Source organism: Larus michahellis, chromosome 2 (assembly GCF_964199755.1).
Source record: "Larus michahellis chromosome 2, bLarMic1.1, whole genome shotgun sequence".
NCBI lineage: Eukaryota > Metazoa > Chordata > Aves > Charadriiformes > Laridae > Larus > Larus michahellis.
The window spans coordinates 110,433,758-110,577,936 of record NC_133897.1 but is presented as its reverse complement, the minus strand read 5'-3'; the positions used below and the strand labels follow the sequence as shown (position 1 = coordinate 110,577,936).

Here is a 144,179-nt window from a genome sequence, read left to right as displayed (position 1 = left end):
GGCAAAGCACCACTTAACAGAATTAGTAGCACAAAATTAGAAGTCACAAGAAAAAAAGTTATGCTTGTTATTAACTCTTTAGAGGTGTATGCTGTTTTACTGGAGAGAAAAAAAATGTGAAACTCCATAATCAAAACTTTGATTTACTCAATATGGTAAATCCAGAGCTATGCCACTAAACAGATGAGTCTTTCATGTGCAGCATTTCCATTTATAGCAACATAGACATTAATGCAATAACCAAACCACCAAAACCCACCTGTATCTTGCTAGATAACTTTGCCCTTCCATAAGCAGTGTTACCGTTTCCTAAAACAGATTATCATGATTTTGGACATAAATCAGTTATAAAGCCTAATTTTTACATACAAATCCATGGTTTTTAATTAGCAGGTGGGCTATGGTGGTTATAAGGGTATATAAATTATTCATAATATACTCTTAACAGATATAAAAAAAATTTGATTTTATATTAACAGAATGGATTCAAATACAATATAAATCAAGTTCCTCTACTGGAATAATTTAAGTTCAAGGAAATGCGTTTTTGTTTATAAGATCCCTGGAGAAATCAGGTCTTTGTAATTTACCTTATGAGATTGAAACAGTGAAAGCGATCACCTTCTGCTATCATGGTAATGTCAAAAGTGGTTTTTTTCAGATCAAGGTTGTCTCCCTGGTTGCTTCATTTTCCAGAACATTCTGATTTGACAATCTGTCACTAGAGGGTGCTGCAAAGTTGTTTTTTAATGTATTGTACAGGTAACTGAAGAATTTATTTTAATGTTTGTAGAAAATTCAGGTCTAAACTTTCCGGTTATCACCTTTACTGTGTTACTAATGAGCTATCATCATCTGATAGGCTTGAATGTCATAATCTGCAGAAAAGGTAGAAAAATGTTCAAGTTTCAGTGAGAAAACCAAAATATGAGTTATATGGGTTAAGTTAATCTTAATGAGCAATAATATGTTTTGGTCTTTCTTGATATGCATAAGAAAGGATCCGGATTAGGATACATTTTCATAGCTATCAAATAGTTCATATTTCTTTCAAGCATATCTTCTGACCATTAGCATGCCATTACGTTGAGTCAAGATTAACTAAGAAAGTAAAAACTGTACCTTTCTAGAAAGGCTGCAGTAAAATCTCATTTCTTTAATACAATATGGAGGACCAGGCCTTTTTTTTCTGTTGTTGTTATTACAAGGCCTTCTAAATGACACAACAGAGCAGCAGAAGAAATAGTATGTGGGGTGATGTTGGCTGAATTGTGTATAAATCACGTAACTCACAGCTTACACTTCTTCTGAGCTATGGTGTGTACATATGACCTCTTAAAGATGGTGGAAAACCTGACGACCACTAAATTACAGTGAGGGGCACTTATAATATCTAGACTTATGGTATTTTAAGACACTGTGAGAAATAATAGAGAAAACAGCTACCAATTAAAAGTTTCCTGTAAAATAATGAGCACTGAAGAGTGATATAGGAGGATATGTGATTCGTGTACTAGTAAGACTGGCATAATTTTCAGTCAAAAGCAGTTCAGAGGTGATAGCAGTACATGGAAGTGAAGGATTATAAAGGAAGGCCATCTTCACTTACATCCTCCTTGCCATTTTTTTGGCAAGCTTTATTCCCCCAGCAAGTAGGTTTCCCTTGCTTGTAATAGCTTTATTAATGTTAATTTCCAAACCATTCACAAACCATTTATGACATTGCCCAATAACAAACTAATTTTCTAGATCCCATTTTTAAATTTAAAGGGACTAGTACAAGACACCACAGTGTATTTGGAGACCTATTGAACCCCCAGGACCTGCTTGCTGACACAACAATGCAACGTACTGCATCTGCTTGCAAGGCTGGAGCTCTGACATGTGCTACTGAAATCGTGGCACAAATGTTTCCGTCTGTGGGAGCAAAGCCCCAGGCATGTCTCTTGGCAAGGAAAGAGCTGCCTTGCTCACAAGAGGGCTAACGTGGTTGTAGACTGCACAGATTTGACATGTTCCTCAGAAAACAGTTTTGGGAACTGCCTTTTTGACAACACAGCCTTTTGCAGGCAGGTGTGGGTTCACTTGGCCTGTCTTCTGCCATGGAGTAGATGTGACATAGACACATTCATGCAGTAACACGCTGTTGTGGTTTAACCCCGGCTGGCAGCTAGGACCACGCAGCTGCTTGTGCAGTTCTCCCCCTTCCCCCCAAAAAGGGCAAGGAGAAGAGGGAGAAAAGGAGGGGAAAGGAAAAGAAAGAAAAACTCATGAGTTGAAATAAAGAGAGTTTAATAGAACAATAACAGAAAAAGGACAATAACAATAATAATAATAATGGAAGAAAAATACACAAAATAAAGTAATACAACACAAGTCACTCCCACCACCTGGTGAATTGGTGGTCCAGCCCATCCCAAGCAGTGTTCATGGATTCCCACCCCCTGGCCAAGCATGATGTCTGTGGTGTGGAATATTCCACTGGCCATTCCATTGTTCTGTCTATGTTCCTTCTCAGCTTCTATGGGAAGATGAAAAAAGGCCTTGAATACTATAAACATCACCTGGCAACAACTAAAACAATATACATTATTGACATTCCTTTCATAGTAAATCTGAAACACAGCAACTACTGGAAAGAACATTAACTGTATCCCAGCTGAAACCAGGACACATACCCAAGATGAAGAGCAGCTCTGCCTGAAGCTCTGTCCCCACGAGCTGGCATCTGGCTACTACCGAGAAGCTTCCCCTGCTGCTGCAGATTCTGAGCTACCCTTCCTCCAGCACCTCAGGTTGCCCAAAATATTCTGGCCTTTCTCAGAGGTGATTCTTTTTATTTTCCCTGTCAAGCATAGATGCTTTTTTCCATCAGGCAACAAAAGAAGGCAGTGCGAACCTTTGCACATCATTCCATGTAACTGTTGAACTCTAGGAGTTCCTCATAATGCTTTGCAGTCCTTTTGGACTTTGAAAACAGCATGAAAGGGCTAGAAATAGTGGTGGAGGGGAATATTCTCTGCAAGGTCACAGAACGGATCTAGTTGTTATTGATATTTTTCCCTCTTACAACCACCCCTCTAACAATAGAATAAAATCCCTGTCATTTATCTCCCTCAGTGGATCCTAACCCTGTCACATTTTGAAACATATTTTCTTTCCACAATATATAGTGCTATATCTGAGCAGTAGTTAGCAGTTACTGTGTCCGTGCAAAGCAATAAACAACTTTGATAAGTAGATTATTGACACAGTAGATGGTAATTTCTCAGCTGGAACAATTGTGTCAATACACACTTGGGAAGTTTGTAATTCATGGATATGCTATCAGTAAGTGATATGTCATTATGGAGAGACCTTTGGTCCACAGGTTTACACATGTACTGCCATGGTCTGTTTTAGCAGGGAATTGGTGCATTTAAAAATGAATATACTAAAAAATCAATGTATTATACTTAACATTAATGATAAATATGCATCCCCAAAAACAATAGAAAGAAACAAACATAACACTGGGGAGTTTTAAAGCTTAGATCTTACTGCTCCTTTAACAGAAAAAAAAAAAATCGGTCACTGATCCTAATTATACATAAACAACTGTAACAGTTGTGGATTTCCCTTTCAAAGCATTCGAGCTACAGTAGTGATGAAAAGACATCCACAAAGTATCTTCCTTTTTCACTGTGTCTCCTATAACTTCATAATACCTAAACCAATTTAAACCTGTATTAATAAAAATGCTTTGAACTGAGACCTAACATGTCAAGTTGCAACACAGAATGAATTTTTACTGTCACGTTATAATCCTCTAAATTAGGAGGTGCTTTATAATTGAAATGCTGACACAGACTTCTAATTGTAGAGGTGCTGGCAGGTGCTGCTATGCTAGCATTATATTAGCAATTTTTGCATGTGAATATTGTTCATTAAAGGTTATGTTTATATCACATGCATACAGATTATACACTGTAGAATGACAGCTGTGTAAAATCAGTCAAATTAGAAAACACTGTAGATGCAAACAGTTACATATTAAACAGATTAAATTTGTATTTTTCAAAGTTTCATTCACTTTAAAAATATATATGGAAAATATTTTTATAGCTACATGCTTAATAACTACAACAGTTTATGAAATGGTTTCTGATACAGCATTAATGATAAAGGGAAAATAAAAATAAATCTTCTCTCTTAACTAAACATTAAATTAGCTCAACTATAGTAGTTGCCTGAATTGCAAGTGAATGTTATAGAGCATGGATCTAATTGCTGTAGTGTTCCAACCCTCCAAGCAGTGCAGATGTTATGCAAATAGTTTTGTCTTCATTTTCAGATTGTAAAATGTTGTGGGTTTTGCAAAATCAGAATGAATACCAACATGCACACACGCGTGCATTTAAGAAATATAAAAATCACTGAATTCCCCTATGACCGGTTACTAGAAAAACCTTTCAAAGCACAGTCTTCTTTCATACAGTGTTAGAGAGTGATCCTCACCAAGAGTCTCGATCAAAGGGTAGTAGACTTCGATAAAATTTGGATCTGAAGCTCACTGGGGCTGCTGGGTCTCGCTGTGTGTTTGTGTGTGTGCATATTGAGAATGTTTGGTCTATGAAGTACCAGTGTGGTATATTGCTACAAATGTCTTCGTAATCCTTTTCTATCCTGTCTCCATCCTGTAGAAAACCATCGTCACCATGTACAAATTGCTGATATAGTCTGCTGGTGTTTGTTAGACTATTTCTGTCATTGTCTAGTGATAATCTATCATGTAAGTGCCTTAGAGACGAGACCTGTGTAGGTGCTGAAATATTTAAAATTATCCCAGTTTTGAAAATTGTGAGGCTTTGTTCTTCTTTCTAGTGTTTCCATGTGCTTTCAGTGGAGAATTTCAGCTATTCAGGGTTATACTGCAGATACCAGTACACTTACATTGTTTAAAATACAAACACAAATACAAATAAAAAGCAAGTTTAAGTCTTTTTTTGAACTTTACCTTTTTTCTTTTTTCTTTTTTCTTTTTTCTTTTTTCTTTTTTTCTTTTTTTCCAGTAAGATGGTTAATGTGATGTTAAAAATACATATATTTGTTAAGTTGGTTCTGTGACATTAACTTATCCTTTTTACATAGAAAATAAGTTTTTAGCAAGTCATGTCCCAATGGTATAAAAGCTTTGTTATTTTTAGTAGCTATTCTCTTAAGTAGATATCATTATTATATTTCCATGTATGTTTTATTTGACAAAGTGGGGGAAAAAAAGACGCCAAGATAAAAAGATTATTTCATGGTAACATTTCTGTGTTATTTATTACAAGAAGTTGGATTCATTATCCATCCCATCTATTCCTACCCTACCCTAGCTATTCCTTATCTATACTTATCTTTAACTGCTTGCTCAATTACATAGATTTTTCTCAGTTTGACCCTATATGTATAAGTGTGTGTTGCAGTTCATCCCTAGATTCAGACATCCACATATAATTATGAATTAGCATGTTATAGGCTTATTTGCTTAATTCCTATCCCACCACTTTTGCTGCTACTGCCTACTATCATTTGTTATGTCTAATTCCTTTTTGCTTTTGTGCAATTCATCAGCATAGGGGACTGCAGGAATATATCTTTGATAGTGTCACAGCGAGTCTGATTACCTGAAATTTTATGTTGGAAATTCTGAGAGAAATCACTGATTACTTCACATAAATTCTTAAAATAAAATGTATTAAATATCAGTTAAGTCTTTTATCAATATTATTGGTTTTTTAAAGGGCAAAATTCTGATAATAGAGTTCTTTTATTTGGCAACTGCATCAAAATTCTTTTGTCATTGAGATCAACTTTTATAGAGAATTATTTGTTCGGGGATTTTTAGGTACATTCAAAGCTTAGACATTTTTTCTTTGGATGACAAACAAATTAAATTAAGAAAGACATGAAAGAAAAGAAGGCAGATGGATACATTTTCTATTCCTCTTCTGTCGTAACTTATATTTCTTACACAATGTGGTCATGAGGAGAGATTAAGATCCTGCAACAAACCATTTTCTTTTGCTGTTCTGAGGATCCTCACACAGCAGATTACAGATATATGTTCAGATCTTCTCTCCAACTGAATCAGTGTAGAGAACTGAACAAAAGACTTGACCTATTACTTGTCATTATTATAGTTCAGGAATAAGGTGAGCTATGAGTAATTTTCTTATTAAGAACAGACTAGGGGCATGACACAGTTTCTGGAGAGATGCATTTCTCCTTTACCAGAGGAAATAAAGGACAGAACAGGTGAGGCAGTTATAATGCCTTTATCAATTGCTTAAACATCTGCTGCCTGACCTCTATAAGTAACTTTCAATTAACTAAATAAATGAACATGTGAAGCACTTTCTCTCAAAAGCCACAAATTTGTATTTGGCCACAATTAAATAAATAAATAAATAAATAAATTCATTAATAAATAAAGGTTGAAACCAGACAATAATTACATTTTTGCTTCACTTAGTGTCCAGGACTTTTCCCACTGCACTCACACTTGCAGTGCTGGGGCTTTACATGCAGAGGTGCACAATATTTTCTTCAGTTGCAATTGACAGGGGGTTTAAAATTGCCTTTTATTTAAAAAAATAAGAGGATAAGATATGGAAAAAAATACCAGAACACTCACAAAAGTTTTATTGCTCTAAGCATACTGAAATGCCAATTTGATTTCACCTCTGCCACCTGGAGGAAGCAGAGCTTGATTTCTCATCCTAACGCCTGTCACTACATTTTGTTGGTATTTGACAACACACTGGGAAAGGGAAGTGCAGTTTGGTTAGGGCAGGTGCCCTAAAGAAAAAGAGGGCTCCTGAGTTCGTTCTTGGCTGTATTTTTGATTCAGCGTTCGTTTTTTGCATTTTTTTTCTCTGTCTGGGTGTGTTTTTGTGAGAATTAGTTAATTTTTCAAGAGAATCCTAATACCTTGGTAGGAAAGTGTTTTTGCAAGGTTTTACAATTACTACTGTTACTGTTATTATTACTTCTTCTTCTTGTTCTACTACTACTACTACTATTAAGCAGATTTGTTAAAGTGAGGTATCATGCTGTACATAGATTTCTAAAAAAAATTAAAAAAATTTTAAAATATTTAAAAAACTAAAAGGAAAATTACCTCCTTTATAGACAACACAAACCTTAATCATGTGCTACTGAAACAGACTGCCTAATTTAAAGACAAGGAAGTTAAATGAAGTTAACATGTCAGTGGTTAGTCCATTAAAATATCACCATCCTCTGATGCTCTTTTCTTTAACTGTGCAGCATAAATAAACAACCAGCTCTGTATCCGAGATTTGGGGATGCCTTTATTTAATCATTTTATGGCCTCATAATAAACTAGAGATCATTTATAAGAAAAATGTTAGTTCAGTATGCCTCAAAAGATGTATTAGACAATATTTGATAGTGAGTGAAACCACTACAGAGTGCATCTAGGCAATATTGCCTTCGTAGATGAATAGAACTGTTGCCACCTAAGGGGTAAGAGTAGACTGGCATGAGCCAAATGAGTTTATATATATATATGTAAAAAAATATATTTTTATATATATGTATATATGTGTGTATGTGTACACATGTACCTGAGTATATATATTACAAACATGTGGGAATATACACATGTATTTACTCATGCTGATGAGTTTACCTATTTTATAAAACCAATTCAATTCTTTTTGTCTTGCAGTGTGATTAAACAGTTGGATCCATTGAAGCTATTCTTCCACAAAAATAAATAAATAATGTGTTGCGGCATGATTTAATAATGGTTTTGTTAGCAGAAAAAAACCCTCTGTTGAAGGCAAAAATGTTTTCTGTAAGTAAAGCACTTCAATTCAAGGAAAGGTTGGCTTTAGTTAAAACTGTGGTCTGACACTGATTTATGAGGTGTAGCTTATTTATCTTCTTTGTTTGAATTGTCTTTTTCTCTTCTGGTGATCAGATATATTTTTAATATACTTTGTTTGGTTTTGGCAGAAAATTAAGTCCTCTGAGGATTAGTGGTGTGCTACACCCTGAATTAACTGCCAAAGATGCAATAATTTTTCCCTTTTGCTTAATTGTATTGTGGAAGCAATCAGTCATGCAGCAAAAGCAATTACATTTTTGTTTTTATTCTATTTTCTTACTACTTTTGTTAATATCAAAGTGTATGAAAAGATGCTCTCTCTCAAGAACACTTTCTCTCTGTAAGAGTGAGCAAGCAAAATAAATCCAACGGTAATGAAATGAGTCTTGATTTTGAGGAAAGGTACAGAGAAGAAGAAAGAAATGCATATTTACAAATACCTCATCAAAAATATTTTATCAAGATATATTTAATAGATTTTGACAAAAATAAGATTAAATTAGGAAGATTTGTCTACACTCCACAGAAGAATACATCTATTCAACAAAACACCTGAATGTCAAAAATACTCAGCTGAAATATTTTTATTCGCATCTGCTGATAATAATGCCCCATGGGCATTCAAAAGTCTCATACCACTACTCTCAGTAGGTTTGGTTCATTAGCGAAGATTTTTCCCCTTGATGCACTTTTGGCCAACATGTAACATGACTATTTTTTTAATTTTGAGCTCCTAGGAGAAAGACATATCTATTTGCTAAAAGTTGAAACTATTATAAAAAAAAAAATTCAGTGTTTCTGTAATTGAAATATTTTACATAGAAAATAACCTATGTCTCAGGCAGTTTTACTTGTAAACTTGTCATTACAAAGATACAGTGCCACAGAATACAATACCAGCCAAACAACTAACCACCAGGCTGGGATAACAGCCTCAACTACTCCATGACACAGGTAGGTATTTCGGAAAACTGTATGATTTTGGAACAAATATTACTTTTTATTTCAACAATAATTACAAGGAGGCTGTCCCCTCATTTGCAACACACAAAAAAGCCCATTGAATACTGCATCCAAGTCTACTGAAATAATCCGTCTTCCCCACTTTATTCTGTCTGATTGTACACCATTCTTCTTCATCACTGAAAGAGTCAGATTTATTCCCAAATTGAAAGTGAGTGATGCTCTGAAGTCTCTAAGGCTCCAGGAAAGGTGTTGATGAGATAATAAATTTCTTTGCATCACATTCAGTGATTTCTGCCCTTGGTCCCACTGAATCCAACATTAATTACACCATGCTTGATAAGTCTAATTTTCTCATGGTATAACCTGATGGAAACTAGAGAGGGTGCTCTAGTGAGAATTTGGCTGTTGAGTTTTTCATATATTTGCATAGTGAATGCACTTGCTAGGTATTAAGCTTATCAAATAAACAGAGTCCAAAAGGAGCAAGAGCGGACATTAATATCATGTACAAAGAATCCAACCAATCCTGACCATACTTTAATCGCATATCTTGTAATTTTATGAACTTCCATGTGAGCAAGCTTTCATTTTCAAAAGTGCAGTAGCAATAATAAAATTTAATCATTTTTACGGGGGAAATTTATCATTTCTAAATAGAGTTTACAAAAGGATTTTTTTAAACGTGACAGAATTCATCAAGTTCAAAGGAAATTAAATAAATAGTACCCTTTTAAAATATCTTGAACAACAAACAATTGCTAAAGCTCACTTAGTATCCAGAGAAAGAGATAAACTTTACATTAACCATCGAAATCTACTTGGTAACAACTCATTCATGCACTATAACTCTCCATATGCATGCGAAACAACAGCTTCTGTTGATGTCTCATTATTGTGTTCATCAAATTATAAATGTAATCTATTTTCTTACATTTTGTATGTAGTATTTAAAAATATCTTGGATACATTATTTTTTGTGTTGTGGGCTTGGTTAGAAAATTTATGAACATATTTACCAAACAATTCATTTGATAGATTTTACAATTTTTCAGAATAAGATATTGACCATTTTTTTCATTATTCCTCCAGTCCTTATTAAGTAAAATATTGCACATCTTAACATTATTGAATTTTTTTTCCTTTAATGGAATACTTTGGCATTCAAATTAATATTAAGTAACTTTCTTTAAAGCTCTTTTTGCTCGACTCTTGAGCTTAATAGGCTGAAATTGAATTTAGTGTAGGCGAGAGGAGGGTGACTGGGCAGGGAGAGCACAAGCACCGTGAGTTCGGAGTGTGCAGTGCAGCTGTGTGCGGCAGAACTCACTTTCTAGCACCTGGGCTTCCCCCTTCCATGCTCAGTGCAGACTATTGCAATATGTTTTATTTTCAAGATGTAGTTGGAAAATGCCAAGTATCTAAATCAGTGCACAGCATGACCAGTTGCCTTTTATATGGTACAATTTGCTGGCATCAGCTTAAAGTACAGTTTTAACAAAAGTCATTTTAACTGCCTGTTTCCTTAGAAAGTCAGGAAAAAGAGCTTCCCCGTGCTGCGGCAATGCAGTTGTGACCAGAAGTCCAAGCAAACCCATAGCCTCACTGTGCTGAAGAGCTGGTGCTGCTGCAGGGTCTGCGAGGCCAGCCTTTGATTCCAGGGGGCCCCCATCCCAGAGGGCTGGCCTGGGCCACACTGGGGTCATCGCCAGGAACTGGCAGACCTCTGAAACAGTGACCAGGATACACTGGAAGACACATTTTCCAAGGAGAAAATAGGGCCTGAAACAGATTAGGGAAGGCTTTTAGTTTTGGTACTCAATGTCTGATTGGAATATTCTGCTATATACTAAAAATGAGGAAATTAATTACCATAGCACTTAAACACTGTATCTACCATAATGGCAGGAGCAGACCTGAGCTCTTGCCTGAACCTAGAAACAAAGGTGTTCTGTGTCCATCCAAAGACCACAGAAATCACCTGGAAATCTCAGGTGCTTGAGGCAGTGCTAAGGAATAATAAATGTGTTCTTCACTGAATTTTTTTTCATTAAGCCCCATCATTTGGAGATGCTGAAACAGGGGAAATGAAAGGTAAAAGGTGAATGTACCTACACAGAATGGTGCAAGTATCCTACGCAACGTACCAAATATAGCTCTAAAGCAAAGACCCATGAGTTAATGAGAGTGTCAGTGATGGTTAATGCATTGCTCTACATGGGATATGAATCAGGCCGTACCTTCCCGTCATAAGGAAAGTGTAATTTCAAATAGTCTGCGATACCAACTTGCAACAACTGTGAGCATATATTGAATTTATAATGACAATCACTGGATTTTAATTACTGAATAAATTATGTTGCGTATAATAGACAATAAACTTGCCAATACTTTGCAACTTTTCAAATGCTAAAAATAAAATAACTATAGACTGAGAAAAAAAGAATCCTGTTTTCTCAAAAGCATACAAAAATCAAAGTAAACTAGTACTTTTCTGAAGTTGATAAAAACTTTATTTGAAAAAACAAGCCCAAGATCTGGAAAAATCATATCATGATAGATATGCTTTCCTCCTGCTTATCTTCTACCTTCTCCTCAACCCCTAGCTCAGATAGTCACAATTGGGCCTTTGGGATGACATCATCTGACCTGTGTAGAACACTCACGGTATGAGTTGCATTGCTGAATAATCAGAATTTTTCCCCTAGAATGCGCATTCTCTAGTCTGAGCTAATGCACTATTGTGAAAATTGTATATCTTTGCAATCATTTTAATATAGAACAGAACTATGCTGAAAGGCACTTACATTTAAATAAATCAGAGCAAACTAGCAAATTGCACAGGTTGAGATACAGGATGAATTGTGGGCATCAGGCAACCTTTTCTAAAAAGAATTCAAAACATGTTTTATCTCTGAATTCTTGAGGGATGAAAAGAAAAGAAAATCAGCAATAGAGGAAGCAATAGAGGAAGCTAGCTTTTCCACACAGTAACCAAACCTTTGTAAGGGCAGATCCACTGCATAATCCCTATTTACTGGAGTCTAAACTCTTGTAGGCAAATGTAAATATTCAGCACAAGAATGTGTGCATAATGCAGACATTCTTTATTCCTTCAGAGCAAGGCCTCTTCAATACAGCTCATTGTCAATACAAGATAGCTGTCTGTGTAGAGAAAAGAAAAAGACACATTGTCCACTGTAAACTTAAGCCCTTGCTCCAAAATGAAGGTTACTCTAATTAGAAACAAGTCTTTCTTGAGTCTTGGCATCAAGATATTTTCAGGCAATAAATATGTATAAACAAGCTCCCTATTACAGATTGCACAAATGACTTTATTCAGGTCTCTAAGTGAAGTTTTTTTAAAAAAGCCTTTTTTATGTGTGTGTGTTCAGCAGTTTCCACATTTCTTAAATTTGAGAAAATTTGTAAACAAAACAGTCAGGATTTCATTAAATTAATGTGGCATATAGAGACATTGTAAATGAATATGACCACTGAACATACTCATTTCTGGAATGCACAATGTGTGGCAATCTTTTAAAATTAGGTATTCTCTAGTTCACTGTGTTTGTTCTGCACGGTGTCAGTGTGCTCTAGTGAACATGGTTTGGTATTGTAAAGTTTTAGTTAAGTTAATGGTCATTTTGCACTATGCAGTGTAAACAGCTTGAATGTACCAAAACAAATAAGGGGGAGGTGGTGTTTAGAGTATTATTAGTCAATCATCTGAAAGGTTTGATATGTCATATTTTGTCATTTGGTAATTATTTTGCAGCATATTGCTTCCCTAGGTAGAGGTTGTCTGAAGATTTTATTATAAACAGGAGCCTTCAGGGAAGAATGTTGCCTAATGAAATTAATCTTTAATAGGGTACTTTACTTTGTAAGAGATTATTTCTGGATTGAATATATTAGTGCAGATATGCCGTTTTGATAGTCACTACAGTATATGAGAAAGAGAACAGGAGAGAAGAAGGAGGGAGGGAGGGGAGGAGGAAAGAAGAGGAAAGAACAAGAAGGAGTTGAATAAGAAATAATTTCTCTACCATCCCTTCCTCTCACCCCCTTGACATGTGCTGGGAATCATTTGACTGCAGCAAACCTGTGGTTGTTGATCATGTGATAGATGGGAGATGACAACATGACTGCAAAGCGTGAAGATCTATCCTACAGTGTATCAGGTTTGGTTTGTTCTCAAGCAGTCTTTATTGTGCCCCACAGGTGTCAGTGCAAATCAGATAACCAATAGAGGGGCTGGACTTCATACAGATGAATTGGATTTTGACTCCTGTTCCTATTTTATCCCTTAAAAGTTTTCAGGTGGGTATTTCTATGCAGGAGACTTCTGGCAAATTTTTTTGCAGAATCAGAGAACTATTGGTTCACTTATCTCTGCTTCAGAGTACAGGACTTGAACCCTTTCCCTTTTTTTTTTCTTTTTTAATAATGCACTGTCTATTGATCTTGAGGTTATATGCAATTTTATAACTAGAAAGACCTTCAATTTAGAAATAATAACAAATAAATCAATGAATCCAAGATGCAGGATAGGTATGACTGCTTACAACACTGTAAGGACTACTTCTGGTCAAGCTTCAGATCATTCACTGGCGATAGATTTCCCTGAAATCTATTTTGCTTATTTGAAAATATATTTTGCTTCCTATTCAATGTATTCTTACTCGGAGATTAAAAGAGGAAATGTTTTATAACTTTCCAGTGACCATCAGCAGTGTTATGGATTCATGGATTGTTGTTTGAGACTTGTACAACTAGAGAGTTTGGTCTTCAACTTTCTTTTCTTTAGCTTTCATAAAGATTTTGAGTTGCCTCCAGAGTTAACTCTACAGGCAAGAAAATCAACATATTACCTTGGGTGTGAAATCAGAGTTGTCCCCCAAGTCACGATCAGGCAACGCTACAAATCATCCAAGGATGATGGAGAAAGATGCAGGAGCCCATGCTTCAGCTTCATGCATGTCTAGTACCGGGTTAGTTTTCTGCAGGCCGCATCGGTACAAGGAGACGTGGCTCTTGCTTCGGTGCTGGATCAAGGGGAGCTGTCTTTCATGTTAGACGGTCCTGATGGAAAAGGCATACGGTGGACGACTACTCCCTCTCTTTCCATCCATGCATATCACCTCTCGCAGATATCTATTTTATTCTTTAGTTCAACATTAGTTCTCAGAATTCACAATAAATGACCTTCTGAGGTGAAAACATAGTATACTCCAGCAAAGGCTATATTATGAATTTAACATAAAAATAACAAAAAATGTTAAAAATAGACAAGGCATATAAAAGGGCATGACATTTTACTTGGTTGTATTGTTGCAAACCCAGGTTTAATTCACATAAATTAGCTAGAGATCTATAGGCTTGCTATTTTTTTCTCAGATAAAGAACATAATCTGCAAAAGAAAGGAAGAAAAAGTAATTATTTTTGTTAGTGTAGACTATAAACTATCAAATTTGTTAATTTGGACACTAGCTTCACTCTGAAGCTTAGTCAGCCTTTTATAATTTAACAAGTAGCCCTGATAATCTGCTACATTGTGCACAATCATTGTGCCATTTCTAATTACAAATGACAAACCCCCTGAAACTTCCCCTAGACAAATATGGCAAGTTTAGAATAGCTTCAACTGGTTTAACTCCTTGGTACTGTATTTTTAAACAGGCACTTTTTAGAAGAGAAGCAACAATGTATGGAAAACTATAAAAAAAACTGTACAAATGCCCGGAAAATCATCACAGACTTCTTGTGATGACGTATAAACAATGTTTACAAAACTTTCACGGTATGAAAAAACATAGTGAAAGCACCATTTTCTCTCTAGGCATGTTAAAGATACTTTGTGCTTATTTGGAAGGGGAGTCTCTGAGAAAAATATTATCTCCCATACAGTGTGATCAGAGCTGCTGTTTGGATGGCTGGTAGTCTGTTAAACTTCAAACTCTACTGCAAGATACAGGGCATGATAGGGCTCTTACAAATGAGCTACTTAATCTTGATAGAGGCAGTATTGGACCACTTAATACAACGGCATCGTTTGATACCTCCTCCTCTCCCACAACGAGACGGCGTCCTTGTAGTGCAATAAAAGAGTGACTGGAGGGTGACATACAACGGTTTGTGGATAGGGAAGCCAGAATCCTTCAGTCCTCATCTGTACATTGCAACACAGAATTATGGCAGCCCTCTCTTCCATGTCTAATTGTGATTAAAGCTAGTTGTGCAATTCAACATATTTATAGAAAAATATCTCTACTTCTGTGAAAACAGTGCAGGCCTTAATGACTAATTTTTTCATGAAGCAAATGAAACAGTGAGGAAAATGTTACTAATGTGTACATGTGCTGTATACAGTTGTGTGAGAGGGTATGCATTTTGCATATTTCAGGAGACGAATTTTGCCTGCAGCAATGCAGTCCATCTCTGGCAGGTACCGAGTAAATTCCTGAAACCATGCATGGGGGAAGGGAGAAAAGGAGTGGGGAAGAAATGACACCAAAATGCAGATCTGCAGCTACTCATATGTTAGGGGACTTCTGGAAATTGATGCTGCTAACATCCTTACAGACAGAGTGCTGATGTAGCTTTTGTAGAGATGTTTCATTCTGGAAGTAAAGGACATTTTTATTGATAGTGGCTCTCTTCCGCATTGTGAATAGAGAATAGATGATCACAGAATCACAGAGTCACAGAATGGTAGGGGTTGGAAGGGACCTTCGGAGATCATGATGCTGAAGCCCCAATCTTGGCTAAGAGACCTAGCTAGTGTTGAAATAGACATATTATATAATGTACATATTCAACAAGCATCTGGTTTATAACTAGAACAGAACTCTGTTCTTTGCATGTATGTCTTGCAGATAGAGAAACCAGGATATTTGTTGAAATGCATGTTTTTACATTCCTACCTCTAAAGAGAGTGTAAAAAAAAACAATCAAACAAAAAACTATCGGCCAGAATGTGTGTGGTTTCTGAAAAGATGTATTTTTCTCTATTTTGCACTTGTGCCTTCACATGTGACAATGAGGTCCAGGAAGAGGGGTCTGTTTCCTTGAGAACTTAATGACAGAGAAATTGGTTCAGGGAAAGGAAGATAGAGTTCTACATAAAAGTTCTGTGATTTAGAGAGAAGAAAATCATTACAAGGAAAAAAAAAGTCCTTTCTCTGTCTTTATTTCCCACCTCTGTGTGTGTGTGTGTGTATGCGCGCACGCGTGTACGTGTGTGTGCGTGTGTGTGGTTTGTTTTCTGTTACAAATGAGTGAAGGCAGAAATTTTGAGAAAAACAACTTCTATTTATTACTTTAATTTGAAACCAATTTCTGTAAGTTCCTTGTGAAAAAAGGAAACATATAAAAGTCCATAAAAAGTTATAGACTCTCAGATTTCCTAGTGCAATAAAATGAGCCTCTTTTTTATACCTGTTATTCCTTTAGATTGAGTAATGCACCCGACCTAGCCTATGCTTCCTTGTTTCCATCTTTGTTGATGAGACACAAGAACAGCATTTATTTCCTGGCTGCCCTCTCCTTCTCTCTCTCTTCTCAAGTACTTGGATTCATGTATAGCATATTCTGGCTTCATGCATCTTCTTGCATGATGAAGCATCTGCCTGTGGTGCCGAAGCTACTGGCAGTGCCTGTGTTTGCCCCAGAGCACATTACAGATGGTAGTGTCATTGCAGATAATGATAGCCTAATATACTCATGGTAGCAACAGGGGACAGATGCTGCTTTTGTTCAGTTTTCAGTGGCAGATCCACCCTGCAGACAGGGGTGCAGAGGGGAAAATGCCTCTGAAAAACAAGCAGAGCTGTCAATTTAGGTAATGGCCACTGGGTGGGGCAAAAGTGCACATAATTTAAAAAAAAAAAAACCAAAAAAAACCAAAAAAAACCCCAACCCAACCAACCAACCAACCAACCAACCAACAAAAACACCCAAAAAAACCAAACCCCAAAGACCCCTGGATGATTTGACGTCAACAACAGGGGAATTGAAATCAGGACTCTTCAGGGTGGCGAGGAGATTCTCAAATATGTGAAAGAACAGTTTCTCTATATCAAACGGTAGACATTCTTCATTACTTTTATTACTTCCACAGTAATCTACATCAGATTACACAGGGGACCATTTCAAGGCATCTTGTCTCTCGGGATATGGATGTGAGTAAATCACACCCTATAATCTTCCATCATCCCCAGTGCTTTTTCCCGGGGGGATTTATGCTCACACATAAAATAAACACTTAAACCCCCACTGCAGAATGGCAAAGGACCTTTCTTCCAGAGACTGCAAGCATATAAAGTACATGGTGTTTATCTCTGGCCTTTGTGAAGCATAGTCAGATGAGGAAAGCCTTACCCGATCATTAAATTAAGTAGGAATTTAACTTTATCACTATTTTTATTGACTGTAGCATTTTAACAAAGTGCATTTGTCCTATTTCTCAGTCTAATAGCTTGAGATCCTAAAAGAAAATTTAAATGTTTGTAATGATTAGCATGATTTTAGTGCAAAACAGCATTTTTTCCTCTTGTAGTTAGCAACACTAATGAGAGCATGGAACTCAGATTATCCCTCATCCGTGTTAAGCCAGTGTATCAGAAACACAGGAGAGAAGCCAGCAGCTGAGATAAAAAAATCACCCTGTGCATGAACTTAACTTGTATATTCTTTTAGCCATACTGAGATCTGCAGTCTGTTTTCTGCCATAATGTGATTGCTCTGCTTGAAGTCCTTGAAGAGATTTCTTCCCATAGAACTGCTTTTCTTTTCATATTTTTTTACGGGAAGGAAAATTGTTGGCCTGATTTCAGCAAGTCCTTGAAAAGGAAGACACAGGGAAGAAGGGAGGAAGTATTACAGACATTTCTAACATTTTTTCCCCGATTTAATCCTGAAGAGTGATCAGAAAACAAACAAACAAGCAAAAGAATCCTCATCGTCTTTATAACACAACTGCCAGTTTCTAAATTAGCCAAAGGAACTGATCTGCATGCAGTTGTGCAAGCACTAAATCCAAGATAAAGTATTGCCCTTTCTCTTTAGACAAGGCCTTAAAAATACGTTTATTTTTTTTTCCTCTTCATCTTCCTACTTCTTCATGGCTATATCCACCTATAACTCCAGAAGACCTTTATGAACTCCGTAACTATTACCACTTGTGTCATAGGGTCAGTGGACAGGACGGTTTATAATATGGTATCATCTTCCGGAGGGAGAAAAGACTGTATCTTATTTTCAGCAAAAAGGCTAAAGCAAGGTAATAAAAGCCCTTATATTTCCCCAGTCATTTAACTCCATGGCTGGCACCATTTTTCACTGACCTCACAACTAGCTCTCTTTCTACAAATATCCTGATTAGAGCTACTTCCTGTGACTAAAGCAGCCATCTGCTGTGAGCTCTGCTGCCCCTAGAGAGGACTAGTTCACCCCACTCTTTTTAGAGGAACTGACCCCCTGAACATATTTTTACTTGCAGTGCTTGGCCTACAAAACCAACTGCTGATTTCGGCCCATTTCCTGTTCATCAGGCATGCCAATCAGCAAAAGTCATTAGAACAGATGTTGCTATCTGCTAGTGGCTTTAAAAGAGAAGACACTGGAGAGCTGAACTACCATGCAGAAATTTCCAGATGTGAAATGGTCTAATGCACGTCACTTTCTTAATGCTCCTAGCCTGTGGATAAATGAACTTTATTCTTCGTTGTTGCCAGCTTTGCATTTTTCAAAAGATTAAAAACTAAAGTGAGGAAAAGAAAAAAGTCACAGATAACAGTGCTTGGCAGAGTGTTTCAGAGGATAACAGTGTGGTAAACAAAAAAACCCAACCTGCTAATTTCTTAGAATACCTTTTAATCGTCCTGTTGTGGTGATGCTAAACATAGAAACAGAAGTTAATCTCGACGGTGTTATGTAGTTTTACAGAAAGGAGGATGACTGAAATATGGAGACACTACCCCTCGCTCACCAAGGAAGTGTGTAATAAGGCTGGATATTGGATATCGAACTCATAACTTCTGCTCTGTAACAAGAAGATCATCTTTCCACTCTGTCTTGCACTGAAAAGCTAAGATAATAATGCTTTTTAATAATGTCATTACTGATAATACTTATTACTTAAAAGATTACCCAGTGTTGTAGTACAACTGCCAGTCAAACTGTATCTGCTTATACCAGAGCTGAATCTGTTTCATAAGGCATTATAAAATCTGAAGCACTTCAAACATGTAGGAAACCATGACTGTATGCAAATAAGGAGATTGAAATACAAGTTTGGGATTTTCCTTCAGGTAACACTCTCTATCCACAGCTGTAGTACAAAGCAGAGTCTTTCAAATTAATTCAGTTTTGGGGCCTAGTATTGGTTTCAGCATACTCTAACTACGTCTTCCAAGGTATCTTCTTCCAAGCACTGGAAGTTTGTGAGTTGCTTCTCTTTCAAAAGTCAGTCACAATTTCCATTTAAAGTAGCTGTAGCTTTCCAGCCTACACAATGAGTACACTGCAGGTTTCCTTTTAGATTTATACCTCCTGACTTCCCATCCTTGTCTTTGACCACTGAGAAATTCTGCTTTTTCGTAATTGTTTTGGGGATTAAATGTGGCTATACATTCAGTGTGGGTTCGATAGTCAACAAACAATTGTCAATAGCAACTTGAAATATTCATTTAGGGTCTAAAGTAAATGTAATAAAAATAGCATAAGAGTTAATTAACATAAAACAGCCAAATGCAAAATGAATTAAATAAACTAAAATAAAGTTCATGTTTTAATCAGCAAAGCCTTGTTGCTTAACAGCTCCTCCAGGCTTAATGTTCAGCTTAGTTTCTGGATCACACTCTTTCAAATTGCTCCACAGAGACATAAATCTGACTGTAGCTACTGTATACTCTTGTGAGAGTGAGTACATGTGTATATTTCTGAGTGGGAATGTAAAATACAGTCTTCTAGTGCATTGCATGTGAATTAATCTTTTCTGTAGTAAGAAAAATACATTGTAATGTTTTTCTCTTGCAGAACACTGTCAAAGATTTTCAACTTTCTTTTCTTAGGGGCGATAGCAGAGAAATTAAAGAATAATATTGGACTTAATTAGATTGTATGAAAGCAGAATAAGTTTATTGACTTCACTGAAATTTTCCTGAATAGACACCGCTGTGTTTGAAATCTAATACTAGCCCAAAGTTCCCTCCTTTGGAATGACTTCACTGCAATATTTTTCTTTCTTGAGAGAAAATAAAAAAAATATTTCACAATCTGTTAATCCATAGATTTAGGACACATGTATTTAAAAATAATGTCCAAACGTAAACTGAAAAACACGCAACTAGATAAATTATCTGGATTATGCCACATGTGTTAGCCCGCTCTGGCTGATCCGTTACGCAATCCTCTGAACACTGTGAACACAATGAGCAAAAAAGCAGCTTGAGATGTCTTTTTTCCCTCCAGTTTCTTACGGAAGTTCAGAAAAACTTGACCACAGCATGCTCTAAGCAACAAGGTTACTGTTGTTTGACAAGGTACAGCAACTAAACGATCAATACACTAGCTGGCCACTTCTTGGATCCAAAGTGAGTGGTCTGAAGTCCCAGGAGATGTCCACTGGCCTCCCTGAGACCCTGCCCTGGCTGCTGTGTCTCTGTCTGGGAAGACGGAGAGAGAAATGTTGTGTAACCTTAGCTGTAACACTGGGTCCAGGATGTATCAGAGAAGGGGTTTTTTTTGTGTGCTCAAGATATGTCTGAATTTTCCCAAGAAATGTAAAAAAACCTTTAATTTTTGTTAATAACTACATGGAAATCTGCTTGTATTGTCCTCTAGCTTCAATGTATATTAGTAATCTACTCTGTTCTTTAGTCTATATTTCAGCTAAGAACTTCTATTATCATAGAAGTTATCTGAGGGATTTTTTTCCTAATTTTCCCTATCTCTAAGATCATAATGGCGCTATTCTGTATCGCAAAGATTGTGAAATTTAATAAAAGTGTTAGGAAGTGCATTTGAGGAAGAGCTTCAGATGGAAAGTTTCACACAAGTGGAAAGTGTCTTTTTGTTTTCTGCAGTCTATAAATGAATCTGCAGCTCAGAGCAAGCTTGTGAAAAGACAAAATAGTTCACATGGTCCTACTTAAGACAAGTAGGTAATTTCTGTTGTAGAAGTTATGTGCTTCAAGTACAACTAATTGAATTCTATTTATGTGGGAGCAATTACTGAATTAAATCATGCTAATATTCATAATTAATATTAAGCATAACTTGTTGGGGTTTTTAAGCAGTACTGATTTCAAGTATCTCGTTAAATGACTGGAGATCACTACTAAAGAGGGTGCCCTCTGACAAGCCTGTAGCCATCAGTGCTGTAACTGAAAAGTAACACTTGTGGAAAAAAAGGCCAGTCATCCTTCTACTATTGGTATGATACAGAGAGTCACTGCATGAAGTTTTCTGGGTTTAATCACATATTCAAAGGAAAATATTTTTAAGGAAGAAACATAACAAAGTGTTTGACAGCCAGGAGAAGACAACCCCTCAGGTACACGCTTGATTTTAAACAAAGTTGCTAAGATACAAGCTTTTGATGAATGGCATTTATAGTTTGAAATGCTTTCTCTGGGACCAACAACCCTGCATCAATATCTCACTGCTAGACCCACCCGGTAAAACTGATTTAATTTTGATGATGTGGAGGAAGATGCTTAGGCTTCTTTACATACAATTTCCTACAACTTCTCTTTGGTAAAACTTTCCAAAAAAAATGAGGCCTAGTGGGCACCCAAACTGGTTTAAAGGCATCATAAGCCAGAGGAACATCAAGAACTGCAAACATAACTATTGAAACACAAGTGGGCTTTCCCTGCCAATGATGCAATGTCACTTGTTCCCGTGGAATCACTTTTGATGGTATGGGGAAGCTAGGGCAAATAGCATTCTGACTAAGATAATATTTCTTGGGAAATTTTTGTTGCCTGACCATTGATATTTCCCCTAAACAAAGGGTGGTCAAGGCACCCAAGAAATTATGGAAAGGGCTTCAAATCTATTTCGAAGCAAATTACATGCACTTGAACAGAGCAAGGATATCAGCCCTGGACCTGTACATTTTGCAGTCTCTCCACTGAGTTCAGATACAGCACACGCTGCTGCAAAAAAGTGTCACAGAGAATTTGTCAGCAGAATGCCCCCAAATCAACACAAAAATAGAGGTCAAAACAAAAGCGGAGGGCAAATCAGTTATTGAGCAATCTCTAAAGAAAACCAAGGCCAGGTTAAATGCAGCTTATGCAATCCTTTTTAAAGAGGAGATTCAATAAATTTATGGAGCTGCAGTCGTGATTCTCAGGCTCAAGCAAACAACAGCTGAGTGGAGAATACATTTTCATCTTATCAGTCTTCTCTGTTGTGCCACAGACAACTGACCCCATGGATGACTCGAAACACAGTTCTATCAGTCATTGGATCCTTCAATTGTTGTGTTTCCTTACCTGGGATCTCTGCCCAGCAGAACATTTTGTGTTTTGAGAGACTGTTCATCAGTTATAAGGACAACTACTCAGAGTGAAGTAGAGGATGTCTCCAAACAAGAAAGAGAGGCTAATGTACCAAAATACAAAATATAAAACATTCAATGTTTAAGTTTAGATGCCCTACAATTTAAAATGGCACAATTTCAGAGGACTTGCTTTATTTGCAGCTGTTTCAACATACAAACTGTATTTCACTCATTCATTTTGAGTAGCTATATGTGGAAACGAGTGAGTGCATTAACCCTTTAACACTCATCTTCATAGGGCTTGTGATGATTCAGCATCTACAGTAATTCTAAATAGTGTGGTTTTATTGATTTAACTTATAATGTCCCAGCAGATCAGTTTGATTCATTTTTTCCTCCAAACCAAGTGAATTGACTTGAAAAGTGAATTTACATTTGGGTATCCAATTACATCTCAGAACTACTGGTCAATATTAGATGAAGCAAGTATCTAACTGAATTTCTCATATTCTTGAACTCCTTATTTTCAGTGAATATTTACATTTTAGATTTTGATAGCAATGTTCATGATATATCTCCCAGATACATAGAATCCACTTTAAGAACTAATGGTAGAATGACCAAGGTATTTTATTTTCATAAATGAAGTACCATCTGCATCTTTACAAACCTGCTAATCGTACAGTATTGGCATTCTTACTGTCAACTAGCTCATTTGAGTATGGACAGCTTTTCTAGGGACAGAGTATATGTTAAGGTTTAACAAATCGGGCCAGTGTTCCACATAGTCAAAATTAGTTTTAGCAGTGATGATCATTGCACCCAGTTTCAGGTGCATGCTGTAATGCTCTGTCCAGCCAGCCATGAGACTGAGGCATAGTGTCTTCCCAGTTTACACTGATTATTATTTATACCCAGGGAATTAAAAATTCATGGTAGATATTAAGGGGTTTTATTTCTGCATAATAAATAGAGGACCATTGTCCATTGCCTCAGATTCTCTTTTTTTATTTTATTTATTTATTTATTTTTAAAATCAGTGCTTATCTTCTTGCAAACAACACAGTGTTTTGTTGGCTATTTGTATACTTCATTAAAATATTCTTTTCTCTCTTAAATGTATTACTATGCATTTTTACTCATGGTTTCTTCATTCCACATTACAGCAAAATAGATGAATGCATTGAATTGCCTTTTATAGATTTCAGTGTCTGATAAATGACTATGATTTTCAAAAGTATAGAGGGCATTTGATATCTAGTTCAATTCCTTCATGTCTCTAGGAATGTAGTAACCTCACCAGACAACAGTTTTGTAGTCCCTTTCTTCTTTTCATTTGAGAAGAAATACTCTTTTAAAATTTATTTTCTTTTGAAGGAGCTTGTATCAAGAAGTAGTGGAATGCCCTTTGCCATAACCTCTCTAATTAGAGATCGTGCTTGGGACAATGCAACCCTGTGTGTTCATGATATTTCTGAAGACTAAATTTCGTTTTTGTGCTATTTGGGACCATTTCTGTGTTAAGATTACTGCCTTTATTGAGCATAAAGCAACTAGAAAAAAAAATACTGTCTAGGTTCTTTAAGGCTAACTTTTTAATCAATGGAGAATAACAACTGAAGTTAAAAAACTCTAGAAACATTTTACCTCTTCCTCTGCTCCATACAAAGAAATCTTCTTAATCTTTCTCCATATAGAAGACTTCAGGACGCTCATAAGAATTTCTTTGGTGACCAAAACCAAATTCAGAATTAAATTTCAAGAAAAGAAACCTGAAACTTATTTTAAATGTATTTAATTGGGTATACAAGATTTCATGGTTTGTGTTTTACGTTTTAAGACATTTAAGTGATTTTAGTTTGCTTAGACCATGGCTTATCCTTGTTGCTTTTTGATAGGCTTCTCCTGCTACATTATGATGTACTCTTCACTTAATTTCTTCTGTACTCTTTTTTTTCAAAAGATAAGGACTGCTTTTGGACCAAATAATTGGACTGCTGAGGACCAAACCCTTTTGGATGTGAATCTATACCAGAGTTCTTCTGCAGTAATTGTGTGAGTGTTTTTACTGTACCTGATGAGAAGGTCAGGTAACTTGTGTATCCCTCAACTATTCTACAAAGGGAAAAACTTTATCAAATTTATTTTATTACATCAGAGCAGCTGATGCATTAATACCATATTTAGTATACCTTGTATAGTAGGTTTTTATAGGAGTTGCCTTTGAAAGTGGAATTTATCTATAAATTTGTGATTTGAAATAACATTCAAACACCTTTGCATGTTCTAAGCAAGAACATAAAATGGGTTGGAGGCTTCTAAGTCAAGTAAGTAGTTATAACACCCGCCTTAGAAGACTCCAGCTCATGCAAGTGGTTACATCACCTTTGTAACTGTCTCCTAAAGCATCACAATTATACTTGAAGTCTAGTCAAACTGAGAACAGTGTTTTAGTCTGAAGTCTGAAAACAGCAAAAGCAGTCCAAAATTGCATTTCAAGTATTTTAAGAATTGTGTGCTCTCAGGATGGCTTAGTCTCGAGTTATCCTAAAGCTTGGGTTTCCCCCCACACACCGTATTTATTTTTAACCTGAGTAACACCAAAAGAAGTACCAGATATGGTATGGAGGGAAGTAAAAATATGCCAAATGTATATTAACATATTAATGAAAGCTTCTGGACTGGAAGGGAGCTTGTTCTTTGGGGTTTTTTTGTGATAGTCAACCCAGTGGCATATTTTCAAGCTTAAGTAGCCTGGAGGAGTTAGGGAATATTACTTTATGAACCACTTTATCTTGGAGAGACATCTGTATCCTAAATCTTCACTGTAGGGCTAGTACAATTCTTCTTGTCTTCATTGAGAGTTTTGTCTGAGTAAGCAGCAAAGGAACTATTCACATAAATATATATATATATAAAAACACACACAGAGACATGAATAAACATATATATATAAATATGAAATAGGCAAATCTCAAAATGTGATAAAAGAAAAAGAAGAAGAAGGATAAAGAAAAAAATAAAAATAATATGACTGTCAGACTTTAAAACTGTTGAGAGTACCATTTAGGCTGTCAGGTAAGAACTGTGTTTAAACTCAACAACAGTGGAATCTTCCTATTTCAAGATGTCGGTGATATTATTCCATCAAAAATGGAGCTGAAGGCATTAAATGAGGCTTTATAAGGCATTTTTAGCATTGGTTTGTCCTGACTGTCCAAGTAAGAGTTAAGGGTAATTCACAAGTGGAAAATAGTGTTAATGTACACTCTGTTGAGTAAGCTAAGTATATGCTTTGAGGAAGCACATTGTTACATAGAAGGAGACATATTTTTACCATAATATCATGCAACTCCTCTAGCTATTTCCCACTTTCACAGTATATAAACTGTTCAGTAATTGATATAGCCTTCCTTCTTGGGCAAAACGTGCGTGAAAGACCTCATCATTGGATTGTTCTAGAAAGGTAAAGAAGTGATTGTTCTAGAAAGGTAAAGAATATTCACATTATATACACTTGGAAATATTCCTGAAAAGTTACAACTAGTTCTGTGACTATTTATTTTATATATTGTATATGTTTATATGTTCTATTATTACACAGGAATTGCAATACTGATTCAGATCCAAAGCCTATCCTGAGCGGAGTCTTTCCCTGAGAAAATGGCTGGTGTCAGACGTTTTAAAGTCTGGGAGCCCTCCCCATAAGCACTCTGTATCATATAATCTGTTCCCACTTTGGGCATTTTTTCAGTTGCAAGCAGAGATTCATCCCCCAAGCATGAAGTACTTCAATGTCTCACTATACAAAAATCTAATACTTGTTATCTTGTGTGAAAAAAGCAAAGTTCTCCAGGCACTGGATGAAGAAAAAGTTTTGGCTGTTTTACACAGAGGCAATTATGTGAACCAGTGGGCTGCCATAACTCTCATAATCACGTGAGGGATGCTCAAGGAATAACGGTGTGTGCAAGCAAATTCCAACACTTAGTTGCTTTTCATTCCCTAACTCTGTTATCCATCATCTCATTTTCAGTCAACTAATTTGCATCCATGTTCTGATTTTACTTCTCTGATGTTTTATTGCAATATCTGGGGATTATGGTGCAGTTTAACTTTCTGTATATGCTAATCCTCTCACTCATAAAATGTTTCTTTATCTTGGCTTAAAACTAAACCAAAATCAAAAAACCTTCGTAATCCTTTGGTTTGTGTTTCATTTGGATAATTTTTTGATAGATCTTACAGATACTGTCCAAAGACTAAAAGAATATTGCACAAGTGGGAACAAGTGAAGCCCCTTCTCTGTGAAAATATGACTGAAGTTGATACTAAACCCTTGATTACATTCCTAATGTGTTGGCATTTCAGTCTATATTCACTACATCTCTTATTAGGCTTTATTCAATTTAAAAAAGATGGAGGACAGTAGATTCCTGTGCAGTAAAAGGCTTTTTACTTTGTAAAGAAGTAAGTTACCTTAGGCTCCTAACTTCATTAGGAGACTAACTGCAGTTGGTGGCCTCAAGGGCCCAACAGAGTGAGACTTGTGAACTAAACTGAAATAATGAGTTCTCACGGGGTTGTGCTCTGCAGTGGCACAGCGTTATGAGGATGACCCATCCCTTCAGCATGGCCATATGCAAATGGGTGCCAGAGGTACTGGTTAGCAAATAATCAGTATTGAAAGGAATCCCATGAAGGGCTAGAAATGGATGGAATGAGCACAGTTTACCCCGAAGGGTTCCTGTGGATCCATAGTGTGCTAAATCTCTGAATTTCTGTTCAGTCTTCTTGAAGGTCCTTGATCTGCTTGAGGTTGTCAACCTGCCAAATGTAAGCACCACACGTAAACACTAAATGAGGCAGGTGATCATCCTGCATGCCAACTACAGCCAGTGAAACCTGTGGCCTCTGCAGACTAAGCAGCCACTTCAGAGCTGAACACTCCCCTTCATTTTTCATCAACTTGCTTCAGACAGAAAAAGAAAGACTATGCAAAGGTGGAAATTTCCTTATAACTTCTTTCTTCCAGGTAAATATTCAAGGACAAAACTCTAACACACTGTATCCTTTGGACCGGAACATCACTGTGCACCCAGTCCCAGTGAAAAAGGAAAGAAGACAGATTTGAAATAGTGTGAAAGATTTGAAATAGTGCTTTGGTTTGTTTTTTTCCTTTAATTTGTAGGAATACTGGAGAGCAAGAAATGGAGTTTAGTACAAATAAGGCTTGCTCTGGCACCGCTGTATAAAAATACTCACTTATGCGTTGTGAGCTGGAATACATTCCTACTCTGTTTTCTGTCTCCTAATTAGTTTTTAATCCATAGCATGACTATGCATCATCCTCTCTCATTGCTTAATATCCTTAAAAGAAGAAATTTTTCAAAAGGCTCTTGAAATTCTAAATCAGTTATATTGCCTGCTTCTATTATGTATTTTGTTAACTATCCCAAGTAGTACTAACCTTTTCATAGAATCATAGGGTTGGAAGGGACCTCTGGAGATCATCTAGTCCAACCCCCCTGCCAGAGCAGGGTCACCTAGAGCAGGTTACACAGGAACATGTCCAGGCGGGTTTTGAATGTCTCCAGAGTTGGAGACTCCACCACCTCTCTGGGCAGCCTGTTCCAGTGCTCTGTCACCCTCAGGGTAAAGAAGTTCCTCCTCATGTTTAGGTGGAACTTCCTATGTTCAAGTTTGTGCCCATTGCCTCTTGTCCTGTCCCCGGGCACCACTGAAAAGAGCCTGGCCCCATCCTCCTGACACCCACCCTTTAAGTATTTATAAGCGTTGATAAGGTCACCCCTCAGCCGTCTTTTTTCCAGACTGAAGAGACCCAAATCCCTCAGCCTTTCCTCATAAGAGAGGTGTTCCAGTCCCCCAATCATCTTTGTAGCCCTCTGCTGCACCCTTTCCAGCAGTTCCCTGTCCCTCTTGAACCGGGGAGCCCAGAACTGGACACAGTACTCCAGGTGCGGCCTCACCAAGGCAGAGTAGAGGGGGAGGATGACCTCCCTCGACCTGCTGGCCACACTCTTCTTGATGCACCCCAGGATGCCATTGGCCTTCTTGGCCACAAGGGCACATTGCTGACTCATGGTCATCCTGTTGTCCACCAGGACTCCCAGGTCTCTTTCAGCTGAGCTGCTCTCCAGCAGGTCAGCACCCAACCTGTACTGGTGCATGGGGTTGTTCCTTCCCAGGTGCAGCACCCTACACTTGCCCTTGTTGAACTTCATAAGGTTCCTCTCTGTCCAACTCTCCAACCTGTCCAGGTCTCTCTGTATGGCGGCACAGCCTTCCGGTGTGTCAGCCACCCCACCCAGCTTGGTGTCATCAGCAAACTTGCTGAGGGCGCACTCTATCCCCTCATCCAGGTCATTGATGAATATGTTGAAGAGGACTGGACCCAGTACTGACCCCTGGGGAACACCACTCGTCACTGGTCTCCAACTAGACTCTGTGCCCCTAATCACAACCCTCTGAGCTCTATCTTTCAACCAGTTTTCTATCCACCCCACTGTCCATTCATCTAACCCACACTTCCTAAGCTTCCCTATGAGGATGCTGTGGGAGACCGTGTCAAACGCCTTGCTTAAGTCAAGGTAGACCACATCTACAGCCCTCCCCTCATCTATCCATCTAGTCATGCCATCGTAGAAGGCTATCAGATTAGTCAGACATGATTTCCCCTTGGTGAATCCATGCTGAGTACTTCTGATAGCTTTCCTTTCCTCCACGTGCCTTGAGATGACACCCAGAACGAGCTGTTCCATCATCTTTCCAGGGATGGAGGTGAGGCTGACCGGCCTGTAGTTCCCCGGCTCCTCCTTCTTGCCTTTCTTGAAGACTGGAGTGACATTGGCTTTCCTCCAGTCCCCAGGCACCTCGCCTGTTCTCCAGGACTTTTCAAAGATGATGGAGAGCAGCCCAGCAATGACTTCTGCCAGCTCCCTCAGCACTCTTGGGTGCATCCCATCAGGGCCCATGGACTTGTGAATATCTAGATGATCTAATTGGTCCCTCACTCGCTCCTCCTCAACCCAAGGGAAGTCGTCTTCTTTCCCTGTTACTTTATTCAATGCCTGGGACTCCTGAGGGCTGGGCCGAGCAGAAAAGACCGAAGCAAAGAAGGCATTCAGTAACTCTGCCTTCTCCACATCCTCCGTCACCATGACTCCTGCCTCATTCAGCAGTGGGCCTACAACTTCTCTGGTCTTCCTTTTGCTTCCAATATACTTGTAGAAGCTCTTTTTGTTGTGCTTGATGTCCCTAGCCAGGTCTAATTCCAAGGCGGCCTTGGCTTTCCTTGTTTCATCCCTGCACGCTCTGGTGGCATTCTTGTAATCCTCCCAAGGGGTCAGTCCCTTCTTCCACTTATTATAAACTTCCTTCTTCCACTTGAGCTTTTTCTGAAGCTCCCTGCTCAACCATGCAGGTCTCCTGCGTCCCTTGGCCGATTTCTTTCTCTTAGGGATGCACCGATCCTGAGCTTGGAGGAAGTGGTCTTTGAATATCAACCAGCTTTCTTGAGCCCCTTTGCCTTCCAGAGCCCTAGCCCACGGGATCTCTCCAAGCAGTTTCTTGAAGAGGTCGAAGTTAGCCCTCCTGAAATCCAAGGTTGTAATTTTACTTCTTGTTGTTGTTTTGTTGATAGTACCCATGATCCTGAACTCAATCATTTCATGATCACTACAACCTAGGGTGCCCCCAACCTTAATGTCCTCCACCAATCCCTCTGTGTTTGTCAGTACCAGGTCTAGAAGTGCTCCTCTCCTTGTTGGCTCCTGTACCACCTGTGTCAAAAAGTTGTCATCAATGCACTGGAGGAGCCTCCTGGACTGTGCATGCCTGGCTGTGTGGTCTTCCCAGCAGATATCGGGGTGATTGAAGTCCCCCATGAGAACCAGGGCCTGCGCTTGCGAGGCTACCTTCAGTTGTCTGTAGAAAGCCTCATCAGTCTCCCCATCCTGATCAGGTGGCCTGTAATAAACACCCACAACAGTGTCCCTCATATTTGCCTGTCCCTTAATCCTCACCCATAAGCTCTCAACCCGCTCTTCATCCGCCCCTAGTGAGAGCTCGATGCATTCCAAATGCTCCCTCACATAGAGTGCAAATTTTAATAATGTTAAAATCTCTGTAACAATAAGCTTTGTAGTTTTTCTTCCTTTTCATGTGGTACTTGCCAGAGATTCTTATGAACCTTTGGTCAATGATATCAATTAGGAGGCACACACACACAGGAGATCAGGTTTAGCTCCATACAGTTCTTGCCTGTTCCTATCAGTACTGGAAGTGCCTGGAGTAAAATTAATGTGATATGGATAGTACCTTTATTAAAACATGGCATAGCAATAATTATCCATGAATTCTCTTTAACGGTGAGGTTTTCAAAATTTTGTTTGTTCAGTAGGCTATCAGCTTAAATTTTAAGGGCTTGAGTATTTGTGGTTTAGGTAACATTTTGCTGAGGCCTATATATAGAGAGATATATGACTTTTTTTTTAGATATCATTAAAAAATTTGTGCATATCTGAATATTAAGATTTGTATCATCAAAATGAATATATGGGAACTGATACTAGTTTTTTAAATAGGATTTGCTACCCAGAAAGGGCAGGTACAAGATTTTGCACACTCAGTATTATTTTATTTTTTTTATGCATGAGAAGAAACTGCAGAACACCAAATGAGAACTTGCTTCCTTCAAAGCATGAATTCAGACCATTTCTGTTCCATGGTGCCTAGCTTATTAAAGTGTGTATCACTTCAAACTGGCAAAGGCCCATACCCTTTCTACTGGTCTCTTCAGCAGTGTTTGACGCTGTCAGTCATACATTCCTGCTTACATGCTGTACAAGCCTGGCAAGTGTAGGCAGAAGAATGCTGAAGTGACTCTGATCTTTCTTGTCAGATTAATCCCAGAAGGCCCCGTTTCCATCTCCAGAACTTGGCAGTGAAGAACTTGGTAAGGCTGAATTCCTTCCCCTATCTCCTTTAATATCTATGCATCGGGAAACAATGACCTGGCAGAGGCTTGCGAAAAGACCAGCAAGGAGAACTTATACCCCACTAGCAGAATGAGATAAAAAAACAGATAATATACCAGCAGGTGTGCCCAAATACCATTTATATTGACCTTCCCAAAGACCTATGTATAAAGTTTCTGAAGGTAATTTAAAGTATAAATTTAATTTGCTTGCTCCTATCCCTCTCGGCCCTAGTTTTTGTTATGCATAGTTACGTACAGACTTGTGATGTGAAGTTGAGCAGGGCAGCAATCTAAGTTAAATAAAACAAAACGGAAAATTCTCTATTCATTTTGTGATTTAACTTGAGTCTTTGAACCGATCTATTTCACAATGTAGCCTCACACACGTGATGTCACCCCAGCTGACAGGACAGTGAGTGGCAGCCTGGGGGAAGGAAGAAGAGGAATGTCTCAGCTGGCTTTGTTCCAGTGACGCCAAAACACACAAGTCCACCCCTTGCCTAGCTGAAAATCACACATCTTACAAACAGGAGTGAGTTTTCAGATTCTGCTCTTCAAAACTCATACACTTAGTATATCCAATGCCTAAAGAAAATAAAGCTTTAAGAAGAACTATGAAGGAGATTTCATGATATACATATTTATTTACTTATTGTTTTTGCAGCGAAAATGAAGTGAATTTTCTGTTGAAGGTACAAACTCTTCCTGGTCTTTTGTTTTAAAACTTTTCTTTGAATGTAGAGCATTTTTTTTCTATTTTCTCTGTGAAAACAGTAGCAGGCAATAGAGTAAAATACTAATAAAGAAAGATCATCATATACCCCAGTTTTGCTTCTGTACTTCAAGGATTTAAAAGATTTTATTTTTTTTTTTGGTGAAGTCATATATCAGAGAGTCTGGCATACCATGTGGACACTTTCATTTCTACATCTCAATGTTTCTGAGTCAACATGCAGATTTTTACATATCTTTTGCCTTAGCTTCCTTTTCTATACCTGCTAATTGAGTAAATAGTAAGGTCTTTTTCCTTTCTTCTCCAGCTTACTAAGCTACCTCACGGATAACTGTACTTCAAAGGCCACATGTTATACTCAGCCATTCCATCTAAATGCAGATCCAGAATAAATGCTGTAATTCCTAATTTCCCCTGATCTTAAATCCACGGTTTTATGAATTAACATAAACATCTATTTTTTGACCAGTCTGGTAAAATTACCTATATATCCATAGAGATTTTGCTTTCCTTTCAGAGGCATCAAAGAGTGCTTCCTTTTGAAGTGGTAAGTGCTTGGTATCGTGGCTTAATGCAGTACTGTATTGTTTTGTTTGGCCTCAGCCTCAGAGAGCTGTTGGTCTGATCCTTCACATAGCAGAAAATACTGTGATCTGATATCTGGGACAGAACCAAGCAATTGCAGGAGCTTGGCTGCACCAGGGAAAAGGGGAGGGTTATGCCTTCATCTTTCCCTGCTAATGCCTGCTGTGTGCTCTTATCTCATTTGGTAGATTAGAAAGAATTTAAAGAGAGGTAAATACCAAATCTTCAACTTTTTTTTTTCTTTCTTATTTTCTTTTAATTTCCTTTTTTTCCCCCTTGGATAACAGCTATGTAGCAGCTTCCAGTCACTGAAACAGGTTGATAATATGGTGGGAAATGATGATAGTGTTTACTCCTCTCTGTAAATTGATCTCAAAAATAGTTTAGAGAACTTGCAGACAACGTTTCAAACAATATTGGGGTGGGAGACACAACTGATCTTGAATCACACTTACATCAAGAATACTCTGCGAAGGGTTAAACAGCAAGATGTTGCTGAGCCTGAACTGTCAGTGTTACTATTTTAATTGTTCCCCAATTAAATAATTAGGTGTAACTTAATAAATGTTTGAACACCATTTTCTCCCCTCTTCTTTCAGCCCAACTGTCTTGTAGTTTATGTCACTATGTCCTACTTTTCAGCAAGAGCATGTCTTAATATTGAGTGTATCAAATCTAATCCTACGGTTTATTGTGGGCAGCCCCAGTTGGTCGTGTTCTAAGGTTTTCCCTCCCTTTCTGGTGAAAAGCACTTGTACCGTGGCCCTGCTGGTGGCCTGAATCACCTCAATTTGTTCTAGCAATCAGAGGCAGCTGCTCCGTGTGAAAGGAGTGTGGACCACTGAACAGAGCATTAGGACTGACCTCAGGCTGAATGCAAAAGGCTCAGCCTTTTCTGCGAGGCCAGTCGAGCATGTGCAAACAGATTTGCTGAAGTACAAAATGGTCCAGTGATTTAAAGCAAGTTTTCTTCTCTCTTTCTCTCTTTTTCCCTTTCAGAAATGAAACAGGATAGAGGATAGCCTGGGTACAATCTTAGCAACATCTGTTGCCTTTCACTAGGGTCTTGGCCAAGGACAATATCTATTCAAAGAGGTACTGACATTTTATTGAAAGAGAAAAAAGCCTTAAATAGAGAAGCCTTTGGACATGTTTCCCAACACACACAGTTGGGTCTTTTTATGGGTCAGAATGCTTTTGGAGAAACACATTTTTCCCCCCTCTCTGTCCCTTTTCTGGTGAAAGTGTCAGAAAACAAATCTTCAGCAAATTACAGAGCTCAGTGGGCTTACAACACTGGAGCACAGTTAAATTTTCCCTTGCTTGCTTTTATTCACTGAACCAAAGGGTGTTTGACAACCGAAATCTTAACCACACATAATAAGAAGTGTGAAGGAATTTATGCTTAAGATTGTTTCACATCTGTTACTTTCTAATTTCCACATTAATTTATCTTTTAAAACAGCTAGTAATAGCAGTGGAGCAACTGCAGCATTTTAGCACTATTGTGATGACTGATATTGTATGAAGATATATTTCGTAAAGTTATTTGTTATGTTTGTTTTCCTGTGTTCTCTCCCCCCGCCATAAACATTAATTTCATCCAGCACTTAGGAAGAGGCATTTACCTGTTTCTTTCTCCCTTTTTTCCTCACATAGCTTTTCACAGGCAATTTTGCTCTGTCCAACCATGACATGCCTTCATAAAAATGACAGATGAAGCAGCTGAGTAACTGGTGGGTATATTATCCTCCTGCAGGCATCTGCTGCTCAAAAGGCACCTATTCTTTTGTTGGCCTTGAGACTGAGGATGTATATTGCATCCCATACGTGAAGCCATTCTTATCAGCCTTCCACTATTTTGAAGGTAATCACGGTAAATTAAATAAAAGCTATTCAAAAGAAGTCTAATAGACTTATTTAATTACACAGAATAGCAATAACGCTTTGTATAAGTACAAATTTTTAGACACAGAAGATAGTGCCAGAATCCTCAAGAAGAAATCTTGTGGTGCCTCCAGTTTTACTGAATTTTGGTTGATCATGCTATGGTCATTATGTCCAAAGCAACATGAATATTTATGGATGAACACAAGCTCTATGGCAGGAGATGACTTAAAGTAGCTGACTTACATGTGTATTGTATGCATGTGTGTAGTAAATTACTAATACCTATCTGTATGGCGGTACTTCACACTGATATTGGGGTGCTCGTACTGCGCCTGTATCCCATGATTGACCTGAAAAAAAACCCTGTCTCAGAAATTTCACAACAGAAATACATATGACAAACTTCAGTGACTCAAAGGAAAACAAAAGCAGTACTTCTGTCAAAAAACAAAGGCATGCAGGACTGGTAACACTAAGGTCAGGGTTGCTGAATGATTAGACACAGAATCCTAGTGACCAGTGCCTCATGTCTCCAAAGGCCAGGCTGAAGGAAATACACTAACAGAGAGAAGGGGATTGAATGGCTCTTACTTCTGATGCTAGGGCACTACCATTAACCTGATAAGTGTGGGAGGAAGCAGGTTCCAGAGAACTGCTATTTTCTTTCACCTGCCTGCAGCCTTTTTTTTTTTTTCCCTTACACATACAGGCATGGGTAGAAGTTGGAGGGAATAGGAACTGATCAACCACTGTTTGCAACACAAACATTGGTCGAATGCTTTGGGACCTGCATCTTTATAGCAATTGGCAAAGACTTCCACCACCTTCTGTGGGACTGGGACAAGGTGCTGTTCTCCATGATCACAGAATCATAGAATCATAGAATGTGTTGGGTTGGAAGGGACATTTAAAGGTCATCTAGTCCAGCCCCCCTGCAGTAAGCAGGGGCATCTTCAATTAGACCAGGTTGCTCAGAGCCTCGTCAAGCCTGGCCTTGAATGTCTCCAGGGATAGGGCTTCCACCACCTCTCTGGGCAACCTGTTCCAGTGTTTCACCACCCTCATTGTAAAGAACTTCTTCCGAATGTCTAATCTAAACCTACCCTGCTCTAGTTTAAAACCATCGCCCCTCATCCTATCGCTACATGCCCTTGCAAACAGCCCCTCCCCAGATTTCTTATAAGCCCCCTTCAGGTACTGTTCGGCTGCTGTAAGGTCTCACTGGAGCCTTCTCTTCTCCAGGCTGAACAACCCAAACTCTCTCAGCCTGTCTTCATAGGAGAGGTGCTCCAGCCCTTTGATCATCTTCGTGGCCCTCCTCTGGACCCTCTCCAACAGGTCCGTGTCCTTCCTGTGCTAACTTAGAACTTTCATAAAACTTATTCTTCTCTCATTGAATCAAAAGATGGTTTGCAACTGATTTTAATGAGTGTGGAATCTATCCCAAGAACAGGTAGAAGCTGGATAAGATAAAGGGATTTATAATGTTTTTAACATTTTAAGTATAAAAGTAATGTCTGAGTTGTCATTCCTAAGGAATAAAAAAAATAAAAATGGATACATTAGCTGGGTGGAAAATCGACATATTGAATTTTGTCTCCTTCAGCACTCACACCAAGTAATTGTGAGAGCGGGCAATTCAAGATGATTTGGCACTTCAGGGCATGCTCTAGTGACAGAGATTGTAGGGGGTTTCTTTTGTGTGTATGGTTGGACTCGATGATCTCAAAGGTCCTTTCCAACTATGAAGATTCTATGATTCTATGTTTTTTTCTTTAGCTCACTTAGAAGATATTTCCATCTGCTTCCTATGTAACTGCTTACATGCCATTTTAGAGTTCTTTCTCCATAAATATTCAGGTATAGGAGTTTAGCATTTAGGTTAACATTCAGACATGAAAAGTTTGATTGCCTGAGGGTGAAAAAGAAAGCTCCTTGTTTGTAGTGTCTCTTGAGCTTACAATACTTAGGTTGTATATTTTGTAAATATTTAGTGTTTGGGTATTTGTTTGAGGTTTCAGGGCGGGGGGGTGGGTGGGTGGGGGGGTGGGTGTGTTTTCATCTTTAGTTTTAGATTTTGGGGTGAGGTTTTTTTGTTTGTTTGCTTGGGGTTTTTTTGTTGTTTTTGTTTTGTTTTGTTTTGTTTGCTTTTGAAAGAGAGAGAAAGCTTGTCCAATTATTGCTGTGGTCAGGGAAAAACATGCAAATAGACAAAATTTGCTTACTTAGCTAATGTGTTCACACAGGAAAGGTTATGAGCATCTTGAATACCAGTCATGATGCAGGAGTATACATAATTTGGGCCAATTATTCAGAAAAGTCTTCTAAAACTGCAGCTGTAATCTCTGATTTAGTTCATGCGAGTATTCGGGCTTATGTTGATAAATAACACTGGAACACTGAAATATGGTTAGAGTTTAGAGATCAGTGGAGGAGTTATTCACATTAATTTTGTATGGTTGACGCAGAGTATAGACTCTGACCTGAAGTGATACATCCTGCTGTGTATGGGCAGTTACTGGTTTATTTGTGTATATATTGGCATTTTTCACGAGTAACTTAGCTGCAGATTTTCAGATGACTGCTACACAGTAGCAACCCCCTGAAGCGTGCAAAACTCCCTGAAGTCAATTGGACTTCCTGTGTATAACTTTTCATAGGATCAGACAAATGTTTTCAGTCTAGATTGCAATTCCTCTGAAAAATTGACCTTAGTCGTGCCACAGTGTGAATGCCCTGCAGAATTGAGCTTAATATCCAGCAGAAACTTATCTAACCTAATTTTTTTCTGCGTGTATCCGAAAAGAGAGGAGGGCTGATTATAAAAACGGTGATGCTTCTTCTCCACCAGCAGGATCTTGCTGGCATGAAGCATTAATCCAAGACCCAACTGTTTGTGGATTTATTTATTTACAATTTGAGCTATTATGTTCATCAAGAGATGCTCATGTAGCTATGTGAGGTCTGTTACAGAGCTACTGTTTAACTTAGTACCATTGCGATGTTAGTGCAGGTCCAAGGATACACAAGTAGTTGTCACTTCATTTGCACTTCTCAGAAACTGGATTTTCTTTGCCCTGGCTTTGCCTTTCCTGGCATCTTTTTTTGAATGAAACAGAAAAAAAAAAAAAAAAAACCCAAACCAAAAAAAAGGCTTTTTAAAGCATTCTTCCTCACTTTCAATTGTCTTCTATCTGATTCTATATCTGATTTCCTAGCTCTTATTCATAGTTCCTTTTTTTTTTAATTCTTTTTTTTTTTTTAATAACTGGAATGCTTTTATTCTCAGCACCTTTCTTTGGCTGCTGCTGATTTATTTTTTTTTTCTCCCCCCTTATCCTATCAGTAATCCATACTTCTTGACGAGTGCTCAGTGCACAGCACTGCCAGCTTTGTCTTGCCGTATTCTATCTCAGTGCTGGCCAGCTTGGTACATCCACTTATAATATGATGAATAGCATCTGGAGCCTGGCCACACAGCCTACATTCTGGTTTTAGGGCTTTTTTAAGCCATCTATCCTTGCTTGTACAAATAGCCCATTCCTGTGTGGCCATAATGAAATTCTCCATTTCTCTTTTCAGTCTTCTGACAGCCTACTTGCCATTTGCCACCATCTTCTTATGAGATTTTTAAAATTCTTTCCATGCAGTTGTTTTTCAATTGATTTCTCCTTGTGCTGTTCTTACTGCTGTGTGACTAATAAATTACCCTCTATGGCAGAATCTTTTTCTTTTAATTTTGCAGCCTCCTTATGATTAAATGAGCCTGTCTTCTATCTCCATCATCTTAACCTTACAGGTTCCTGTCCTACAATTCCCTCTGTTGCTTTTCTCTGTTCTTCCTGACAACATGAACTCCATTGTTATCTACATTTACATTTATTACTTTAGGCAACAGTAACTTCATATTACTTTTACAGTTATATTGCCTTAGATGGCTAACTAGACTGACTTATGAAGAAGAATACTATTCTTGCAAACATATCACTTACCCAGATTTGCCAGTATATATGGGCCAAATATGTCATCAAAAGACTGTGGAAACTCAAAAGAAGATACAGAGGAACTACAGAGTAACGGGTGGAGCCATGATGGTAGTGTTGAATAGAGAAGGTAACACCTCCTAAGTGAAATGGGTGGTTGTGGATACATAAATAGACCTCATAAATTCATCAAATGAATCAGCATTACTGTTACTTGCTACAATTTATTTCATATTATTATGTCTTTTGCGATGCCAAATCTTTAGAGGATATTCTACAAAATATCTTCTAAAGAACAGTTTGGGGGTTATTAGGTAGGTCCCCATAATTACCTTGGCTCCACTGGGGGTGGGAAAAACTCCTGGAATATAGACAACAATGGAATTGCCTCCGAAAATCAGTTTAAATGAGGAATTGAGCCATAACTGGGAGGACACAGGAAGGCGGAGACATTCCAGTGATGAGTACCTTATTAAAGGCAGTAAGCGTCTTAAATTTCAACAGGCCTTTTGTTTTTCTTTCTGCTATTTGTAGAAATGAGGACAATAGAAGAATGAAGACAAGCAATGCTCAGTTCTAGATTTAAATCAGAGCTAGTGCAACCACAGCAGTGGACGGTGACTTCCCATATGATACAGAAGATGAAAAATGCATATCAGAATTATAGCCACCTGTAAATAGTATCTCTGTACAGCAGAAGTCCTTATCTAAGAGACATTTACAGAGGCTTTAGTACTTTTACAGGGCAATCGTGCTCATGGTGGTAAGAGGTGCTTTCCTTTAAAAAAAGCTCCCCTACTTGCCTCATGAAAGCCTGATATCCATATAAATTTTCCAGAAAAGTAAGGAAAAGTTAGCATTTTTCCTCTGAGCGTAATACATTCTCATATCGAAGGAACACTGCAAGCTGTTGCTGAGTGCATAATGGAAGTTATTTCTGCCCACGCAGTCAATGACTTACCAGCATCCAGGTAGCAGTTGCGAGACATTGCTTTTTTTCAGGATACACGCTTTGAGTGCACAGGTAGAAACATTAATGTTAAGAAACTGTCAGTGCCTTAGGGAATTGAGGACATCAACTTTTCCACTTTCTGCCTAATGTCATAATCCTCCCTAAACAGTAGCCAGCAAAGCTCTAATTGTCTGAGAAGTGTTTGAGAGCACATTTCAGAGCAGGTTTCGTGGTCCTAAACCTAGGACCATAGGGTGGCCTATGGACCCGCCATACAGAACAGCATCACGACTTGTACTGTGAAGAAGTCAAAAGATGGGAAAGGTGCCAGTACCAGTGCACCCTTTGATGCCAGCAGTCAGTCTTTGCAGGGCCTACCTAAGAGTCAGTCTAGCATGGTCCAATGTTTGCTTTTACAAACCGTAGACTTTCCTCTGGAAACAGTACACCCGTACCTCTCAAGATGACTAAATGCACTACAAAACATATATTAGGAGGAAATACAGCAGCACTGTAAGTATGGATTACAGCCAAAATGATCCAGTCAGTGTGTTGGAATGGACTGACTCATTGGCAAAAACCCACCACCAAGATAGTCAGGAACAAATTGTATTAAAAAAATATACATTTGCTTATGTTACTAAAAACGATAGATTGCCAAAAGTGACTAAGAATAATTGCTTCTTTATATTTTATTCTGCCTGTGCAATGAAATTAAATTGGTCTGCTTAGTCACACTTTTTGCTTGGAGTCACTGGGCTGTTTTGCTCCCGTGAAAGTCAAAGGGTTTAATACATTTTATTTTGATATGACAGCATAAGCATTTAGAAAAATAATCAGACAAAAATATCTATCCTATTTTCAACACAGTAAAAATAAGTTCAAATATTTTCACAGACATACAGTTTAATGAAAGTTTTTGCTCGAGAGAATATAGATTTTTGGAACATAAAGCACATCCTTAAGAGTGGTCTGTTAAGTTAGCAAGAACATCATGAAATACTCTGTGAAGGTCTACACATGAAAGCTTTTTAATTGGGTGATAATTGGCTATTCCAATTCTCCATTAGTAATATCTGGATCAGAATCAAAATTAATGAGAAAGAATCCTTCCTTTATAGAGATTTTAAGTGATTATAAAACTATTTAGTCCCTATTTTGAACATGAAGAGCAAAGAGTGGGTTTGAAGATGTTAGGTAAAGTTTATGAAGCTTGTCAACTCTTGTAGATTCTTTTTGTGCATTATCCCATTCCCAAACAGTGGTGGTGGTGTGTTTTTTTTTCTTTCCCCTTTTTAAACTGTTCTATTTTCACCACTGAAGTCATAGATACTGAATTAAGTAGGAAAAGATAAGGTTTCCAAGTACTGGTTACATCTCAGAATGAATTTGAAAGAAGATAAAGCAGAGGTGTTTGTGATATTTAGTGATGAAAAAAAGATAATCTGTCCTTGAACCTTGTCCTCTAAGGATCAGTGCAAAGAGTCTTATTTTGATTAACTTGTGAAAGATGAATTAGGGATTGGGTGAAGGAGGACAAAGAAAAGAAGAATCCTTAATTACAATCTTAAGCAACTGTGTGCAATCATGTTTCAGGATTTTCTTGCCTCAATACATCTTATTACATTGTAACCATGCACTCAGACGCTCCGTAACTTGGAGAATGAAGATTGCTTCTAGTTGCCCTCTTTAAACGACTTCTTCAGTTCACAAATGCCATAATGCTGAATTGCCACTCTCTGATTAGAAGGGTGACATTGGAAATCACATGTCTGAAAATAAAGCTAAAAGACGAGGAACGCATAGCAGTCACATATTGCATTTATTAAAATACTCATGCATGTTTGCACTTGTGTATTCAAAGGCTACAAACAAGCCCAGAAATTAAAATGATTTTTAAAAAAAGGTCCTTTGTGATCTAAACCAATTATTTTGTTGTTGTTTTTTTGTTTGGTTGTTTGCTTGGGATTTTTTTTTTTTAAGATGTGACTTTATCCTCACTTTACTTTATTATTGTTGGTGTCACACTTCATAGTATAATGTATAATAGGAATGAAAATTAATTAAATGAAAATTAATTATAAATGCACATTATTAGTTTGTTCATACTATGTTGAGAATGCTTTTGTGGTAAATCTATAAATCAAAAGACATTGGCCAAGGCTCATTTCTTACAGTTGCCCTTGGTACAATCCATTGTTCTAAAAACAGTAGGTGTTAAAAATATTTTTATCCGCCAAAAATGTCAGTTCAGCAGCTCCGCCAACACTTGGAACCTCTGCTTTTTTTTTTTTTTTTTTTTTTTTTTTCTTTTCAGGAGGCGTCCTGACTCCTGTGTGATCACGTTTCTGTAGTAGACCTGTTCCATTCTGCAGACCCAAAAAGGCTTCAGCAGTGCTGAAATGAGGCAGAAAGTTTGCGCTTTCCCAGCCGGGCCAAGTCCAAAGAAAGCAGGTATTCATTTCCCAGAGCGGCTTCCCCCGGCAGATCTGGGCTTGCGGGGGTTGTGCCTGGATGCTGCCAGGCACCAGCCCCAGCGTGACACTGCGCCTTCTCCTCCTGCCGCTGCGCAGAGCTCCAGCACGGGCGCAGTCGCCTCTCTCCGCTCTTCATTCTATGAAAGCACCTGGTTTATTTATTCCACGTAATTTTTTTTTATTTTTTTTATCCCCTCCTCCCTCCTCACCCCCCCTCCCTGTTTAAACAGAAGCCGGGTAGGAGGGACAGCAGCACTGGGGAGGCAGAGGGCAGCAGGTCCCTTGAGCGGGTCGGTGGCAGGTCCCTGCCTTGCCCCGGGAGAGTCGCGCCGCCCCGCGGCCCCGGGAACCGGAGAGGGGACCCCGGCCCGGCCTGGCCCGCTCGCAGCCCCACGGCCTCCAGCATTCCCACCGCAGGCCGGGCCAGCGAGGGCCGGGGGAAGAAGGTGTGGATTTTGCAAGTGCAAACAGGGCAGGCTGGGGAGACTGAAACGGCAGAACTGTAAAGCAGGGACCCCGCAAGTTCGGATTAGTTTTGCGACTTTGCCTTCACGCCTCGGGAGCTCAATTGATCGCGGCTTCTAGGACAAGTTGGGGTGGAAGGGGGGGGGGGCGGGGGGATAAAAAAAAAATATTCTTAAACTCTCTCCTTCAGCTCCACGTTTCAAATGCAAATAGGGAGATAGATTGGCTCCCGCCCCACCCCCTAGCCCGGCTCCTGATTTTTATCCAAAGGACTCCATCTGTATATCCTGTCAAGGAGGAGGAGGAGGAGAGGCGGGGGGGGGGGGGGGGGAGTGGGGCCGGGCAGGCTGCTTGCTCCCTGGATCCCTTTTCAATAGCCACCGCTGGGTCTTCGGAAGGTACAAAGAGTCCTGGTGCCTCCTCCGCGCGCCCTCGGACGGAGCTGGCATCCGGCTCCGGCCGCCGAGCGGTGATATCCCCTGCCCAGAGCAGCATCCCCACCTCCTCTGCCTTCTTCCCTCCCTCCCTCCTTCCCTCCCTCCTCTTCTTCTTCCTCCTCCTCCCGCAGACACGATCCGCACCCAGTCAGAGCTGGGCTTGGCACCGGCACCCACTTCTCCCTCCGTGTGCCCAGCGACTGGTCGTGCCGTGCCGTGCCGTGCCGTGCCGTGCCGCGCCGCGGAGAAGGAGGAGGAGCGGAGCGGCGGCGCTCCTACCTCCGCGGGTGCGGGCGAGTGCGCGGGCGGGCGCGCAGCCCCCATGCCAGGCGGGCGCCCCGCCGCCCGCAGCCCGGCCCCCGCCTGGGAGCATCCCGCCAGCACTTCGCCGCGGAGGCACCGCCGGCCCTTGGGATTAAAATACTCACTGCGCTGGGCAGCCGAAGGAGAGGGGGAGCAGGTAAGTGCCGGCTGCACCTGAGCCTTGCCTTGCTTTCCTCTCCCCCTTCCCCTCCCATGTAGGTAGAGGGAGATCGGAGTAGTTGCGGGGAAGGGTTGTGTGCGGTTCTTCTTGCCCCAGAACTGCTCCTGTTCGGCAGCGGGGCCGCGGCTCTGCGGAGTCAGCAGGGCGGCGCGGTAAGTTTCGTTTTCCCCGTGTTCGGGGGGCGGCGGGGAAGGGGCCGGCGGGGCGGCCCGGGCGGCGCGGCTGGGAACGGCCGGGGGGGCACCGGCACCAGGTGTGGCAGGGGAAACGTGGGAAGTAAAGGCACTGAAGCTGTAGGGGTGCGCGCACCTTCTGAAAAATAAGAGAACAATAGCATCTCTCTGACTCTTTGGAGAAGTCTGGCAGACAAGCGGGGAGGTGGGGTGGGGGAAGGGAGGACCAGAGACTTCTGCAAAATACAGGCAGCACTAAGTCCTGACTAGCTCGGTCTTTTCTGCCAAACCAAAGCGCCTGTCTTGTTTGATCTCAGAGCCCGGCACTGATGCTACAGAGCAAAAGATTACTGAGGCCAGGAAATTTCCTGAGTTATTTCCCAGAGTTTTCCTCCTTTTTATGTCAAGGATGTCCTAGAGTTTGCAAATGTTGAAATGATGGGAGCTTATTTCTTTGATTAGTATTCAGCTGGTAAGGCTAGCTCTGCAGTGCTTGGTTGTTTGATACTGACCCTTCCCCCTCCGCCCTGGCCCCCCACCTATCCACATATCCACACACAGGCACATCCCGCTTTGCTATAATAGGTTGTGTGCACCAGTAGCAAGTGGCTTGTGATCTGAATCCTCAGACTTCTAGTTGCTAAATGGAGGGAAAAATATCCCTTTTTGAGATAAGATTTAGCCTTTATACTCATGCTTTTGAAAGGTGAGGTAGTTCAGGTGAGCCAGGATTCCGCAAACGCTGTCTTCCCTGGCAAATCATGGGATTTAGGGAGGGACGGGAGACGGAGACTAGTGAGGACTCTGATTCTGGGAACTGAAATGTTGATACTTTAATCTTTTCCCATTGCAAGGATAAAATCTTGTGTTCTGATAGATAACTTCTCAAGTCAAATCAGAGACTTGAAAGGGCAGCATATACTTTATAGTCTCTCTAACAAGACATACTGCCTTGCCATTTTTCAGCTAAGGCATAGGTGATTGTGCAGCTTTGCAGAAAATAAATTGCTTTTCCAGGACAAACAAGTAAATAAATAAAGGAGCCAAACTCTTTAAGAATGGCAGTTTCTGAAACAGTCTTTCCTTGGCAGTGATGTGTGACTTTACTTTTCTACCCTTATTATGCTTACTAATTGTTCCTCTGTTACATTATTTGAAATTTGCAGGAAATTGTTACCGGTGAAAGCTAGATACTTATTTTGTTTCTGAAAAAGATTGGTTTGCATAATTTCACACAAAGAGCTATTCAGATGGGCAAGTTAGATTAATAGCATGAAAGTTGCATAAGTAAATTAAGTTTGCTTAGAATATAAGGTACAACAGGTCAACAGATAAAGATCAGTTGGGAAATTATGTTGGTTTGCTCTTAGCAATATCATAACAGTTTTAAAGACGCAAAAGTGAAGTGAGGATGTTTAGAAATAATATGACTGTGCCTCATTAGAGCTAGTTCAGTGCAACGAGCGTATTATCATCTTCAGGGGAAAAAAGAACAAAAAACCCACTAAACAAATCCAAAAGAACTATCTAGAGACCAAATGTGACATCCTGTTTAAAGTCCTTGTACACACTTTTCTTGCTCTGCAGCCTGCAACTACCAGGGGAACTAATCTAGAAGCACTTCTTTTTTAGGGTTATGAAGAAAGGCTAAGTAAGATTTAAAAAACAATTGCAATAAAATCCACAGCAAGGGGAGAAGAGCAAAGGACTTAAAAGCTGACTCTGATAACTTTTAATGTCAAGTATGTGAAATATCTTGGGTTTGATTACTTAATATAGATTAAAAGCTACCTGGAATATTAGGGAAACATCAAAGGTAATAATTTGAGCTACCACTGCATGATAGAAGTCCCTGTCAGTTAACATAACAAAAAACCCAAACATCAGTAACATAGACTATTTTCTTGCAAAAAGCCATTAAAGATTGCAGTTTTAATCAGAGGGCATTTCATCCTTATAATGGGAGACTTTACTGTAATTAAAGGCTGATGTAGGTCATTAGAATTGTGTTAAGAGTCAGATGACAGCCTCACAACTCTCTTAAATCTACTTTTATTAATACCAAAGCACTCTTGATTATTTGCTATTGATTTAATAGCAAAGCATTCTTATCTTTCCATATAAAAGGGTAATTGTAGCGCATTTGTATAACTGCAGATTATCCACAAATTATCTGATGAGCAGAATGGGTGTAGCATCCATGTAGACTTTTGCCTGTCCTTTTCATGTGTAACAGCGTGTCCGTATTTTTCTATGCTTCTTCAGCAGAGACTTGACTGAAGAACATCATTATTAATGCAGAACCTTAGATTGTTCTACTCCAAGTTAAAGTCCTACTTTGCTATAAACCTGGCTAAGCCTTTTCTCAAAGGTATTCAACTCACAAATTGACCCCAATGTCCAATGAAAACAGAAAATATTTTCAACTTCAAATGGTTTGTAGAGGAATATACTATTTGGGGGTCAGTTTTAGTGACAAGTTGGCTAGTGAGTTTCTGTGTATGATTTGGCTATTGGTTTCAAGATCTGATCTGCTCAGCGATTCTTCAGTGAAGGCCTTTCCTGAGACATCCAGTTTCCTTTAGCTTGTCATGCACAATTGTTTTTTTTTTTTTTTTCCCATGTATGCTTTCATGCTACTACTGGGTATTGGTTTCTCGTGGCAATAAAAACCATTAAATTCTAGCTGAGAAGAGTGCATAAAATAGATGATGGTTCGTTCCTTCGTTCTTCTTGTCAAACCAGGCTTAACTCTAAGCAGTAATTCAGGAGTGCCTCCTCTGGGGATTCAGCAGTTCTGCAAGGAAGTTAGAGCCAGGTATTATGTGAAGTTCCTCAGTTTAAATGAGGCTGCAGAAATTGAGCTTGCGGAAATTTGAATATTTGACTTGATTGGTCACAGATATACAAAAACTGCTGGCGTTTCTTTTCAATAACTGATCAAATTAGCATAATCCTTTCCAGCAATTTAGATCTATAAAATGTACCATAGCAAGGTGAAAAACCAACAAAACACTTTCACATGGAGGAAATAATATTAAAAAAATATAATCTTTCTTTTGTTAAATTTTCTTGGGGGGCGTGTGGGGGGGAAGAAACCTACCAACAACACAAACAACACTCTAGCCACATACAATCTCATGATCAACTGCAGAGCACTGTGAAAGACCAAAGGCTGTTGCCTGGTTTTCTATACGCATTTTCTGAAGCCATATAATTTATTGAAGTGTGCCTAGTGTTTTTCTGTTGTCTCATCAAGTCCTTTCACCTGAGTCAGAGGGTATTGGAGCCAGTTTAGTGTAACAGTGCCATATGTTTGGAGCAGCAATAGTTTCTTCCTTGACAACCAGATGCAGACTGCAGGATGTGCACTGCATTTACAGATCTCCCATGTGAATATTTAGGCCAGTTAGCGGCAGGAGTTTGTGGTCTGTAGTTGTAATGTCATCTGGCACACGGATTTTTAATAGGTTTCATCGTATTGGCTTGACTTGCAGAGCTTCATTTCATAGAAGAGTCCCCACCTCACTTGCTCCAAGGAGCCCTCCTCCTGTCTTTCTTTTTTTTTTTTTCTTTCCCTGAAAAAAAATTGATAACCAGACATTGCAATCTGCAACATAATTAGAGAATGTTATCTTCTCTAAACCCTTTGTCTCAAGGATCACAGAGTTCCTGTGCCTGAAAGAGTCTCCTGTGATATTTAGGGCGTCTGACACTGAGAAGCTGCAAGTTCATAACAAAGGGGAATTTTCTCTGCCGCGGAAAGTGACACCCTTTCCAATGGGCACTGTAAAATTGAATGTCAAAACATAAATATTTCAGTGGGGGTCGTTCAGCTGCCAGGGGGCTCACCTGCTGATTCCTTTATGTTTAAGGGATCATGGTTCAAAATCCAGTGGCAACGGTCACCCTCACAATTATCTCAACACTCAGGGTCTTATTTTATTGAATCAATAAAGTAGAGGAAAAAAAATACCAAACATGGGATAACTGTGCACTATTGACCATGCTAAAGCAAAGTTTACTAGCAGGTGTTGTCTGGGCTGCACTTTCTGAGACAGTGAGGTCCAGGTTTTATGCAGTAAATTTTGCAATGGTATCAAAAATTGAAGCTGACGGTGAGATTTCGAAATAGAGAAATGTAATCCAGGCTGGTGGAGTTTAGGAATGGAAAAGGTTTTGGGTTTTCACTTCTTCCTGAAGCATTTTGCGCATTGGAAAGACTTTAGGACAATATACAGTGTAGGACAAAATTCCCTCTTGGGTTGAAATGGTTGATAGGGAAATGATGTAGTTCATAGATTAGGCTGTCACTATGACAATAGTAGCAAAGTGTGAGTGGAAGTATGTAGGAATTTGCACTTTGGCTGCAAAGGTTAATGGTAGGAAGACAATCTCAAAAGCCCTCAGCGAACGGTCCTACAAGGCTAGGGAAATCTCAAGGGTAGAGCTTCCAGGAGGATATCTAGGAGACTGAAGATACGTTCTGTCCATACCTACTGCTGCTCGCTGCTACACACAAACAGCAAGGACTAGTCTTGATGAGTTGTTTTTAGAAATTATGGAGTGAAGCAAAATATTCAGAGAGATTTTCAGTGGGTGTAAATTACCCTTAATTGCTTGCAGTGAAGGGAGCTATTCCTTAAAGCTGAGGATCTTATTCATGATCTGAATGTTTTCAACAAATCAAGATTGCCCCTTGGAGACAGTGCATAATAGTGTCTTTTTGACACTAGCAGATTGTTTTGGCAAAGTAGAGTAGCAACATTTTTCAGATTAGCAGTGTTCACGAGAACTCTTCTGCTACTTGACTGTGGCTTAAATATAGTTTAATTTCTATACAGCAGATGGGAGAAAATGTTAAGTTTTATGGTATATACTGAATAAGGAGGCTATTATTTTTTCAGATGTATATTCTTCAGTCTGGTATCAACCAGCTATTTAAGAACACAAACATGAGAGAGTAGATATTTAGTGGATATTTTTTATGTTGTTTTGTTGGCATTTTTTTTTGGTGTTTGCAGTTGATTCTTATCGCTGTTCACACAGACAGCACGTTACTGTGTTTCTGCTCTGGTAAGGCATATTACATGCACAGTCCAGATCACATAACCTGGTCTTGGAATTACACATCAGTTATTATACTTTATATTTTTCATATTTGTGATTGTCAGGTCTATATGCAAAGTAAATAGGGAGTACAAGCTTAGATGTGAAAGGTAGAGCCTACTGCTTTAAATATACCAGCAGACAAATTAATTTTATTTTTTAAAGACCAAATTAGTTTTTATGTAGGCAAAGTGTGAGTGGGGAGACAGAATTGCGTTTGCCCCTATTAGGGGAGGGGAGTAGTATTTTGGAGATCCAGAAACAAGATGTAAAGGTGCACTTATGTCCTAAGATAATTAATGACATCAATTACAAGTGCAAATATTTCTCAATTCTGTGTATTCTGAGTCCTGCTGGTGCAGAAAGTGATATTATTTTATAAAAGAGCATCTTTAAACAAAAAATACAAAACCGTTGCAGGTCAGATTTACCTTCACTTCACACTTGAGCCTGTAAACGCAGATGACAGAGAAGACACTGGAATCAGCACTGCATTCCCTCTATTGCTGTCTTAGTCATATGCATTGCTGCAAGTGCAACTCTGAACACTGAAGTTAAGCCTTGATGAGGAAAAAAACCCCACAGCAGTACCTTTTAGTTTACAGTTTTATGAATGCTGTGATGTTGCCTCTGTGGACTTGTGGACTTCATACTTCTGGACTTCACAGAACAGGTGATATTAAAGTGCTAGTTGTGCTTGGATGGAAATATAATATCTTTTTTTTTTTCAACACATAACCATAAAAAAGTCCATATAAATATGTGTATTTATATCAGTAAGAAAGGTAGTGAAATGCAATTTAATAAATAGTTATACCTAAAACAGAAAAGATTTTTAAATACCAGACACTTTCACTTCTGCTTTGGGAAGTATCACACTCGAAAGGCAATGTGCTGAAAGAACTATAAATAAAAACCTAAAAAAAAGGGCTCTAAGAGGAATAGGAAGACTTATCCCGAAGAAGGGGAGGAAGGGAGGGAAGAGCGTTTCAGAGCAGAAAGTGCTGCCGCACAGCTGAATAAAAATAATTGGAATTCTGGAGACTGTGGTGAAAGCATTTGAGAATGAGTAAATGACAACAATTTTTTTCCAAGGGGTGTGAGTATTCTGCTTTTCATCAGATTGTGCTGTCTAGCATATGGGCTGTTTTTCAGTTGGTATTTCGGGTGCGTTTTTCAGTTCTGTGCTGTGGTGTGTGGCTGGGGACCATGGCACTCCATATGGTGGCTTTCATACTTTTCCTGCAGGTGTAAAAGAAAGGATATAAGAGAACACTGTTTGAGATAAAGGTTAGAGCAATTCTAGGTTTGAAATGTCTGTTCAGAGCAAGAACAAGACATTTCAAACTGCTTAGTGGAAAGACTCTAACATATTGTAAATGTTTTACTGACATTTCTTAAGAAAATCCATTTCATATTTTTATCTCTGTTAAATAAGAATCTGTTGCCTCTTTGAAATAAACTGACAGTTTGTCAATATCGGATGTCTTTAACCTGAGGTAACTTAGCCACAGAGAGGGAAAGTAAAGGGTGCATAAACAGCCTCTACTACAAACAACGTTTATCTTAGTTGAACTGAGCGGTAGGAAGTGAACATATCACCGAGGAAGCACAGCTGCTCTCCTTGACACTCATGGCAGCCCTCTCAGTAATTACTATGTCATGCGGTCATGATTTACCCAAAGGGCCAGATCAAAACTGAGCTATGACTAGTTGGGATTAACAATTTTAAACTATGCTCTGCTAGCGAGGATGACACCTGCGTGCTACTCCCAACGTGAAAAGAATCTTGGTCCATGTTGGAGAGATGTCTTTTATAGCTGTAACATCACGTTTTGGAAATCAGGGTCTTTAGGTAAGACATTGCCTATTCTCTTTGTTTTGCCTGTAGGGAGACACTGGATTTTCACTTATGGAAGCTTTCAAATTGCTGCTGCTTAGCAAACACACTCAGTGGGTTTGTGGTTTATCCCACCAGTCTCTAAGCAAAGCCTTGCTGGTGCAGGGCAGTACCACAGAAGGGATTACTATAAAAAGGCTTTAAGTACACTCTGTAATCAGAAGAGCTTTTTATTTGTTTCATGTTTCTGCCCTCTAGGTACCTTTGGCAGCACGATGCATAGGCGTTCTTCATCTGAAAGAGCCTGACATACTGAAAACAGATATGAGAGATCGCATTTCACTCAGTTTTAATAATAGTGGGTAGGGAGACAGTGATAATCTATCTAGAGCATTTAATGTGTATGCAATTTAATGTCTAGCCTTTTTAGATTAATTAAATGTAGAAAGGATGAAATCTTCTTTCTTCCATAGCTTCCATGGCAGTGGTTCACTTTAAATAAATGCCTTGTTATCTGTTTTAATTTCATCCTCATTTTCACCTTGTGTTTGGCACTTCTTAAATACTTCTTATCTGCCTCATTGCTCAACCAGACAAGGAGGATGCCCATTTCAGAGAGAGCATTGCTTACCTGGGGTTAATGCAGGTGATTCTCCTGCAAGGCAAAGCTATGTTTGGTTCTGACTGACAGAACGTATACTTTTAAAAACATTATACTAAATGTGCATTTTTACTTGTCTGGAGAAGGCTCACAATTGTAAAAGGCATAAAAAAAGACTTGTTTATGTATTGAAGGTTGTTTGTTTTTTTTTTTTTTTTTAAATATTTATTTTTTTTTAGTGAGCTCAGCCAGTTATTGAACCATCGAGATTTTGAAATAAAAACGGACAGGATGCACAAAAAGATAAAAATTGTATGTGTTAGTGTTGAAAATTCATTTGTCATTACATCAAGGTTTCATTGAAAACACAAAATCAAACTATCCTCTGATCTTTAGGAAAATATTTGTGCATAAGTATATAAACTAGTCTAACATACTTTTTACTGTGCGTGACATTTGCTTTAGGAATGTAATAAAAATGAGTGGGGAGAATCTGAAGGCTTTTTAGCGGGTCAGATTCAGATCAGAACAAATCGTAACATCTGGTATACTGTGACTAAGAATCAATCAAATTGTTCCAATTGATCTTATACTCCTTTACGTTACTTTTCAGTTATATGGAAGAGAGTTAAGCTAGCATATGTCCTTGCCATTAATATCGCTTCCTGCCTGTAGCTGGTTTGTAGTTATATCACAGGCACAGGCAGACTGTAGCAGGCAGAGGAGGAAAAATTGAACCAAATAACTGTAAATAACTACATGTGCTTTGATTATTTTAAAGAGAAAATTTGTGCTGGGGAAACCGGTGTATTAAGAGAACAGTCATGAGAAAAATGTACAGCTATAAATACAGATGTATCATCAGCAGTAAAGCCATCCAAGGAATGTGCTCTAAACTCTGAGACTTATTATGTAAACTCAACTGTGTTGATGACGAGAAAAATCATAAATAAACATATCTGATGCATTATATGAAAGCTGCAAATAATTTGCATTCTTTAAAAAATAAAAAAAAAAAGTTCTGACAACAGTTCTTGTCTTTTTCCCAGATAGGTACCTATTACGCCATTACTTTGGTGAAGGCTATTCAACACTGGTGACTTCTTCCAATTGACTACTCCACAAATTATTATCTCTGGACTCCCAGCTGACACCTTGCCGGAGGCTAGAGCTACTGAGACAACTGGAATTGTGCCCGCTATCGTCAAGGTTTTTTCTTTCACGGAAAAAAAAAAAAAAGAAAAAAGATGAAGTTGGGCAAAGTGGAGTTCTGCCATTTTCTACAGATACTAGCTCTTTTCCTGTGTCTTTCTGGGATGAATCAAGCAGAACTCTCGAGGTCCAGGTCAAAGCCCTACTTTCAATCAGGGAAGACGAGAACAAAACGCAGCTGGGTGTGGAATCAATTCTTTGTGCTGGAAGAATACATGGGTACAGACCCACTCTATGTAGGAAAGGTAGGGGATTTAAACAAACTTTGGAGGGTGCAGATGTTTGCTTTTTGACATGTTTATATCATGCAACCTGAAAACTGTAATTCTGTCAGCATGGTTGGCTTAAGCCAGGATGGGACAAAATTTCGTAGTTTGAAAAAGAAAAAAGGTTTAACATTTCAAAACGGCAACACATTACATTCCTGGTTCTTGTAATTTTCATTAAGACAGCTACATATTAGCTATGCTTCTTTAAAGGAATACAACAATGAAAGTGTTTTACCACCATTGACACAAAGAAAATAGTTTTTTACTAATATTAGATGTATTTTCTTTACATAGGAATTGTGAAACATAATGATGAATATTCTTTTATAAGAGCTAACAGGTCTTATAAAACCCCCAACACGGAGGTTCCGTGTCACGTTATTTGCTCCCTAAAGATCAGCACTAGAGAAGGCAAGTGAGAAAGAATCAGGCGTTTGGGGGTGTGACAAGTAAAAAGGAGGGCATGTCTGCATTACTGCTCTGCTTTGACGTTGCCTGGCTGGCAGATTGGCACCTTGGGGGCCTCGCTGCCCTCCGTGCATAGCACAGCCCCGTGGCTTTACCTTCCTTCTGGTGGGCGCCAGGCCAGCACAGAGCAAGCCCTTACATGAAGGCATCCCAAACGGCTTGTTTCCCGCGCCCATCGCTGCACGTGGAGCACACTGAGCACAGCTGTGAATCCAGGCCTTAGCTCATTCACTGCCTTGTGCTGGTGGGTAATGTGCTTCCTTCAGCAATTATGAAGGAAAAAAAACCACAACACCAAACCCCGAACAAAAAAACTTCTCGTGTTTCTACGTAATATTTATGTATAATCATCTTATTGAAAGAAAAACCCATTTTTCTATGTAATGTCAGAATCAATAAATAGTGTTTCTCATTAAAATATAGCAAATATGTAGAATACAAGGGAGTGACAGCTTTTAGCAAAATGGCATGCTTACAGAAAAGGAGATGAAGTAATCTGAAATCCACCGCTTCAAATATACAAGAGCAATGAATTTCAGCTTACTTAATTCTTCCTACTGAGACAAAAACCTTGATGTTTGTGCTAACACAGTTAAGCACTTAGAATTTAATCATGCCAACTGAATAATCAAGTTAAATAGGGAACTGCTCTCATGATTACAGCTATGGTTTTGTTTAGGTGCTTTTCTCAACTGGGGTTGGTTCTTTGCACAAATGAACCCTTAAGAAAGATGTGCTAGCATCAGAAATATCATCATCTCTTATTAAAATGGTCCTGAAGGTTTTTGATAAGTTTCCTTTCTGATGCCATGCAGCTGCTGCTTGGCTTTGTAAGTTTTGTCTTTTAGGCAAATTTGTTCTCAGGTTGGAGCTTCTCTTGTGCCTCTGGAAAAGGGCATATTTGGCATTCTTGCCCAGCGATAAAAAGGGAAGTGTGGCTTACAAATTAGAATTACTCTCCTGGAAAAGAAGTGTCTTTAAATTCTTGACTAAAGACTGCTTTTGATCTATAGCAATTCTCATATTCATTCAATTGCTATATTATGGCCAAAGATGCTGTGGTAGCACTACAGTACATGATATTTACATGTACGTGGTTATTTTTAGCTTCACAGTCTGCTCTTCCCTGTCCTTTACAGGACTCCTAGTATTCATAAACAGATATCTTCTGAAAAGCAAACCTTTTTCCCTGAAACAGTCTGTGCCCAGCCTGCTTTTGCATCAGCAGCAGTATGAATTGTTGGCTCAAGAACTCACATTTGCACCAGGAATTCATTTTGTAGGAAAAGCAGATAAAAATTTGCACTTGCAAAAGGAATCCCATCTTCCTGGAAACTGAGCCCTTGCTGAGCATCTTATAAGATAAGACATGCCCAGTTCCTAACCTTCTCACTAGAGAGGCTTTTTACTGTGTGGTTCCTGAGGTGCAATCATGACCGAAGCTGCATTCCCACGCAGGGGAGCAAAGAGGTGAAGAAGTGATTTTTCTTTCTGTATGTTAACATATTATGTGTAGCACCACTCTGAAGTGAGCAGCAGTCATCTTCCTCCCCCTCTTCTCTTGAAAATGTTGCTGTTCTTTTTTCAAATCCTTTGCAGGTAGGTAGAAACTGGGAAGACTGAGATTTGGATAGGAAGGTTGGGGTTTTTTTTCCTCTTTCCTCACCTTTTTTTTTTTTTTTTTTCCCTTTCTCTTTGGTGAGGAAGCTACAGCAAGCAAAGAGCTGGCATAACTCACTTCTCTCATCAAGTGAAGTGGAAGCAGCAACCAGACTCTGCCTCATGTTCTGCAGAGTGCTCTGCTCCTGGGGAGGTCAGTCCAGCACTGCCTTACGTTCAGGATGCTTTGCAGGGTGCCAATATAACTGCACATCCAGGAATGAGGAACCTTCCTCTAGATTTTAAGGGCTGTGAGATACAAATGCTTCAGAAACACTCAGACAAATGGAGATGCAATAGGGAATATTTTCTCCCCACCAGCATTCAGTTCTACAAAGCCCAATGTAATTCTGTTTAGAAGGCAGCATTCAGAGAATGTTAGGGTTACACCACAAATCATTCAATAGTCACGAAATACCAATGTTAATTCCATGTTCAGCATTAACTCTGTCCTCCTGGATGTGTGTGCATGCTGACACTTTAATTACATGATTGTGCAGGGTAAAATCCTATTTCTTTTAAATAATGCAACAGAATTCTTATTCACATCAGTAAGATGAGTCTTTCAGTTAAAGTAATTTTTCAGTGTTTTCATGTTTGTTTAACAAGACTTCAGATCCATACCTGAGGTATATTGCAGCCTTCCTTCTTGCATCCTTGACATCTAATTATTGGCAGAATGTTTTTTGTTTGTTTGTTGTTTGGGTTTTGTTGTTTTTTTTTTAAATGCATTTATTTTCTTAAGGCAGTAGGGGCTTGTTTCTTGCATCATTCCGGAGAAACCTCTGGAGGAGTTCCATTAGTTTTACACTAATAGGAGTCAGAGGTGACTGAGGGTTTTTTCTTTTTCTTTCTTTCTTTTTTTTTTTTTTTTGTAATGTAGGTCTTTCCTCTCTGTCATATGAATTTTAATCATCTTGGATTCAATCCTGAGTAATTTTGAGTGCCTCTTGGGAAGTGCTTAACATGTAATCAGATTGTGGACTGAACCATATACAATTTCTTTCTGTCTGTCAGCACAGCATATGTTATGTTCACTTAAAGGGCTGAAGCATTTAACTATTTTGCCCATTTACCTGTTCGGAAAAGGCACTGTTATCTTCCAGAAGTGCCATGTAGGAGATGAGGCAGTTAAGTGTGATGCTAATTTAGCTAGAAGCATAGGTGGCTTCTGTTTTCTGGAAAATGTTTATTATTGCTTGGTAACATGTTTTGTGAAATGCCTTGCTCTGTATTTTCCATATAAGTGACTTTAACGGAATCTATTTGGGCATAAAAATAATAGTACAGAGCAGTTTTGAATGATTAAATGCATAAACACCTAAAATTAGGAAAAAGTGTCTGCTATTGTATTGAATATTTGAAAAGCTGTATATAATCTTGCAATTAAAGTCTATGCATTGGCAAAAAGGGGTGCAGTTAAAGTAGAACTTTAAAATTTTGTTGATATCTTTTTTGGGTTTGTTACATAACTATCAGACATCCAGGGTTTGTTTTTGGTTATGGTGGTTTGTTGGGTTTTTTTTGGTTGCTGTTGGTTGGCTTTTTTTTGTTTGTTTGTTTGTTTGTTTTTAATTTCATGTTATGTGTTCTGCTGCAGTCTCCTCAAAAGCACGATAATGACACAAAATCTCAGCCAGTAATCCTTTAATTTTTCTTATTAAAAAAACCCAACCAAACAAAAAAAACAAACTTCAAAAGAAGCCACAAATAAACCTGAAGAAGTGAAACAAGTCTGTGATCCAAACCAGAGCTCCTTTTCCAATGTATTTAAATTTATGTATAGTTGAAGACGGGGACAGTTGGAAGGTCTTTGTGAGTTCAATTCTTTTTTTTTTTTTTTCTTTTTTCCCTGAAACCACACTAAGATATGAAAGACTGAAAATAAAAGAGAAAAAGACGTAGGATTTATTGAGCACAAACCCAAGAAAGAGATATTTAACTTTGAGAGGCTCACTGGTACTTCTCAAAAATAACACTTGGAACTCATAAGGTGCCCTGCGTGTAGCTGTTGTTTATAGAGTATGGGGAAGGAAAGCATAAATCTAACCTGCATATTTTAGATCGTAAAATCAAGAAAAAAAGGTTAAATGAGTGGACTAAGAGCATGTAGTTTATTCGCTTACGGTCACTGTCTTCTAATTCCATTTTACCTGTCTCTTTATTTTTCTTCTAACTATTTTAAGATAAAAAGGCTTGTTGGATTCAATTCTCAAACATGGACCAAAGTGCATAGAGACTAATATTTGCCTTATTATTTTCTGGAGTAATACACAATGAGTGAAGCACCAAAAAAATGCAGTGAACTTAAACATTTTCTAGAAAATTGGTGAATTTAAGAGGATTTACAGTTTTGTGCCAAGGCGGGATGGGAAAAGGGCTTTTCAAGCAGCAAAAGTGTGTGTTATTGTCAGCATAGTGTGTATTGTTTCTTCCAGCCTCGTCATTTTGGAGGGGAGGAGGCTGGACAGGGAAGGACACTGTTCTTTTGTGTTTGTTTTTTGTTTTTTTCAAAGGTGTTGGTGAATGTGTCAATAGGGTGACAGAATTATTTACATATGATGCTTATCTGTGTTGTGACCCGATATCAAGCCATACAGACGCAGTCAGAAGTAGGGATCTTTTTCTAGATCATTGCCTCACACTTCCAGATGCGTCTGATGACCTTTTGACTGACTTGGATAATAAGTGTCTTTGCTAAAATACTTTAAGGTGGTAAATCCTGTGGAAGCACTGGCCAGTCAGTCAAACTCAGACTGATATGTGGGAATATCAGTTGCTGAGAAACTGAGGGAACTTCATCTGTGATGAAAGAGCTGAGAATATCTGAATAGAAATTAGCCTGAATAGCTTTTCATATCTCTCGAAACTGCACTACAGCAGTTGTAGTGAAACTCTAGGAAATTGAGAGGAGATGGGGTGAAATTATGAAGCTAAATCTAGGTAAAAGAGATTAGGCTGCCTCACTTGCAGATAATGGAGCAGGACGTGGGTTGGGCGTGATTCCCTGGAGGGCTCTGTCCCTCCCGTTGCCAAGGGAGGTGGCTTACTGGGACCTGTTCTCTCTGCCCAGCCGCAGCCTGGGGCCTTGCCCATCCAGGCATCCTGCACAAGATAAATGTTCATGTCTGCTCTGCAAGTAAGCTCCCTGCTGAAAGTAGTTAACAGCTCTGCACAGATTTTTTTTTTCCCCCCTTCCCGCCCCCCCCGCCCTGCCCCAAGTTCTTTTGGGGCAAAAAAATCCCAAACCAAATCCAACCCAAACCAGCTATTCCTTACCTGTCTTTGTGGACACTGTGGAAAACAAAATTGGCATAATAACTCAGAGAGAAACTTCCCCTTTGTTATATTTTTTTGCTCCTTTTCTATTTATGTTTTTACTTTTAGCATGATCTTTGAAGCACTGTTGTTTTATATACTCCCAAAAGGCCATTTATGAAAGTGAAAAAGCAAATCTGCTATATTTCTGTAATTTATCCATCTCAGGAACTCTTTGTTGTTCTGTGCTTTGAGAATTGATAACAGTTGACCTTTTAAGTAGAATGGGACATGCCATTCCTGTCAATGTTTTTCTACCACAAGTGCTACAAATGAACAGACAAAATAGTCAAGTCCTGCGTACCTGCTTTGTGGACTGAATAGTCTTGGTGAAGGGATGCTTTGACTGTACAACAGTAGTATGAATTTACCATCTCAGCTAGTACTATGCAGTCACTAGTAGCACACACTTTTCTGCACTGGGTAGTCACTGTGGGCTTTGCATTATTCCATGCTTTACTTTATTTGGATTACCCTGAATAATTGAGAGCTGACTGACAATCTGAATGTTTCCTACTTAGCATGCAGGGCTAAAGTGTCTCTGGGGAGAATGGTGAGATTAAGGCACACAGGAAGAATTATCCAAAGGGATAACCTAAAATCTACTGCTTTTTCCTGGTTGACTTCATTAGCCTGCACAGCTATAGTGTAATTTCGTCTTTCCCTCTTTATAGGAAGTCGTCTTCTCACATAGCTGAATGGATACAGAAATGAGTTTTATGCTGGGGATTTAAAGTGATGACAATTTCACATGCTCAAGCACTAAAAGACAATTTGTATGTAATTTCATTATTAGAAGTGATAATGGAGTTGAGAGACTTATGGTTGGATACTGAACCAGAACATGCAGCTTTTTGATCTTTTAGTGTAATATAGAACACTGATCCTTAACATGTGGCATTACAGAAGAGGAAGGTTAGTGAAGGTGATGACAACATCCATAAATTAAGTAGCCCTCATCGCAGCTTTTCATTCAATGGCACAGCTATGCTATTTATATAATCCTCTAATACCAGTTCTGTATTTCAGTGGACTAATAGCGTCTACCTGCACTGCTCGGCTCTGAATTTCTTTTGGGCGTTATTTAAAACTGTATTTTATGGGTCTCTGTCAAAAGAGAAAAGCAAGAGTAAAAGTTAATTTTGCAACGATATCTAGATGCAAGTCTTCTGTATGCTTGGATGGTTATCAGAAAATGCCTTCTTTTTATGAGAGCATGAGATTTACGGTTTTGATGACAATTAAGTTCATGCTGCTTCAGCTGACTTTTTTTAGCCATATTCTGACATTTCTTCTCCTTTTCATCTGCTGAGCTTGTTGTTAGTCCTCTAGTTCAAGCTATTGTCTGTCACTCAATATCCAGTTTTAGCTCCATCCTCTAGTCTCACAGTTGTGTATTAATGACATTGGAAATCCAGTGTTATAAAACTAGGGCTACCAAGAACAGTATTTACATTATTCTAGGGCTAAGGAAGTCCAATCATGTACCAAATTCCCACTGTGCTAGGTACAGTGCAAGCAAATGCAACCCCTGCCCTGTGGCAGTGGTTTTGTAAGACAAGAGGCAATAGTGGGTTAAAAAAGCAACAATAGAATCCAGAGAAATATGGAGACATTAGTCAACATCCCAAAAATACGTTGAGAACAATAGCTCAGAATTGTTCTTTGCTATGAAGGTAGAATATTATTTGTTCTAACGATGGGAATCATGCAACAAATTAAAACATTATGAACAGATAACGGGGAGTTCTTTCCTGCCTTTATTTTCCATCCTTTATGGATGACAAGTTATTTGAAATTCATAAGTGCAGAACTATTTGATATCTATGTTAGTACAAGGCTACTTCTTCTTTCAGACCAGTGAAGATAAAGGATATTTTTCAATTGCTTTTAAAAGATCAAACTGCATATGCTTTCAAGTTTTACATCTTGCAGCCTGCTATCACACTACCTTTTCCATGTTGCCTTTTTTCTTATACCTGTACTGTTAGACATAAGTGTCTGTCTATAGACCTATTGGGCATTCATTCCATGTATTTAGTATTTTCCATGTGTCACAGTCTAAAAGTGCTGCCAGGACTGTTGCTGCCTTGTTACAGTTCTGCTGAATTTCTTCTTTGCACTATGCTGTTGTTGTGTTGGGGTTTTTTTGGTGTTGGTTGGTTTGTTTGTTTGTTTTTGTTTTGATTTGTGTTTTTTTTTTTTTTTTAATATTGCACTGCACTTCCCAAGTTCTTTGTGGTTTTTTTTTCAGTTGGTTGGTTTTGGGTGGGTTTTTTTTGTTTGTTTGTGGTTTTTTGGTGTTTTTTTTTGAGTAATCACTTGATAAAATAGTACCCGTATACACATGTCAGGTTTTTGGTGCTCCTCCAGCTAAGGGGAGTACCCGGGACAACATACTTAGAGATCCTGAAAAAATCAAGGAATGGTTCCTTCACGTCCAATAACTTGGCTTTTCCATAAATATACTGGTGATAAGTGCTGTAAAAATCTCTGCAGTATAACTCTTTTCTCTTAGCATTATGCTTTTCCACCATTAGATAAGTGCTAATGGTGGAAGTGCTAAGAGAAGAAAGAAGCTAATACACTAGGTTGCTCACTTCCTTCAGAATAACTGTTATCTACCTTATGCTACCAGCATCTTCTCTGTCACTTTTGCACTGGAAGAGACCCTTACTGTCACCTAAATTAGAGACAAGTAGCTCTTAAAAAAAACAGTGGAATTTGTGCTCTTAGGAGAACCCTAATTCTGTTCCAACTGTCCATGGTATGAATACCAGCCTACACCGTGACCATAAGTTTGAGAAAGTCATAATGCTTTATCTCTCATAGCTTCAAGGCTGTAAGAAGGAGGATCAGCCAGTTAAAAATAGAGAATTTTTTGTTTACATGTTATTAAAAATATGTTGTTGATACCTGGCTATAAGTCACTTGACCCCAATCTATAAACAGGAACCACCTTAACCTTCCCAGACTAAGTGTAAATTTAGCCAATGAAGAAGCTCTATTGACAACAGAGGAACACATCATGAAAAGGTGCTGGTCACCAAAATCAATAAATATGCTCACTTAAATTATACAATATATTTAGGGTGAGTTCTTGCAGACGTTTTTGACTTAGCTAAAAGATTACTGCCATTAACAGTTCCTTCCATATTCAAGCATTTGCTAGTGCTACAGCCCTGTTCTATTGCAAAAGGAATATTGTTATTTATGTGGGTGTAAAAGTACAGTAGTGGTACTCTATAAACCATAAACAATATAGCGAAGAATAAACATTATTTTATCTTTCAGATAAATAGGAATACCAAGACAAATATAGCTCTTTTGCATATAGTAGTTCATGCGAAAGTATTCATGTACCAGAAAATGCAAAATATGCCTTACTGGCTCAGTCTTAGGCTCTCTTTTTCAGAATGCTCCACTGGGAGAAGGTAGTTCTAAACATTTGAGAAGGCAAAAGTTTTTTAATATGTGTTGTTTATTATGTTATGCTGTTCGTAGAGTAACTGAAGATTTAATCCAGAATCTTGTGATCAGTCTTAACAACTCTGTAGACGATTTGAGAATATTAATTTCAGAATACAACTACTTGGTTGTTTTAAAATTGGATTTTTAACTGATATTTTATTCTGTAGGTTAGTAAAAGAGGAGTACTGAGGACTGATCGGCAACAGAAAGCGACATATTCGGCAGTTAAAAAATGTTGCCTTCCTTTCAAATAGTCACATAACACTCTTAGAGCACTGAAGGCCTGCTTTATGGGGTTTCATATCGGTGAACAGGGTATATGTTAAGAACAGCTAAGGGAGGTCTGACGTAACGTTCTACCTATACCACAGTAGATTCTTTGGCCCTCTCTGAGTAGCAAGAAATACATTTAATGTCATTTTTCAGGTAATATAAGGAGATTTTGCCTCATGAATTCCACAAAATGCTACCATAGTCATACCGTCCTGTTTAGTTTTCTTGTTTCTGTAAATCATGAGAAATTACCTTGAGGACTATAGAGACACGCAATTTTGTTGCTGTGTAGTGCTTGTGAGAAGAATTGAGCCCACAAAGTTATTTTCCATTTGAAATGCTTCCAAAAATATGGAAAATCTGGTACTTAGATACATGTGTAAGGAAGATAAGCTGCTTAAACATTTCATACTGAGGTACCAAATTGTAACCCTGCTGACTAGGCAATCAAGCAATTCATTTTCCTTACAAGGCAGGCAGGTGCAGTATTAGGCAAAGTTTAGCTTGTTATTCTGTAACAATGAAAAGTTTTCAGACACAGTTGGGAAAAGCAGATGGTCATTTCTTAAGTTTCCATAATCATGGTATAAATGCAATGCCATAAATTAGCAAAATATTTAACTTGTCTTTCTTAGACAATTTACACACATTATATGGGCAGAGTTGGCATTTGGGAAAGTACTTGGCATATTTTTATGTTTTGGTTTGGTTCGGTTTTTTTTTTACCTTGCAGGACTATAATGCTACACAGTGTTTATATTAAAAACTGGTAAATAATTCCACTTGCTCCTGGATAGTCATAATCTTCATGCATATGTAGACTGTTGTCCTCACCCATCTTTTACCCTTTACCACTTAACTGTTGCTTAGCTAAGCAATACATATTTCACAGTTTTAAAAAGTTTTCCACATTAGTCAGCACTGCAGTCCTATATTCATCTTTACTGCTTTTTTATTCATTCCCTCTATTTTTTCAATTTTTTCCTGACAATAAACAGCCGTCAACAAAAGCGCTCTATTATACCTTCCACTAAACAGGAAATAAGCCAAGTGAAACTGCTATTTCCTGTCTCATTGTATGATTCAAATTGCACAATTCATGTTTGTTTCTTTCTTTGCAAGCTCGTCTACTACTATTCTGAGGATCTTAAAACCTTATTGCTTTTCTGTTTTATTCTTTCTGCTGAATCAAGTGAACTCCTAAGTGTGTATCAATCCATGTTGAAAAAATTGGAGAGCAAAGGAAATAACAGTTGTTTAAAAAGCTGTTTCAATTTATTTCATTTCACTGATAAACTGAATGAAGCCATGTCAAAGGACATCTTATGGAGGACACCAGCAGGAATTGGAGTGATAGCAGTGATGGAATGCATGCATAAATGTGTGCATACATGTACAGGAAATAATGGAGGTACCTTACGCTGAGGAGTAATTCCCACTTGTACTGACATATTTATTCAATTCAGATTTATCTTAATACTGACAGAAAATGTAAATATTCTAGTCTTAATGATTGTAGTACAGGAAAAAAGAGATTGAAAAAGTTTAAGAGAAGAAAAAGAGTCCCGGAGAGCATGAGAACACAATGAAGCAATATGCTGTTTTTCTCACTCCAGAGCCTGATGTAAAGCTGAAAAGAACATACCAAAGCAATCAATGAAAAGATTAGTTTAGATTAAGGTATAACAATCATATGTGTAGGTCTTGATTCCCTTTGCTCTTTGCTAAGGATGCTATATGCGTGTATATGGGGCATACATTGGTTTAAGTCACATCAATGCACCACATGGGTTCTAGAAAGAAGGCCTTGTAGGTACCAATGTTAGCTGACTTAGTTATGTTAGACGGAGATCCAGTAACCCCCAGGTCTGAGAAATGTGCAGGAGACTAGGTCTGCTAACTAGTAGATGCAGCTGAAAGGGACAAAAAGGTAAGTAAAGCTTATTTGTAATTGACAGAGGAGGATGACATGCACAACAAGGTAGTCTGTGATACAAGACAGCAGCAAACCCAAATATAATCAAGACAAAAACTAGTAGAAAAGTGATTTTATGTTTCTTTTCTGGGAACAGGGAAGAAAAGGATAGAAAAGGAAAGATGCAAATATTTCTAATAAAACACTCCTGGAGAGAGCTAGAGAATTCAGAATTTGACCCAAAAAGCCTAAAATTTGACCACCATGATGCCAAACAATAAAGGACAAGAAAAGCATTCCATCCATAGAGATTCCAAGAACTACTGGGTCAAGCTAGAGTGTGGATAAACAAAAAACCAACATACATATCTGGAGAAGTCCAAGCAAGTCTGAGCTCTCAGCAGATGGACAGAAGGATGCAAATATGTGCAGCTATTAGGGCATCAGCTGGACCATGTCCAGACTGTTTCCAAAATAAGAGCTGAAAATCAAAAGGATTAATGCTCTGTTTTACCACTAAGGAAAGCAGCCTGAGTCTCAAGAAGTAAATTTGTGTTTGGAGTTAAGGGGATGAAATAATGACACTTGTGAGTTTTCTAGGTCTTTCAGAAACTCAGTAGACATCTTTCCTTCTAGACTGGTATTTTGACTTTCATCATTCCATGTTTTTGTGTTTCCTTCAATCTATTTGCAGGCTAGATGAGAATTTTTTTTTTCCTGCAGACTAATTTCAATGTCCTGTCAAGATTAGATGTTGTTGCATACTATGTAAGTCACAGTATCACATTTAACAATTTCCCTTCATGTATTATTTTAGTAAGTAGGGCTGGGTAGAAGATGATGGTCCATTCTGCTAGTCTGATGGCAAAATCACCTTTCCAGAATGTTTTTTTCCCCAGTTTTACCACTAGAAGAACAAAACTAAATCAATGACTGGTTTTTCACATGAGATCATGCAGACTGAGGGTCCAGGTGCTTTGCTTTGCTTCCAAAATATCCGCCAAGAAGGCAATGAAGCTACAAGGAAGGCAGAAAGATTAAGATGTCCACCTTGATGACAGATCATTCTGATACCTTTAGAGAGTGTAGCAGACTACACTAAAAATACAAGATATTTACCTTTCCTTCTGAAATAATTTAATCTTCTGTGTATTAGATACGGTCACCCACCTTCCAGTTCTGACCATTTTGTACTTGCTTTGTACTGTCTTAAACTGCAAAGACCAATTTGGAACACAGTTTTGGACTGTAGTAGGATGATCTAACAGGTTGTGGATCAGATTCAATTCTCTGGAAAATTACTTTGTAAGGTAATTAACAAGATACAAGGGAAACATGCTGCAGCTTAACCATCAAGGTCAGAAGATTAAGTTTATGGCAGTGAACAAACTGATCAGCAATATTCCAAGTTTTCCTGGAATCAAACACTCGTGCACCTGTAAATAACATTTACTGACAACAGAACTCTGACAGAACTGGTACAAGTGCCATTGTAGAGAATAATGAGGTGAAACCAGATCTTTCTTTCCCATAATTACTTGGATCTGTTGGAAATACAAATACAACTAACGATGAACATTACATTCAATGCTTTCCTAGTGTATTCTCAAAATCAAAGAATGTTTTAGGTTTTGTTGTTGGCACCAGAAGTGATGCAATAAAATAAGAGATTTTCTTAAACTCTAAAACATTAAGATATTATTTAATAATGTTTGGCAGAGGACAACATTATAAGTGGTGTTTTGGAAAAGAAATTAAGAGTTGTTCTGTACTTCATACTCCTGAAGTTGTGTGTCTCATTAATCAATAGGCCTTTCCTGATGATTTGCTGTAAAGTTGGATCACGGAAAACATTCAATACTGTTAATTTTTTTTTACCTCAACTGAAGGTTTAAATGCCTTCAGGGTGGAGTGTGGTACTGTCAGAAGAAGCAACAGGTTGCCATATGGAAAAGGCAGCTCTGAGCCCTGAGTCTTCACGTTGGCTTAGAAACCCTGGGTGTCTTCACTAAGTACAATATGATGGTCTAATATGTGTCTGATTGTTTACAGAGTAGCAGAAAATTTGCTCTTAAAACTGACTGTATAAAATTATACTTTGTTACTCAATAGATGAATTCTATGTGTGAGTCACACCTGCCTGTTCTGGTGATAATTTTTTTCCTACTTATTATTGCTATTAGTCCTGCTGAGCTAACACAGCTGAGAGACAGCAAACTGCATTCTATTATTTCTTGAGTGTCATCCACAGACGTGTTTGCTATGTTCCACTGACTTACACCTGCACGACACAGTTGTAACCTATGGGACCATACATTTTTACAATGAGAACAGAATCTGAAGATAGCAGGGGTTTTACTTATGTAACCGGAGGCATGATTTGTCTCCTGGAAAGAAAGAGCTTGTCTTTACAAGATTCAGCTAAGGTTGCAATACAAACAGCTTACATATGACTTGTCCACTGAGTCTATTTGGACATGCAAGTCACAGAAAGGCATTGCTGGTTTTATACCACCACTTTTCAGCATGCGGCATATTAATAGAAAGCCTGTTTACTGTCTTAATGCCTTTTTTTATGATCCAATTGGTTCAATTGGTTAATTCAGTTTGTTCTTTGCCAGTTAACATTGAATTCACTAGATATGCTATTGAACAAATACTATCCTTCCACTTGTACAGCTACTTTTGTGTATATATGGACGCAGTAACATGGGTCTATTACTGAACTGGCATGCTTTCCCTTTGATAAAAATTGGAGATTTTAACAGCGCAATCTGGTTGCTTTGTTCTCTTATATAGTCATTGGTTTTGCTTTCCAGACTTCCACCTGTTTTAAAAGTAGCTGCAGAGCAGACTGAAGGGTATTCCTTATCTTGTGTTGTCATGAGCACTGATCACCAGTGTTTGATCACTTCTGTGAACAACATGCTTTAGAGTTTCTCATGTATTCTTCACTGAAAACAAATTAAAAAAAACCCCAAACAATGTTTTTGCCATCTCACAAATTTTTTTTATGATATGGCATATCAGATATGAATAGAGATTAATGGAGAAAAAAAAAGAGGAAGAAGCAATAAAAAGGATGCATGTAGGCAAAAATGAGCCAATACTAGCCAACCACAAATTCCCAGAAGAGCAAAAGATCTCTGGACATTAGGAGGACAAAGGATTCACAAGACAGGAATGCGAGGAATAGATTACAGTTGAAGAAACACAATGACCTTTGAAGATATATATAAACTAGAGACAGGTGGGGAATATAAATTCCAGCTGTGAGCTACAAGTGAGAATATTAAGTAGAATTTTCTGTTTACTTCAGAAAGTTTGATTTTAATGACATTTTAAGTTTATACAGCCTTGATCCTCATTAGTTTGACTGATCTGCTTATGACTTTTCTTTGCAGGAGCTTTTATTTATTTGTGTTATTTTCATAAGATACATTTCATCTGTTCATAAGTAATATAACTTTTTGCAAAACTCCCATTGTATTTAAATGACAATTTGCACATTTTTAAAGGAACAAGTACAGAAAAATAACAAATAAGAGATTTCTGTTTCATGTACAGAAACAACCACTATATGAAAATATTTACTGAATTTAAAATAGCATTTTCCTTTTAAAAGATATACAATTTTTAGCAGTATCGAATTAATGTACAAGGCTCAGAACTTTATGAATGGGATTATAATTAATTATTTGTTTTCCCTTAAAAATACAGGAGCAGATCCTCAATGAATGGAAATTGCTCTCTCCTTCCAGTGCACAGAGCTGTGCTGATTTACACCAAGCCATATAGAACTTCCCCAAGGGATATTTAGCATAGTTTGTTAAATTAAGTGATCGTTCTAATGGATCACACAGAAGGTGTGAGACAAAAGTGGAAATGCCTTGAGTATAAAGTTCTGAACATTACAACTGGTGACAGAAGGCCAATCAATGAGACAGTAATCCTATAAAAATACAGAAAGATCAGATTGCTTGTTGAATTAGAATTGTTTTAATATGGATGCATGCAAGGGGATAGCAAAGGAGCTGGAAACTTTCCATCTGCTTTGTATACAAAGTGATTAGATTGTGATCACTTAGTCCAAAAGGATAGAAATGATGCACAGTTCTGCCAGGATGAGACATGCAAATTGGATCAATTAAGCTTTGAGAGTGCTCAGACAATCTGGTAGAGAAGTTTACATGCTGTGTCAAGTGAAACTTAGTAAAGATCAGTCTTGAATGCTGGGGGCAAGTATTATAGTGATTTAAACTCTAATCTCCAAGAGTAATTCATTGTTTTCGGATTTGGTTATAAAACCAATCAAATACTATAAAAAAACAATCATATACTATAACAAAAGAGCCCTTTAGGAAGGTGTTTGATGGTATACACAAGAAGTATGACAGACAAATTAGTAACAGTCATCTGAGTTGAAACATTTGAGGTAGATGAGAGAAAATTCAGATGACTGATCTTGTTTGCAGTTAATGGAATGCACAATACTAATAACTCCTATACCTTCATGTTGACAATGCTTCAGAAGCAGGGAGTGTTCTCACAACGAACTCATTGTGTACTCTACTTCTATTGAACGAGAGCTCACTCAGAAAGGGAACAATGTGAAAATGATCATTAGATAAGACTGCTCTAATTTCATCAGGGACCATCTAAGAATTTGAATTATGTACCCTATGCAACGTCTTTTATAATGGCAAAAGGACACGTTTCAGATAATCAGAGGGGGTTTTATGTAAATCGAAAGTTCTCAATATATGTGAAGTACTAGAACCTTCAGAAATAAGTGTCTGAAAGAAGACTTTGAACATTTTCAATAGAATCCAGATGGCTTTCAGAATTAGAAACAGCTCTGCACAATTTGAATTTTAATGTAGATTCAGCAAGTATATGTGACCAACGTAAAATAACACCTGCCATTTCAGTATTTTCTCATAATTTGTTATCAATGGCACATAAATTGATTGTATTGCCGGCATTTAATGTCAATTAGTAAGAAAAACAGCAAGAGTGTGTTCTGGTGAAAACACGAAGAACAGATGAAAAAATCCCAGGTTGGCATCAGCATTGTACATGGCAAACATCTATGGGTTTTGCTGAAAAACAATGAGTGAATTTCAATTTTAATCCATAAATAACTTCTCTTATCATTTGGAATGTCAAAATATGATTTGAGGAAACAAGGTGTAATGACTGCATAGGAATTTGATGAGATTGTCTTTATTAAACACTTATCATACTCAACAAAATAGAAAAAGGCACCAGGAGAGCGCTGCCCTTTACATACAGCTGTTAAAATCCTTCTAAGCTGGAAGGCTTTACAATTAACCTAGTATTGTTCATGTTAAGGCAGTTTGTTATGGTTTTTAAATACTAATGCATTATCCTCCCCCCTAAATGTTTTCTGAAAAACAGCACATTAAAAGCATTTCTTTCCCAGCCTTTAATCCTATGGAGTAAAAATACCTATCAAAATATGATTACTATCTTGAGATCAGTCTGGTTATATCTGAAAGCCCCAGAAGACCTGCAAATTAATGGTTAAAAAAATAAAGTTAAGAAGAAATCAAACCTTTTAAAGTATTTACTCACAAAGGATCACTTTAAATGATCTGAACAGTTTAAGGTAGACTTTCAAATGTCTGTATTTACTGTGCATACCCTACTTCATCTTGTTCTGAATACTGAACAGCTACAGTGTGAATTTATGTAATGGAATCACTTAAGCTTTCAATTCTGCTTCTTACAATTAGTCTATGTGATGCACATTGCTGTTCATTAAAGCACCCTTCTTTTGCACAGGGATTAAGGCTCTATTTCAGAAAGGCGCTTAGGCATGTGCTTAGTACCAACTTTCATGAATGTTAAGCAAGTCCTGCCATGCTGTAAATGGATAAGGATGATTTCCTAACTTAAAGAATTCTAAAACAGAGATTTAATTTGACGTAGCACAGGGTTAAATTTCCCTGCTCTTTGGAGTAAATTTTGAACAATGGGCTGTTAATTAACTAGCCAGTACATATGGATGGATGGATGGATATGTATTTTAGAAACACTTTTGAGTAAAAATCGATGTGATATACCATCTTCTGTGAAACACATAAGAGCAGGGGAAAAAAGAAAAAAACCATAATTTCCTATAGCCTACTGAAAAAAATAACCATTTATTTGTCATTCAGTGTTTTACTTTTACTGAACTGCAGTGTTAGTAATCGGTCATAGCAGTTAACAGAAAGCGCTACAGATATGTTAGGGTGTTTAATCAAGCCAGACTGAAAAAGGGATTCTAAATGAAATGTAAACATACTGACAACAGTAACTTGTGTTTTAAGATAATAAGTTAACCAAGGGATTCTTCTGCTCTTTTCAAGTGAACTCATTTTAAAACACAAGTGTCTACAGGAAGATATCTAATACTGCACTTTATTTGGTCATGCATTGGGTTTTCATGTTATATTGTGTTATGTTAGCAATGAAACTGTAATGCTTTGCTATAGATTTTCATTGCTGCCCTTTTCATATGAAATAATTTACTCATATTAAAATGTTATAGTAAAGTTTTACATTCAAAATTCTCTCTTCTTGTTTTATTTCCTTGACCCATTGTCAGCTCTGAGCAGTTATGACTCGCCCAACACACCTTCCCAGGGACTAATTATGTGTGATATAGGCATTGTGTCAAATTCTTAATTTTGCACTTTAAATCTAGGAGTAGTCCCATTGATTTTAGTGGGAATACTTATGGGATTAGATATGTGGAAATGCTTTGAGAAATATCTGTGTGTTGACTACAAAACTTTCAGGGAAGTCAGCACTAAGTATTGCATTTATGCGAACATATAAAACTTTATGAAGAAAGACAATAGGAATTTAATTTTTAAGAAGGAAAACACAATAACGAACACCGATGCCCTGATATGTACATCAACATTTATGTATGTTAAAAATTAAGATGTAGATCCACACATTAATTCTGCTTTTTTTTTAACAGTTTCATACATTTTATTTAACAAGTCCTTAACTGTTTTCAGGGAATTATAGGTTAGTGTGGCTGTGGACCCAGTTAATTACATTTTTTCTGTATTGTAAATCTTTCATCATTAGAATGATCAGATCGTGCTGTCTTCTGTAGTCCAGTACTTTATAATATATATATGTGTTTTTATACAGACACAATTAGTCACAGTAATCAGTTCAATTGCTTTACTGTTACGTATTTTACCTTTGTCTTCTAGTCTTTCAGTGTTTCAGCACTTCCCACTAACATGCAAGGTAAGATTACAAGCAGATTTTTAGTAGCATTGAGCTTTAAAGAGCAAATGAAATTTGAGGAATGGATACAACATAAAACCAAACCAAAAACATCAGAAAAAAGCTCTACACCCCCTGGGTATCTATTCCTTGGTACTAAGGTTCTTTGGAAGCAGGTTCCTATGAGAAAAATCATTATCAACAAAGCAACGCTGCAAGCTATTTTGGATAGTTGAAGCAGAAACAGGATAATCACTCTAAACTATAGATCAGTAGTTTGACAAAGAAGAAACAATATGGGAGGTATAATTTCCACTCTAAAATAAAGACATTCAGTATAAGTACATATCTTATCTCAGAAAAGACTTTAATACCAAATGAATTTTTGTTTGTAAATTTGGTATTGTCGATATGGTAGTCAAAGAAGAAATGTGTATGATTATTTTTCCCACTCAGTGCTATTACAGATAATTCTTTAGATTACAGAGTTAGATATGAAAAAATAGATCCTCTAATATGCTCTCATTTTCCATAGTTGAAATCCTAGGCTTGAATTATCACAGCTAAGTAGAAAAAGCAATATAGGAGAAATGACTTTCCAGTCAGCATATTTGGATTCTTTCTTCTTGTTTCTATTTTCAAGAACAGGGACAAAGTAAAAGCATTCATTTTGCATTATTGTAAATATATAAATTCTGCTACTGCCTTTCTTGTTTCATCTCCCCTTATTCTATCTTTCCTGTGCCACAAGGCAAAGTGCATTCATGGATTCTCTGGACACTTTTTTTTTAAAAAAAAAAGTCTTCAAAATCATAAATATTTAATAAAAAGATTAACATGCTTTACAATGTACAGTGGTATAAGAACATAAAATATTAATATCACTAAAAATATATGTATTTATGCATATGTACATCTATGTATTTTGTTCAAGAAAAGTGTATGCTCAAGACACAATTCTTCACTATATGTGTATTAATATTATGGAAGCAGACATTGTTTCAAGTGTAGCGGGGAAGTAAGTTAAGAAGAAGAATGAGTGAAGTTTCTTGAAGGTTCTGTTGCTGTTAGCTGCTACACGTGCATAAACTTTTCAAACCGATGGACATTCGCTAGCCCAGAGATATTCTATTATGAGGTATACTAGGGTCTTTGTTATTTAGTTGCCATGCTACATTTTTTTAAGCCTGATCACTTTCATAGAAGCTATGTGTGGGGAATGCAGGGAGAGAGCATCCTCACACAATTTTATTACACTGCTGAAATAGACAGTAGCGACTTTAACAGAATTTTGTCTTAGAGCTTCAGTGATTCTTGGCAAGAAAATAAATCAAATCACTGGACCAATAAATATGGTGGTTTAGTATATAACAGCAAGTAGTATGGTGCATTATGAATAGATATGGATCATGTGAAAGTACTATTGGTATGTATGAAAGAGAACCTAGTCCCTTTCCTGGAGAATAAGTAAATGCAGAGACCCAAATACAGCTGATAAGAATAAACATTCAGGAATTCGTAAACAGAATTTCACTTCAGCAGTATTTTCACATTATTTAATTGTTTTAGGCACTTGTATAAATGAGGTTTGAGTCATTGGTTTCTTTAATCAAAAATTAAGTCTATTTGGGTGAGAACAGGAGCAGCTTTTATATGGTAAGTCAGACAGCAAATCCACCACTCTCTGGCTTGGTTTGTCAGTGATGCAGTTTTGTTACTGAAATACTCAGAATGAGTACTCCAAGGAATAAATACTGATGGGCTGAGAGTGGTTTGGGAAAACACAAAACAAAACAAAGCTGGTTACTGAACAGGTCTGTAAGGATTCCAATGTGCATATTGTTTACAAACACTGTGGTCTATTCCCCCAATCTAAATTCTAGTAAGATAATTTCTGGACAGCTTGAAGAGTGTGTGTGAGGGGAACACAAGTCTCTTTTTTTCTACTCCTATTCTGAACGTGTTATGTTGCCTGCAGGCTCTTGGTGGTGCTACAATACAGTATTGCTGTCCCTCCACCCCCCAATAAATATTATGCAATTAGTACGTGATGATGCACAGTATACAGATGGCTTTTACCTCCCAAAGCTGCCAAACTGTCTTTTTAAGAGTGTGAATGACAAATAGTCATTTCGGAGAGTGACATGTCGTGATGATGGCCCATTAAAACTCCTCAAGAATACTCAGCCGGCTACATATGCCCACTCAGCTCCATCTACAGCAGCAGCTGCTTCTGCAGTTCCTCCTGTAGCTGCACTAATCTTAATGGGCTGGCTGCACAATTCCCTGTCGCCACAGGGCATTTCATGTTCTTATTAAAACTGGGGGGGGAGAAGGCACAGATTTGTGAGTACATCATCTGCAGGGATTGGAAAAGAAGAGGACAGAATAAGGAAATATATGTGTCCGCATGCGTGTGCAGATGTATGTATACACACATACACTTAAATGTATGCACACATTGTGTATATATACATATACAATCACCATATCACTGTATATAAAAAGCTAAATTAGATAAGTATACACAGAGAGACAGAGAACACAATAGACACAACTGAGCATTATTAAGAGGAAAGAAATGTCATAAAAATGTGACATGGTTGCTCTTATCACATCCAGTTTTCAGTATTTCCTATTAATTATTCAGCTCACTAGCCTTTAGATGACAGTATCTCTAATTCCTAGAGGAAACTTTCATCTGAACTTTGTCTTCCATTTAGAAGCCTTGAGGGCTTACTTAGATACTAACTGGAATGTTATGAAGTATAAGTTTTAGAATTTTGGTACTTCTGTTTTGAATTTTGTTTGAACAATAACTGTCAAGGAACTAAAGAAGTTTCAGTATTCTCTTTCCCGTTTAACACCCCTTTTTCAAAAGGTTGGCAAAATTAAATATTCACTTCACTTCATGTGGCTGAGGTGAGAAGGTTATTATCCTCCTGGAGCACTGATCAGTCACTTCAGAGTATAAGGGCTATATATCTTTTAATAAACTCTTCCACCAACATTTTTGAACCTTTTACTGGGGAAGCAACACTGGGGAAGGAGGAGATAGTAAAGCCTAACTGCTTATTCCAAGTTTGATGATAGGAGAGAATAAATCTGAGCAAATTAATAAAAATTCTTACTATTTTAATTTCTTAGGCACAGAAACATGCATTCTGTAGAAGCAAAAACAAGTTCAGAAAATATATTGATGGTGGAAATGAGGATTTTTTTTAAAAAAGAATGATGCCCAGTTCATTCAGACCAAGCTGATGCTTATGCTACTCTCCCTGCCCATCACTCATGTTTCTTATGCTTGCTCCCCTGTCTCCAGCACTTTGAAGCCAATAACAATTTAAATTGCACCATCTTTTCCCCCTCCCCCCTTCAGAGTAGGCAGGTTTTTTTGTGAATTTGGAGTAGTAGTAATACATACCCTCAGTAACATGACAGCTGACCAGATTCAGGTTATCAGCCTTTTTAATTCCTGTTGCATTTCACAGAGCAATGCCTGTTAAATTAGAAATTTAAATTTATAAGTGGTAAAATTATACAGCTTTACTCTCAAATAGTGTTCTTGTCTAGCACTGATCAGTCACTGAAGGTCAGCTCCACTTACTACTTCAACATTTTCTTTCATTTGTACTTTTTACTTTTTCTCTTGCTTTTTCCTTACATTTCAGCTTGTCATTCTTCCTGTTGTCTGTCTCCCTTTGTCTTCCGCTTGCCCCATCTCCTTTGCCTCATCACATTCATTTGAGATTTTTCATCAGTCTATTTCCCATTCCAGTACTCTCCTGGTCCTTCATTCAAACTTGTCCATGTTCTCATCGAAATTGTTTTTTCGGTTTGTGGATTTTTTTTATGTTGTGTGGGTTTTTTTTTGTTTTTTTTTTTAGACTCAGTTTCCTCTCTTCCCTCTTTATCCGTATTTATTTTCTCTCTTATCCTATGCTTTCTTAATCATGCACCTGCTTGAATACTTGGGTGTAGATGGAGCTTTTTTCTCACCAGCTTTATATACACTGCTGAATATGAAGATCTCAGAGGTCAAAATAAACCTCCCTGCAGGAGGGCTATTAAGGACAAGCTGTGGGATGACACCACTGATAATCCCAAAGGGATATGCCCTCATTTTACCTTGAATGTGAAATGTGCTCTTGTGACAGGTAACCTCTCATTATCTCATTGCCTTTGTGGTGATCCTGGGTAGATATATTAGCTTGTGGTCATTCGTAGGACTCTACTATTACCTGTAGCAAGACAAAAAAGGATTTGGAGACAGCCTGACTTCAGTCAGCCTATAGGGACAGTGCTGGATGTGAGGAGATCTCAGGAATGTCTTGGACCTCGGTTGTCTCAGCAGCTCTTACGTCTTTGGTCAACTGAACTCTCTAGAGACAATTTGGGGTTGTTTAGAACAACACAGAAGAGAAGACTTATCTAGGCTGACTGGGTTTTAAGCAAGCCTGTCACCAGCTTCTTGTGTTAGATAAATATAATGTGGTTGTGCAGTGGTCTACAGCATGGGACCTTTTTGTATTACCACGTGACTATCATTGCACTTGCCTGACAAGGATAAAGTCTCGAGGCAACAAAACAGTGCATGAAATTGCTAGTATGTCAAAGTGGCAAACTGTGCCACTGTGGCACAGTTGTCTATGCTGGTTCCCTACTATACTGACAAGATTGCTGAGACAAGGAAACTCTGGCAGCATTACAAGTGTATTCCTTCTTTTCAGACTCTAATTAAAAATGTTAGGGGTTTGGGTATAGCCATTTATATTGACTTGATCTCTTGTCTTCAGTATTATCTCTTATGCTGAAAACACAGAACATAGACCAGCATAAGTCTTTTTGACCCCAGGCTTGTACTATAGTTTTACATAAATTAATAAAACCAAAAGAAAACAAAAGCCCTTCAGGAGCTCCTTTATCACTTTCTCAATGTTTCTTGGAATAAAAAGACTTTTTTTTTTATAAGAAAATCATTACCTGCTGAATAATACTTTCACTAGTGCCTGGGTGTGAAGTCAATTACATGAATCACAAGACTTTGCTGACATCAATAAAATGTTGGGGAATCTGTTTCTGTCCCATATGAGTTCTGTAATGAGACAGAAAAGGAAATTAAAAAAGATGTCTTAGGCTGTTGATTTTGAAATATGGTTACACTTTACAAGGGTGAGAGTTTCATAGCCCACTCTGAGAAAAACAATTTATTAATAACTAATGTGTTTGTGAGGGCCTTAAACATCGCAGAAATGTGTTATGTGTGCATGCTGTATTTACTTAAATCTTAACTCCATTGTCTGTGATGAATTTTAAATATTAGTTATCATTTGCACTGAAATTTTTCCAGATCAGCAACATTGAACCTTTAGTTACCCTGATAGTTAACAAATACAGTGTTGTATTTAAAAAAGAAGAGAAAAATAATCTAGTACTTTATGAGTCATCACTATTCGAAACATTTACTGGCAGTGATAACCTGAGGGGAAAAGGGATTTCAAAACCTTCTAGGTGCAACCACAGTAAATACTGAATCCAAGAACAGAAGTTTTAAGAACCTGGCTGTTGTGGTGAGCAAGATTTAATAGAAATAGCCAAATTAAGTATTTGTTTCAAATCACCCTCTTTCTTTCATCTTCTGGCAATTACATATTTAGCCTGTACAGACCCAGCAAGTTCTCTTTGTAAGTCTTCCCAGAAAGCGGGGAAGGGGGCATCTTGTACGTGAAGAGCGTCTTCCGCCTACAATCAATTCTCAGATGTTTTGTGACAGTAGGCTGTGGTTATAAAATGGAGAAGATCGGTCCTGGCTCTGTGTTCTTTCTTCCTTTTGTCTTTTTTTTTCTTCCTAGTCTCTCCATGCTTTTGGTGAGAAGACAGGAATAAAGCTACAGTTGCATCAGTTCAATATCACAAAGAACTATGGATGCCTGCATAGTCTTGAGGAGACAGTCTTCATTCCTCTCCTCCCTTTCTAGTTACTTTCACAGCAAGAAAGGAAAGGGTGCAGGCAAGGTAACTCCTCCTTGAGAAAACTTTTTTGTTTTCTGCAAATGAGTGCACATTTCTTATGGTTTCAGGGAACTATGGAGCTAGGTTGTACTGAGGCATCTCGTGTTTACTCTGTTTGTCTCTTTTTCACCATACCTCTGTGATCCTGCTGGTGCTGAAAACCTGGCAGCTCCTCATGTTCTCCCTGTGCTTTTCTTCTTCACCCAGAACCTGTAAACTCTGCAATGGGAGGAACAAAAGCAAAGATAGATCTCTGTGAAGGAAAAACAGAGAAGAGACGCATATGGACATTGCACCTGCTTTAAGGGAGCCTGAACTGAAAATCGGAGAAATAACAAACCTCTCATTCAGACCTCAAACAGATCAGTGGTGGCCAGATAAATTGCTTTTAATGCAGTGCAGTATCTCTGTTTACTGGAAAAAATAAATTTCCTTCTCTATTGAAAACACTGCAATGGCATACTTCAATGGCAAGTGATGCAAAATGACGTCATCTTTGGTTGTACAGATCTGTATCTAAAAATAGCAAAATCAATCAACTATTGAGTATTAGGGATCTTGAAGGAAATGTATTATTTGGGTTTCCCTAGAATAATTATCATTCTAAGGGTTCACATAAAGATAAATGCATTAGGCAAGACCCTATACTAAGCTATATTGCTGCAAGGCCAAAAAAATGTGAGGACAAAATTGCATTCATTAAGGAATTAGGGCAATAATGCCTTTGCTACTGAGTGAAGCTGACTGTTTCCTTCTCTCACACATATCCAAACAAGCATTTTCTAAAACTGAGAGGAGTTTTAGGAGTGTACCTAATAAGATATGAGTGCCCTCTTTTTGGGTTGAGTTCAGAGGCAGTAGAGGGCACCCAGTAAATTACCTTCCAAAAAAGAGTAAAAAAAAGTACGCTTCTTATACACACTGGCCCTCTCTGCTTCCACAAGGCTTGTGTGAATTTTCTTATTAGACTTGTTCACTATCTATCTGCTAACTTTCCTAGAACATTAAAAGTTATCCTCCTTTTAAAAATGTATCGTCTCTCTGCAGAAACTTGCTGCTTCCCTTTGCTGTTCTCATGTACTCTTTCTTGTACATGGTGTAATGCAGGGAACACCCAACACCAAAACTCTTAAAATCTTCAGGTTAAATGTGTTTGGAATGTAACAAAGCAGCAATAGGATCAGTATATAATAACTGGATCATGAATCTTATACTGGGAATAAGGTTACTTGAAAGCCAAGGCAAACTGGAGAGTGACCATCATGGATATTGCTTGGAGGTGGCTATGGATGAAATGAATTGGAAATATGTAACCATCTTTATCTATAGCATTCCTCTTTCATAACACAAAGGGAATATTTATTGCAAAATAATTCTGAAAGAAAATTTGTCTGGGATGTTCCAGAATGGAATCAGGTGAGATTTACTCAGTGAATCCTTGAATCCTCCATGTCTCTTGGAACAAGAGTTTGAAACTGTCTTTGTCTTGATCCTGTCTGCTTCTAAAGTCATAGTCCCCATGTACAGCTACAGACCGAGCTGCCAGTTCTGTCTCCTATGTGAATGTCTCTGTAGAAAGTGGGAGAAGTGACAGACAAGCTAGTAGATGGCATTGCTGTAGATGCTTTCTGGAGCCTTCCTGTAAAGTACAACTGTCCTGAGGACCAATATCCTTCTATATAATTGTTGCCAAATTAATCACAAGAACAAATAAAAATCCCAGGTCTCATTCTTAAATGTACTACTTCTCTAAAAAAAACCAGGCAAAAAACCAAACCAAACCAAACTGAACAAAAAATAAAACAAACAAACAAAAAACCCCACAACCACCAAAAAGAACATGCAGTGTTTTCTAAAGTCAACATTATAAGGAAAATACCACTTCTTACTTCCCACAATATTAAACTAAATAGCGGGAGGTGTAGTTAGTTTGAACTCACATTTGGTAGTAGCAAAACTGTAAATATGGTACAGAATTGCTGCATTAAAAATTTTATTTTTAGTTGCAAATCTCTGATGCCTCTACATTAACGACTTTGAAGATCACTGTTGGAAGGATTATTTTGGGTAAAATGGTAATAAAGGTGATCTGAAAACTGCACCAAACATGCATCTCTATCTGTCAGCTGAGATTATTTTTGCATTGTTCTCTTGTATTGTACTTTTAAATTATCTCAGATTGACACTAAAATAAACATAAAAATGTTGAAAAAATCTTTAGAGGGCTTTACACAGAATTGATTGTACTACGGTGCCAAAGATAATCTAAATCTTGAGTTATATCACCTTCCTGGGGTTAAGTAGGTAGAGAATGGTGCTTTACTAACTTGAGTATGGGCCAATGTTGTTTTTTAAAGGCTTAGTAGAACACAAATACAAAGAAGTTTGCTCTCCCAGAGCCTCAACCTTGGAGTAACAAAGGTCACTGCTAATCACTTTCCTAATCCGTGTGGTAGCAGTTTTCTACTAAGGCATCGTTCCAAAAAGTGGCTTTTGTTCAGCATTTCACTCCAGGGCACCAGCCACTATAGTGTAATCCATGAGGAGATTTATGGACCTCAGTGTGGGACTCCTTAAAAAACAACGTGTTAATCAGTGAGCCACTGAGTGAGCAAAAGGGAAATGCTGAAGCTACAGAATTTCTTCTTTCTCTGGGATGTGAAAGCCTTACTCAGTGCATCTTTGAGGATTTACACTTCTGGCCTCTCCCCCGAAGCTCTCTTTTCTTTCAAAACACTGCTACAAAGTTATTCAGGATAGGGTTTGATCTAAATACAAGGTGAAAGGGAGGTTGTACAGTCCTGCAACATGAGACCTAGGTGTGAGTGCTACACTCTGGTGTGCTGATGGGCTTGGCTTCTCCCTCACCGAGAATGCTATGTTGCTCTCAGCAAGCTAAGACATGGAATCCCTTCTGTCTGAAGACATTTACTTGCACATCTCTAACCTTCAGAAAACTGCTCTACCTGATAAACTGCTGGGTATGATGGTGTCACCTGCTTTTCTTTCATCCAGCACACCCTTAAGTATGCCACAAAAGGTGGAATAACTTTTACAGGGAGAACAGAAGAGTCTCAGCCACCACAGAAAGACCAGTGCTCTGCTAAAATATGAGATATGGAGAAAACTGAGGCACTTCAAGAAGACAAAGACATTGAATCTTTATACCCCATAACTTCAGTTCTGGGGTAATGTGATGTTCAGCATTTCAGTCTAGACTGTAGTATTCTGGCTATGTAGGGGAACTCACACAATGCTTCTGTAGCATGTAGGAGACTTATGCACCCTGAAGTATGTCTTAGAAAAAGAAAAGAGGGGGAAAAAAAGTAAAACAAAATTGAACACAAGCCAGACATGTTCTTACTTGCACAGTCCCACTGCTTATTTGTAGGGAAGATGGGTACTTCTCCAGTCAAGTTTGGAAAAGCAGCAAGAGCCCCAGCTGCCAGATTTATGAGATGAACCGAACTATGGTTTATTGAATAAACACCCATCCATCAGGACCAAGGAATATGCAGTGCTGTGGATCTTGAAAAAGCCTGGACGTGAGATATGTTTTACCTTGATCTGCTCACCGTGTCAGCATTTACTATTCCTGAGTGTGCTGAGAAGCAGGACCTTAAGTGTTCGAGGAACTCTAGCAAAGAAATTTCAGGCTTGTTTAGTTATCTCAGGAGTTAGGTAGCAGCAGGATGAGGATAAACCACATTTTGAAATAATGTAACTAATCTGATTTAGACACCCTGGTTTTGTTTTTTGATCCATTCCAAAACTCAGAGTCCATTTCTGTCTTAAAAGAGAGAGAGTGCACTCTAATTGCATAAGTGTAAGATATCCAGCAAAAGTGAAATAATGTTTAAGAAATAGGCAGCTTTTTATCCAGCTGAAAAATTCAAAACTGATCACGAATACTTCCCTGCTGAAATAGGAAAAGGTTTTGCAGCTGTGCTAAGTTATGCCTGAGATAGCAATTTTCTGCATGTATTCTGGAAGTGATTACTATCTCAGTGATACTCCCAGCTGAGAGAAAAAAAAATTAGTGGAGGAAATTATGATGACGATGACAGTAGAGTTACCTCCAAACTCAACATGACATGGAGTTAGTAAAGGCACAAAGTAGATAAGAGACATAAAGAATTCGAACATCTTTAACATTGTCCTCAGCTATTTATAATAATCCACCTTTTAACAAGCGAGCAAGTACTTTGAATTTTATTGATGTTCTTTTCAGTTGTACCATATTAAATGTATTGTGTGTGTGTTACTTTACTGTGATATCCAGATCAATTATGTTTCTGATATAAGTTTGAAAAGTATTTGAGAATTGTTTGAGTCTGTGTTCTGTAACAGGAAGGTGAGACTCGGTAAACATAAAAGACCTGCAAGACCTGTGGAACCTTGCTCTGTAACTTAAAATAGCTTGCGTGATGAGGAAGAAAGTTTCTGACTGAAAATCTGTCTTCCAATTTGAATGGAAGATACATTTGGACCTACAGGGGTACATTGGTTCTGTGCCTGCTACAAGTAGTCCTAAGGAAGTTGCACCTGACACTTGATACTGTGTAGTTCAGGCGGTGCCAGGACACTTCTCAGCCTTTCTTAGGTTCTGCATTTTTCTGAAGTTAGATAATGGAAAAGAAGATATGGAAGTGAAGTTATTGGCGATCTATCAACCAGGCCGTATTAATTAATTTGATGTGTTTTACTGCTCTACACAGTAAACAGTATAAAATCAGTATGTTGTTTCCCATACGTGCACTGGAGTAAACACACATGGACATTAAGTTTATCGTGATATTTGTTTGAAGTCTCACCCTTCAGTAGGATAATAAGCTGGAACCAACAATGTAGTTAAATTCAGGTAGGAATAAAATCACGGTTGTAATCATATGTGCACATGTTTGTATGTGTGGCTATACAAAACACTGTTATGAGAAGACCATAAGACAATATCAAATGCATGTGAAAATGAGATTGTTTTCAGGACAGAATGAAATTATCTTGCTCGAAAGAGCAAGCTGACAGATTCTAATGGTTGTTCACATGCCGCGCACGATAAACATTCAGCTTATCTTTCCAAGTACAATAAAATTTCATGTACTACTGCTCGACATAAGAATTATTTTTACATATCTCCATGCCACTGACTCTCTTGTAAGTTAATCTCATCTCTCATCAATTTTTCACCAGCTTCACTCTGATGTTGATAAAGGAGATGGTTCCATCAAATACATCTTGTCAGGCGAAGGGGCAAGTTCCATTTTCATTATTGATGAGAACACGGGGGATATTCATGCTACAAAGAGGCTGGATCGAGAAGAGCAGGCCTACTACACTCTCCGAGCACAAGCACTAGATAGGCTGACTAATAAACCCGTGGAACCAGAATCTGAGTTCGTCATTAAGATTCAGGACATCAATGACAATGAGCCAAAATTTCTGGATGGTCCTTACACTGCTGGAGTTCCTGAGATGTCTCCTGTGGGTAAGTGCAAAATACACTGTTGGTGTTCTGGGAAATGTGTTCCTATTGCCTTTTTAAAAATTTCATTATTTTTTTACTGTATCGCACTAAGCTACTTAATTATCTATGAGGCACCTGCAACAGTTAGCTATTTCAAGACTTAACTGGAAATAACATGCTAGATTAAGTATTTACCCTTTCAAAAATGTTGTGAAACTCAAATAGGTATGTAGGGATTCAGATAAGCATTTTATGGTGTATTTCTCATTCCAGTGCCCAGAGGCTTTGTTTTGTAATTCTCATTAACAATAATAAGTTTCACACCTATGCTATGGTACTCAGAGGTGATAATACATGATTTTGTTCAGACAAAGCCCCTTCTTAAAAAAAAAAAATTAAAATTCCTGCTAGTGCATAGCATAATTTTTTTGTTAAGTGTTGCATATATAAGTAACAGTTTACTGTATATCTTTTCTAATACTGAAATACAGGTCTCTGGAAAATATATGCAAGCAGCAGGGACTGAGGTACAGCTTGAGATAGTTTCAAAATTCCAGTGGCATCAGAGAAAAATGACTTTTAGAGGCTTCAAACCCTCTGGTGGAAAAGAAGAAATGCTAATTTTTCCTGAGTTTGAATTAGGGAAGAATTTCAACATCAAATCCACTATCTCTTCATTTTAAAGAGACTGAAATCTCATCTGCTGTCAGGTGCCAGTGTTCCTTTGGAAGCTGACTGATTTAGACCAGATAGGAGTTTCGCCTGGAGATATTTTGGTAAATTTTCCTTTAATTTGAAATCAGAAATGCAAGCATAAAGCTAAAAAAAAACAGAAGAACTTAATCTACTTCAGTGGAAATAAGCATATGGGAAGTCTCACTTCAGGTTAAGAGAGTGAATGAAGTTAGGATTTTCTTTGCTTGACTGATTTTAAACCATATCAAAATTTGATACTCTTACAGTAAGATCGCCCATATAGAATTTGCTATAGTTTCCTCACTATCACCTCCTGTATTTTTGGACGTCAAATGCCTCTAAATTAGATCTTGAGAGAGAAAAAGAATCTTTCCTGCTTAAGTGCCCTGCAGCGATCATTAGTCAACATTGCTGTTATATTTGAAACTCAGCTTAAGAGCCAATAAGAGATAAGTAAAACATTGCCAATGAGTTTTGTATTTATTTATTTTACTAAGCAGTAAGCATAGACACTCTTTCTCATTTGATACTTGGCTTTTGTTCATTGTCACTCAAACACTATGTGGATGACTGAAGAGGCAATAGTAGTAGCCTTTTGGGGAGCATCAGGGAGGAGATGAGTCATAATGCATTGCTGAGAACTTTTTACTGCTGTGCTTTGGAAAAACAGAGATAATCTAAGACCATAAAACCTAAATATTCAGCACTTCAAAAATATGTTCTGTAAAAAATATATCCTTATTTTAAATTGGTGTTTTATTTTAGAATTAGGTTATTTAAGTGAGCTGTAGCATACAGCAATGATTAAATTTTTGCACCTTTGTCTTGTGCAATATCTCCACATTTCCCATTTGCATGAGTTACCTCTGTCTTGTCCTGTGCTGGCATATTGACCTATGAACAGCTACTACAGATATATGAGGTTTACTTGCACACACAAACCCTTGCCTCTACCCCTCACCCGTGCTCCATTTGTTCCAAAAATATATTGGGAATCAATCTGTGGGGAGTGCAGAATGTGCAGTGGAAAACATAAGGACTATTTTTAAAAATGAGCTGCTTTTGCATATTTTGCTGAATCTTTACCACATAAACAACTGAAAGAAAAGTATGGGAGAGCCCATACAGACTGCAACACCAAATACACAGTTAACTTAGGTGGAATATTGCGCAAAATTGTTAACTGAGACTTTTGCACTCTCAGGGATTTGTGTTGACTAAGGGCGGTTTCATTTTCATGAACTTCCTGAAACTGTACATTTTAAATATCTTCATGGTTTGTATCACACAACTATTGAATACTGCATTGTTACTGAATTAAGGATTACTGCAAAATGCCTGTGTGGCACTTGTCTTACATAGTCACATCGATTCATAGTTAATTCGTATAACACAATTTTTAATTAATCACCTAGAGCATTCATGAAATATTAAGAAGAAACAAAGTATCTCTCTCCTATTTTATTTAAAATTATATCCTACAAGGATTTTTAATTGGATATTACACAAAATGAAAGAGATCAGAGGATTATAAACCCAAATTAACCATAAAGCTAGGAGAACTATAACCTTTAACCTAAAAGGTGGTTATGCAAGTATAATGATTCTGTATTTCATTTGACAAATATTTTAGGACATTATCTAAGGCTAATTGAAGTCAATCTTTTCTATTATTTGAAATGACTTCGGGTCAGGTTCAAATTATATTTGGGTCAGGCCCAATTATATTGATTATCCTGGATAGGATAAATATCTTGATGGCTTGTAAATCTGTTCATAGCAAAACCCTCAAAGATATAGCTTGTCTTAGAATCATAGGGCTTTTTTTTTTTTAAAGTATGTCTCTTACTTAAAAAATCTAGCAGTGTTATATTTCAAACAAAAAGATTGAAAATTATAGTTAAAAGAGTATTAAAAGAGTGTTCCTGTGATGTTGACCAGAAAAATAGCTGATGTGAGATACAGATCTGTTTGGCTTATTGCCAAGGGAACTGAGGATAAAAATTCCAATACCCAACATCGTCTTGGTTTTGTTTAATCTTCTCTACTCTCCAGACATATCAAGAGCTTTGCTTGTTGCCCAGCACAAGCATAACTACATTCTTGCCAAACTTATTTCTGACTGAGATGGATAAAATCATTTGATTTCTATACCAAAGGGAAAAAAAGAAAAAAAAAAAAAAGCTTTATGTCATGCATAAATCCGGTACAAGCGGGTAGTGACCCAAGTGAAGGAAACCTATGGTGGCTGTGGGAGGAGAGGGAGGAGGTGGAGAAGGTAGAATCGCCTCCAGGTGCTGTCTCTCCCCCTTCCCACTCCTGGAGGGGAAAGGCTGTGGAGGCACTGCTGCACCAGCTCTGTGTGAGGGCCAGTGGCAGAAGCACAGGAATACCAGAGCAGAACCAGGCCAGGCTGTTGCATGTAAAGATTAAGCAGGTATTATGGATAACTTGATAGTAAAGGTGTTTAGTATTTCTAGTAGCAGTTGATATCATGTAGAAATATGATGCTGTCATGGAATTTTTTTGTGTATTACACATATTCCACATCATTAATTAATATCAGTTAATGCCTTGAATAGCTCACTGCCTTTAAAGGTCTATTTTTAATTTGTTAATGTAGCTACAGTTCAATTGATAAAAGCTTGTGCAGTTCCAAAAACAAGCATTTGTTATGTTCATCTTGTTTTAGAAACCAGTTTTCCCTTAAATGATTTCACCAATGTTAAAAACAGAAGTAGCACAAGAATCTCTCATGCAAAGTCCTTTAAAAGCTTTGGTAAAATACTACAGAAGTTGCTAGCAAGCTTTTTAAAAGCTCTGTGCAGAGGTTTCTAAAGCAATAAACTCAGATTTAAAAAGGATCCCTTTGAAGCACCTCCAACTCAAAATAAACTTCAGCAACCAGTTTACCTGTATCTGACTCTATCACAGAAAAGGTTGACCTCTGCAAGGTGTTGTAATCATTGCTGAATCTTGGCTTGCATAAATTGAAGTACAAAAAACATTCTAAACTTAAGATCCTCTCTGCAAAAACTCCTCCCTTCCTTTTGCCCTAATATCGGAACTTAAATAGGTCAAGTTCTCAGATTACTGCTTAAAGGTTAGGTTAAGAATGATAGCTTAAACATTTTGAAAAAAAAAACCCCCAGAAATCTGTGCCAGCCACACAAACTTCAGTGTGCTATTAGCTATTATCAGTGAAGAAATATGCGGAATGCCCTTTGATTAGTAGCACAGATTTTCCCTCAGTATTTGCTGTAATTGCTGAGGAAGTTCATGAAGTTGCTACATGTAGAATTCTGTTTAATGGACTGATATTGAAACTTTGCTACAAAGACATAATTATAGAGAAAACTAATTGGAGAGGAATCCATATCTGAGAGTGAAGAACATTTTTTCAGTAAATAACCCTTTTATTTTTTTCAACCCATATCAGATAAACAAACTCTAAGAAATATTTAAAGTTGTAGTTGTGAAGCTACAGGTTATACCAAGTCACTAATGAAAGTTTGAGGTAAAGTTAGTGTCCTGTTTACACCTGCAGCCTAGGGCTCTGAATAGTGCTGCCATAACCAAGATTTATTGGGACACTCATTTTGTTGGATGGAGTGAAGATGTGATGCCGTTTGTTGACTGTCCCATGTTACCTCTAAGTCCTAATTTTGGACCCGTGTATGACAGCTGACCGCCTGTGTTATGAGGTAGGGCAAAGTGTTCCGGAATAAAAGAAAGACTTAATTTCAGTGCAGAAACACAAACTCTCCTTTTGTAAGATGACGTAGTTGGAACTGCGATGCAACTACCCATTTTTCCTCAGCCTATGCATTTATTGACTACCCATAAGTATTCATAGAGCTTTATTCTACAATTTTTTGAGGAAAATAAGCATATGAATTTGACATCAATCTATTGCAAGAGTAATTAGGACAGCTCTGTGTTGCAGTGATCATCCTCTGAAGGAATTACTATTCTTCAAGAGAAATCTGCTTCCTCTGGAAAAATCTTTGGAAACTTCACATGCTGATCTTTCCATGCATTATGTTTCCTTGGAACTGATTTTTTACATGTAGGGCTTTTCACATAGTTAGCATACCTTGTGTTAGCTTGCATATTCTTTTAAAAAACATATTGTGCAGAAGTGTCCCTCTTGGCATGGGACTGCTGGAAGCTCAAAGTTTTTTGTGTGCAACTAGTAAAGAAATAATGACAACAGCAGTTGTTTTAAAAGATCTTTCCCCCAGCTGAGAGAAGTTGATTAGCACAAGGGGACTAGAAAAGTATCATTGTTTTTTTGGTTGCTAATTGCACTCCAGTGGGACAAGCGCATAAAGATTTGGTATTAGATTTTCTACCTAAAATAAAATTTTTCTAAAGGAACTATGTGTTTTAGGAGAGAACCAGTTACATTCAGATAATGACAGTATTCATCTCACACAATGTAGAGGGTTTATTTGCTACATCAATAGATTTTTACAGCAAACAAGTGCCTCTAAGCTTGTAGGATTTCCAAAATGTCTGTGTTGAGGTTACAGAGCCTGTAATTTCTTTGATCTTGTATTGGTTTGGAGTCCTTGAAAGCAACAAGAGGAAGGAGCAAAGACGTAACTGTGTGTGAGGTTTATAAGCACTTTTGCCAATATTTGCAGACATTGTAAGCGTCATTGGCAGGGCTTAGGGACTTTGTAAATGTGGTAAGCCTGACTTTCAGAAAGAACACAGGATGTCAAATAGTCATTATGATACCCTTGTACTCAAAAGCTGGAGAGACTCTGGCAAGTTTAAAATAGGTCCCTGTATGAAATTACATTATAGAGTAATCTGTAAAATCAGTTTGACATACTGAATCAAAGCTCTTAGTTACTGGTGAACAGAAAATTGATGTATTTTAAGTCCCATAACTGATAAATGACTTGATGGATTAACTACCAATTTTCTTTTTAAAATTTCCATCTACTTAATAGTTGCACGTGAAATTTCAGGTTCAGAATAACCTTTTCCCTGTCCAAAAATATTAGACAGTTCACAAGAGAGAAAAATTGCATTTAAAATAGAATTGCAATCATAATACTTTGTCATGGATACTTCAGGAAGAGAGACCAAGAATGTGGGTTAGCTAGGCCATAACTTAAGTGAATAAAGTTGTCTTAAGAACGATCATTTCTGGTCAGAATTCACTCAAACAGGTCCAATCTTTTGCAATCTGTACCATTTTATGGAGGGCTGCACTTAATCCTTTCTCTCTCCAAAACTGCAGCCTTGTCCCAGGACCCATTTTTGATCCATGCCTTAACTGAGAATTAAAAAGCTGAGGAAAATGGATGGGGGATGTACTATTTCAAACAGAACTTTGTCCCACCCACTTCCTGAAAAAATCCAAATAAAACTGACCAGAATACAATTTATATTAAATTCACGCTGGACAGCTGTTACTGCAGTTTGTTCTTAAGGAGTGGTTCCTAGACTTGCTGCTCTCATTTTCGCATGTTAAAAATGTGTTCATTTGGAGAATGAATACTCTCTTTAACAAATGCTTGTGTCTAAATCCAGTTTATGAGGGAATCTGATCCTCCATTGAAGACCTTTACTGGGCTTCTGCCAAATTGCTACAATATTAATTTGCAACATCACCTCCAAATGGGTCCCTGGGCTATTCAATGGAAGGTCTCAATGTTCCAGACAATCTGCTAGTGAGAAAAAAAAAAATCCTTTCTGGCTATCAAAGGCTGGTGACCATGGCCAAGGTCCTGGCTCCCAAGTGTTGTTTTATCTTGCTCTCAGCATACATCATGGAAGCTGCTGTACAGAACAAAAACAAATGGGAACTGACATGGAGAACGTAATGAATAGAATGATATCTTTACAAAATATATCTTTCTTTCTAGCCACTTAGACATTTTGCTTTCTTATTCCTGTCAACATAGAGACGTTTCTTGCTCAAGAAATGTTTATGCCACAGATTATTGCCACGACTGATACTAAGGTATTGCAGATTATTGAAGGAAATGAGTATTTTTAAAAGAAATTTAGAGACAGCTCTCACCATTTTTTTTCTGAGATGAAACAGGAACTCTTCATCCATCTTTTTATAAAAGGGTAAATAACTTTATAGGCTAAAAGTAATGTTATATATATACAATTATCAAAATATATAATGCTTATATGCATGTATATTTAAATCTCCAATTACTCATTACAATTTTAGCATGCAGACTTCTTTTCAAAGGGGAACTATTATGATATTTCTTACTTAAGTGTACTTCAGGCATCACCATCGTTTAGGAAATATTGTTCACATACCTCCACCAACCAAAGGCAGAGGTAGAGATGGCAAGCTACTGAGTGAGATGGTTTTTATTGCTGTGAGTCAAAGGCTGAGACTATTTAGGAAGCTGGAACTCAGTAATATCTGATACTACTGGTTCACAAAGAGGACCTTATAGTCTAAGCTGGATCAGCATGGAAATGATGAACGGTAGTGAAAAACCCACCTCTCACTGTTACAGATATATATTGGCAGAGCATGTTGTATAAGTGTAGTTCAGATTTTTGGATCTTTTATGTACAACAGTCCATTAAACATTTTGCAGGTACCTCTGTGGTTCAAGTGACAGCCACTGATGCAGATGATCCTACTTACGGCAACAGCGCTCGAGTGGTTTACAGCATATTGCAAGGACAACCTTACTTTTCTGTGGAGCCAAAAACAGGTAACTTTCCATAAACTGTCTGCAGTAATGCTGACAAAAAAGAAAACGTCCATTAAAACTTGCTAGAAATTTATTAATGTGGTCTCTTTGCTAATTGAATACATTTGGATTTTGTTGATCTTTTAATCTCTTATTCTTCAGAATAAATTATGAAAACCGCACACCTGAGCGATGTCACAAGCAGGCATTGCTGGAAAGGGGAATTTTTATTTTCTCAATCTAACAGTTTCCTGGTCTGCTTCCTGGTGCTGTCTTTCTGATCAATGAAAATTTCAAGATGCTGTGACCAAGGCTTTTTTGCCAACATCTTTTTTAGAAATATCTAAATGTCACACAGCCATATTTCCTTAACAATAGATTTACGGCATGATCACAGCTCCATTCTACGTTTTAAACTGAAGTTTTGTTGTGGTAAATATATATTTTCTTTATTTGTTTGAAGAGGAAAGCACTGTGCTTCCTATCCTTATCTGATATAATATTATACTGCCACTTTCAAAACAAATTTATGGTTGAACTTTTTTTTTACTAATTTGATTACATTTTGTGAATATTTTAAGCCATAACAAGATGGAAACTTTAATCCTCTGTTGGTTTAGTAAACATTACCCTTTCTAGTGTATCATTTCACAAAGCAGGAAAATAAGTTCTCACTCAGCTCAGTTCAGTTCAGTTTGGTGCCTGAGCTTTCACTTACACCAACATGGAGAAGAGTTCAAATATTAATTTCAGAGACAGACTAGTTGAGACAAAAGAGAAACAAACTGTTTACTCTATTTATTGTAAACAATCTGTGATGTGAATCGGACCTGAGTCCTAATGCTATGACCAAAAGGTCACACTATTTAACAACATCTAAATTTGTGGAAATAAGTACTATAATTATCTTTGTATTACAAGAGGTCCATCCTCAGCAGGGATAGATAGCACTTTCTTTTTCCCCACTTGTATGATTTATAGTAGTTTTTCTCTGTCTCTCTCTCTCCATGTATATGTATGTACAGTATATTGTAATAATGACTGCAGACAGCTTTTCAACAATAATATGGTACTTTCTGCTAAATAAAAATTTTTGAAGATTCAGGCTAAAATGTTTGCATAGATTTTCACTTTGATGTGATACTCAAATTTCCTGTGTGCATGGTAATTAACTTCCAAATGATTGGTTAACATTGCCTGACAATTTAACCATGACAGAAAAAAAAGCAGTCCAGAAAAAGCAATGTAGAAACAATAACATTTTGAAATTGTATGCTAATTTTATTTTAACATGTCTTGTAAAACAAGTGACATAGTACCAGATAGTCTGTTTATGAAATAAATGTTTCAACCCAGAGATGATTAATGACAAGTCCTGCATTCATAAGGGAAGAAAGAAATAAAACTCTAAACATTCAACAAATTTCAGATGAAGAGATATGTGTCCCAATGTGCCTCTCCTTTATTTAGTTTGTTTATGTTTCCTTTGCTGCTGACACTAAGTGCTGGTGGAGTAAATGGCTGCTTCTCTGGAAATCAGAGTTAGCGGCTGTACTGTATACTGAGCATGAAATATTCATAAAGTCATCACTTTTTAAGGAGACACATTTATTTACTGATCTATATCAACAAAACTGAAAGGATAAAACATGGAGCTTTTAATTTCAAATCAATTACCTACAAATTGCATGCAGATCATCAAATAGATATAACAAAAATTACTTCAGATATTACATTATTTCCATTAATAATAAAAAAATCTCTTAATTACACTAACACTTTAGAAGTGGGTATTGTTAAAACAAATATATGGTAAAATAAGATAATTTCATATATATGCAGAGTGTGGAATGATATCAATATTAGTAAGAGGTTATGTTGTGAAGGGCTATTCAAAACACCATGAAATGAATCTTGACCTTGGAATCTTAAAAATGAATGTAGAATATTCCGTTCTTCCTAGCTCTAAAAGAGTGGGAAATCAAACACAGAAGATGATATCTTCCAGGGAAGGGAGTGTTCACCAATACCTTATGAATTCTACAGTTCAGGGAGAAAATATTCAGAAAAAACAGTCATAGATGACATTACCCAAAGAATCTAGTACTAAATAAAAATTGGTGGGTTTTGGTGACTACTTAACATAAAGTTCTAGTATGTCAGTTCAGCTCCTAGTCAAAACCGTGATACTAGTCTTTAAATTAATTCTTTCCTCTCGTTGCAATCTGCTGTTCCATTTAAAGGCAAAGTCAGTTTTCACAGTAACGTATTTGCTTGTGCAACCATTGACATATCTTGTTTTGCTGCAGGTGTTATCAAGACTGCCCTTCCAAATATGGATAGAGAAGCCAAGGACCAATACCTACTAGTTATTCAGGCAAAGGACATGGTTGGGCAGAATGGTGGATTATCAGGGACTACATCCGTAACTGTCACCCTGACTGATGTTAATGACAACCCACCCCGCTTTCCACGACGTAAGTCACTTAATAAAAACATGGCTTGTAATATTATTTCTAAACATTACTATTTTCTTTACACATGCTAGTCCTGAAAAAAATGAAAGTGCTCAGCTTCTGTGTTAAGTACTTTAACAATCACTGACAGCAGGGCATATAATAATAATATAATTATATAATACTACTAATAATAATTATTATTTTTACACTGGAAGAATCTTTTATCTTTACCTAATATGTTTCAGGGACATTTAGTAATGTATTTTACTTTCTCTCTATGAATAAAAAGACAAAAACAGATACACCTTAATAGACATTTGTCTCTTGCCAGTTGACTTGATGATGCGTAGTTCTTTAACTTGACTCAATCCTTCATATTCCTTTGGCATTTTAGCAGAACTCTCTTGTGCATACAGTGTTTCCTGAGGAGTTAATTACGGAAGAGCTGGAAAGTCATCTTACCTTCATTTACTTTCTTTGAATAAGGTGGCTCTCATCCTAACCAAAGAAAGGACTACACAGTTGCACACTCCAACCTGAAGAGCTCAGTTTATTAATAGCATTCTGCCTGGGGTGCTTTTATCTTTTAAAAAAAAAAAAAGTATTGCTAAGTAGAATTAAAATAATGTGAAGAATATATTCACATCCACTACAACCTCACCTCCGATGACTTAAAAAATAGATAATAGATTTCCTGTTATTTCAAGCCACTAACTGCTTGAAATAATAATACCATAACTGAAGTTATTTTTGAAGGTGAGGGTGTTATTGGCTACACACTGCGCTCAGATACCCTTTTGACAACATATATATCATTTTCTACTTGAATGAAAAATCTGGAATTTTCAAGAAGCAGATGGTGCACTTACTGTTAAAGAAATTAATATATATATATGTTTCTAGTCATTTTCAGATTGCAAACTGACAAATCAAGATACAGAGCTATAAAAGAATAGGAGTTTATATAGATATTATTTGACTTCCTTTTTTTTCCTCTTTGTGGAAAACAAGGTAAAAAAAATTCTGCATTGGAACTCCATAGCAGGAATTCAGCTTATGATTTACACTTAAGCTTTCAATTTTGTTTTTGCGTCTTTGCCTTGTACTTCTCTTGTCGTAGGAAGAAATTATACCCATAGTATTTCAAGTAGAGTTCATCATAAGGAAAACCTTGCAAAAAAAGGGCAATTCTATTTTAAACTTGACATATTCTCTTAATCTGAGTAAATATTCAAGTGTGTGATTTAAAAGAAGGTAGAATTTAAGGAGGCTAGATTTTTTTTTTAGCCTACAGTCCCAGAAGACTCTAAATTCATTAGATTTTTAAATTTCACAGGATCATATCAATATAACGTCCCAGAGTCTTTGCCAGTGGCTTCTGTGGTGGCCAGAATAAAAGCTGCAGATGCAGATGTGGGACCTAATGCTGAAATGGAGTATAAGATTGTGGATGGTGATGGTTTGGGAGTATTCAAAATTTCTGTTGACAAAGACACACAAGAGGGAATCATAACAATTCAGAAGGTAAGACTGATTTTTCTCTATGATTCTGTTTGGTTCTGTGTAAGATGAGGGCAGGCAATGAGAATATGAGTTTCTGTTTCTAAGAGCCTTAACTGCTGTAAAAGTGTCCACTGCCACATTTCATCTTGACGTCAGTGTGTGCGTGCGTGTGTGTGTGATTTTGAGCTTTTTAATGACTTACACTGAAAATTCTTGTGTTTTTTTTTTTTTTTGTCAATAGCTGTATTGTTTTGATGAGTTTTTTTTTAAAGATGCTGCACATACAAATTTGGATAAGAATCTAAGCTTTAGTCTTTTTTGTCCTTATATTAAAGAGAAAATGTGAAAATATATCTTACAGTAAAAATGTACACTCCAAATACAAAATGGAATCCAAAAATAATTAAAAAAAAAAAATATTAAAATCTAGTTGTCTTTGTCTGATGTTGTTTGGTCCAGAAGACACATATTACTAATGTTAAAATGATGTATCAGTAAGAATAGTTGTTTTATAAAATAATATATTACAAAAAATATTATTTAAAACCAGGAAATATTTAAAGTTTTTTTCTTCTTAGCTTTCTGTATGTAAAGTTAGAAAATTAATATTTTAAAATTGAAAAATCATGTTTATATAAAATATTTAAACTCAGAATTGTTTCCTTGCTACAACATATTTTAAAGAGTAAACATCTACAAAATAAAAGTGTAGTGAAATATTTTTCAAGAAAATTTAAATTTTGAGGAGAACAGGACAAAAGCCCAATACCTTAGATAGAAGAATCTCTTCTCATATAATTTCATACTCTTATATGTGAATGCTTGACAATGACAATGCTGAATCTATGGCCTTATCTCTGCTAAGCACTTTAATACCCACTAAAATGTGGCCTGATATTTTAAAATATGTGTGAGTAATTTCCTGAACAAGTACTTATATTTGTAGTTAATATGATTCCATAGCAAATTTTCCTCCCTCTATACTCTTTAAACTCTGTAAACTTCACCTAATAGTTGTGAGGGTTTTTTGTGTTTGGTTTTGTTTTGTTTTGTTTTGTTTTTTTTTTTTCCCTTCCTTTAGCATATAAATTACTTTCTAAAGCAATATAAAACTTCAGTAACATTTCTCCTTTGAAAAAAGTTAATACTGCATAATGTTGCAAAGCAATGGGCTAATTCTCTAACACCCTGAACACCTACTGAGAGCTGGTAAGCATCCATAGATGTCATAGCAAATGGGGGATGTTTAGCACCCATGAAAGGTCAGGCTCTAATATGTGTAATGTGAATCATCTTTTTTCAAGACAAAATCATCTATCTTAGGCTTCTTGCAAACTGTTCTAATTTCTGCTTAGCACATTTGAAATACAAATGATGAAAACTTCATTGTCTCTTTGTTCTACAGCCAAATTCAATGTGGCTCCTTCAGTTTGCTTGTTTAAGGTTTTTAAGTAAAGATGTGGAAGATATATGCTTATCCTAGAGGGAGAGCATTTATCAGTGCCACAGTGACTAACACTGAATCAGTCGGGGGTTTCAGCAATCTAATTTGACAACTGATGAGTTCATTTTAATTTTTAGTATGCTCTTGTAGTCCTGGTGTTTGTTCCTGGAATATCCTGATTCCAGTGTTGTACAGTGGACCAAATAACTGTCATTTGTTATTTTTATAATCACTTTAGCTAGGGAGCTGAATTGGACTTTTCATTACTGAACATTTATCCTGAGAAGTGCTCCATGAAATAGCTATTGGACTACATTAAAAAGGTTACAAAATTTCGACCCGATGAAATGCTCTAATGTGCTAATCATTTTTAAACCTAGATGCTGCTATATTTTGACACAAGAATTCAGACTTTTTTCTCTGCAGTGTTAGAACTTTTCTCTCGTTTTCCTGTTGTTATCTGGTTAGTTTCCTCTGCCATACCCAAAGGTGAGTATCCATGATGAAGGGCACCTCCCAAACCCCTGGATGCCCTTAGCTCTTCATTTGGACTCCAGGGAACTTGGTGCCTTGCCCAAGGGTGAAAGATCCTCCCTGCCAACCCACCAGAGAACTAGGGTTGGGCTAGGAGGGAAGAAAGTAAGCAAAGAGCTCAAGCACAGTGGCTAACAGGCAACTGCACCTTGTTCTTCTCTGGAGGACATGTACATATAAGGCCATTAATGACAGTGTATGCAGGTTAAAGGGTATTCCACCACTAAACCTTACCTGACAGATCACTATGGATTTGGGCAGAGGTTATGCCTGCATGATAATGCGTGCTTGTTAGTAAGGAATCAGTGGAGAAATTAAGTCTGTGGCCTAGAATCCGTCTAAACATTTTACGATCAGGCACATGATGTTCTGTACACCTCTGAGTGCAATTAGCTTGCTCTTTCTCATGCCCCTGAAATTAGCTGAGGCATTGAGAAACAGCTCAGCCTCCAAACACATGCCCGTCATTTTAAACTCATGTGTATTTATATGCTAAAATTACATGTCTGCATACACATCAAGCAGTGAAATGCCTAGGTAAAGACTTCTGAAAAGGCACACTTTGGTTCTAAATGCAAATGCATGCTTTTGCTTTGCATACTTTTGCTGCAATTGTACATACAAATCAGCAGGTCAGGCATGAAAATCACTACCAGTATCTCTGAGCAGCCGAAGGCACAGCTCCATTCATTTTTGTGCTGGGTGTTGTGGAGAAAGTTTGGCACCTGGTTATCGGAGTTCCACACACAAACTGAGGAATTCACATTCCATTTTTAGAAGGATAACCATTTTGACACAATTTGAAAAGTTGATATCTTCACTAAAAACTAAGACTTTTTCAACGCATAAGGAGCATCAAGTATTAAAAAAAAAATTGTAAAAAAAATAAAAATTGAGACAAGTGAGATTTAAGAATTCAGTGAGCAAAGCAGGATTTTAGTATCCTCCAAGTGGATTGAATATGAAAGAAAATGTCCAAGAATCAGCAAAAATTGAAAAAAAAATCTATATATAAATTCAGGAAAATAAACTTTTTTGGAACAGAGAGATACCAATAATCATGGTATTAGAAAAAGAAAAATGTTACGTGGCTATGTATTTCCCAAGACTATTTTTCTATAATGGACTTGACTAATACATATATTGACTTGATAGGTGACAAAATTGGTAAATGAGATTTGAGCGTGTTTCATTTTTGATTTGGTTCTGTTTTTTTCCAAGCACTTTTGAAAACATTTCTTCTCTGCACCCAATGACACAGAGATTTCAAAACATCAAAAGTCAGCAGAAAAAAAATAATAATAATGCTTTTACTCTAACAGTGACATTCATCTAGATATGGAATGTATTCTTCCTTCATTTATACCTCTTCTGCATTGCTAAATCCAGATATCTCTTTGGCTTGCACAGTGTATTCAGGATGGATTTTTCTCTAAACTGTTTGAGAATAGTGCTATTTTTCAAATAGTGGTAGTAGTTCTGCTCATACTTTTTATAGCCATGGCAGGACTGGGGATTACATGCTGCTGAACATGCTAGCATTGTTGCTGCCTAATGCCCAATGTCAGTATATACTAGCTACTAGACTAAACCTCAGTTCAGGGTAACATTTTGACAATAGACTGGTACTCTCATTTTAACTCCCTGGACCATATGCAATCAGACAAGGGAGGAATACTTTCCCCGTGTTTTCATCCATTTGGTCTTTATCCCTCCAAAGAGTAAAGAGTAGGATTGTACTACCTTATGCAGCACAACTGAGGAGCATGCATACTGTACCACTGTACAATATTTGCAGCTACATGGCTTTTCACACACTTGGGACATCTTATTTTCTTTTGTTCTGGGTAGGATGTCTGAATCAGAATTAAATGAATGAGACATGAATTTCGTGTATTCCAGTAAGTTGCCTAAATTGGTTCTAGACAAAGAAAAAAAAAAAAAGACTTTTTCAAAATATTATTTGGGACAAGGACTAACTTTTGTTCATGAATTTATGGCTTAAATAATAACAAGAGGTTAAGTCTGGGTAGAATTTATTTTTTGTGAATTCAGCGAAGCTAGAATTTCATCTTATGACAGAAACTAGCAAGGACAGTATTGAACCATTTACTTGGTTGCTGGCACTAAAAAATAAAGTCTACCTTCTTCTGCAATATATTAACTGAATTCATTGACTGAATTCATAAGCAAAACATTTAGCCAGCATGTATCTAGTGCATAAGTTCTTTTTAGGCTGCCATGCTCTGTTTCCAACCTGCGATAGGATGTGAAAAATGCTAGAAGACAAACTTTATTTTTGCAGAAGCTGTTATAAACAGCAAGTGAATGGGACGCATAAGCGGAGTTCAGAGCAGTATTCTCAGTTTAAAGGAAGGGTGGGAAAGTGGTGGGAAAAGTAGGGGGTCTTTTCTTGTAACTAGTTATGTTCATACTATATGTTGCCTAGTACTTTCAAGTCACTGTGGAAATCTTCCCATTTTTTTCTTTTCCCACTTTCTCTTTTATTTAATAATAATAAATAAATGCAAAGTTTTCACTTGTCAAATGAAACAGAATAAAGCTCTTCCTTTATTTTTATCCTGTACAGAACAGTCTAAAGATACCACCTACTCAAACCATGCTAGAGTTCTGATGTTGCAAATAGTAGGAGAGTTTGGCTATTCTCCACCCTGTAGGCACACTCTTTGTAGTGAATTCTTAAGTAAAGCTAAATTAGATGTCTAAGTTACTTTTAAGCGGGATTTAGGAAAACATCCATCTTAGGTGATCTTTTCAGAAATGAAAAATATCTTGTAGAGTTTTTGAAAAGGAATTGGGCATTTATATTTCTTAGAAGTATTTCAAAATTTTATCCTGGTTCACACTGTGATTCAGTTCTCCATCTGTAGAGACGGATCAGTTCCTTCCTGTGGTTTCATTTGTAATTTACATTCTGCTATGAGTGCTCCTTTAGTAAGAACTCAGATCATTTGCATAGCTACATTTCACAGTGGTGAGGGTGTTTGGAAGAAAAGTGTAATTTTTCTGAATGTACTGGAGTTTTAAAAACGTGTTGGGTTTGTCTCTGCAGTAGCAACCTTAGAACTGAAGAGAAATAAAAAAGGCCGCAAGGTATATTTTTTATTATATGTAATCATATGTGACTTTTTGGAAGGTTATGAGATCTGATTCAAGCAATTTTGAAGCCTATGGAGAAATTTTAGTGAACTTAAGTGGGGAAAAAAGGCCTGAAGACTCTATAGAGAGTCAGTTGTCATGTCTTACTGTAGCAAGTGACAAGCATTAAGATTTCCTATGGCACAGTTTTTGCCCACTTTGCCTTCATTTGTCCCCCCAGTACACAGCCTTACCACCAATATCACCAATCAGTTTGAATGTAAAGAGGAAAAAATGTAAAAATAGTGTTGCAAAGTACTTTCTCATTGAAATTGACTGCTAAAAGATTATTCTAAAACCTGAGTTCATTCTAAGAGTAATACTAGCAATTATAAAAATGGGGGGTTTATGTGTAAGCTTTGGAGTGAAAAGCTATCTTTCTATTACTGTTAACATTTCACTTATTTTTTTATAACTAGAAAATTTTCTTTCAATTCTATATCAGAGTTTACAATGTAAGAACTTGAGGCTTCCATGGTTCCTTTGAGAGATAATGTGCTTTTGTTTGATGTACTGCAGTTTTCAATATAAAACCTCAACTGGGTTTAAAAATGGGATTTTCACCTCTGAAAAGTACATTATTACAAAGTTGCCATACAATAAAAACTGAACATTACAAAAATGGTCTTCTTGTGAATGATAACTTCATGTCCAGCCTCTCTAATGTAGATGACTTGTTTTGTAGTTTCCTAGACAGCATAAAATTCTTACCCCTTAAAAGAAAAAAAAAAAAAAAGAAATAGAAAGACCCCACAAACTCCAGATGAGATAAAGATGAATGGATCCTGCACAGGATCTAATCAGATAACACTAATGCACAGATATTAATGAAGCTGTCAAGCTCTATTCACTGTACTGAAGGACTGAGGTATACATTGTGCATTTAACCTTCAACACTGATGTAGTGATTTGTAGTCTGTTGACTTGGTATGTCATTATTGGAATCTTGTGCTTTTGTTATAGCAGGAAATAATGAAGGCATGATCTGAAGGCAAGTTAAATAACGCTCTCTTTATAACAGACATCAGTGATAATTAGATAAGAAGAAAGAAAAAAAGGAAATCTTTTCAATTCTCATTTTCAGTCTTTCATTAGTGTCTGTAGTATGCAATGTCTTCATTATATTTTCTACAAATCGTTGAAACATTTCCAGTGGGTCACGAACTCCAGCATACTAATCATATCTTAAAGGTTTTGTTTATTTTCTTGTGTTATATTCTGCCTCAAAAGTTGGTACCTGTGCATTCACCACAGGAACTGAAGATGTGTGTCTTATAGAAACAGACCGAGGATGACTGTAGCTTTTGTCACACCCGTCAGGAGACAGACTCTGCCACAAAGAAATAAAACAAAGCAATATTACTGCCCCTGTATAACACAATAGCATCTGACGTTGTAAAACCCCTTTGCCAATCTATCCTTCCCTCTTGTAAACACCAACTGTTGCCCACTGTATATGTATATATGTTAGATTTTTTTATTATTATTATTATTATTTATTTTTCGTTAACAAGGACACTTATAGCTTCTGGAAACTATCAGCAGCATTGGGTGCCAGAAGATATCTGAGGGATCCTAGGGCAGGATTCACGCTGCTGAAAGCAGATGTTTACATCTTCCAGTTATTGAGACACCCTTACTAGTGACTGCTGAAAAACAGGCATTCATAAGTAGACCAACTGATTTCTTCCCTGGAAAAATTTTGCTATACTTACAGGAAGCACCATATGGTGATTTTCTCAGATGTACTTGGCTAAGTTAGAGAAAGTGAAACCTTCATTAGTTTTGCATCCTATTCTGTGAGGAAATACCTTTCTAATGCAAGTGAGTTTTGTGTATTCCCTACTAACCTAACACTCCTGTAATCCAGTCAAATAAAGAATGATCTCTTTCTACATTACAAGAATGAAATACGATTTAAAAGTGCTTGTTGGCCTTTGTGATAAACATTCACATGGAAAACACGTTTTTATGATTTCAGTTATTGAAGTTCTAATTTAGTCTTCTTTAATCAATGGAATGTCTTAAAAATAATTTAAATAATATTTCTTCATTATTTTGCTTAGTCTATTGAAGTTAAAATTTATATAATTTGTCCAATTACATATATTGTGCTCTATGCACTTTCTCTGTTAATCAGAATTTTAATAATCTCTTTTTTTTAGGATGACTGTGGTGTTGGCATTAGTATATCACAGGAAGCTATCTTGTCCACAGTCTCATGATACATTTCCATGTGTTTGATTAAGCACCACTGTAGTCTCAATCATACAATTTCAACAGATATCACTGATTAATGAGAATGAATTAGCCTTCTCTTCTCTGATGCATATTTTTGTACATTCTGACTGAAAATATGCTGTTTGCTAAAAGCTTCCTTTGTTTTTTGTGGTTTTATTTAGTTCAAAATACGTCATCCTTTTGTCTTTGACATTCTTTGGGTTATCATTTCTTTAGTTAACATGATGTTTTTATTATAAAATGAGAAATCTTAAGATATTTTTGTGCCTGGTTGTCTTCTCCTTAACCTCGCTGGCCATATCAGTTAATTAATTGTTATCACCACACAATATAGTTTCTGAGACATTTTTCGTCATACCTCAAAACAGGACACACCACGTTACATTTGCATTATGTCTGTGAGGTTTGTTTCATAGCACACATATTGTACTCAAAATATAAAACCAAAATTAAAATTGACAACAATTGAACTTGCTTTAGTAATAAATAGTGACCAGTTGTAGCCAGTATAGCGACCAATATCCAGGCAACCTTTCTTTTAGGGCATGTCTGTATTTGGAGAGCTATGTATTCTACAGCTCTAATTCATTGTGAGAAGTGCTTGCATAACATGAGAATCACATGTTTTTGCATTCAGAGAAACCTTTTGCTGCCACATATAGTTTATAGAACTTCAGTGCTTTTCTGAGTGTTCTGTGTTGCAATTCATTTTTCATTTTTAAATCTAGACTGTTTACAACTGTATTGTAATGTCAGCATAATCGCTGACTTTAAGATGCTCATTTGGGATTTATCCTTCTGTAACTCGATGGAGAACTTAGACCCTTGCATTTGTAGGTCAACAGATGTGTGTTTCACCTCTGCTGCTCCTCTGAGTTGAGTACAGGAATGTTTTGCAGATGCTGTCAGATTATTTTCCAAGCACATTTCAGATCCCTATGATGTATGCAGAATGAGAACTGCAGAAAACCTTTTTTAATCTGTTTTATACACTTCAAATTATAGTTTGAAAAGATAGTTGAGTAACCAGATTGCAGTTTTGGAGAGTTTTTGGGTCTTTTGTTGCTGTTCTTAATGATTAGAGTTGGAAATAGTTAGCTGGGTATTTGGTAAAATCTGACAAACTAGAGACTATAGATACAGGGTAAATGATGTTAATGTTAACATGATGCTTGCTTTCAATAACTGCCTGTGAGGTAAGACGAATTTTTTGCCTCCAAAATAATTTTCTTTATGGGACTGTCCTCCAGATCACAGATATCCCTTTAGGTGTGGCAGGTAATTTCTAATTCTAAAGCAGTATGTATTCCAAAAGAAACTATAATTTCATCAAAGAAAATTAAAGCAGAATGAAGGTGTAAAAAATTAATGTAATTTTTTTTTGTTAAGCAAAACAAAACAATCTCCAAGCTGTATCTCAGTACAAAATATTGTCATATAAATAATGTAGCTTATCCAATTGCCACTTTTTCTACACAAATTTATACAGAGGTTGGAGTAATAATTGATGAGCCAACCTCAATGCTATCCAAAAAAAAAAAAAAAAAAAAATTTCTGAATGAAGTGTTTTCACCAGTGAATATTTTACTGAGTTCTTACGTCTGGGTAGTATGACACATTGTATCTGACACTACCTTATATACAATATGAATGAGACAAAAAAAAGTATTCATTCACGATGATGAAATAATGGGGCGAATTTTGTCCTCGCAGAAGTCACAAGAAGTTTTGTCATTAAAGTCATTCACTAGTGAGACACTGCAAAAAGTGTTTTGAGAAAGCTAAAAAATGAGGCATCAACTATACTCTGCCAATCAAATCTACTGGTTGGATACAAATGGCAAAGTTCATTTTGTACTTCCTGATAGTTCTAAGTGAAACTATTTTGTGGCAACATTACTGGATAATAAAATTTCCAAATAACTTTACCTGTATAGGAGCTGGATTTTGAAGCTAAGACAAGCTATACCCTGAGGATAGAAGCAGCCAATATGAATGTTGACCCTCGCTTCCTGAGTCTGGGACCCTTCAGTGACATGACAACAGTGAAGATAATTGTAGAAGATGTTGATGAACCACCTGTCTTTAATTCACGTTTGTACTCTATGGTGGTGTCTGAAGCAGCAAAGGTCGGCACTATCATTGGAACAGTGGCAGCCCATGATCCAGATGCCTCAAATAGTCCTGTCAGGTAATTATAAGATGTCTTAATTGCTTATTTATTTAGCCTTTTTATTGCAGTTGTTCATTTTGTTGAAGAAGGGTCTTTGGTTACACCAAAACCAATTAGTTAGCTTTTTTCCCTTGCAGAGGGAGATCGAGATGTTCTAAGACTTTGCATATTTTGACTTTTGTACTCCTGAATTTCCTAAAGAAATAATATATTTTAATATCTGTAAAACAAAGAAGAGAAGAGATGATATAATTTCAGGATTCCAAAGAAAAAAATCTCAACATATCATAGAATCGTAGAATCATTTATTTCTTTCTAAGTTTAGGGGAGTCTATTATTATCTAAAACAAGTTATGTTCTCTTAAATCAACCAGGACCTATATATATGTGTGTGTATATATATATGTATGTAAAAAAATACACACATATGTGTGTGCCTCTGTGTGTGTCCATGCATAATGGGTTGTATTCTGCCAGCACTATGCACAAGAACATAATAGCACACAGTCTCTTGCATGGTAAACCAGAGTTGAGGTCTGACAGAAAAAAAACCAAAACAAAACAAAACGCAGAAAACCTCTTAATGTGAGAGAAATAGATAGGACAAGTCCTAGTCAGGATGTTTAAAGGTAACTGTCTTTTGGCTTTTGTAAATATTGCCACAGCCAAATATCTTCTATTTGAATGGAAAGAGATAGGAGCCCTAAAACTGCCAAGGGCCTCTTCCTTTGTATTCAGTGTGTGAAGAACCTGCAAGTCTTGCACATTCTCATGTCCAGGATCATAAAAAAAAACATAAGAAAACACAAAGTATCCATCTTATGCTTGCCTGTATCTGAGGTTAAAGCTCAAGGAAAAGACTCACCACCTAAGTTAAACCAGTAATGAGTTACTTGTTACTTTTCTTACACAGAGTAGTAATATTATTTGTCAAAGGAACATGCAAAGGATCTAGAGTGTAATACTTCTGACTCAGGAATTTTGTGAACTTAAAGATCTGCAGGAGGAACAACACATACACAATTAAAAGTTAGTACTCGGTTTCACTTATTGTCCATTTAGGGCATATGTAGAAAAGAAATTCACAGGTACAGAACTTGTTTGGATGTCACCTTTTTTTGGGATGTTAAATTTTTACTTTCATGCATTGAAGATGAACTTGGGAATCTAGTGTAGGTCTGTAATTTCTAAAGCAGCAATCAAGTTGTAAAAATAAATCATATGTTTCACTCTTAGAGGTGACGTAAGTGTTCTCTCTCTCTCTCATTATATATTAGCAACATATTCAAAATAGCTGATTCCTATCATGTATAAACAAATCCTAGATAGCTGGTTGGCAGGGATTTACTTGTGAAATTTATCTTTCCTGAGCTCTTTCTTTGCTGTGGCAGGGTTTTTTTGGCACTGATGTTAGCATCTGGTGTATAATATCTGGTTTAGTGAATCATGTAGAGTAGGATTAAATTCAGTTCCATAAATGGAGTCCATGCTCAAAATACTTTTGACTCCTGCGTAAACATAAGGATGAGTTTATTGGCCTTGATCTGGTTAATTTTTTACAATTACAGCATAAAAAATAGCTACATTTCCAGCTTAATTTACATCTTGAATATTTCTTCTGCTTCAAAGTTGTTTGGAATTTGAGAGGGAGGAAAAAGAGAAGTAGTGAGGGTTTATTTATATGCTTGTGAACTGCTATGTACATCACTGGGGCTACCGACAGATCATACAATTTAAAGCTGTCCTGCATCTGCTATGATGTACATCAGAGACAGATTCACCTAAAATTGGAATGTGTTAAGGAGGATTAACACATAATACTTTTCATTATCTATTTAAGGAGTTTAAATTATTAATCTATAAATAAGTATTCCAAATTGCAAGTGTTGGATTGTACTGACATTGATTAAAATTAACTTGTTACAATTCAGGAAATGTTGAAATTACAGGATCAGACACAATTAAAACCTTGACAATACTGGGTGGGGGAAGTAATAAATAGTTTGAAAATAAAAGGTCATCTTGTATGGACCTAAAAACTATTGATGTTTGAACTAGCTTAAATAAAGGATTTAAAACTCCTGCAGCTCAAAGATTTTCAAGTACTAATGGCTGCAAGGAATTAAAGGATTAAAAGTATATAAAATAGGTTTTTAAAATTTGAATATGGATACAACTCTTGTACATAAGTTAAGGGAAACTGCTTGCTTCCTATGCATAAAAACTATTTTTTTCTTGTTTCCTAAGAATCTGTTGTCCAATTTATATAACTGGTTTGCTTTCCCTCCTTTCCCCTCCCCCCCATTCCCTTCCCTTCCTTTCTCTTCCCTCCCTCCCTCCTCCCTCCTTTTTATTGCTTTGTTTTTATAGCTTTCTTGCTTTCTTTTCCTTTTTCTGTCTTTCTCACCTCTCCTCCTTCTCCTTCTCCTTCTCCTTCTCCTTCTCCTTCTCCTTCTCCTTCTCCTTCTCCTTCTCCTTCTCCTTCTCCTTCTCTTTTTCTTATTCCTTTTTTTTTTTTCAAGAAAGGTCTTTGGCTCTTTGAATTGTATAGTGATAGTGTTAATAATTGGGAAATCTAAGGGCTGGCAGGACATGGAATCCCAGCAACGGGGCCTGCCAAGATTGACTACATAGCAGAGGTGACAAGCATAGTCTCATGGGGAAGATTGCCAGCCACAAAACAGCTGAGGAGCACTGCTGACCAAATAAGCAACAGTGCTGGCATGAAAAATGAACTACAGATAACACAAAATGAAAAAAAAACCAAACCAAAACCAAAAAAAAACAAAACAAAAGAGTGAAAGAGGGAGAGCCTTAATCCATGAAACAGGATGTTACTGTTGTTACAACTCTTTGCTCCATTCTCTCTCACACTGTGACATAATACAGTAAAATAATTCTAAAATGTAACAAGTCTCTGCTCTAGCATTCTGTAGCCAAGAGGGACAGATAAAAACACAATAATACAACAAAGCAGAAGCTTGTATATTACAACATAGAACAAACAAATAGTGTCATAAGATCATTATATCTGGGAAGTCCTGTTTTGTTAACTATCTTCCATAATTCTTTCCTTCCACGTTGTTCAACGGATTTGGTTAATGTTATATCAATAATCTAAAATATCATCAGTGTGGCAGTAATTGTAATGATCACACTTGGCCTGATTTGGGTATTTTAATTCATCGTGAGTCTAAGGAAGTGCTCTGGATACATACTTGATCTAAATGAGAGTGCAAGAATCTGACCCAATATTAAATCAAATGTCAAGAATATTCCAGTTGTTAATCTAAATCTTCCTAATCAACTGTCTCTTTCTCTCAAAAGGGTTACAAGCAAAACACCCACAGGCATTTTGACCTTTTCCCTTATTCTATTTTCTGTTTGCTAAGGAGCTCATTTCTCCTTCCTAAAACAAATTTGGAGGTAAAAGTTATGTTAAGCCAAAGAGTTAAGGGCATGAGCCTGTGTTTGTCTAATGACAGTAATGCACCGGGAGCTGACAGTGACGAGACATGCAATCCCTTGACCTACTCTGCATTATTTTATCCTTTTTATCCTTGCCCCTGCAGCTCTGGGTAACTCAGGGGCTCTTCTGCTGGTGATAGAAAGCTCTGTGCTCAGGCTGCCAGCCCCCATGGGAGCAGCGCCTGAGTGGTTCAGCCACATAGCAAACTTCCAACTTGCTTTTCCTTAGCTGGTGTTCAGGAGGATGCTATTCCATGTATAAATGAAGGATTGCCTTACAGCAGAAAGAAAAGAAAAGAAAAGAAAAGAAAAGAAAAGAAAAAAGAAAAGAAAAGAAAAGAAAAGAAAAGAAAAGAAAAGAAAAGAAAAGAAAAGAAAAGAAAAGAAAAGAAAAGAAAAGAAAAGAAAAGAAAAGAAAAGAAAAGAAAAGAAAAGGGAATACCTATAACCTCACTTAAGAGGACGCTACGGGAATGAAGCCCACCACTCTTAGCACAGGTCGCTGTGTAACTCACCTTTGCATATGGCTTTGCTTCTCTCAAAACCCCAGAGAAACTGGACAAAATAAAGCTCAAAATGGGGAAACAGTGGAAACTCTTTCTCTCTAATAAGAAATCAATGAAACATTTTTACAAGCTGTAATTGAACATAAATCAAAAGTTTTCTTTCATCCTTCACTTAGGTACTCAATAGATCGAAACACCGACCTGGAGAGGTATTTCAATATTGATGCCAACAGTGGAGTCATTACAACTGCCAAATCTTTGGACAGGGAAACTAATGCTGTTCATAATATCACAGTTTTGGCTATGGAGAGTCGTAAGTCACAATTTAAAGATTTTATTGGCTGTTTATGTGTAAAACTTCAGGCTTGGTTGTGATCAGCTGCCTTTAGAGAAATTACAACAGTTTCAAACCATGGCAGGTAGAAATAACTTACTAATGTAAAAAAAACCCGTGTGATAAAAATTAAGGAATACAACAGATTTCCTTTGCATCATACCTTGTGTAGTCTTTTGACTTTGAAAAATAAGTACAAAGGAAGATGAAGTATGTTAAGTCAGCAGTTTCAGATCAAGTATCGTTAGAGGAAAAGTGATATGGAGTATATAGGAAAGCAGTTAGCCCATCTTAGGGATGGCACTCACTTAGAGTTGATTGCTGTTAGTCAACCACAGCATTCTTAAAAGGTATGTAGGAAACAGAATGTGAATGCTTATGTGGTTTCACTTTCCTGACTCTAAGGTAAGACTGTAGGGGATATTTTGTACTCGGTATCTTTTTCTGATGCATGATGAAAGGTGTTGAAGAATCAAACCCTTCAAGTGCATACAACAGAAATTCTGTTAATGCAAGTTCAAACCTGAACGTGTTCAGCTCTGAACACATTCTGTGAAAAACTATGTATTTTTGCCTTTATATTTAGAAGAATATATTTCTTCAAATTTCATCCTTATTATTACCCTGTTGGGCTGTAATAATAAAATAGTTACTAGTTTCCTGGCCTGCTATTTTAAAAATCCTCACTTCTTGCTTTCAGTGAGGTTAATTTAATGTTTAACCTGAAACCTAACATTTATCATTTAGTGTCTCTATGAATTTATCTTGTATTCTCACGAGTAAAATTTTAGTCTAGGAGGCCAGAATGGAAACTAAAAATTTTCCTGGGCAGTAACAAAACTGACAAGGTAGCCAAGGGGCATACCTGGCAAAAGTGAGAGTCCAGGAGCACAAGTAATACCTTACAATTCTTTAATTTATGTTCATGGCCTGCTTGGTTTTCAATAAGCTTAGATCAGCAGAGGAAAAATTGTCAGAAATTTGGTGTCAAAATTGCTTACTCCTCTGGTATTTCACACGTGGAATAAAATCAAAACAAAACACAACACTTTGTGATCTACATTTGGATGCACTGTTTTAAATGTTATAATATTTACTAAAATGTGGTTGAAATACCCTATAAAAAGATAGATACATATTTGAAGATTTGTAGAGTTTTTCATTCTGTCCTGCTTTATCACTAATATCACCACTTATGGTAAAAAAGTAATGCATTCTCTCTTTTCCCTGCTCCAAAACAGAGGTGTTATCTAGCAAAATAAGTATAGCACACGCTGATGTCCTTTATACTTAGTCCAAAAATATCTACTGTTTAAGATTAAATGATGACATTGGACCCTGAATAGATTCATATTTTAGCTAGAGATGTGCATCAGTTTAAGAATGTGATTCATATTTAAGGTGTTCAACTTACTAATGACAGTGTTGAAATACCCAGTTGTGTGCACTTTAAATACTTTGGGATTTGCTTGGGAATACAGCTTCCTCTTTTTTCTGCTATACATAAGTGACGGAATTCTGGTTTTAACTTCTTAATAGCCTGATCAATCTGAATTGCAACAAAAATTTATTTAAACCATGATAACCATGCTATTCCCGGTATGTATAGCATTTTCTGGCTAGCTATACCCCTTGGTGATGGTTTTACATCATCTCGCTCTTATCCTTCCATATGATGTGTTTTGATGTTGTGATTAGTGAGTTAGATTTTCAGTTTATCCCTGAGAGTAAAATCTTAGTTTAACTGAAGTGGCTGGAAAACATAAACACTGTTTCCACTAGGTCCAGAAGATCAAGCCAAGAGCTTACTTTGTCTTTCTAGGAGGGATAGTAATTAATTTGACATGTGTATGCAAAAGGAGAATGCAAAGGGAAACCGTACTGACCCAAAGAATAACTTCCAAGGAGCTCTTCTTGATTGTTTTGTTGGCTTCTTTTCCTGTAGAGAATCCAGCACAGATTGGGAGAGGCTACGTAGCTATCACTATCCTTGACATCAATGACAATGCTCCTGAGTTTGCCATGGAGTATGAAACAACTGTCTGTGAAAATGCTCAACCTGGTCAGGTATGGCTTGATAGTTTCATTGTGTTTATTTTTATCAGATAGGCTGACATAGCTTATGAAAGCCTGCCAGCTTCAAGATAAAATACAATCAGCTTTTGCCAGTAAAAATTACTCTTTGATGTGCAGCATAAGCAAATATTAATCAAACCCTAATGTCTTCACCATACCTCTGAGGAGAAAGACTCAGGTGTAAAAATTACTTGAAGGTACTGTTAAAATCTCTGGCTTTCTTACTGATATAACTGACACATTTTGCTAAACTCACCTAATTTTGAATAATACTAAGAATGCATACTTCCTCCTAATTTTGCTAGTAAGTGGGAAGTTATCACACAGAGGTTATTCTGAGACTAAAGGCCTATCGTGCCTAAAATGAGTACACACTTTTATTTCCCTTCGGAAGTATGGGTCATAAGGCCACAAGTTCACAAGGGAAATGTATTCCTACCACATTCCCCAGTGTTTTTAACTCACCAAGTGTCTTCCAAGTAGTCCTAGATGCAGATGAAAGTAACTGGAGTTGTTTATACTTGGTGTCTCTCATATTTGGACTTTTCCTCTCCACTTTGTACGACCTCAGAAAAAAAAAAAATATATATCTATTTTCTCATTCTCTCTTCTATCTCCTAGAAAACTAGTAGATGTTTCACCCGCATTGTATCTGCATATTCCCTGGGAGACTTTGCACTTTTGTGCATTCTCCCAGAATATTGTCCTTTTTGTGGCAGATGTTGTTTATTGCGCATTTCAAAATCACAGCATAATTTAAATCCTTAACAGAAAACACTACAATTATTAACTTGTGTTCATGAGAAATACAGAATATGTGTGCTCTTATAGGTGTACCTGTTTGTTTTCTCTGTGATATAGTAAGAACGGTTAGCTCCAAGTATTCATTCTTCATGGACTTTAAGCAATGTTGACACTGCCTTTTAGAAGCAGATTTTGACAGAAATTTAAAAAGTAAAATTGGAAAAATAATGATAATAATGAAAAAATATCCCAGAAAATATTAATATACTTATGACTTGGCTTTTTATTTTTCATTATATTAAAAAAAAAAAATGCATGAATTAAAATGCTTAAAAGCATCATTTTCTCCTTGCAAAATTTTACATTGATTGCAGCTACTAATAACTAGATTAAGGGCCCTCCAGAAGATACGCTTTGTCCACTGCTATGCAGTTTATATTCCAAGCCCTGGTGAACGGCAGGACCTAACTTTCTCACAGGCCTTGCAGATCATTGCTTTTGGCCAAAAGAGTTGGTACATGGAAAGTAAAGAGTCGAGTCACATTTTAGTTTTAATTGTATCTGTACATGCTTAGGAGATTAGAAAACCAAAATGCAATATGAGCAGGACTTAAGGGAGGGTTAATTTTTTGATAAGTAATAGAGGGGTTATACAATGTACATCTATTTATGTTTCTTACCATGCCCAACAATGAAACCCCAATGTATCTCAAAACAGGTGATCCAGAAAATCAGTGCAATTGATAAAGATGACCCACCAAATGGCCATCAGTTTTACTTCAGTTTAACAGCAGAAGCAGCAAATAACCACAATTTTACACTGCAGGACAACAAAGGTGAGGACATTTTGTTTGAGTAAATATTCACCACTAACATCCTTCGTTTTGAATACACCATGCTGATTATGACCTACATAAACTTTTATTCTGGTAAGGACATAAATTAAACTACAATCGTATTGCAAATTAATTTTATCTGTAGATTATTTGTCAAGGGAATTAAGCTGCTGTTTGAATCATTTAAAGCCTTGAGCCAAACACAGCAGCTTCAAATATGTATTTATTTTTCTTCACCAGAAGTCACTCTTCTCACATTTTTTTTCCCTTGTATTTATAGGGTTTTATCTAAATTAGATTTTACCTTGGGGCAGGGACTGAAAAATGTCCAGGAATTCATGTCTTATCAATGTAACTCAGGGCATAAAAAATGAGTGCATGGTAAATCAAGAAGGGGGCTTTTGTGGGGCTTTTTTGGTGTGTTTTGTTTTGTGGGTTTTTTCTTTTTTTTTTTTTTTAATAAGAAAAATGCATCTTTTCAGTACATATGAAGAAATTGAAGTATTGAAGAATGTGTTTGATAATGGAAGCTGTCTACAATATTTACACAGGCTTCTTATGACTATTTCCCCAAAGACTTATGCAAAGACTCCCACTAACATCACGTTTCTGTTAGTTAAAATATCTGAGAACACACTTCCAGTTAGTGTTCTCATCAGTTGCGCTGCATAACAAGGCAGCTGGGCATGTATCAGTCAGTTTAGCTATTAGCTGAAGCAAATAGAACTAAATAGGCACTATGTTACTCTTGCATTGCTCTTTTATGGATCAGTACTAAACCAGAGCAACCCAAGTCATCCCTATTAATAAAACAAGAAAAACAGACATATGGTGGACTAAAGGATACCGTTTCTACAGACAGACTTCGAACCACATTCACTAAGTATAACATGTGACTAACAAGGTCCCCTCATGCAGATATTTATTGCCTTACCCTGCGTGTAGTTACTGCCATGCTTAATTTTCTTCGTATGAGCAGCTTGCAGTTCGAAACTAAAGACTGTAATAATAATAATGATCAAAATAATAAAATAGCATTAGAATAAGACTCAATTCAGAAATCCGACATTGTCACATGTACTCTAAAATATTTAATGAAAAGACAGGCCCTCTTCCAGAGAATTTATAATTGGGAAAAAGAAATAATAGACAAGATACAGCAGCAGTTGCCTCTTTCGATGTTAATTAATTTTATGCATATCTCATATGATGCTATATGGAGAAGTGCTTGCATATTTTGCCAGATAGGTCATAATAGATGGCACAATAAGATAACTTTGCAGAACTATTGATATATCTGTCTATAAATAGGTAGATAAGTAGATAGATAGATAGACCGACCGACCGACCGACCTTTTCTATGCATTCTAGGAGATGTAACTCCCTACCTCTCAGAAGCTGTCAACCTGTATTGAACACAGTGAGTTTTGCACATATTTTCTGGAACACACTCAGAGCAGCATCAAGCCACATATTTTAGATTGGTTATATTATTCGTCTTGACTCTCAGATGAGACTGAAAACACGTGCATGTCTTTGTTACATGTGCAATTACCTGTATTTGTACACCAATTGGATTTTTTTTTTGCATTCAAAAAATATTTCATTGGTCTTCAGTGCTTATTCTCCTATTAATATGTTCATCTCTTCAATGATTATGATATATATATATCTGTAAATAATTGAAATAGATCCTTGGAAATTAGACTTGAAATAGGTATATAGGTTCTTAATCTGATAACTGAAGGGTAATTTTTTTCTTTTTTATAATGATTTAATCTTCAACTGTCTATCAAGAGTGGAAGTGTGAGTTTAACTAAAATCAAATAGACCTCTTTGGTATTATTTCTCAGATGATCCTGTCGCTGCAGCTTCAAAAATGTATGTCCAGGAATAATATAAATAATATGAATGTGTTTATAAATCTTTTAAGTGATGGGCTGTATTATTTATAGACTTGTGTTTTAGAAAGGTTATGTATTTTATATTTATGTTTTTATTCCTTTATCTAGATAACACTGCAACAGTACTAACCAGGAGAAATGGGTTCCGAAGACAGGAACAGTCTGTTTTCTACTTGCCAATATTCATTGTGGACAGTGGATCACCTTCGCTTAGTAGCACGAATACCCTCACCATCAGAGTCTGTGATTGTGATGCAGATGGTATTGCTCAGACATGCAATGCAGAAGCATATATCTTGCCTGCAGGACTTAGCACTGGAGCTCTGATAGCAATACTGGCTTGTGTCTTGACATTGCTGGGTAGGTCTTCTTCCTGTTATCCTTATTTTCCATTCAATGTATAGTAGCAAAAGATATATATATATACACACACACACACACACACACATCTATATATGTGTGTATGTATATAAGCTTCAACATCTATCCCCTCCCCCTGCCCTGATTTCTGTAAACAGGGCCACCTAACATTTCAGGCAGAACAGCATTTTGTATCTATAGTTTGGGATTTTCAAGTTCAGACGCTTTGCTTCTATGTCAAAATGCCTCCAGATGTATATATGAAATAATAGTAAAATAAAAAAAGATCACTTGCATCAAATGTCACATTTAAGAGTCAGACAATGCAATTTATGCAAGTATTTGGTTTAGCCTACTCACCGTATAACCAGTATCAGTGTGTGTCCCTTTTCCAGAGATATAACTGTTTTTAAACATTTATTGATTTGCATAGAGGAAAAGGCATTCAGAAAATACAACAGATGTAATTTACTGATGCGTGTCATGTTTAATTGAATATTGTCCACAGAATGATCTTTTGTTACTTCTGCAACTGGTAGCACAGTTGGATTTTATGTTGTGCAGTGAAACTGCAACTAGATAAAAAACAGTGGAAAACAGTCAAAATCCTAATTTCATGAGCATTTATCATTTCATGCCTAGTCCTTAAAATGACTGCATGCCAGTAGTAAAGGCCCAAATTGAGGAGTAAATATGAAGGAACAACCTGCAGGATGGAGGCGCAGGTGAGCAGAAGTGCAGCTTTCCTTATTGTCAGAAAGTTCACATGCTAACAAGGGTACCGATTCAGCACACAAGAATTTTCTTGAGTGTTGTTATAAATGGGGAGATTTCTCTGTTCCCTGGCTGTACATCTCAGTCTGAGTGAAAAGGAAAGACCATAGTCTCCTCAGGCTGGTATAATCCCAGTGGTGATTTATCTGTCACTGTTATCCAAGTAATTTGAATAGGTCAAATCAAGAGACTTTTGTCCACTCTTCTATTCGTGGCAGTATTTCAACAATGTATAGATTTCCTCTTCTTATTGACTTCGATTCACGGTACTGTAAACTGTTAAAAGGAAACATCCTTTCTGCTGCAAACATTTCTAAAGGATGCAAAAATGGAAATCCTCTTGCATTCTTGTCACAGAGTAAGAAAAATCACTACCTTTGCAACGAACCCAACCAACTTACTCAATAGCTGTGCCTAGGAGGTCGCATTTCCAGAGTTTTCCATCCTTGTGACAAAAAAATCTAACAACATAAGATTGTTTAAACTCACTCAACACATGGTTAGGCCTAGGTTCGAGGAGAAAGGGGAGGGAATTATCGCCAAAAGTTTTAACTAGCATTTTTAAATACCATTTTTCTAGTAGCATTTCTGGGCCATTTATACACCCAAATGAACTTTATTTGGACATGACATTAAATGGTAGAGTTCGAAAAGGTATACAAAAGATCTTCTTATATCAACTGGCATTGGCATCAGTGGAAAAATATCCATTTAAAACTTTGGTCCAATGTACTTAAGAAAAGTTCTGTAACAATAGCAATTCACTTCATCCCAAATTGAAATGTCACCATTTTTGTTATATATAAAAAGAGAGTTTCTGAAGATCGAAAAAAAAATAAAAAAACCCTACTGTAGCCTGGCCTGGGTAAAAGCTTTTCTTAAATAGGAGCTGTATGTCTTAAAGAAGAGCACTGATTGGAGACACAGCATGTTACCAGACAATAACTTGCTTATTCTGCTTCAGAAGGCTGGAGCACCTCATCTATGAGGACAGGCTGAGAGAGTTGGGGTTGTTCAGCCTGGAGAAGAGAAGCCTCCAGGGAGACCTTATAGTGGCCTCCCAGTACCTGAAGGGGGCCTACAGGAAAGCTGGGGAGGGGCTGTTTGCGAGGGTATGTAGTGATAGGACAAGGGGCAATGGTTTTAAACTAGAGCAGGGTAGGTTTAGATTGGACATTAGGAAGAAGTTCTTTACCATGAGGGTGGTGAGACACTGGAACAGGTTGCCCAGAGAAGTGGTGGAGGCCCCATCCCTAGAGACATTCAAGGCCAGGCTTGATGAGGCTCTGAGAAATCTGGTCTAGTTGAAGATGTCCCTGCTTACTGCAGGGGGGTTGGACTAGATGACCTTTAAGGGTCCCTTCCAACCCGACACATTTTATAATTCTATGATACTCTGAGCACCAGGATTCAAATGCAACCAATAAATCAAGAAACCTGAGCTTTCATTTTGGTCATTTTTAGTGTGCCAAACAAGGATTTGGTAAAGAATTGAGGAAAGCTCTCTGAACATAGTGTTTGAATAACCTCCTGTACACTGAAGAGGAATCTGGCATATGGCCACCTTACCATTGATTTTGTTTTGCCAAGGAATTGGACTTCCAAAATCAGCTGTCTGAATTTATCACCAGTGTTTATCCAAATAGACATTTTTAAGTGCTGTCGTCACTTCCAATCTAAACTGTTCCTTTTGGGTACAGTTCAAAGCTGCAGGCACAGTTTAGGCTGTGTTTGTATGCTAACCCTGGCTTTGAGTGCTGCATTTTGGTACTGTATCCTGCTGCTGTTTCATTCCCTGAGAGGTGCCAGTCTTCACAAGGAAGAGGTGCCTAAGCATCACTGCTGCCCAGTGAAACTCCAGTCAAGTGCTGTTGCTTGTCTGGTCCCAGAGCCTTTCTTCTTCTCTTATTTGTTCCTAGAAGACATTTTCTGGAATCAGCTGAATAATAGTACTGCTAGGAATTTACTCTCTCCTTTTTCCCTTTTTCTTTTCACATCTGTTCCTGAGAAAAAATCCTGAAGATCCACTAGCACAGCATAAAAAGTAAGCTTCAGCTGTTGGCAAGTGGTTCCAGGGCTGGGATCAAGGGATGCACCTTTCTGTGTAAGAGTTTATCAGTGAAAACAGGAGACAGGCTACTGGATCAATTTTTTTTTTCTGACCCAAGATTAACATGTAGTGCAAATCCAGTCACATTCATCAATGTCATCTCAATGTGAGTGCCAGTTGTAAGTGGAGGTGGCATGAGATTTGCATAAATGTCATGGATACATGCATTCTGGCACTAGTATCTTGAATTCTCAACAAGCCATTATCTTCTTAAAGTTAGTATGATGTACTTTGATATTTGATCTTGCTCCATACATCCTTTTGCCTAATAAATAACCATTTGTTTTGACCAAGGCTCAGATTGCCTCAGTGGGATTTCTTAGTGTTACTATATTCACTTAAGCAACCAATCAGTTTTAGATAAGCACAATGTTTTCACTGACACTAAGAAGGAATAAGTTACCAAATCATATGAATTCATTATAATTGCATATAACATGGTGTAGACTATTTTTTCAAAGTAAAATAATTTTTAAAAGTTAAAAACATTTTACCAAAGTCTTTCTCTCTCCTTGTATTGACTGGTGAAGACTACATTGTAAATTTTATTCCACAAGAAAGTTCTAGTACTTTGTTAATTACTCAAAACAGTTTTATAATTATTCACTCTGCAGTGAGGCTATGTTTTAAAGAAAGAAACTAAAAAAAAAAGTGCTTGCAATTTATTCTGTATAAAGCACATGAAAAGCTAGTTTGTATTCATTTTAGACTGTAGATAATTTTTAGAGAAGTGAGTAGAAAATTTTTAACTCCTCTGAAAATTATATGGTAATTTAATTCAAGGTAATTTGTTTTTCAGTTAGCATCTTCCAGACACAATAATTGCTTTTGTAACAAGTGTTTAGCATAAGATGTGTACATAAAATCACACACAAAAAAAGTGTTCACCTGTAGATAACCCAGTCATATTTGAGAAGTTGAAGATTTTCTTTGTACTGGAACAATGGAAAGCTAGATTAACGTAATGCTTTTTCATTATTTTTATCTTCCATACTTCTGAATATAATCTATTAGTACTATCTATTTTCTTAGAGGCACTAAAGAAAGCCTCTTGTTAGTGTGGTACTAGAGTTTACAAGTTAATACATTGATTAAACTTCAAAATACAGATTTAAATCATTATTTTTTCAGTTGAAAGTTGGGGAATTTGTTATTATTATCACAATACCTACAAGAACCCAATTAAATCACTGCACATAATTGTGTGATCCATAAACGAGAAGAACCAGGCCTAGTCATAAGGTTCTTATTCTCTAAATACGTAACGTGTATAGCATGTGGCTATGTAGTATGTGTGAGTTCTGGTCCAGCACTTTTAAAAGTGATAAATCTATAACTGTTTTAATTTGGGGGTACCCAAATTAAGTCATTTAAAATGTAGTTAAGTAATGCAGAAGCTGTTTTCTGAAAGTTATAGGGTCACTCAGTGTGGGCATCTGAAGGTCACAGTCCCTTGCAAATATCAATCCAAATGGATTAAACAACACATATATGAAGCTTGTTAAGTGGGAATTAAATGCAGGTTTCCTGAGTCTTGGCCTCGATAATCCCCAAATCTCATCTGACTGTACTGGCAACTGCAAGGTACAACTGAATAGGTTATTAGGGTGCTGCTTAGATGGCTGAGGATTTCCAATCTTCAGCTTTATGAATCATGACACACCTAAGGCATAAACCAATGTGCAGATTTGTTTGCAGCTGATGCGGCTTATTGCTATAGTAAATGCCAGGCTTAGGGATATAGCGTATACACTGCATGATAATGCTTGCGATTTAGCTCTGTCCCTTACCGTATAGCTCTGCACGTAGTCTTCTCCCTCAGGTTGTCTCAGGGCTTTTATGGCTTTCTTCCATTTATGTTGCAATTGCCTTAAGTACAAAAGGAAAGATTAATACTAAAACAGAGAAACATGCTCAGGTGACCTAAACCTGACTTTTTACCAGATCATACCAAAATGGAAATTTCTTAATAATTCCACAAAGCACACTTCAAAATAGCAAAGCAAAAATCCGCTTTTGTATTCGAAGGTGTTTGTTTGAAGACTGATTTAGGTGGACTGAAACTACTGACACTAGGGTAAAACTACATATTACCACAGCTAATATAAACACAAATGACATTTTCTTTTGACTATTGTACCTGTTACACAAAATCAACATTTTTAGCAATTTAGGTAAATCAGAACAAAAAGGTTAGTTTAGATTGATCTTCATTAGTTCTGATTATAATAATTAGTTATTTCTAATATCAAGAGGTTTATTTATTTGTTAAATCACATATGAAATCAGTATTGCCATTTCATTTCTTCAGCATGGGTTCGGTGTACCAGCATGGAGCCCAAAGTGGTGGCCTCAATGTGCCATACATATGGCTCTAAAGCTTTTCCATTCCATTATTTCTTTTCTAAAAAGCATAAAATTAGGTTTTGTAGATGTTCAGCCAGTCACTAATTACTGACTTAATCTCTACTTAGTGATACATGTGGGAAAAAAGTAAAAAAACACCATGACTTAATGAGAAATGGAGAAGCTTTAAAACAATTTTTACTTCATTCAGGTATCAGTGAAATTTGTTTGGAGCTTGTATTTATCTCTGCAGTTCTAGCCATACAGCTACAGCTTTGTTCATTTAGAGGTTAAACTTTACTGTTCATAGCTGTTGGAAAGCCTAGAAATTAAGAATCTCATAAAGCCATGCTAAAATATTTAACCTTTAGAAAGATTCCATATTTTTCTTGACTTCAAGAAATTGTGAGATATAAAAGCAATACTATAAAAAACATTCATTTTATCTTGATTTCTATTGTACCTTTAGGCAGACCTGCCTACTAAGTTTCGTATTTTTCACTTATTAGCAGGTATTTAACTTTCAAAATGAAGTATGTTAAGAAGGACAGTGGTTTGGAAATGCATTTACACTGGAGTAAAGGAAATAATTAGCTGCTTACTTAGTGGCAATAAAAATTGTGGTGGTAAATGTTAAAAATAATAATTAAAAAGTTATGTCAATACCAATCTCAGCTTAAACGTATATTTTTACTGTCAGCAAGCTAATTGTCTTTCACTTTAAAATATCTTTTATAATAAGGAAAAACTTTAAGACTGGCATGCAACTGTTGTCTCTATGATGACAATTTTATGTTCTCTGCTGTAGAATTTACAGCTCAATTTGTATTATACAAATATCAGAATGTTTTGAAATTTCACAAAAGCCACTTTAAAGGTCAAAATCTTATATTGTCAAACTGCTTATGTAAATATTGTTCAAAGAAAAATGCCGCAAACTAGTGGCTTCTGAATTCAATACATAAAGCATGAATGAGGGAGATGCCAGGGGCAAAAAAGTGAAAGCGTGATGCTGATGCTGCAGTAATATAGAGTCACCAGGCATCTGTTAGTAGACGGATCATTAAATGTGTGCCTCCTAGCTACTGGAAAAAAAAAAGGGAAAAAATATTGCTTAATATATTTGTCAAAAAGTTCAGAAAAAAATTGAACTTATTCCAGTTTTAACTTTAGACATCAATGGCTCCAAAGGAAAATAAAAACAATTACAGAAAGTTCACCTTTAAAGTAATTTTATACTTTAGCCAATACCAAATAGTACCATAACATCTGCAGATGTATGATACAGTTTTCTGCATGTACAGTCTCTGAAGGACTGGTTTATTCTAACCATGTGATCCCAATATTAAATCATGCCTCATGATGACTAGATTGATATTGACTTTAAAAATTCCTCCATGAAAAGGAGGGCTTTCAAGAATGTAAGTCCTACATTATAAAATTTATGAAAGCCACTTTTGAGACTACCTAGGGAAGCCTAAGCTTAATTTTATCTATGTTAGCTTTTGCTTTTCTAGATGTTTACACAGTATTTAGTTGGCATATCAAAATACTGTAAGTAAAGATTGTAAACCTTAGACATATGAATGTATGTCACATATTCTTAAGATAAAAAAAACAAACATAAAATCAGGAAAGATTCATTGAATGTGGAATGACACTTACTTTTCAATGTACTGTTATTTTTATAGTCATAGTGACGTCTCCTATTTTCTAGGAGTATCATTAACACAGCAAATGTTATCCAGATGCTACAATACAGTATTTTTTTCTGGGATCTTTTTTCTGGGAGCATGATTCACGTTCCATCATGTCCCACAGATGGGTGCAATATTCATATTTCTAGTTCCATATTTTGTATGTCAACAATGATGTTTCTCTACAAAAACTGTATTTGAAGAGGAGACTTGAGTTAATTTCTCCCAGTTCTTTTGGCTGTCTCTGCAATTTAGTATTACCTTTCAAGCTGAAAGGAACTTTAAGGATTATGTTTAAAAAAATAATTACATTTCTAGCACTGGCTGATCCAATAAACTCCAGCCCTAGCAGTTTACATTAGATGTAATTCATAAACCTGAAGTACAGTACTTCGCACTTTATAGGAAAATGAGGTCTTATATAGATACTTTTAATGCATGAACTAAGACAGCCTTATTTTACACATTGCTTAACAATTCAGTGTTCTCCAGTCTACAATTTTTTAATTTTTTTTTTTTTTTTTCCAGCAGAGTTTGGTCATATGCGTTAATTCAGTCACTTCCCTAACCATGGTTGTTAAATTCCATTCAGTTACTTATGAATGTGCTTTTATTGCTTGGATGATTAGGAGTTCAGGAAAAGGTTCTTTTTTTATTTCATGGCTGTGAGTTTGTAATAGTCAGACTGAACCGGTCTTAAAATTTATGTTTAGCGGACAGCATGAGAGAGAGAATTAGAGATGAAGACGTTAATCCAGAATGGTTTTGGAAATAGATTCTTTAAAGTCTGAAAAGCTTATGGTTTAAAAGCTGTTTCAGAAGCTGCTAGGTTTCAAATCTAACTGCATAAATTGCCTGCTATATCCTTGGGTCTTTGCCATATAAATTAATGAGTAGTTCCACCACTAGAAAAAAGTATGAGGAAACTTCAGCATTGCTAAAACTTCAGTCTTCCTGTGTTTCAGTTCTTGTCTTGCTGATTGTCACCATGAGGCGAAGGAAAAAAGAGCCCCTCATTTTTGATGAAGAGAGAGATATCAGAGAGAACATTGTCAGGTATGATGATGAGGGTGGTGGAGAAGAAGACACTGAGGCTTTTGACATGGCTGCCTTGAGAAACCTCAACATTATCCGAGACACCAAGACCAGAAGGGATGTGACACCTGAGATTCAGTTCCTGAGCAGACCGACTTTTAAAAGCATCCCAGATAATGTCATTTTTAGGGAATTTATCTGGGAAAGACTAAAAGAAGCTGACGTGGACCCCTGCGCACCACCCTACGACTCCCTGCAGACATACGCATTTGAGGGGAATGGCTCAGTGGCAGAGTCGCTCAGTTCTTTAGATTCCATCAGCTCAAACTCTGACCAGAACTACGATTACCTCAGTGACTGGGGCCCTCGCTTTAAAAGGCTTGCGGATATGTATGGGACTGGCCCAGACTGCTTATACTCATAGCCTTGGAACCTTTCTCTGAAAATGCACTGAAGAATACTAAAACATTAAACTCAACCTTACAGACTGAAGAAAGTTGTAAATATTTCTCCATTTTTAACCTTTTAGGTTTTTTTGCCTTGCTGGAACATATCTTCATTAGACTTGTCCTAGGGACTGCACTGAACACCCAGAATATGAGCATTTGGTGGCATTTTTGATAAAATGAAACGCTCAGCCACGTTCAAATAGATAGCAACCCTCAGATACCTGCAGAGGCAACTCACTTTAAAGAGTATGTTATGCACTGTGACCTCAACGAACCAATGACACTCTGTAAATGCCTTTGCAGTAACGCTATATCTAGAACACAGAGTCTCTGGTATGAGATAAGTGTAAGAAGAAACAAATTTACAAATATAGTATATCATTCAGTACAACACTGCAATATGTAGTATTTGCAGATGCAAGGTTTTTTTAATAAATTTTCTTTACCGTGTTGCATGCAGCTTGCTAGGCCAAAAGCAGAAGGACAGACATGAAAACAAACAAAAGCCCAGCAGATCTTTTTTTTTTTTTCTTCTCTCTGTTTGTTCTGAGAGCTATTTAATTAGAAGTCTCTGTAATTTTCTGGGTAGTTTTATGAAAAATTACTGTTTATACAAAGATATTCCACAATGTTTGTTATCAACTTACTGAGGTAGTTTACAAACCACATAAAACGAGAAATATGGAGGGGTATTCTTATAGTTGAAAAGTTTTGCGATGCCCATGTAGGTATAGAAAAGATGTTGCTATCTATTTGCTATTTTTTATTCTCTCTTCTGATTTGTACAGGAGAATTTATCCTTTTTTATTATTATTTGTCATAAAGAGTTATATTTATTTTGGAGCTCCAATCTCCACTAAATTCAGGTCCATTTTACTGCCTCATGGTATTAGACTTGTCAGAACATGCTGATTTTTCTCCAGTCTCCGATAAATGTAGGAAATGAAGCACGGAAATGGAGAAATTACAATAAAGCAATCTCGTCCACCATCCATCTCTCAGAAAGGAGAGCAGCTACAAGGACATGCAGTTGTTCTTTTGAGCCATTACAAAGTCTGAGACATCTAAATAAAATATTTGTACGTTGAATTTTTGGAAAGAAGACTACAGAGGTAGCTGGGAGTGTCTTTAATGCAAGATTTAATTTTCAAGGTTAAACATGCTACACGCTTCAAAGACTGTAAACACCTTACTTTTCTCCTTCCCCTTCTCTTTTGCTGCTGATGAATCACAGTAAAAGACTCTTTTCAATTTCTTTCTTATGTTAAGCAATGTAACACTATTAACTCCAGAAATCATCTTTAGATCCTGCTGCACATGAGTATTTTTCCCCAAAGGTGTTAACTCACTACACATAGTTTCTACGCTGGTTCAGGAGTGCCAAAACAGAAGGACAACTGCTGTTGGTTAAAATACTGTACGACTTTGAAGTAGGATTTCTTAGACTAAGACAAATTTTTTATGATTCTGACAATATTTATACTTTGTCTTTCATGATTTATTACTAGATAATAAGGCATATATTCCAGTAAAATAGTGTTTTTAAGTATTATTTCAGATAGTTTTGTTTTAGATAACCTGTAGATGAGTTCTTGAGTTAGACTATGCTCCTGCAAACTTTTTTGCTTGTACCTAACCTGAAACGACTTGACTTGCCTGCAATTACTGAGGCATACAGAACTGTTTGCAGGACTGTGTTTGTGAATAGAAGGTACTCCATAGAGGATGATGCTCACTCTAAAAGTACTTATTTCTGAAAGAAGCATCCTTGTACTAAAATTCGAACGTATGGGTGACACCTGGAAGATGGGAACTTATCATTAAGGCTTTGTAATTTTTGCAGCCCAGCATTATCAATTAACTATGTGAAGTGGCCTTCAGCTCCATCAGAGGAATCAAAATAATTTTAATTATCTCCAACATATTTAATTTGAGTTACATTTTGGTAGACAATCATTGTTGCATAATTCAGTAGATTTGCTTCTAGTTGTATTAAATATATATATATAGGTATATATATATATATGACACAGATTTTGTAATGGAACTGAAAGATATCGCCCATGACTTTTAGTCATACATGTAAGATTTTCAATAAAAAAAAAATTTAACAAAAGACCAAAATGAACCATGTGTATGCAATTTAATGACAGCAAGATATGCTGCAGGAGTTAAGCAGGTATTAAATCAGCAAGGTGCTGAGACAACAGTTTTTTAATAATCTCCTTGTTGTTTGTGGGAAGATAATTCATGCATCTGGATTAAGATGTCAAAAATGCTGATTTTAGCACATAAAACTCAAAGGAGATTTAAATGTGGTTTAGAGTAAACAGCATGATTCCCTTGCTTTTCCACCTTCAATATCTGTAAAAAACTAAAAGCTCCCCTGTTATGAAACTATGTTCGGGTTTGGGGTTTTTTTGGTATATTTTCTATGGAAAGAAATATGCTTTATTCTAATGCCATAAAAACTCTTGCGTAAGTATGTTTTCTGTTGCACTGTTCTAAAATAATAGAGTAAATTTATTGTTACATTATATATGCTTACCTATTGATTATATTACTGCAGTAAGAAAGAAAGGTGGAAATCCCTTATGTTTGATGACATGTTACTGAAGTATATACATGTGGTCTGCATTATACACATACTATATAATGCTCTTCATAAATTACCAGTACTATAGATTTTCACAGCGTATAATCTAGTTCAGATTCTTTCTTTGAGTATTATTTACATTCCATAGCCTAATGCCATAAAGTATACTCTACTGACTAAATAGCGCAAAACATAAGAAAGATTTTATCTGTCCTGGAAAGGTTATGAAATTATTTGAGTAAATGAATTAGAAAGACCTTTTAAAAATACTTCCCATTTTATTTATTTATTTAACTCTCTGAAAAGCTCCGGTATCTAACTAGAGGCTACAAGTCCTCCTTAAAAAGTATGTCAAACATTGCAACCACTCCCATCTTATAGTGAAATTCCAACACCTCTTCTCTTCCTCCATATGACAATTGAATTGGCTTATTTTAAAATGAGATTTCCAAGCACCTTGAAAAGTGTGTGCTTTTTAGAGTGCTACTAAAAAAAATCTACGTAAAGTTAACCCATTTGAAGAAGATTTAAGGCAAGACTCGTTACTACTCTTTGACCAGTGTAAAATCTGAATTCAACAGAGTTAAATGGAGGACATTTTAACTTTTATTTTTTGTTCAAAAGAATAAACTGAGTGTACTTATGCTACTAACTTGTACCCCTACTCAGACATAGCATAGGCCTTTCTAAGCCTATTAATTCTGATGGTAGGTTAATACAGTCACTGCAGGACCCATCAAATTTGGTGATACCAACGAAACCTCTCCTTCCCCCTAACAATTAAGGGGAAAAAAAATTGCTTCCTTTTTACTTGTTGTTTTCTTTGTTGTTTTGAAAGAGGGTGTGAATTCATAGGAATTTCTCTTTAAAGTCAAGGTCTATTCTCAGTGATATTGTCGTATTTACTCTTCAGGTGCTGGCACTCATATTTCCTGTCTTTTTTTTCTTTTTAGAAATTTTGGATGAAAGCATGTTATGAAATACAAACTGTCAGCATCTTATTTTTATGAACAAGTACTCTTGTATGATATAAAGAAAAATATTAGTTTGTCATTCTGAAAAAGAAATAAATATACTAAAAGCGTACAATTACATTGACTTTTAGGATCATTAAAGAGTTGAAAAGTGAAAGCAATTACCTATATCAAATCTAGTACTACATTCTTGGTTGCAGCCTGTTTTGTGGCTGATTTTATTTTCCTATACATAGATTTTTTTCTCTACTTTAGAACCTATGTAGAGTAGTACTTGTTTGAGACAATGTTGTGTTCACTTCACTAGTGATAGTTAGACGGGATCAAGTATATTTTTATTGGTCTGTGATTCTAAAAGTGAATTGCAAAAGATAGAAATGTAATTTTATTTATTTAACAGAAACAGGAAAACCTGCAATATAACCAGAGGTTTATAAGTTGCAGTCTTAATTATGGCATCACTAAGTTTCCCAGATATGTGTTTCCCAGTACCATTTCTTCCACTCCACGAATTCTTCCTCTGCTCCGTATCAACGCAGCTAAAAACGTATTGTCTGGTTTACTGAAAAGTTTTTTGTGGATACCTACCTGCAGTTTTGTTCTTAGAATCAGAGCACACAACAAGAATAATCTGTTTCCTAGACGAAAGGAATGAAAAAAAAAAAAAATCCACATATGAATGCTATACTTTCCTTTGCTACTATAGGGTATAATTTCTCAAAAAAAAAAAAAGACAATAAAATTTTAATGTGATACATAAAGTCTGTGAAAACTTAGATCATATAATGGCAGACAGAAATATATTGGTCGAGAAAAACTTGATTTACCTAAACATTATATGAGATAAGATTGTCATGGAATCTTTATGTATCTGATCAAACACAACGAAAGCATAAAACACCATAGGAATTTCTTGGAAAACAGAAGAATCTGATTTGAAGCCACAGTGGTGTATCACATACATGCTTCTTCTCTTATCTCATATGCGAACACATATTTCCTAAAATTATATGTATATTTAAACATTCCACCCATATACTATTTATTTCAAAATACTGTATTTAACTAGGGAGTATCTGAAATAATTAACCCTACTCTCAAAAACTTCGTCCGTCCCCATTAATGTCTGATGTAGAAAAATATGATTTAGAATCAGGCAAAACTTTTAAGATTGACCCCACAATAAAAGCAAATTGTTTTCAAATTTTGACTCAAAATAGTTTAGAAACTGTTAGAAGTGTTGCAAGGACTGCTATTTCCACAATGTTTTAAAGCCATAGGTTATTTTATAATAAAAATTTTATCATATTGAAATTCCTATTCCTAGAAACGGCTTAAATTTTAACGGAGTTTAATATTTAGTTGATTAACTAAGTTCATAAATCTATTGTGCATCATAAAAGCAAGCTGAATGCTGAACCAGGACTAGAAAAAAGTAAAGGATTCATTTTCTCCTTCAAGTCCCCACCATCTCTGCCAAAGTCAGAATTTTTTTCATTGTACATCAAAGCGAAATCATGTTGAGACCAAGATAGAAACAGTAGGGAATTTGATCTTGGTCTCCTCCTCACAAAAGCTAAAAGACTATTTACTAGGTCATTCTATTCAATTATTCCTGTCTGATGATCTCTTGACTCACTCATGTTAACTGACACCTGTGAAGTTGCTGAGTTTTTTTCTTTTTCTGTTATTGTTAAAACTGGTATTCTTGGTGAAAAGCTTATGTTTGGATGCCTTTTTTCATTGGATCTTTTGTTTTTCTTTTTCTTTGGTAAAAAACATACCAGCCAGGTATAAACTGACTTCTCTTCCGTTTTGACTTCAAACTCACCTTTTTCTCTTACGTTAAATAGCACAAAAGAAAGTCCTGAGATGTTCCTTCTCTTTGATGTCAAGGAGCTATGGAGAAAAAGCTAAACATAGCATCAACAGACTACAGTGAAACTAATCTGTCACTTTAAACATGAGTTTACAAACACTACAGTTAAGCTGTCATTAACACTATTCAGATTATCACATGGGTCTAATCTCACAACTTTAAAATATACTGCCATTTTCAGGCACTACTATCAGTAATTTTTAGACATTTAGCAAAATCAAATTTTATAATGGGAAAAAAAGCACAAGTACAAAATGTCCCTATGTGCACTGACTTTTAATGCAGTGTTTTAATTATTGCTCTACCTTAGTACTCCCTAATACATTGATAGCTTTTCCTCTCATTGAGACTAACTACTCATCAATTAGGGTAAATGTGGTATTCAGCCAGATTTTCAAGCCACATTAGACCATTCGAGTCTGACAAGAATGGTCAATCTGAATTTTAATGTCCTTATATTTCCTTAATGATCAAAATATCCTTTATTATCATCACACAGTTGAAACTGTGCGGAGAAATAACTGTTTACTGATGCACCTAAATGCCCGGAGAAATCCTGATCAAGTTGAATTACTTGGCAGATCTGCCTATGGCTTTCAAGAGGTGTCAAGATTTACACATTGTTAGGGGAGGCTGATAAATCACCACTTACAGCATCTAGGCTGTTAATTTGAGCTAGATACCCTTTCTTTTTACACAATTTCTTCTACTGACTTTCCCTTTCTAGAAGCCACAATCTGTGTATTTTAATGGTAATGCAAGTAGCTTAATAGGGTGTTTTTAATGGCATAAACTACTTACTATCAGCGTAGTACACATAACCTTGCTGTAACAAATAGTACCCTTGCTCACAAAGATAATTTCTGTGCACGTCTGTCTAAATATAAACAGTGTTACAAAAGGTTTACACTTGATGAAGTACCACTGGTGAAATATTAACTAGAGAAAAAAAAGTCTCTCTTTCTCCCTAAAATTAAGAACATATAGAATTTCCGAGCTATAAAAATCAAATTATTATATCTTTCCTCAGACTGTGTAACCATCTGGAGCTTAGCTGACTTCCATGACTGTAGACACAATCCAAATGGATCATAATCTTCCTGTTTTGGAGTCTGCTATCTCCTTCTTGCTTGAGATTTTATTAACATAGAAAGGGGCCTGGGCAGCATAATGACAGAGAGATTAAAAGTACCGAGTTTTTCCTGGTGCTTTTATTGGTTCATACATGACCCAATGATGTGAAAAATAACATTTTACCAGATGCTACTGGAATACAATTTCCTCTGAGCTAATAATGTTTCCATCCTGCAGATCAGTATCTTCCAACAGTCTACAGTACTTGGCCTGGTCTCATATTCTTATTCAAATATAAAGAAGGAACTATTAAGGAGAAAGATTAAATATCTAAGTGACAAGCTTAATAAGAATTTTTCTATTCCTCGAAACGTTATGTTTTCCTAGTTTATGTGTGATGAACACATGAATGGAGCTCTCATAGGACATACAAGGTGTTGATGCAGTTACTATTTCTGGGGTGACGTTTGTTCATATTTTTTTTTCCCTTCAGTTTTCCCTTTTAGTAGATCTTGACTGTGACATATAGAAAACTACAGCAATGAAAAAGTACAGTATATTTACCTCCAAGGACACTGTGAAGATTCAAGCAATGTAAAAAATAATTTCTTTAAAACAGGTTAGTGAAAAGATGAACTCTTTGTCTCCCTCTTTCTCTTCTTTTCTCCCCTTCCATCCTCTGTAGCCTCAAAGATGTTATATGACACTAAAGCTTTTGCTAATATATTATTTTGTTCTTTTGGCTACACATTCGTCATCTTTTGTGGTAGTCACATGTAAAAAGCAAGTGGCGAACAAGCCAGTATCAAAGTTAGAGCTTGGGAATTAGGAAGAAGATGTAATAGTTTCCTACTCTTTTTATGACCTTGACAAACTGGCTTTGAGGTAGAGCTATGATTTATCTTTCAGTGTAAATTATTATATGATTACCAAATAAAAGAATATGAAAAATTGATACTTAGTAACAGCTGATCATGAGAAATAGACTAATATATTATGTATGACATAATTTCCTACTGTGGCTTAGCACAGGTCAATATACTTTATTGGGACTCAAAGATTAACACACACCATCTTGGCTCATGCCCAAAGCACTTTCATGAAGGGATTTTAATTCAAATAGCTACTGTGAAATGCAGGGTTATTTCAACATTCAAAAGCCACAGCTCCTTGGAAATAAACAGAGGTAACCAACAATCAAGATTTCTTGTCCTTCGGGGAACAGACAGATATATACAGAGAAGACAGGAAGGGGAAGCTTTTACAATTTAGCACCTGTAGTGAATATGTATGTAAATCCAATTGACTACAACTGGAAGCAAGACAGAAGCAGAGGAGGCATCTTTCAATGGCATGCATTCTAATCAGTCTCCTTTAGGCAATTATTGTCATCTGTATTGAGTTGTCTTACTTTAGTTTGGCCTTTGCGTACTACAAAAAAACCAACCCAGCTTCAGAAACTGAAAAGATTTCTGTTGTCTTCTGGTGAATTTGCATTCATGAAGAGGTAAAGCAAAAATGTGTTGTTATGTATTTGCTTTGGCTGACTGTCAGTCTGTTCTCACCTACAATATAGCTAAGACTGATGGTATTCAGAGACCATGCTGAATGACAATGTCTTGTTGTCCCATTCTTCATCCTTTCCTGTATACATCCACTGCTCATCTCTTTCACCAGTTGCTATTTCCTAGAGGAAAGTTTTATCTTTTTGAATTCTTTCTGTATTGTTCTTCATATAATTGGTCACAGACGATGATTAGACCTTCTAAACAGAACAGCAATACTACCGTTACTACTACTACTAATGATACTGCTGAAAAGAGACATTGCATCATCAGAATATCAAGTTATCTGACCAGCTGTGTCACTGATCTGCTCTGTGACATTGTTTGATTCATCTTCTTTGTCGTGTGTTGATATAAAGGCCTGAAGAGGAACAGAGAGTTTTCAGTATTTTGGAGAATGAAAATACTATGGTAACATCTACGTAATAAGTGTTTGTTTGTTTGTTTATTTGTTTTCTCTTTTAAATTGAAAATATGCAGTATACTGCTGAATAGAATTCAGTCCTGGCATAAGCCTGGAGTAAATTATTCCTGAGCCAATGTCAGCAACAATGTAATTTCAGTGTTGTACACGTGATGGAAAGGCAGCATCAAGAGACAACAAGCATTCCTGAAAATGATTTGGCATTAGGAAGGCACACAAATGCCATATGATAGTCATACCAGTGGGATGGATGCTGAAGAAAAAAACAAAAATAAAGGCTGCCAATACTTTCATTTCATACATCTTGGGTTCCATAGAGTTTCAGACAAAGAAAGAGAGGTTGAATTAATTTGCTTATTCATTCTGTCTTTGAAGTAAGTGTTCCCTCAAATCCACAATGAAACAGTGGCATACAAATATATTGGAGGACTAGTATACTTCGTTCTGTTAAAACAAAGGTAAAAGAAAGCTTCATGTCCTTCTGCTGAGTATACATGTAATAAAGACAAATACTTAATTGATGTTTTAATACAGAAGAAGCCATATTTGCAAGTAACCAGAAAATGTTTTGAACATGTATATTCTCCTCAAATAATTTACTTTGGCAGCTGAAGCTTTAAAAATCCATTCCCAAAGTGAAATATATATCTTTGTAAACCCTATGGTTTAACTAATCTGAGATTAATAAATATAAACTTTATTGACATGGAAGCTCCATCTGGGGAGGGAAAATTAATTCATGCTTCTTGCCTTTCAGTCATAAAAAACCTCAATGGTTTTGTACATTTAAAAATCTGTCCTCCTTTTAGAAATGAGAAATTAAAGGCTCCCTCACTAGTGAGTTGTATTGGAAAATTTGGAGAAAAGCTAGTGGTCTTGAACAGACTACCTCCTTGAATAATATCTCTAAAGTTTATCTGCCACGTGCATCAGGAATCTTCACTCTGTTAGAAAACCAAAGTGGAGGCAGCTCAGGTAAGCTATCATCAACTTCAGTACCAAAACAGGTTTTGCTCTATTACTTTATCTCTGTAATTTTATGGTGGATGGAAATTATATAAACCAATTGATACAGACAAAATTGATACATTATTAATTTTAAAGGTGATCATACTGTATAAAAATAATCTGTGTGAAATAATTTATCAATATTAAGACCAACAAAGTTGGACTGCTGTCCTGGTTTGAGGTAGAACAGAAACAATTTTCAGTAATTTTACTTTTCAGTTAAGTCTCTTCTAACTTTTGTCTGAAATGAGTGGCATATTTTTCAGATAGTGTTTGCTTCCAGAGTGATAAGACCTGATGTTTATAGTTAATACCAAGAAATGGTATACGGAGAGGTTCTTGCTTATACTTACTGGTATGAGAACCAAAGCCAGCTAACTTTGTTATGTGCCAAGTTGGAGGGTTGGAAGCAGAAAGGCATAGAGGTGTCACAATGTGTGGGTAAGAGTGGATAGGATAGGTGATCCAAAACAGACCAACAGGGTATTCATTCCCATTTGCATCATGCTCAGTATAAAAGCTGAGGGATCAAAGGGTTCAGTCTCTTTCTTCAATGGCTGGCATCCGAGGATGACTCTGTCTGTTCTTCTGCCTTTGACCCCGATCCATGCAGACCTGAGTCCCGATCTGGAATCCAGCTCCTGTGTGTTGCTGAGTCCAGTCTGGGACTTTCCCAGTACTTGTCGGTGATGTGATTGTCATCCTGGGAGCTCGACACCACTTTTGTATATATTGTATATATTTCATTAATTTCTTATTATTATCTTTTCTTTTTATTATTAATATCTCTTTAAAGTAGTTTTAGTTTTATTTTCAACCTTTAAGTCTCTCTCCCTTGTTCTCTCTCCCTTCTCTTTTTGGGAAGGGGGAGAGGTTACACAGAGCATCTGTCGTTTGTTTAGTGGCCAGCCCAGCTAAACCACAACAATTGCTCAAATTTTTTCTGACTGAAGTAAAAAGGACGCCAATATTCTGATACCAAAATAATTTTCTAAAGTAAATGAAATCTCACAGAGCATGTGTCCCACTGTTTGCTTTCAACATGTTTAAATGAAAAAAGTCAGGGGAAGAGAAGACATAACAGTTTAAAGAGCTCAAAGAGGACTTTTTGTAACTATGGCAGCTATTTTATTTGTCATCCAGTAGCTCAGAATTTTGCAATATAGTGGCAATAATTTTGTACAAAAGCAGCAGTGAACGGACCCAGAGAACAATGTCTTTCAGCGAATGAGGCCAGGTTCAGGTCTTCAAAGGTATTTAGGAACATGGTCAATGATGACGTGGTAGTTAAACACCTCTGAGAGCCAGGATCAGAAATTCCCTCAGATTCCCTCATATTCTAAATTTCCTGGAGACGAGACATCTGAGCACAACACTCTTTAGACATTGAAAAGTAACAAGACTCTTTACCTTAGGAAATCTAGATATAAGATATATAACTTTCACCTTTTCATATTTTTTTATTATAATGAAAGAGATCATACCAGTCCTTTATCTACAAATAACCAAAGTATTGCATGAAACTTTATCTGCACAATTCCCATAAAAACTGCATAACCTAAATTCTTTAGAAAGCTTCCTTAGTTTTTCTTGGGAATCTTTGGTATTTCACAATGGTCTTGTATAATTTCTAATTATTTTTCAGTTGCTGTGTCTTCTTTCTTCACCTGCTGCATGAAGAACCATAAAATAAATCAATAATAAAGCTTCTCTTTTTAGTATTTGTTGTTTTAATAGAATCTAATCTTTTGACAGTCAATATGAGAGGAAGTGTAAAATCAGAATATCTTGTGTTTAGAGGACTAGCGAGAGGCTACAGCCAACAGGCAGAAGAGTGAGTACGTGCAAAATGAGATGATGTTAGATTACAAGGACGCAACTTCAACCAGCTTAGAAACAGGACATCTTATTTACAATGGAGCGTATTCATCAGAGTTGTTAAGTATGCCGTAAGTTAAGTAAGCTGTTAAGTATGAATTATTAAACTTAGTGCACTTCAGAAAATATAATTGAACATGTGAGACTAAAAATATAAATTATAGTCTGCAAGCAAATAGATTTAACTTTCCCCTAGCTCTAAGCAGATATAAAGTATAATATTAGCATACAATTTAAAGGTCAATAAGTAACGGCAGTCCATCTGTATTATGTAGGTTAGGCATGTTGGCAGCTTGAAAAATAAATGACTGGTCATGTGATTTTACAGACTTCTGTTACGCCCATATTTCTTCATCTTTCTCTGTTATTTTTCCTCTCCTCATTCCCCATCACTTCTTCCCTCCTTTAATAAATCTATTTTATTATACAACCTCTCAGTCTCTAAAAGGTTAAGATGTACCAGGTACTCTCGTTATTTGAGTTGCAAAATTAGATTGCAGCATTGGGGTTTGTAATCCATGCTTCTGGTAGTGCTGCCTTCGAAATCCACCTAGAACAAAATTCTCTACCTGTGTTTACATGTGGTCAGGATTTTGCCAATTTCTTATAAAAGACAGGTGAAAGATGTAAAACCAAAACACTGCTTGACATCTTCTCCTTCTACCTGTATGTTCTATGAATTCTAAAAGAAAAAAAAAATTCAAGAAACTGTGGTACTGTGGACAGTACTGAAGAAAGGACAGAGTAAGAAAAGGGACTTCATGTCTCAGGAAGTTAATAATGAATTAGGAAGACACCCCTACCTGTGTAAACTGAGTTGTGAGTGGGAAGGAGATACTAGTCAGTATTATTTGAAAGATATTATATTACTCTCAGCTGGCTATCGGGGAGCCTATGTCAAATGAATTGTGTTTTGAAACTAGGTCACAAAAAATAAATCTTCACATAATTGCTGATCATTAATTTAACACCTTTGTTGGCAGTCTCAGTAAAGACAAAAAGTACTGAATTAACACAGGCACTAAAATAACTGCTCTCTTTCCATCTGATTTCAAAATGTTCCCTTCAGGTCACTTTTTTTTTTAGTCACACTGGTGAAGAAAACTGGTATTAACCATCACAGAACGAGATCAAGAAAGCTTCATATATTAATGGACTGTTAATTCAGCATTTTTATAATAGCACTCGAAACAAAAGAATATAGTTGACTAAGCAAAAATAATTCAAGTTAAGGTCTTTCATAAAACCTTTCTGATATTTAATCAGCTGCCATGCTCAACTTTCAAAACTTCTAGCAGCTATGTTCAAATCAGGGCAAAAGTAATCATTAAACCAGGTATATATTTAGATAGAATTTCAATTCAATTTTTGACAAAGTTCCAGTGCCTTCTTTCTTACTTTTTTTTTTTTTCCTTTAACCTATAGGAAATTGCAGATGTTCACTATGTAATATTCTCAGTAAAATTCCGGAAGTAATAAGTAACATAATTATTAAACGCTACAATTTTATAGACATGTATTGTGAAATAGATATCATAATAACTTTAGGGACAAGATATTCTTGTACGTGGAGCTGGCAGATATCTCTACCAAATACTGAAATGAAACAGTAAAATAAATTCTTGTAGATCAGAAAGTGTAATTATACCAGAATTAGCCACAGAAAGTAATCTATGACTGACATGTTGAAATTCAAGACAAAAATAATCCTCTGACATTTTAGTTTCTTACTTCTAATTGTTGATATTGACTGGCTTGAATGAGAAATGCAAGGATTTGAATGTGGAACAGAGAAAGAATTATTTTCTGTAAAAATGGTAAATTTGAACAAGACCTTTTATTCAAAACAGAAGGGCATAAGAACTGATATGGAAGAAGTACAAGATTTACTGAATGAAAAAAAATGATACAACCTCAAACATATCGAAAAGAATATTAAGAAGGCAAGCACAAAGTACAGAAAAGGAATCTGCAAGAAGCATGCCTACGACACCATTGCAAGGAAGTACAGAAACAAAGGGAAAATAGGTAAAATATAGTTAAGCTGAACTTTTTAAAGAAAATTACAACTGTCAGTGACAAAGATAAAAATAGAAAAGGGTCAGCAAGGATAGGAAAGAGAAGAAAAGTGATACTAATACATGCTCAGAAAGGAATAAATATTGAGGTCAATCTATTCTAGTTGCCAAAGGAATATTTTTACTTTAGATATTTATTGTTTTTTAAATGCGACTGCTATACAGAAAAAATAATGGTAATATACCATTAAAAAAAAAAAAAAGTATGTGACAGAAATAAAGATATCTGAAATGGAAACAAACCTTGAGCTGCATATTCTGACAAAATCAGGATAGTCCATTAGTCTCTATCCCTGAAGAATCCATTCCTTAAAAGAATCACTAGTTGAAATTGGAAGTCCATTGCTAGGAACGAATGATGACAATACTCTCTGCATGGAGAACACGAAATACAGCACTGTATTTACATCAGAGCCATATACATAATAGCTCTCAGTGCTGCATAATGGCTCAGAACTTATTTTGGAGAAAAAATTACCAAATCCATGGAACTCTGCAGACCCTTGGGTAAGTTACAAAATTGTATTAAAGAGATAGCACATAAGATTCACTTCATATAGATATCTATTTGCAAGTACACATATATGTATATTTTCTGACAGCTGATCTATTAGACCATCACAGTCAAGTCAGTCCAATCTATATAGACTTATAAAAGCACTTCATACAGCTCCCTATAGAAAATGATATTTCAAATAGACTTATATTAATCAGAAATTATGAATTGCTAGGTAACAGAAAAGCGACACAAGTTACATCAAATCAGACTGGAAAGATATTAGATAGTGTTTTTCCTAGCCATTATTCTTGGAGTAGATTTTTTTTAATATTTTCATTAGAGACCTTCATGCAAGAAGTAAATGTCTGCTCTGAGATGTGTAGGTGATACGAAGTGGAAAGTATTGTCCATACTCTGGAAGACCAAATCAATAAGTTAAAGAATTGCATGAACTTGTGGATTAAAGCAATAGAAATTACATTAAATTTAAAAATACGAAGTGCAAAGATATATACTTCAGGATTAATGAGAATTTGAGACTATAAATGTAAACTACATCAACTGTATGTGACAAAGGAAAGGAGAAATCTGAATACATTGATGAATAACGGGTTGACAGTGTGATGTGGCTGTGAAAATGCTAATGATACTCTGGGATGCATCAAGCAATGTATTCTCAGTACAGACAGGAAAACATTCCTATTTTGTAACATATTGGCAGGATCTTGCTCAAAATATTCTATACAGAACTCATCTGATAATGATGAAATCAACCTGAATTAGGTGCAGAAAAAGACTATAAAGACGACTACAAGAATGGACAAATCCCTAAGAAATCATGTTAGAAGAGACAGCAAAACAAATGTTGAGAGACGATTACTTTCTCTGTAAGTGTGCAAATATAAGAAGGACAAGAATGATCTGCTTTAGAAGGCAACGCTATGCATGTTTGATAATCTTTTCAGTGAAGAAATTTTTCCTAATATCCAGTCTAAACCTCCCCTAGTGCAACTTGAGGCCTTTACATCTCATCCTGTCACTTGTTACATGGGAAAAGAGACTGACCCCCACGTTGCTACAACCTCCTTTCAGGTAGTTGTAGAGAGTGATAAGGTCTTCTCTCAGCCTCCTTTTCTCCAGGCTAAACAACCCCAGTTCCCTCATGAGACCTGTTCTCTAGACCCTTCACCAGCTTTGATGCCCTTGAACAATGAAGTCTTTGGACAAGGGCAACGAAGTTGGTGAAGGGTCTAGAGCACAAGTCTTGTTCATTGGGGCCTTAAAGCAGCATTCTGCGTCTCTTACTTGAATGGGTATAAATCTGATTTGAGATTAGATGAAATTCATGTTCTATTTTAAAATTTAGGATTGATATTATAAAGAACCAAATTCTATCTGTTAAGAGTGTCTTAAACTGCATATGTGTATACCTACAAAATCACTGGGTTTAGTTTTGACTTTATCTTTTTTTTCCCTTTACTGATATTTATCTCTCCTTTCGCAGTTTCTGTCATTTCTGGGTGAATATCTGAAACTACCTGTTATTGTTCCCCTACTGTATGTCACCCAAGACCACTTTCCCAGTACTTAATTGGCAAAAGACAGCTCACCCTGGCATGCTCTAGCGTCACAATACTTGCACACAGGAGTCTTTATCACTCAGTTATCATGCCTGATGCTGCTCTACCTATCACTGTACAGGAAAGAGCAAGAAATTCAGAAGATATCTCCAGTATTTTTCTGTACAGTGCTCCAGAAAATGAATGGGGAAAAAGTAAAGAGGTTTTGTTAGAAAAAAAAGAAAAATCATAAATTGGGATTAAGCAAAGGGAAATTCATATTTTTAATACTGAGGAGGATATATAAATCTTTCATAATTTCAATCAGAATTTTTAATATTTTTATATGCAAAAATAAACAAATGTATAGAAACAGGCTTATATGAGAATATTTTTTTAGTTTCTTAATCTTCGTCTTCTCCACTGCTTTCTCTGCTCTACCATGACAAGAAACTAGTAGGAAATTGTAGGTTATATCTTCTCAATTCTTTTGTTGTCTGTTTTAAAGCAATGTTTAGTAAATTATACATAATAGCTTTACAAAGTACATATTTTTGAAATAAATATCATTCATCTACAGAAAGCAGAATGCCTTATAATATTAGATTCACTGACAGCTGAATCATGCTACCTTTAAATCATTAATGCAATTGTTTCCCCTAATTAGGGAAAGGTCAATGTAGAATAAGAATAATAATCACAGAGATAAAACTTTACGTTATATCATGTATTGTGTGTGAAGAATTCAAAGCATTTTTCAAGCTTAATAGAATTCAGCCAAGTATTAGAGGTCTATTTATACAGAAGAAGCTAAGAATCAGGGCACAGACATTTTAAGCGACTTACTCAAGGCCACACAGCAATTCAATTCCAGTAACAAAAATAAGATTCCATAATTTAAGTCTCCTTTTTTCCTAGCTAGACCTCACTCCTGCCAAGCACCTGTCTTATAGACAAATACCCTTGGTCTCTATGGCGAAGTGAGATGAAAGGAAATGAAGTCACCTTGTGTGATTTTATTAGCTGACCTGTCTTGTTGAAATATTGAATGCTCTAAAGATGGTGCATAGAATTTATCTTTCTGGTCCTAAATATGTTAATAATATTCTTTTACTCTTTATTCTGTAGAAATTTTGGATATTGTTCTATTGCCGCAGAAATGCGGCAGTATCAGTGGAGGTGCATCCTTATAGCACCATCTTTTGCAGTTGGGTAGACTTAAGGGTAAAAGAGAGCAGATATGATAGAAAAGGACTGACTGCATTAACAGCTTAAATAAAAAGTAAATGGCATATCAGACAGAAATGTGAAGGAAGTGAAATACCTTCTATCTAAATATACACATGCAGTCGCAGCTGTTTCCGAGGTAACACAATGTGCCTTTCTGAACAGTAATTCCCAAAAGCAGGTGTAACTTTCAAGGGATGAGTCAGTGCAGAAAGACATTCAGACCCATAACATTTCTAACACCAGCAGTCAGTTATTTTAGGTGAATTTTTCCTTGTCACAGGCTTTTATATAATCACTAGCAAAAGTTTGCCAGGAAAATAAGCGCAGTCTTCTGGCAATCTCTCTCTCTTCCTGCAGAGTGATCTTTGCTTCTGTATGTTGGCAAAAACAAGAACAAAAATAAGTTAATAAGAAAGTCAGGAGGAGTAAGAAAGAGTATTTGATTAAGGCTTCACTGCCTGACAGAACAGCTGTCTATAAATCTTTTGCGCATCTTTTACCTTTGCGAAACTGGGCACTAGCCAGTAGTGTACAGTGCTCTGTAGGCAGGGAATCCAATTCTCTACTGCCTGAAGCCTGTGTAGTTTCTTATAGCTTCTCAGTGTGCATGTGAAATACCACCATTCTGATCATACTCACACTTCTTTGCAGACAAGATAGTGATTACCTAAGGCAGTGTGGAATCAGACCAAGAAAGACAGGGAAGAGGACTATTTCCTTATGATTGATATTTAACTGAGAAAATACAGAATAATAATGAACACATGCATTTTCATGAGCTTTCGCCTTTTTTTCCAGTGTTTGCAATAGCATTAATCAATTTTTAGTTATGAATTCAGGCAGGTGTTAAAATATTCTAACCCTATAAAATGTTCCAATAGATTACCAATGCATTAAAACCCACTTAAAATTACATTTTTGTAGCATACCTATAAAAACTGTTAGTTAATAATCTCTGCAGAAGATCTATGTAAAACTTGTGCACAGATTCCTGCTGTATTGCTTTTGGGTGCTACAATGTACCTATTAGTACTTTGCTCAGAGTGCCAGTGGACTAAAATATCTAACAATGCATGGAATGAATATGGAACATCTACTTGTTAATCTTTTGTAGTCTCAGTATATCTTGCTGCACTTTAGTCAATTTGTCACATATTCTAAGGGTGGTTTACGGTGAAGGACTGCAGATCTGAAATTTTAATGGCTTTTTTGTGGGCTTGTTATTGCATGAGGTCCCACAAAAGCTTTTACAAGATGTGATTAACTATTTGTTTCTCATTCATACTTATATTTTTCATTGACAGACTGAAAGTAGAGGCCTACAGTCAAAGGAGATGTGACTGTCTGCCTTTCAGCTCTACAATGGAGAGTAATCATCTGTCATTTATATTCTCCTCCCTCCCCACACACTCTTGCTCTCATGTGGCAATAATTGTAGTCTAGATGAAAGTGCAGAGAATATAAAATTTCCACGTTCTGCTGTATTTTTTGCAAAATGGCAATATATTTTTGTGAATAATTTTTAATATTACATCAGCATTTTAGGTAAGAAGAAGATCATGTCATTCAAAGGAGCCTTGAAAACTTGGAGAGGTATGTCAGAACACAGACAAGATTAAGTAGTTAATATTCACAAGAAAAAGAACATAAGAATGGCCATAATTTAGACTAAAGGGCCTGTAATCAAAAGTGAAAAAATAATATAGAGGAAACCTAGCAAGGAGAGGATGTGCTGAAATGTTCTCGAAAGACTTTCCCAGCCTTGTGATGGGAATTGCAGTTCCAGGACTCAAAGCAGCTGATACGTCCTTGCTGTACTACCCAGGTGAAAGCTGGGCATGGAAAGTGCTGGCACATCTCTAGGCACATGTGGTATTCTTGCCTTTTATCCCAGTCAGACTTTGTTTTCCTCAAAACAATTTGCCTGTCATTGTATAAACATACTGCACTTCAGGGACTTCATATTCTTTGGTAACGATCAGTTTACTGGTAAGAGAACCATGGACCATTATGAATTCACTCATATTCCTCAGCTGTCACATCTGACCAGACAGTAATGCTTACTGATTTGCACGGTTTGCTTACAAACTATGCAAAAAACATACCATTGCATTTTAAGAAATGGCTTTAATCTATTAGTTGACCCAAGAGAAACAAACATGGACAAAGGAAATCAGTTCTGCAACTTCCTTTTGTAGGAAGTTTTTACTGCAGTAAAATCATTAAGATTAGTGTGAATGGAGATTGAACAGGATTTTTCAACCATAGAATCAATGTAAGGAAAAGCAGAAGAAAGTGAGGCCTATAGGAATAGCATGTGCTATGTACATTATCAGGTGGTCATCAGGACCCAGACACACCTATATGTTGATTGTCAAAACATCCGTATCAACAGACAAATAACTGAATAAAATCTGAAGGCTCATTGATGTTGGAAAGGACGGAAAGATTAATCTCTGAAGACCCAAACAGACATATGCAAAAATAGCACATAGTCACCAACCTAAGAAAAACTGAGGAGATGGTGAGTAGCTGGTGTTCCTTGGAATCTGTATCATCCTGGGACCAACTGTATTGTACAAGCACCTTGGTCACTGCATGCCGGAAAGGCTGCTAAGACACAAAGATCTTGGTGCCTGTGCGTACGTGAGTATGAAAGTGTGTGTTAATGAGTTAAATCAGTTGGGTTTGTTTGGTTTGATTTTTCATAAAATCACTTTTCCTTCCTAGAAGCTCTGCACTAAGTTTTGCTACATTTTTGCTACTATGTTATGACATTACTTCCTACCTACTTTATTTCTCCTTTGTTCTTCTTATTTTCTCTTTTATCATATATCCTCTTTCTGCCTGAGCTGAAAACAAAACAAAACAAGCAAACCACAAAACCCCACCAAACACTCCAAATAAACAATTGAGATGTGGTCCCTAAAAATTTGTTTCACAGATAGCACTTTCCAGCCACAGAGGTTTACAAGAAAGAATGACAGAAACTGAAGTACAGTTCGACTACGAACAACTTCCAAAAATATCTCCCTTAATGGCCATTAAACAAGATGCCTTCTGCCAAGGGGATCCAATTCAGTCTGGATTTTGCTATGTTGTAGATTTTGTAGGACACTTTTGAAAATCATTGGGTGGAACTCAGTAGAAGTTCAGTGGTTAGTCTGACTTGGTGATTACGTGACTTCTCCATCTACATAGTCTGCAGAAAATTGAAAATGTATCAAAGGCAGAGGTTCAAAAAGGAAAATGTATTTCTTGGTTATTAGAGGAAAAGGAAGTGGAATGAAATACATCCACAATGGCTTTCACAGTGTGAAGTGCAGCTGTCCTCTACATGGCCAGCCAGCTTGGAAGGCCAGTGCAAAGGGGCAACAAAGGTCACTCTATCAATTACCTTTTGGAGACATCTTGTTTCTAAAGGGGCTGTGTGTGTAAATAAAGAAATTTCTGATATTAAGGATCATTGTGTCAGATCATGAAGGATATACTCCAAAAAAGAGCCATATGACCCTCCAAAAGACACCAGCCTCATGTTAGTTCTGGAAGTCCTAAGTCAGAGGAAATAAAAAGAAATACCTCAATTAAATGCCTTTTAAAAAAATAAAAATAAATAAAAAACAAAAAAAAAAACCACCAAAACCAAACCAAAAGAAACCCCAAAACCATACTTCAATTTCTATCAAGTCAGGTAGTTCCAAGTTCTACAAGCTGTAAATGAAGTCTTTACATGAATGTCTCGCATTTAATTAGTAGGTGACAATTTGGAATATTAGCCATCAGCTGCCTACATGTCCAGATAATTTCAAAACAATTAGGGCCTCCTGAATATCAATAGAGGTTAGCTGCCTATCACTGTAGAGTTAGTGTTCTTCTATACTATACTGCCTATTAGTTTCAACACCATTGGTATTTGATTGCTCAATAAAAAAGAAGGAATGAGACAGAAAGTTAGGACGTAAGCATGCAAGACTTCAGAGCTATTAGGTAATTCCAGACCTTTATTATAACAGCTAAAAAACATACATAATGGAGGGGATAGTGTGTGGGGGAGAGAGGTACTATTGTTTTCAGTCTCAGCTTTTCATTTTGGCATTTCAGTGATTCAGTTTTGAGTAATGCCTGTGGCTTGATCCAAAGGCACAGAAGCAGTTGTACTGAGTCTACTTGCCTTGGAACGTGCCATTGACAACCAGATGTGTGGACCAGGCATCAATTTAAGTCTGATGTCCCGAAGTTGTTTTTTATCATGTAGAATAAAATAGCAAATAAGAACAAGAGAGGACCTGCAAGTCTGAAATTTAGCTTTGTAGCCAATGAAACAACAGCAGCAGCACTCCCCAGCTGTGCTTATTACTACTGCACAACAGTGATAATTACCAAATTTCTATATTTATAGAAAACTGGTGCCTCATAAATATCCAGCTGCACTTTTATCTAAGTACAATATGCGACCATTTTCTGTAAATATGGACATTTGGTAGAAGTATTTTATAACTGTTAAAATTGAGGATGAACTTATAGGAATGTTTGATAATTTATTTATTTAACTATTTATAATACAGAAAAAAATCTCCCTTTCAGGAAAATCAATATGACTCATTGCCATTTTCAGTGAACCCATCACGGATCATTTAGTGACATTTGCCCACAAGGGCTATACAGCTTTTTTTTTTTTTCAGCAGTATATCTTGACAGGAAACAAGAAGATTAACAAAGTTTTCGATCATGATGGCTAACGTCCACGGTCAATGACTACGCTGGCTGTAATGCTGGAAACACAGGCACCAAGAAATCTATCAGCGGTGTGGAGCTCTACAGGCAGAATAAAACAGGGACATTGATTCAGATGAGATAGGTGGAACGTTTCAATTATTTATCTGCAAACAACCACAACAGCAGCAAAATCCTGACATAACATAACATGGTTACCTTTGAACTTAGAATAGATCTTATAGTCACCAAAGTACCTCAGAGGCAGAAGGCAAGTTGTCAGTAATTAACGGCTTGTGGATTTAAGAAAAAAGGAAGGTGTCAGCATTTACGCAGTGAAGGATAGGAGAATATGTAGGACCAATCTAGCTGACAACTGCAGGGAGTTTTGCAAATGTTTGCAAGTGGCTTCTTAAGAAACACTCATCTAAAAATGACTATACCTATAAATGGATTATGGTATCTAAAACTGCACATGCCTTTTGTTGTTAGTTCTGGCTGCTGGTCTTCTTCCATCTTGTCTAATAAGACTTACCTTAAAATGTTTGTCCTATTTTAACAGCAACAGCAGCCAAAGAGAAGAAAAACAACCAACCCTCTTTTTATGCCAGTCAAACCTCTTTCTTTTTATTTGTGCAAATGGTTCCAAAGGCTGTTTTTGTATAGTGCATGATGTGCGTGTGGCTGCAGTGGCTATATATAACATAAGCACACAAAACTGGCAAGGTGGATTTCAGTCTTCTGCTGATGAGCTG

At 36.8% G+C, this 144,179-nt stretch overlaps 1 protein-coding gene across 2 annotated transcripts; it reads left to right on the top strand.

The window, feature by feature from the left end:
* The first annotated feature begins 42,816 nt into the window (after nt 1–42,816).
* Nucleotides 42,817–126,687, top strand: LOC141739399 (cadherin-7). 2 transcript variants are annotated; one of them, XM_074576562.1, is made up of 12 exons: nt 42,817–43,345; nt 52,142–52,549; nt 82,137–82,431; nt 89,697–89,816; nt 92,105–92,272; nt 93,591–93,778; nt 103,073–103,326; nt 107,459–107,595; nt 109,562–109,683; nt 111,155–111,272; nt 113,285–113,536; nt 121,429–126,687. In XM_074576562.1, the coding sequence occupies exons 2-12, from the start codon at nt 52,340–52,342 to the stop codon at nt 121,920–121,922; spliced, it is 2,358 nt and encodes a 785-aa protein (XP_074432663.1). In that variant the 5' UTR covers nt 42,817–43,345; nt 52,142–52,339; the 3' UTR covers nt 121,923–126,687. The 2 variants fall into 2 exon arrangements, with proteins under 2 accessions (XP_074432663.1, XP_074432664.1); XM_074576563.1 differs by having other exon boundaries at nt 42,823–43,345; nt 52,146–52,549.
* The last annotated feature ends 17,492 nt before the right edge of the window (nt 126,688–144,179 follow it).

Excerpts from the sequence above, each read along its gene's own strand:
- LOC141739399 (XM_074576562.1), top strand. The coding sequence starts at position 52,340 with ATGAAGTTGGGCAAAGTGGAGTTCTGCCATTTTCTACAGATACTAGCT. Across the intron at positions 93,779-103,072 it reads GAATCATAACAATTCAGAAG|GAGCTGGATTTTGAAGCTAA; the intron begins GTAAGACTGATT and ends TTACCTGTATAG. Across the intron at positions 113,537-121,428 it reads TTGTGTCTTGACATTGCTGG|TTCTTGTCTTGCTGATTGTC; the intron begins GTAGGTCTTCTT and ends CCTGTGTTTCAG.